Raw genomic sequence first — 118041 nt, 5'->3', positions numbered from 1 at the left:
CCAGGCGGGGCAAAACGTTTGCCAGCAGAGAACACACACACGCACACTCAAGCAAACACACACTCGCACACACACACACTCTCAAGTATGCAACGCAAAAAACAGAAATTGTGCGCGCTAAATTCAAAATCAAACACACAACCCGGAAAAAAAATGCAAGTAAATAAAGCGAAAATGTAAAGCGAAATGTGTGCGACTGCGTGGAGCCAAAGGCAAACAGGGGATAACCAAATGTTGGCTCAAAGAAACCAAAACACACACACGAAGGGAAGGGGCTGCGGTGCTTGGCTAAACATTTGTCCAGTGCCACGATTCCTGCTCCAATATCCTGGCCATCCCATGCCGTTATCTCCCGGCACGTACAAATACGATTTTTGCACAATTCAAATACGAAGCACCAAGAATGTTGGGTGCGGAAATGCAGCACATATTTGCTGATAGCTGTACACGCCCCACAGTCGTTCGCATCATTCGAAAGTGTTGCTCATGTTTCTTGCTGCCTTATGTATTGCCTCAGCCATGTCCTGCAGCTGTGCTGTCTCTCTGTCCCTCCGTCCCTCTGTGGGAAATTGCTTAAATAATTTTAATTAATTTTCTGCGGTCAGCAGCTTAAATCTTTATTACGTCTCGCGTGCCCGCGTCTCTGCTAGCCGTAAAGGAAACCAAGAACCGCAGACAGCAGATATGGCAGCCTGTCTCTCTGGCACCCTTTTGCATTTCCCTAAAGCCCTCAACATTGCTTTCATTTTAATTAAAAATGCGCTTTTAATGCGCTTCTCCTTGACCTCCGCGCACGTCGTTTCCCCTTCAACGGACAAGTTCAAGGCAGAGTGCACTTAAATTACAAGAATTTCCATACACAAAAGCCGCAACTGTTGCATGTAGCAAACCCCCAAAAAGAGGCCAAAGATTACGCTGTCCAGAGCGAGCGAATGCTGCATACGAAATGCAATAAATGGAGAGCAACAACAGAGCTTGAAATATGCCACAAATGCCATTAAATGTCAAATAAAAATTCAAAACAAAGCTGAACACATAACACAGTTCTGCGGGGGCCACACAATGCACAATGCACAATCAACAATGAAAATGAAAGACAAATGTAGGGCACACATTGCACAGATTTTCCACTACGACAAATTGGGATTGGTGGAGGAGTCTGCGGGATATTTCAATACCAAATACCAGCAAAAGGAAAACCCAACTACCAGACGAAGATTGAATGCACTTTTGGGATTGCGGCAAAGCCAATTTTATTGAGAAAAGACAGTCTCTGACTGATGTCTGTTGTCACAGACACTGCAGCATAGTTAATGCACCCTCAACCACTCCCCCACAGAGCACCCACACATGCACACAATGTTGACAAGTCGGCTCTGAGGGTCATATAAAAGAAGTGCCCCCCGGTCCCCTGGGTGGCAAATTTAAGGACTGGCCTCGCACAACATACACACTTCAGTGCCTTATGCATTGAGCAATTTTTAGCCACTGCAGTTTGCAGAGTCCACGAGTAACTCTTGGCAGAAATTAAGTTGCATGCAGAAAGCTCATGCCGCACACAGCTTATGCAGCAGGTCCAGTTTATGTGGCAAGCATAAGGCTGCAAAACTGTTGGGGGGGGGAAAAGTGTTTTGAGTGCCGGCATTAGCTCTCTCGTTATTATCACACAACTTTTATGCACACTCCCCCGCTCCAGCTCCCCCTCTGCCCAATAAACACATAGTTCTGTGGCGGTCTCGGGCACTACTCGTAAATTTGCGCATACGCCATGTGGCATGCTTCAGCAGACAACGCAGATAACTTAACCCTGAAGAATTTTTTGTGCTCATATTTTCTGTTGCTGCTGCTGCTGCTGCTGCTGCTGGGGTTGCCTGCTAAAAAGAACACTAAAGAATGCAGCCAAAAGAGAGCAGCAAACAGGGGAAAAAGAGTGCAGAAAAATAGAAGAGCTTAAGAGCAATAAAATGTAATGTAAGTGCGTCACTCGCGGCGTATACGTAATAAGCTTCGCCTCGGGTTTGGGTCTGTGTCTGTGGCTGTGGCTGTGTCTGAGTCTGGCGTAAGCAGCCATTGATTTATGTTCATTTTGTCACACAGTTGATAAGCTTATCAGGGATAATGGTGAAAGGATTCTACTAAATGCTACTCCTACTCGCACTTTGTGTGGTAAAATGTCACAGATTTGGGAATGGGAATTTAAATGGAAGTGGAGATAGAAATGAAGAGGGTACTTGGGCGGAAGGAGCACTACTTTTAAGCCTTATTGTTACTATAATAACTTGCTACTCCCTTGGTCTCTCTAGCATGCATTTTAGTCGCTTTAATTACCCTAATCTGTGACTAATTTCTGGGTAATTATTTCTGTAAATTAAAAAGATTTTCCCCACTTCAATTCGTCGCATAGCCTCAAACGCTTCACTTTAAAATGTTTTCTTTGCGCAAATTAATTTCAAATATATTTGTATCAATTTCTCTGTCAATTTTCGTTTTATTTGTGCAAAAATGGATACTGCCGCGACCTGCAAAGAGTAACAATTAAAATAGAATTCAAATAATGAAACAATAACGAAAGCCAACAGCTCAGAGTTAGTCCCTCTGTAACTTTGTATGGCAAAAGCTATAAACAGTTCGAAAATTGTACAAATCCCCAAAGCGAGTTTCAACTTTAGACACCAAAGTTTGGAATGCAACTAAAACCCAATTAGTTGCCCCGCCACAGAGCCCCCTGCCTCACCTTACATGGCATGTAATTCCATGAGCATGTCCCAAAAACTAAGCAAAAACAAAGCCAAAGCTCAAGTCAAGGCTGTTCTGCTGCCGCTTCTCATTTCGAGTCAATAAATATTGAACCCCAAGCGGGGAAACAAGTTGCTCTGCGAAGTGAGTTTTATTTGGCGTATAATTAGAGTAGGTTCGGCCCCAGAGATTAGACCCAATGCCACGCAGCAGCGGAAGGATGGGAATCCATTCAAGTTAATTTGCTCACCAATGCTGGCCTGCTCTTTATTAGTGTGTGTGTGTGTATGGGCAGGGCGTGGCTGCCGCAGAAGGTCGAAGTAATTGAGATTGTAATCGTTACTTATTGTGGTGTGAGGCAGGGATATCCATAGCCGCCCCGCCCTTATGGCTATCTCTTGTACTTTTGCTCACTGCGGGGTGTGAAACTTTTTCTGGGCATTAAGTTATTAAGCTGTTTGGCTGTTGGTCAAGGGGCAGGGCCCGGGCGCACGGCTTATGGCATCACATATTGAAATATGCTGTTAGCAATTAATAGCACAAGAATGGCCTGGCAGCCACACACATTCTGTGGCAGGCAGCAGTGTGCGGGAGCACACATTCTGTGGCAGGAACGGGCGGGGTGTAGCATCGATGTAGAATCAATGTGTGGCAGTAAGCATTTTCAATGCCATGGCACGTAATAATCACAATGAATTGCACTTGAAGAGTCGCTTCCCATATCCGACCCTGACTGGGCTTAGATGCCTCTGCGAGTGTTTGCCGCATTCCGTGGCATGGGTTGGCAGCCATGCGCTGCGTGCTGGAATGATTGGAGGGGGGCGTGGCTTAACCCTCCTTACGTTTACGTGTGGCAACGGGGGAACGTTTTTCAATATCAGACAAATAGACAACGAATTACATTGTAAGTAGCTCACGTGCTTTGGATTATGCGTGATATGCCTGGAAATTACTTCATTAGCAGCCGCAAATGGCGCTCTGCATTCTAAACAAGTGCCGCAAACAGAGAGAAAAAGGGAGAGGGATAGAAAGAGCGAGATGGTAGATGGAGCGAGAGACTTGTCGGATGCCATGGAATTGTCACTTTTGTTATGCAAAGCAGCAGAGCAAAAAATTTACTAAACACGAATGGAATCCGCCACAGACGGAGCCAGAAGCCAACAAAAACTACAGCATGGCAGCTATCTCCCACTCTCCCTTCCCCTCTCTCTCTTTGCAGCTGTGTCCCATAAGTGGGGCGTGGCTGGCTGGTGGTGGGCGTCGCTTAAACGGCATTTGAATTGCGCTTAATAATCAATAATTTGAGGTGATAATTGTGCGCGTGTTCTGGGTTTTATTTTTCCATTCGAACAATCGCAGAATTTATAATGCTGCCAAATGGCAGTAGTCGTCGGCGGTTAAAGGTGAAGGTCGCAGCGATTGTGTATCTCGTGTTTGGGTGCGGGGTTTAAGCGTTTTTTAAGCCGTCATCGGATGCCATTTCGCTTATTAACGCGCAACTGTATGTAACATTATGCTCGGTGCCTCATGCCCCCAATGCCTCCCCTATTAACTTCTGGTCGCAAAAATTGCAATCATTAATTGGAAATTAAATGGGGGTAGATTTGTGTGAGGGTAGTGTGAATATTGGGAGAGGTTTGCCAAGTACTTTGGTTGCCAAAGAGCAGGATTCCATGCTGTGTGTCTCCATGAGATTAGCCCCTAAGGCCCTGAGGTGCTTCTTTTTGTCTGTAGGCAGAATACACATCCAAGATTGTATAAATCTCTCACATTATATTCCTCTTTCTTTTATTTCTACTGCTAAGCCAATCCTCAAACCTTTTTAAACTAATTTTACAACAATTTTCTTCCCATTTCAGACACTCTGCCCATTCCTGGCCACAGCAATGAACCCATTGAAAGGGTATGTACACCTCTACTTATAGCCACTAAAACACTTTTTATCTGCTTTATTTTTTCGCCCCTGATGGGACTGCATTTCGTTTTGGCATATCGTTTGTCATGGTCGCTGCCGTGAAGCATTAAATCAAAAGCCAAACAGATTTTCACTGTTTTTTGGCCCCAACACTTTTGCCGACTCAATTTCGTGGCATTACATGCCACACACAGGCAAATGCAACAAAAAAACGCATAAAAGAATGCTGCACGGTTGGAAATATTGAAGATAATTTGCGGTATTTGATGCCGCATTGGATTTTGTGTGCAAATTAACTCAATTTACGATTGCACACATCCCGAGCAATTTAATTAACAGGCGAAAAGGGGCAAAAGGCTTTAATAGAATCACAGACAGAATTGGCAAAGGCAGCGGCAGCGGCGGGCTCTGGCTTGGGCTTTAATTAATCCAGCTTTGAGGCACAAGTTCAGGAAAAAGTTTCAAGAAGAACTTTAGCAACAAGCTGGAAAGAGGGAGAGAGGAAGGTAAGGGGTGCGTGGCAGCAGGGTCGCAGCAAGTCACGTGGTGGAATTAATAAGCTTGCCACAATTTTGTATGCCACGAACATTGCAAATCTATGTAAATGTGTGTCGCATGTGGCGTCTACTTAATGTGCCTGACATGCACCAACAAAATGGGGAGACGGAGCGACAAAAGGGGTTGTGGCAGAGACACAGGCAAGGGAAGCAGCTGCAGGAACATTTATAACATTGTGTTAATGCGACTCGTGTGACAGATCAGTTAATTACAGAGCATTTGGCACACAGTGGGAGACGGAACGAAGAAATTACACCCTGAACACACTCTACACGCCACACTCCACACCCGACACCCTCTACCCTGCAGCCCCCTGCTGTGTGCTCGACTTGGAAATGCTTTTTAATGATTTTCCTTTTGATGTTTACTCTGCCAAATGTTTGCCACTAAGCAGCGTATAGTGGGGTTGTGTTTGCCTAGAACTAACTGCCAGCTCTGCTCTGCTCTCTAAGCACTTTGCCGCACACACACCCCCCGCACAGCACACCCGCACACCCTTGAAGCTGGGCGTGTATGTATATGTATAATTAAATCCCGCACTTGAAGTGTTTTCGACAGCTAAAAATATTTATGAAAGTGCTTGAGAACCAATGAACGAAGTCTCTCTCCCTCTCGGCATTCAAGTGGGCAAAACATCGCATGAGACGCTGCCGAAGCCTTTCTGCCAGCCCCAAGACCTAATGAGTAGCTGCCCCCGCACTACCCACAGTCCTGCCCGCGGGTTGCGAGAGATGAAATGAGATGAAATGAGAATGTTCTGGGAAAGTCCATCCAATTATGGGCAGCTCGAACCTGATATCTGCCTCAATGAACTTTAGCATTAGGATTAACAAGACAGCAGGCGGCAGGCGGCAGGCAGTCCGCCCACTTATAACTCATCCCGGCTGCAGTTGAGTTACATGCAGGGGCGGGGCGGGAAGAACTGCTTTAAAAAAAAAGAGGAGAGATGACAGGACCGGCAGCCAAACACTTGTAACAAAGTAATTTGAAACGGCAACATCCAGTGGCCCACGCAGCTTTGCCGCACAGTCAGCGACAGGCACACAGCCCCTGCCAGTTGGGATGACAAAGCTTTAAAGAACGTAGCGAGGAGACAGAGAGAAAGAGAGAAAGAGAGAGAAAGAGCCGGAAAATCCCCGGGAAAAAACAACAAACAAACAAATTCAGGCAAAAGGCCAAATCCAGCTCCAGTCCAAGCCGCCGCCTCCGCCGGTCAAACAGTCACAAGCGACGGCGGAGCAGCAGCATTCAGACCGGGCAAATGGTTGTAGGAAAATGTGGAAATGGCAGGAATTGCTGGGCTAGAATCAGAGTCAGAGTGCGCTACGGGCGCTAAACTCGAGCATAATCACATAATAAACATTTTCCACTCCCAAAAAAAACGCCAAAAAAGGGACACTCGGCGGAGAGGATTTCATTGGAGCAGGAAAGCGACAGCGGAAACGGAAACGAGAACCGAAACCGACATGATAATAAATATGGTGAGGGGTGGCGGCTGGAGTTGGGGTGGGGGGTGGAGCAAAAGAGTGTAAAAAATAAAATGGCGACAGACAAATTCAAGATAAACAAAAGAGGGATTCACGCAGAGAGAGAGAGAGAGGAGTGGGTGTAGCGGCTGGAAGGACACACAAATTATGCATATGTATTACACACACACACACACACAGGAACACACACACAATCGCATGTGGATAGGCGGACACGGAGATACCCTTAATGGCCGAATTAAAACCTCCGCCTGACATCAGCGATGGCAATGGAAATGGAAAATCCTCTGTCCAGGATGCGTGGGTAGGGACGCGGGAAATCCGGTCTGCACAGCCAAGGCCAGACAGCGGCTGTCAGCCAGTACCAGTCCCAGTCCCAGTCCGTCAGTCCCACAGTCCCTTCAGACCTTCAGCCGTCACGTCAGCCGCCGAGGATATGTTTCGCTCTATTTTCCAGGCATTTTCACTGATTTTTTTCACGCTTAATTTCCCACTACCCCCGCCACTGCTTCCCTACCCCAACCGCCTGTGTGCTGTGCGGTTTTATGTGCCATATTACTTTTAATTTCTTTCATATTTTTTTCCACTGGATTTATAGACGCGCGCCCCTGCGGCTTAAGGACATTTTGAGCATTTTTATGAGCAAAGTTTTTTGTTTTTGTGTGTCACACGGATTGGCAACGGCACCAGGGCCAGCATGGGCTAAAGGGAAATTGTTTTGGGAAATAAACTTGGGAGCATTTAATTTGATTTAAAGAGCTCCTTCGGCGCACTAGGCGTATGATGAATGTGGGCCGCATCGCATGAAATAAGGCCAAGCCAAGTCAAGCCACGCCAGCGGCCCACGCGATATTCCGGGGCGAGTCAATAAATATATCTCTGTTTTTTTTTGGCAAAGTTTCTGCTGCCGCCGTCTCCCACGTATTATCGTATATAAATTTGTTCATGTCAGAAGTTGTGTGTGTGTGTGTGTGTGTGACTTATCCCCCTGTGAAATATGGTTCATCCGCTGCTCATTTGACTAATTGCAGCTCCACTGCTGGCAGATCTTATCCAGCTCCAGCTCCAGCTCCAGCTCTCTGTCGCGCTCTCTGCTCAACTCGTTTAGGGGATTCCGTTGCTGGAGCGAAGCTTTTGAAATGTTCCGTAAATGCTGTCGAGCGGCTGGGTGGTAGAAATGCAATCTAAACTCGTGTCAGAGGCACTCGGCTACCCATTCCGTTCCCCGTCTTGGCTACAACTCCGCTTTAGGCCATGCCACGCCACGCCACGCCACAGCCATGCCACAGCCAGTGCCGAGTCTGGGTCTGGCTGTGGGACAGCCTCTCTGCTGTTTGCCTGCAAATCTGGAGAATGTAGCCATGTTATCCTTGACTTGCCTTCTTGCTGCCAAAAAATCCATTCCACTAAGCTGCTGCTGCAGTTTTCAGGGAGCAAACGGGTCTTGGGGGTCGAGGGGCAAAAACAAAAGTCTGGAAATTCGTTTATCGCGCCGCAAAATTGTTTTCGTTTTTTGTCTACAAGGCACATAATATATATTTTAGTAGCTAGTTGCTCTTGTTTGCTCTTTTCTCACTTTCTTTCTCGCCACTCACTCTCTTTAATCCTCTCTCTGTCTTTCTCTCTCCCTCTTTCTGTATCTTTTTGCAAACTTTAACAACAAACATGAGGGAGAGCGAGCGAATGGTCGAAGCTTTCCATGCCCTATCGCCCATAGACAAAAGCAAACTTCATTAGCAACTATTTGAGATAAATATTTTGTAGATGTTGCTGAAATTTTTAAGCCGAGTAGCCTGCTTCATGAGTGTGTTTATGGAATGGATTATGATCTAATGACGTGTGTGCGGAGGCACTTTGATAGACTCTGAGTAAAGGGAACTCAAACTATAAAGGAAAAGCCCCTAGAAAGGGTTTTCCATTCACAAATCTACAGTCTACAAATCTACAAATATTCTGCTTAATAAACCTCTAAATAACAGCTGCAATAAACCCTTTAAAGCCTACGAAAAGTTGTACTTTCCTGCATGTGCATCGCTCCTCTTGCTCAGTGTATAGCAAATTGAGTTTGGCTCGAATTATCCCTGCTCTTTGGCGCCTCAGACCTGTATCTAAGGCCACGCCCAAACGCCCCTAAAGTGACTGCAGCAAACAGTTTCACTCTAGACGGAGGCAGCCACCAGAAAGCAGCAAAAGTGCTACATGCGAGGCAGCCAAAAGTCATTTTTGAACTCTTTTTCGACTCGGTTTTTGTCTCTCTTCTTTCTTTTTGGGGTCTCTGTCGTGTAATTTATGAGTTTGTGCCTCAAGTTGCGGCTGCACTGGGCCGTGCCACACGGTAAGCGAAACTGAAACAACATTCTTGTACTACCAGCAGTCCAGGGCCGCCGCATTCGTGTTCACACCAGAGGGAGGTTGCTGGAGACTGGAGGGCAGGAGACGACAGGAGGCTGCACTGCAGCAGCGGCTTATCGTCATTGTCTCGACTGCCCTGACCTGTCCCTGCCCTTCCCCTGACTGGCCTTGCCCGCCGTTGTCTGGCAGTTTATGAAAACTGCAGCGGAAAATGTTTTTCGGGGCTTTTCCACTCGGTTTTTGTGAGAAGCTGCTGCAGGCACTGGCACCCAGGAGTGCAATGTCCTTGTTTATGCGCTGACACTCTACGTCTCCGGCTGTGGCGCTTGATTGAATTGTGTCCTTGTCGGTGCATGTCCTGCAGCCTCCGAGGCAAAGGCAAAGTCACAGCCCCGAGGCCAGGCGGCCACAAAGTTTAATTAACTTTTTCAGCTCAATTTCTAAACATGTTTACGGCTTAGCCCGCCCCTCTCCTTGTGTTTTGTTTGCTTGTTTGTTTACTTTTCGCAGTAATTTAATTTAATTGTTTAGGCCCAAGAGGCCGCGGCAGCAGCAGCGGCAGCGAGGGCAGCCGCCAAAGTTTAGGCGCAGCGATTTCTAGTACCCCTTTCTGGCGAACCCTTCAAGTGCGCTGCCAAAACCTAAGCCTCTGGCTGTGCTTTTTTCTGGTTTTTTGTGTGTCTTTTTTTGTGTGTTTCGAGTGACTTTAAATGGCAGCCAGGGAGGGCTTTTGACAGCTGGAGGCTCCAACGGTATTACAGCTGACAGCTGGCGTCTGATGCGGTTTACGTTAAAAGCCACAGCCCCAAAACCCATTCACACACACACACATGACGGAGAGGGGAGCACAAGTACTCCGCACTCGTTCGAGTATTCCGCGGCTGAGCACACACATACGCAGAAATTTATGTTTATGTTAACAAAGTCGAGCCATTCAAGTGGCAAGCCAAAACAAGACAACCTGTCCCCATACAACAGACTCTCAATCCCATGCCCAGCCCACAGAAATGGGATGCAGTCATGTGCACAAAGCCGAAAACATTGTAACCGAGAGAGAGCGAGTGAGTTAGCACGCGACTCCCAGAGATAACAACGACAACTGCCGCTCCACACCGATGCCTGCTGATGGCTGATGCCTGCCTGCTGGGCTGATGTGCTGATGGCTGGGCTACACTTGGGGAAAAGTCTGTGTTAGAGGATCAGGAAAAAGTAGGGAAGGTGTGCAGATCCTACTCTAGTCTCCTCCAGGAAAATGAAGATCTTTTGTTAAAGTTCAGAAGTCAAGTAAATATCAGAATTAAATTGTATTCGAGTAGTTAGGAAAGAACTCATGGAATCAGCTGAGTAAGGGGACTAGAAAAAGGGACACTTATGCTCTCGAGATCCGTCCCTAAAGTTTAGAAATGTTGCCCGGAGAAGATAAACAGGAAACCTGCTGGTTTATCTTTTGATCTTTCCTTGAAGTCAACAAGTAAAATGAATATCAGAATTTATTTTTATACAACAGAAAAACGTGGAAAACTCTTAGAAATATAATTTTTAAAATAATTTAAAGCTATAGAGAGAGATTAAGAGAGGGAGCAATACAGATAGAGATAATTTTGAATAGAGAGAGTGAAATCTCTTCTCTCATTCATCAGCTGCTGGCTGACTCTCCTCCTCATTCTCCACGGATTGCCTCTTAGATTCGGCTTCTTCCTCATGGTCCCCTAGATCTCCGCGTGATGCTCTATTGTCTGTGTCAGTCTTCATCTTGGCCGCCACATAGTCGGCAAAGGTCAAGTTAATGTCGAAAGGTGTGCGACGGAATATGTTGGGCGGTGTGTAATTGTTTTGGATGGGCCAGAAGAGCCCGTCCTCGTCGGGTGTCTGCGGTGCACCGCCGTAGAGATCGGAGAACTCAGCCAAGGTGAAGTAGAAGCGTGTGGAGGCCAGCACCAGTTCGATGCGCTGAATCTCGGGCAAATGCTTGCGGTAGACATCCACCGGCAGGAACTCGATGAGCTGCGAGGACTTGGACTTCAAGGAACCTAACAAACTGGTGGATTGCACCACTTCCTCCTTCTCCAGCTCCAGCTCCTCTTCTCCGTCATCCTCGTCGTCATCATGCAGGCGAAGGGCGGAGGGGCGATTGCTGGTGGCATTACTCTGGCTCGGCTCATGGTCGGCAGCGTGGCTGGGCTCGGGCTCTGTTGGCGCCAAGCTCTCCGCTATGAGGCGGCAAATGATGAAGAGCTTCTCCTTGATGATCATGTGCTGCTTGCCCATCAAGTACTCATCCGTGGGCGTGGAGGTGGGAAACTTCTCGTTGAGAAAAACCGCCGGAATGCGGCGAAAGGTCAGCTCCTTGGTGTACAGCTGCGAGATGTGATCCTCGATCTGAAAGACGCGATTGCTCAGCCAGAACTCGTCGCAGCAGGCCAGCAGTTGGCGGCAGAAGCAGCCCATCATGTCCTCGCTGGTCTCCAGCATCAGCAGCGTGTAGTCGCCCATGTAGATGAACAGCCCGCACACCGGGTCCGGCGTGAAGGCCTCCAGCTGGCAGTTGTTGTGCAGCTCCTGCAACTTTTCGCAGAACATATCAAAGTAGTCCCGCTCCTTGACAGGCTCTGGCTCTGTCTCGGGCTCTAGCTCCTCCTCCGCTTGCTCCTCAACGGGTTCCGTGGGCTGCAGGGCAAAGTCGTCGGTGAAGCGAAAAGTGTGCGTCACCGTCTCCGTTTCGAAGTCTGGCTTCACTGGTGCAGCCTCTGGGATGGGCAAAGTAACGGCCGGAGGAGCGTCTATGGCTGCCTCGGAGGTGACCTCCGTGGCTGTCTGCGATCCCGCCGTGGTGGATGCCTGCGTGATCTCATCTGGCGGCACTGACGCTGCCTCCACCTCGACAGTTATCACCTCGGGCTCCCTTTTATCTACCTCCGAGACAGCTCCGGTGGGCGGCGGTTCCTGGCCAGCTGTTGGCTCCTTCTCTATCTCTGCCTCCAGGCAGCCATTTTTTGGCTAGGATAAAAATACGCTGATAGAACACGGACGTCTGCATTTCGGTCAGCTCTGCGTCCACGTACTCCACCAGCGATTTGCGCACCTGAAAGGTGCCCGTCCGCTTCAGGGTGAAGCATGTGTGCCGCGTCAGTCGCTGCGTGCGGCTCTGACGCTGCCGCGCGGCCGTCGAGGCATGCCGCTGGGTGGTGCGCTTCGAACTGGACATTTCCGCAAAGACTAAATCAAACCAAAAGGAGTGGAAATCGATGCGGCGGCAGTTTGTTGTTTGTTTTCTCCGTTAAATATGAAGTTGTTATGAGCAACAACAAAAGCGGTTGTCAGGGGCAGAAAGGGAAATTCAATGCCCGCTTGGGTATAACAAAATTGGAGAGGGAATTACACAAAGTCTATTGAAGTCTAAGCACAGATATCAGCGAGGGTTTCATCTTTTTTATTGTGACAAAACATTTGAACTAAAAAACTTATCCGCAAGGACATCTCGGGGCATAACAGAACAATCAAAGGCGCACCGGGGGAGGGACACAGAGCTAGGCAGTCCTAAGAGATGGACAGTTATGATTGACAAGTGCAGTAGATTTTCTCTCAGTGCAAACACACACGCAGACACTGTAACACTGTTATTATTTAGGCAATGTACTTTGGGGCTTGTACAGCAGCGCCTCAATTATTATTATCATTCGCTTGAAATCTAAGGCCTTATCTTGCGCCACACACACACACACACATCTCTATCTCCCTCGCTCCCCTCTCTAACTCGCCCTCTCTCTAAGTTCCAAACATCTCTTTGTCTCACTCTGTGGCTGCGTGGCTTGGGCTTTGTTTCTGGTTTGAAGCTGCTCCGTTCTGGCTCCTGCCGCTTTTCAGCGAGTTAATTTATTCATGGCACATTTATGAGCATAGTGATTTCAGGCAGCACCTACAGCAACCTTCCGTTTTCCGTTTGCCAGCCCCACAGACAGAGAGACAGAGAGGCAGCAATGTAAAGGGAAAACTTCTTCATCAGAATGCGACCTCGTCCTCGTCCTCGTACTTTGGTTCTCCTTCGCTCTCCTGCTCTGCTCTGCTGAGCTCGTCTCTTGGAACAATTTGAAACACTTGGGCATACAATATGTTGAAATGATAATGAGCGAAAATTGTTTTCTGACTCTGCCACGTTCCCCAGGTGTCCGTGTTTGGCTTCAAAGGATGTGTCTAAGCAGCAGCATCCTTAGAGTACTCCTCTTGTGTCTGTCTTGTCTTATCTCTCCCCCACCATGCCCAGCTAAGTGCCTTGGACCGTTTTGCAGTTTAGTTTATTGAGCTTAAAGTTGCGTAGCAATTTGTGGGCCAATGTTTTAATAACTAAGTGCCCCAGCCACTGCCCTCTCCTTCCCACAGATAAGATTCAACTTTGAGTCTCGTTTTTCAGCTTAAATGCGGCTGCCTTTCACTTTCAACCGAAACGCAGACTTTTCTTTTGATTCCTGGAACTGGAACTTCTCTCCTTTCCATCTCTCGACTGCGTTTCACTTTCATTGCCATGCAAATATCTGAATGAATGACTGACTGACTGACTGATGGTCGGCGCTGGCTTTCATCTTCTACTTTCTAGTCGGCTGCCCGCCCATTCATCCGTCAGATATGTCGAGCAGCCACGCCCATTTGTCGTAGTTGTCGCTGGCAGCAGCAGAACCAGCAGCAGCAGCAGCAGCAGCGTTGATTGCATCGAAGTTCTTAGTCAATATTTGCCGATTTCAATGAAATGAGAATTTGACATGCAAGCAAACACGGCTGACGGCAGTCGGGAGACGGCAGTCGGCAGACGTCAGACAACTTGCCAATGGGAGTGAAAGTCATGCCATGGATACACAGGGAGTGTGGCAAGAGCCACTGCCACAGTGACAGCGGCTGCAACAGGAGAAAGACAAACACGGCAGTCGGTTCTGATGGTGCACCAGCCATCGGTGTGGGCTCCAAATTAATTGCGATTTGTATGCAATGACATTTTTCTGTGTGTCTGTGTGGCAAAAGTGATTGATGCCTCGTACATCGGACATGTTGCAGTTGACATTCGTTAACTTTGTTTGTTACCTGCAAAAAATGTTCACTCTAATGAGGCTGCACTTTGTCCATTGATTGGGGGCATTTGTTGAACTTCAACTTTGAACTCTTTGAAGGCGATTTGGGAGATTAAAGTCTTAAAGGAAGTGCCAGCTGCTCGTACAGCTTCCTTCTATATGCCCACAGTCCAGCCACCAGTTTGTTGCTGTAATCCAATTATTTTGTTAGACATATCCAAACGGGCGCAGCTTATCCTGTGGCATTTTCCATGCACTTTCGTTATGCCCAAAAAATAACCACTCACATGACAGTGCACTAATTACAGAATCAAAAACTACAAAACAGAAGAGTTTGCTGCAATAAATTCAATTAAAATTTTAAATGGCCCAGCGAGCGCAAAATGGAAGTTTCTATAAAATAAAATTAATGCCAACTCAGCAGGGACTCTGGCTGGTAGCTGTGTGGCGGGGGGGTTGGTGTTTCCAGGCAATTTTAATTTAATTCAATTATCCGAGGCATCAACGGCAGCAGTTGGGCCAACAACAACAACAATAAGTTCAGCATTCAATTGCCTCGATGGAATAAAAGTTTTATCCGTGGCAAGGTGGCAAGGAGTAGTCTTCTCCACCTTTTTAATAGTTTGCCGCTGCTCCGTGAAAGTGGCAATGGGAACTCTTTTGCCAATGCAATTAAATGCAATGACAACTAAGGATGGGGGCAGCAGCAGCGGCAGCAGCAAGAAGGCCGAGGCCAATCAATTAAGCCTTGGCAACGAATCTTCTTGGCCGCCCAATTGCTGCACCGCGCTTGAGTGGGTCGTCGTCTCCTCCGCTGCCCGCATTTCCAATTAATGGCAGCTAATTTATTTGAACTGGACCAAAAATCAATATCAAATATTGGTGTAAGGGAATGGGGTTTTGTCGGGGAGGGGGGAGGATTGTACATTCCTCATCATCAGCAGAAGCAGCGGCATGCCTCAGGCCATGTGGCCAGGAATCTGATCTCTGGCGAGGGTCCACAACTGCTGGAATGCTGCAGGGGGAGGGCTGTAGGAATGCTGGGGTTGGGGGGTTTGGTGTGTTCTCGGCTCAATTATATTTTTATTTATGCGCCAACATTCGCGCACTTAACAAAATAGCATCCGGCCAGCGCCGGGGGCATCCTTTTTCGGCGGCTCCTCTCGACTCCTAGACAATGGAATTTTATTGTTTCGCCAATGTAAGCAAATTTGGTGGAAACTTTTTGTTGCCCTAACCAGGGGCAGCGGCAGGGGTTTGGGGCACTAGAGCATAAATAAAGTTATGTATTTGATTATGAAACTGGCGGACAGAGCAGGAATGGGTGGGACACAGCACAGGCTCGTGGCCAATGGATTCAATTGCTTGGCAGCAATCTTTATGGTAGGGACAGACAGAAACATAAAAAAAAGATGGGAACAATGCTGCGAGAGGGGGGTGCGTAGGAGTGTGGGTAGGAGGAGTGTGCCGAAATCTTTTTATGACCCCAAAATGTTGGCTTTAAATGAAAAGTGTCCAGTCAAGTGTCCTGCCCCAAGCCGAACCGCAAAGAACGAATCGACAAGAGAGATATTTTCGTATTTGTTCTGGCCATCGATTTCGTTCGCTGTGGATAAATATTTTCACAGCCGGCCACCGGATGTTTGGGGGCACTTGAAACCCTTTTTTTGAGAAACTAATCCACTATTTGTGGAGCCCTTCGCACCTGGGCGAAAGTGATTTTGGGAACAAACACTGTGCTGACCCTTTTCTGTATATCTCAACCTTCCTTCTCTCTCGCTTTCTGCACCTTTCTTGTGGGGCACATTCCAAAATGGCACTTCCGTGTGGGTGCTTAAGTGTAGTTCTTTGTGTTGGTTCTTCAGATGAAAGAGGAGCAGGAGAAGGACCAACAGCCGGAGCAGACAAACATTCCGTACATTTCTTTTTACGCCTCTCCTCCTTTTTATGAGATCATCTAAAGGCAAGGCCGGACCTTCTCCAGAGATTGCCCCACAGCAAAGTGAAATGTTGCACATATTTGTTGTGTGTCGCTCAGCAACATTTTGTTGCATTTTTGTGTGCTTAATTTAGATGCTGCTGCCTGCCTGACTGCCTGCCTGCCACTCATGGTTTCCCTTCTGTCTAATTGCAGTGCCAACAAGAATTGGCATTTGAAGTGCAAACAATATGCGATATGTGCATATTGTTCGAGTATGCATACATTTATTATATGGAAAAACTTACAATTCTGCAAAAAAAAAAAAGGAAAAAGTGCAGATGCAAAGCATGAAATTGCATTTTCCTTTTGGTTTCACATGCACTGAGAACAAATAGACAAACAGCAGGCCCAAAGCCTGATTGAAATGAAACGATACAGGCGGGAGGACAGGCAGACAGACGGATGGACATTCGGTTAGTGCATGTCATGCAATTTGTGTGTGCCTGTGTGTGTGTGTGTGTGTGCGTGTGTTGGCAAATATCAAACAATTAAATTACACGCAGAGGCAGAGGCAAGGGCAAAGGCAAAGGCAAAGGGGCACAAGCAGAGTACAACGCACACAAAACTATATCCAAAGTGAACTCAATTTGCTGGCATCTAAATCATTTTTAATTTGAACAAAAACAACAAGCAGCAACAGCAGCGAGCCCAACGAATGAATCCCTGGCAACAAAATACAAAACGTTTTGTTTGCACCACGAATGTTGCAACACTCGCAAAAAAAATAAAACCTAAAAAGTAACCGAAACCCAAGAAGTCGCTGCAGTTGATGCCCTTTCGGGTAGTTGAAGGATTTTGAGGTTGTAAATGGAGCAGAACACCCATAATCCGTGGATTGTTTAGCTATTGGAGGGATTGCCCTACGAATAATCCTACAGAAGTGCCCATTCGTAGATCTATTAATCATATTCCACTTCTGGAATGGCATCTAATAAGTACTTTTATGAGTTACAAACCTCTGCTAATAATAACCCTACCACACTCTGCCAAAGGGTAGCCCAACAAAACATATTTAACAAAAACAAAATAAGGCATACATCGGAGCAAAGCAAAATAGATGGAGAGACAGAGAGAGAGAGAGCGAAATAAAGGGTGCATGTAGCGGGAGTGTAGCGACAGTGGGGACAGGGGAGGCAGCCTGAATGGAAAGTGAGAAAAGAATGTTTATGCAGCGGGAAGAGAGTGAAGCGCGCGGAGAGGAGTCACCAGCAACTACAACAACGAGAGCAAAAACACACGCTCTTCCACTCTCTATATCCCATTCCATGTACCGTTACACGCTGCTGCACAATTATTCAAATCCACGAGCCATGACTGCAGTCGAGAGCGACAACACCGGAGCGAGCAGAGGAGCAGCAGGTAGCGAGGAATAAAGCAAGAGTCGCCGGGAGAGCGTCAGGGCGAACTGACACCCGCTACGTGCTAGCTAGGGAAGTAAACATAAACGCACAAGTACAGGGTACATCTCTGGCGACTCTTTAGCTGCCCAACCACTTGAGTTCGCAACGAGATAGAGTTGGAATAGAGCATAAAACGGTGCAGAGAACAGGAGAAGCTGTCAGGCCAGGGGATATCCATGTGCTCGTTAAAGTCCGGGCTGTATATAGATTACAGGCAGGTGTCAGCTTAAAGCTGACTACAGGATATCCTCCAGTCGATTCATGGCATGCCGTTGCCACTCCAGCTTCTAACTCGTTTTAATTTCTTGCTTTGTTTGCCGCCTCAATTTGTCACAATACTCGTCGTAACAATGGAATCTAAATGTTTTCCGCAGCAACAAAAATAGTACAAATAATAATAATCGTTAAGGGTTTTTTCCCTTTTCACATACAAATTTGATTTAGAAAAGCTTTTTCGTACAATTTATGCACGCGTGCTAGGGCCCCGAAAAGTAAATCAACGTTTGTGAAAAGGATTAGAGAAATAATTTATCTGCTGCAGCAGAACCCCCGCTGAGAGCTGAGAGAGATCTCGGGACAAGGCAACTATCAATTACCATCATCTCATCCGGGGCTAAACAAGAAGAGCTCTCCAAAAGACCCTCCCCTAATAAATGTGCCTAAGCACTCGTACTCACCTCTGTCCCGTTTCTCTCTCTCTCTCTCTCTTTTCAGACGCTCAGCCTCGGAATGACAAAGCCCAAGCAAATGACGTGAAATATACATAAAGAGGAGGAAGAGCAGGTCATAAAATGGCGTCTCCATCTTGGCTGTTGGCTGTTGGCTGGCTGCTTGCTGCAAGTGTGGCATCGTTCCATTCGCCCACTTACAAGTAATAACACTGGCCCCAGAGAGGGGCATAAAAATCGTTGCCTCCATCCACTACCGCCCTACACATGGACATATGGGCCATAAAAAGTATATGGTAAGCCAAAATCCAAATAAACCCCCAAACCCCATCTAAGACATCTCCCATCTCCCTTACGCTCTCGTTCTGTGGTGGGCTCCTGCTGGAATATATTTCACACAAAAGCAAAGCCATCGCATAATGCGTGTGATTGATTTACCTGTTTCCACCTCTCTCGCGGCACGAGCCCAGCTGCGGCTGCTGCTCCAGTTGTAAAATTGATGGGCCCCATTTGGGCAGCGCGAAACGAGATTGGAGACCATTGCTTTTGCGATGATTAGCGGGAGGGGCCACACAATTTGCCACTGCCTCGTCTCCGTGTGTTGCTCTTGCTGCTTATCCTTGCCGGGCATCTTTCACAGTACATTTTTGGGGCAAGTTTGGGGCCTTCCCTTGTCAAATGTCCCCGCAGAAGTTCTTTGTTTGCATGGGGTTAAACTGTCGTCTGGTATCGGGGCAACACAATCAGCAAACCCAGCAGTAAGTCAGCCATCTCCTGGACTAAGACCGTGCCGTCGTGCCCGTGCCCGTACCAGCAAAAGTTGGTTAGTTAAAAGTGTTTGTCATTGCTGACACCTTTCGTCTTTGCCGCAGTGGAAAGTCTCGCGATGGCAACGACACAACAACGACAACGACTTGAGCAACTCGAGACAATGAGCACCGGCGAGTTGTCGTGAAAAGGGCCAAGTTTTTGCCGTTTTTTTCTTGACTTTTGTTTTGCCTGCCTCTTTGGACTTCTTTTGCCAGTAGCCAGTTTTGGCCGCTTGTTGCCCGTGCGGCCAGAAAACTTTGTTGCGCGCTCTCATGTTGATTGGTGTTAAATATTTGGCGGCATTTCTCGCATCAAGTTGTGTAAATCTAATTTATTACATTGTGTGGTCCAGTTTTGAAGCCAACAAAAGAGTCAACATGCCTCCCGCTACTGCCACATCCACAATCTCTTTCTCTCCCTCTCTGTGTCGTTTTGTGTGAGTTTGGTTTTGGTGTTAAGCCCCACCACAGAATACCACAGATTGTGTCGCAGCAGATCTCTCATGTGACTGTTTTTCCCAGTAACCATATACGACTATCTCTGTGTCCCTCCCCCTTTGTGTGTGCTTTCCGGGTTTTCTGTTTCGGTTCCCAATTTGCTGCTGCTTTTACGATATGTCTTCATATCATTTACGCTTATTTTGTGGTCTGTACCCTGGCTTTGAGGCTGCTCCAGGACACACAACTTGTATTCGTATTCGTATTCGTTTTTGTATCCCTGGCTCAGATGTGCACCAGCTAGCCATTTATCAATGTTGGCAATTCGTTGTTGCCACTTCAAGTGGGGAGCGAACGGGTTGAGGGGGTGAGCCTGTTGTGTTGTCATTGAAAGTGCACTTAAACTGCAATCGCGTTCGCGTTTTCATTATGCGACCCCATAAAAACGATGAAACGAACGATCCATTGCCAACAACAACCAAGTGAAAGAAGGGAAGCGCCTCTGCCTGTGGCTCTGCCTGGGCCTGATGCCACGGGCAAACTTTTGTTTTTGTCTTGCTGATGTTACAAATTAACCACGACTATGGGTGTACCCTATAAGCAACTTTTCATCCAATTAATCATATCCAAGCCTAGTCCTAGATTTAGCTGAATTTCGCTACCTTTTCCACCCATTTTCTCTCTGATCGATTATATTGAACCTCCATCAAAGTCACACTCTCTGCACAGACAAACCTTTCCCCTTTCTGCATAGGGTATGTTCAATAAAAAAAAAGGAAAAGTTATCAACGTAAACAATTCAAGCACTTCAACTAGTTTCGGGCGCCTCGATAGTGCTCCAGATAATGGCCCGAGACTGAGTAGGGGTTAGGGGTAGGGGGATGCATAATGAAAAGTTACCAAGAGGGCGAGCAGCAGTTAGGAGGGGGAGACAGACAGAGACAGAGAGAGAGAGAGACACAGAGTCACCCCCGCCTGCTCATTCGCAGAGCGACAAATTTTTATGGGCAAACTTTCAATTACCCAACTTTTTTCTTGCTTGAATTACTTTTGAAATGCTTCGCACACACACAGACACACACAGATACTTGTGTGCAGTCAGGACATATGCATATGTGTGTGTCTTGTTTCGTTTGCTTCACTGGCTCTGCCACTTGCCCCTCCGTCTCTCTCCCTGTGTCTTTGATGTGCTGGTGCGGTGGCCACGGCCATTGACTCTTCCCTTGCCGCCGTTTACCCACCTGACTGTCCACCCGTACAACCGCCAAAAGCACCCACAGAAGTATAACAGCCACTACCCGAGTGCTTCAAGGACGCACAGCCATTTATAATGCCTGTATATATTATTACTTTTCACTTTTGCCGAGTAAATTTACGAGCGTGCTTTGCAATTTTTCAACTTGTTACTTAGCGCCAGCGCCACTTAAACACTTTTAAACGTAATTTCTGGCACTTCCACTCTGCCCCAACCCAAGGTAAGCAATGGCTGGAAAAGGAATTGAAGCTCAGCCATGAAATATGAATCTCTTAACGGGTGGGGGGACGACGCAAGACAATGGGAATCCTACACTTACCGTAGGAGCACGAGGCCATTTCAGCGCCTTGGTCATAAATCATAATCTGTTGGCATAATACATAAAATATTGATGCTAAAGAGTTCAAAATATACCCAGCACACACACACACACACACACACACACACGTGCACACGGCAGATGATAATAGCCACTAAACACCTACTTACCCACGGGCCAGAGTTATTAAGAGCAAAAGGAGTGGGCCGAAAGGGAAGAGCGAGGCAGAGCCACTTTCAATGGAGTCGCCAGAAGAGGCAACACAAAAGCCGCATGGCATTTTAGTTATTTATGTGGCATACGGAGGAATATCTTTGGCAGCAGCGGAGAATGTACGGGCTAAGCCGTAAGTCTTTTGGCTCTTAATAGTAGAAATGACAAATGTTCAATGGATAAACTCAAAATGAAGTGCGGAGTAAAAAGCCACACAGAAAATATTATTGAATACAAAATAACTTATTTTATCAATTAAGTTCTAATCTGTTTTTAAGCGCAGCTCAAGCCAAAACTATAAATCTGTTCAAATTCGAATTTAAATTTGCTGAAACTAAGCCAACATAATTCAATTCAATTCCCATTCCTCGGTCGCCGCTGCGATTAGTCTTCTCCTCCGCTCTGCCCTGTATGCCACTGTATTTTATTCTGTTTCTGCATTGATTCCACATGCCACAGGGCTCCCAATGGATTCGACACAAATACCCACTGCACAATCCCCAAAAGACCACAAACAACCAACGACAAGCGGGCAGCAAAAAAAAAACGTACACACTGGCAACAAATTCAGCGCTGGCATTTGAACATTTAAATTTCTATCGCCGCTTCCAGGGCGTTGCTTGTTTTTTTTTTTGCTGCCCAAATAAATTGACATTGCGAGGAGGCAAACAAAAATCGACGGCGAGCACGAAAATGCAACATGCAAAGGCAAATGTCAATGTTTGTAGGGGGGAAGCCCTACCTTCCGCTCCCCTCCTGTATTTCCTGTCAGGCGGAAGTGTCTGAATGATGAATGCTCGCCATTCTATGGCCAGCGAAATGCACAAAGCTTAAAAATGTTGAGCTTAAGCCATTGCAATGTGCAATGTGCGAGGTATTTAAAGTGCGCTCCACACTTTGTGGGCTGCTCGCCACTTGAGCTGTTTTTAATGAAGTCTTTTTCCGGGCTGTCCCTGGAGCGACCCTTGCAAGATGAATCGTTGGGTCAGGCTGGGTGCTGGCTGGCCTCGAATGAATCAAGTGAGGATCACTTTGCCAGCCAGCCCCCTTTCGATTGTGCCGCAGCAATTAAAAACGCATAATTCATGCCCCAATGAATTTTTCGGTAAAGCCCCCAAAAAAAAAAGAGAGCAAGGTGTGCCCTGCATATAATTAAATTTTGCTAACCCAAAAGTAATTGCTGCTGGATGTGGATGATCATCCTGATGTATGTATGCCGGGAAGGCCACAGCTGACATCTCCCTTTAATTATCCCCCAAACACACACACACACACACACACACACATACACATGCATGTGGGGTATGTGGGGGCAACACGATATGGTTGTTAGTCGTGGGTGGTGGTGGGGCAGTGTGGGGTTTGGGTTAAATTGAATGTAAGCAGAGCGAGAGATGCTACAAAAAACGAACCAAGGTGAGCCAGCAGCAGCAGCAGCAGCAGCAGGACAGGCGACAATGACACATGATTATATTTTAGCTAGCCACGGGGGGTGGGGAGGGGATGGGGTTTGCTAGCTTTGACCTGACCGAAACCCACTAGTTGGGGCAGTGGGTGGGAGTCCCTAACCAACCAACCCACCTGCAACATATTGCCGCACATTACATTAGTCTTGGCCCCGGCCCGTGTTCGCCTTTCGCCAATGGCCATGTGGCATGACCCGGGAACACCATTCCATCTACGTACATCTCCTGCTGCTGCTGCTGCTGGTGGGGATGCTGCCTTGTCCCTTGTACGACAAGAGCCATTATGCATACGTATGATTAATGAGATTCGTGTTATTGTGGGGATCCAGACAACCACTTTTTGTGTCTGCCGCTACGGCTCCCGACCACTAACTGCCTGCCTGCTGGCTTTATCAATCAGATGTCGTAGCGCACAAAGGGGGAAAGGCGTTGTAATCATGCTCAAAAGCCCCTAATAGAATATCTCAAATCTCGAACAACATCATCCATGTCTTGCCGCTGCCTCCTTTTCCGGGAAACCGCAACTGCATTGTGCCCCGTGCCTGTCGTTTTTTGTATCCTCTGTGCGCCACTCACAATGCCATCATTGAGCACACATTGTGCCAAAGCCACTTCAATTTGTTGCCCCGGCGACCACATCACGAATTCATGACCCTTTGGCCAAATAACCAGCAAAACCAAACGAATGAACAACACACACAAAAAAAGAGACAATATGCAGCACCCGCTGGGACATGGCTTTGGGATACACACATTGGGAGAGTGGTGGGGGGGAGTCTGATGGAACAAACCGACATAACCAACCATCAATCAAAACGGAGGGAGTCGTCCTGGTCGTCGTCGACTGACAATGGGCGTAACCGAAAATTGTCCACGGACGGGGGCAGCCTCCGCCAACGCCTGCGAACCGAAATTGTTTTGTCCAGGCGTGGCCGTGCGGCGTATGCGTGATGCCAGTTTGGGATGTTCTCCGCTCTGCCATCAGTGTAATTATCACCTGGCAGAACACAACGTGCTGTTCATTTTCATAAACACAATTATTTATTAATTAACTAAAGCCCTGACAATTTTAGGCCCCGCGTCCGTCAAAGTCAATTGGTATTTAATTGAAGCGCGGACATCCCTTTTGACCGACAGCGGAGGATCACAGGGAGCGACACAGGGCAGGGGGACGTGGAGTGCTTTCAACCAGCAAAATGCACAAAATAGTCGGACATCTAATTTATGGCGGGCCGCTGACAAGCGATTTAGATTGATTGCTCTATCCACTGGGGTTGGGCACTAGGGGGAGTTGGGATTTTGCTGCTAGTTCCGAGATTAATTAATAAACAACACGCAGGCTACAGGGACAGGCAGCGTGCTCTGAAATGAGTGCCTGCAAATTGGCTTTGCCTGTAAACGTATTTTCCACCATTCATTTGACTGCCTTGGCGACAAGGTGTTTTTTGTCAGCGCTCCGCCAAATAAATGTCAAAGGACCGACACGAACAGGGCAGACGTTGAGATGAGACAAACAGATCTAGAAATTAATTTCATTTCATTGGCGCAAAACTTTAGCTTCGTTGACATTCAAATTAAATGTCAAATATTGCAAAACTGCCGGCAATAGGTTGGAAAATTAATTAACATTTTCGTGGAGTACAGGCACAGTACAGTCGCAGCAGTGTTTGTTGGCCAGCGGTGCGTATGATTAATATGTCTAAGGATTTCATTTGGTGACTAGCCAAAGGCGGGTCCAGTGGCAGCGGCAGGTCGCGGCACGTGTTTGGCATTTTTCTGCTGGCACTTTTTAAATTCAACAATGGGCCACGCCCCCAGTAGAAAAACGCAAAAGTCAGAGAGTCCGCCGCCTACAGTTCGACGGCAGCAGCAGCGAACATAAATCTCTCAAGTGTCACATAAAATTTCTGCACATGTACAGAATCAAAATGAAAAGAAATCGGCTGGCAGTGGCAGCGCAGAACGAGCGGGAAGGAGGGGTGGGAGAGGCAGTGCGGGGCTCGTAGTGCAATAACTTATCAAAGTTAATAATTCTTAATGTTAGTGCATAAATAAGACTGAAGCAGGAGAGGCTGGGAGGAGGAGGAGGGAGCGACAGACATATCAGAAGTTGTCACAGCCAGCGCCCATAAAAGTATGTTTCGGAATAAATACGGCTGCTGCTGGTGCAAGAAAGCAAAAAAAACACACACACACACAAGAAGAAAGCTGGCATAAAGGAAGAAATTTAAAATTTATGCAAAAAGCAACAGAAGTAGGCGGCGGGCAGGCAGCGGCGGGCAGGCAGCGGGAGGCAGGCAGCGGCGGCAGTCAGACGGCAAGGGAGAGCAGTGGGGGGGGGAGAAAAAGTCAACTGACTGAAGGCTAATTTGCATAAGGAAAACGACAAACGAAAACTCGAATGTAACGCTCTATCTCGCTCTCTTTTGGGTGTGTCTCTGTGTGGGAGGGGGGAGTTTGTTCAGTGGCCTGGCAAATATGAAACGTAAAGTGTTCATGCTGACATCGCGACATAAAGTATATATGAATATATATCTGTATATGTACATGCATGCATGTAATGTGTGTTTGTGTTTGTGTGCTCGTACAACTGTTTCCCTTTTATTTGGCAGGCCTTTTGGCTAATAGCCACACCCGCTCTCGCCTGCTCACGCTCGCTGTTTGTCCGAAGCAGCAGCACAGAAATGGCAGCCAGGCAGGAGGCAGTCAGGCAGTCCGACAATAAAGCGCACAAACGCCATTCATGCATGTGACTGTGTGTGCGGGAGTACCCACTATGAGTGTGTGTGTGTTTTTGTGTGTTTTGGGCAAGACTCCTCTTCCTGCCCGCTGGAAGGCTACGCTTTGCAGTGACAATCCAAAACAGGAGAGAAAGGATTGCCATGAAAGGGCCGAGGGCTTACATACCCTTTGCAGAACCTTGATCTGTGCTTTAGGATTTGTTGTCACGATTTTGATTCACTGTAGATTGAAGCTTTCCCAACATATTCACAGTGGAAAGTGTCAGAATTTTCTCATGAAATGTCCAATAAATGAAGGCTATAAGTACTTGTCTCCCAATGCTGCTCAAAGCTACAGCAAATATTTTTTATTGCCAACTACAAACTTCAACCTGTAGCCAAAATACCCTCGTAGAGCGCATAAAAAGGTTCTCCAATTGTGTCCAGACATTGGCTTTGGGGTTTAGTTATTCTTTTACGAGTATGCGCGATATGTTTTGGTTTATTTTGATGGTGCTCCTGCCCCGCCATCGTTCATTTCCGGGCAGGCCACAATGTGGTTATGAATAAGTTATGGCCACGATCAGATGAACTGCAAACGGCCACTGGGATAAACATTTTGGGCGGCGCTTTTAATTACATCTTTAATTGGCAGAACAGCAGTAAGGGGAGCAGCCCCCAAAGCATTTGTTAATCACGTAATTGAGCAAAGTTTTGGCATGGGCTTAAACTTTGCCCAGGGAAAATGTCCGTGAAAATGTTGCAGCCCATCCAGGAGAGATAAGGCAAAACAAACGCTTGGCCCTCTATCGCGCAGCCAACCATCTATCTTCCGTTGTTGCAAAATTATGACTTGAGCCTGGAGCCAAAAGGGGCCAAAGGACGTGGCCAGAAAAGTTCATTGTGCCACATTTCATTTGGCTAAAAGTGGCAGTTGTGCCTGTGGCTGTGGCATGGTCTGCTCTGGCTCCGGCTCTGACTTCTGCAAATGATGCCCGTGAGCCATCAAAGCGATTGCTTCATTTTTTCGATTGAATAGATGCGTTTTGGGGATAGAGCGGCAGGTTTATATCCATCATACCCCAACAACCGACTGGCCATGGGTGCAGTTTTAATGCTTTTAAACTGCTAAGCCAAAGGGGAATTGCAGGAGCTGGCTGGCTGGTTGCACTCGGTCGGCTTCTGCTATTGCTCATCCCACTCCCAATGCTCCTCCTGCCGCTGCTGCTGCTACTGCTGCTCCAAACTTGAAGGCAGTAAAGCGGAACTAGGCAAACTAGTCCATCTCTCTGGCACACACAATTCTCCAGCTCTCCAAGGTGATTATTTTGCAATTGTTGTGCCAATTTTTAACGCAAATTGTTGCCAGCCAGACAGACGGACACACACACAAAAACTTGAACGTGGAACGTGAATGGGAATGGGAATACGGACATAAACGTGGGAGAGTTGTCGTTGGGGATGGCGCAGGCATTCTCGTATTTTGATTTCATTATGCCAGCAGGCGGAATATTTCCAGTTCATGATTCCGTTGCTATCCCCAATCCCACACCCATCCTAATGGGCAGATGTAGACATTTATGTACATTATTATTCCGCTTTTACTTTCCATATTTTTTTCCTATTTTCACTTTATGCTTGCTTACACAGAGGAAGGAGCTGGCCTCCTGCCCGCTTTCCTTTAGGTTTTTGTGGGGCTTGTTAAATGATTGACCACCCTGGTTCCCCCTGTCGCTGGGAATTATTGTTATGGAAATCGCTTTGATTGCACGTTAGCAGCATTTAATTATATGCTCACAATGGGGGGAGTGCTCTGTGCCCTATAAGTAATTTCGAGCAGCTTAAATGCCATAGAGTTCAAATACGAGTAAATTCACATTCAGATCCGATCAGATTACATTGAATATCTGTGAGGGAGTATTATTTGCTTTGGTGTATCTCCGAATGGCATTTGAATTTTCGTTCTTTCATCTTGTTTTCAGTCAAATCAGCCTGCGGCGGGCATGGCTTGGCTTGGATTGGCTTGGCTTTCTTTTATGCGCTTGACAAACTGCGTTAAAATCTCCACTGACCGGAAACTAATTTGAAAATGTTATTCATTATGCATAGCACTCGTACACACGTTCTCCCCGCGTACTGGTATGTCCCTCTGCTACTCTCTTATGCCCCTCCACGGACGGACTCTCGCGCCACTCGACTGGCGGCTGCTGCTGTTATTTTTTCGCGCACTTTCCCTGTTCGCTGTTCTCTTCGCTTCGGTTCAGTTCGCGAGAGTTTGTTGCAGTTTCTACGCACGGTCTGGGGCATCCCCAGAGTGACTCTATGACTGTATGAGTGGGTGGAACGAGAATGTGTGTGTGACCCAAAGTTAAAGGAAAAAGTTTTGGTTTTTCGCCATGCGATGGCATGGCATGGCAGGAAAGTGCGCCAAGGACTAATGCCACGATTTGAGTTGCGGCTATGAGAGAGTTTTAACCAGATTGCTGCCTTAAAGCCGAATTAGCTCGCCAACAGCTCCTGCGGTCTGGCCAAAAGTTGGCTTAAATAGTTTCAACAGCGATGGAGAGCGATAGAGAGAAAACAGCGACAGGCGAAAAGCGTTTCCCTCTAAGCCTGCCACCTGATAAACGCTCTAATTGAGAGCCTCATCTTGAGAGGCAGCTGCTCGAGCCATAAATTAGAAGTCGACAAATTAAGCTGGCCAAAAGCAGGACGCAGCATCAAACGGAAGACGCGGAAGTGGCGAAAAATGCAGCGCCAGCGGCAGCGGCAGCCAAACAGCAGAGAAGCGACAAAGGCAATGGCAAAGGCAAACGCCGCTGGCCACCGCCGCCACACGATCCGCCAACTCAAAGGAAGGAAAAAGCGTGGAAACAATGACAGACCAGACCAGAAAGCAGGGGGGGAGTGCGGGAGGATGGACACTGGCAGAGGAAACCTTAAGGGGCGACAGCAGCAGCCAAGTTTTAGAGACAAAAGTCTGGCAATGGTTTAAGGCAAAAAGGAAAAGAGATAAAAAAAAGTGGCATGCGTCGCAGGGAACATGAACCAAAATGGCACCCACAAGAGCTTCCGGCAGACGTCCGCTTTAACAACTCTTTTACCCACACACACACAGGCAGTTGGGCAGGAGGAGGAGGAGGACACTCACATAGAAACAGATGAGAACGCCCTGCACATTAGCCATGTTATATGGGGGGGCGGGGGCTGGGGATGGTACTGCCTTTGGCTTGGGTAACGCTTTTGTCATAAACCCATTAAAAGTCAAGGACAAAATTCATGTTGCATGTTTACTCATGCACACTCCTCACACACACACACGCACACACACGAACTCTCACATACATCAGAGTAGCGGAAAGAACAAGCAGAGCCAACAAAGTAGCTTTAATTAATGAAACTCATTAAAGGGGGATGCCAACACAAAGAGCAGCCAGCAGCACCCAGGAGCAACTGGAACCAAGCCCGAGCCCAAGCCCCGAATGAACGGCAACGGGTACCCAAAACACAGACAGAAGCGCTTGCTGCGACCTGCCACAATTCGTTGGCATACATTAGCCAGGCTGGCGCTTGCTTGGATTGGCTTTGGCTTTGGCTTGGCTTTGGCCTCTGCTCCTGGCCCCAGAGTGCAGAGACTATGCCACAGAATAAAATAATCAGGCAACAGAAACTCCAGCGACGGCGGCGGCATTATCCTGCCTCTGACTTTGGACAAGGCAAACGATGTTGCCCCACGACGACAGCAGCAGGCGATGAAGCGACGAGCCGCGAATTTTACGAACTGCCGAATGGACTCACACGAGAGAGTTTCTACTGAGAGAAAGCGTGGGAGAGCACGAGAGTATTTGAAAGAGAGCAACGCCATGAGCTTTGCTGAGAGGAAAAGCTGGGGAAAGTGTGTGGTGAAGTTTCAGGGGCAGAACTCCGAAAAGTGCCAGCTGGAGAATGTAAGCAGTCGAAAGCAGTGCAGGTGGTGGAAAGCAGTAAAAGGAATAGACAGCCGGCAGTGTGAAGAGTAGAAAGCAGTACAGGCTGTGTGCACAAAAGAAAGCAGTAATTATGGTGGAAAGCAGTGAAAGCAGTAGCATCTACTATGAGCAGTATACGCCTTGCATCCCTAGCGTCATTGGGAATAAGCAGTGCAAAAATAGCATGGTGCCGTCTGGTGCAGTGCTGAAACAGGCTTAACGGAATTGCTCATATTCAATTGTTGCTAAATTTTCCTCCATTTATCTCCTTTCCCTCTTCTTTATTATTCTCTCTTCATTATTGTTATACAGTTTCTCTACCTTTTCATCAATACAAACATTTTCCCCCTGCTATAACATAACTTTCACCCTCGAAGTTGCTCTATAAAAGTGTCATACCAGTGGTATAAGGGTAGGTGGCGTTATTCCAGTTCTTATAAGGGTTGCTACTGTTATATTTATCAATATCAACAGTTATATTCTACTCGGCAACAACCCCTATAAAAATAACAAAATCTGTCGCTAGAGGGTGTTGCCTGTTTATACCAATTTCCATCCCACTCTTTTAATATCTACAAATTTTATACCATTTGCAGGCTCACTCCACACACCAAGGTCACGCGCTCTCTCTTGCTGGTTCAGTTTCCAGCACACCTGTATGAATTTGGCTCTCTCTGTGGCTGCTCTCCCTGTGCGTGGAACCTGCGCAGATTTCGGTGGAGAGTAGCTGGCTCTGCTGCCAGGACTAGGACAACGCAAGCAGCAGCAGCAGCGAATGTCTGCAGAGGCAGCAACAGCTTTGTCCGTTTTCCTCGTCATCATCGTGTTCGCAAAAGAGAAACAGCAGGAGGCGCAGAAACAAAGAGACAACCTCCCCACAGCCCCCGACCCATTCGTTGGCGCCTGTCGTGTGGCAGCGTAGTACGTACATCCTGTCCTGTGGCAGGCCCGGCACCTGCTGCATACCAGAACAAAGGCCATTTATTTAGAATGTTGAGCGCAAAACGGAAGCGCCAAGAAAATAGACTACAACGTCCGCCCACGAGAGGGTGGCTTGGTTGCTGGGTTCCTGGTTGCCACAACAACTGACGTGAGTCACAACAAGAGGAAAACATTTGCTGGAAAATTTAGAATATTTTCCAAGAACCCAACCAATTCGCTGAGCAAATAATTTAAACTCCAAGCTAAGAAATGCAATTGAAATATTTGCGAACGCTGCTGGAGGGTCAGGTGAGACTCAATTATGGAAAATATATTCTGAATTTATTATTTAACATTTCCTTTTCTTTTAGGAGCAAATCCAACGCATTGCTGGCCTGGCCTGGTCGCCCAATCAGCAGAAGTTGGCCATTGCCACCGCCGATCGACACATTTTGCTCTATGACGATGCCGGGGAGCGACGCGACAAGTTCAGCACGAAGCCCGCGAATGCGGCAAATGGCAAGAATTCGTATGTGATTCGCGGACTGGCATTCAGTCCTGACTCGACACGTCTGGCAGTGGGACAGAGTGACTGCATTGTTTATGTGTACAAGCTGGGAGAGTCCTGGAACGACAAGAAGGTCATCTGCAACAAGTTCCCGCAGGCCAGCGCTGTGACGGCACTGATTTGGCTCTCCTCTGGCGCCATTATAGCAGGTAACCGGTAAACCCATTTAAACTGTATCCAACACATGCCTAATCTAGTTTCAATATCCTTCGTTTAGGCCTCGAAGATGGCAAAATTCGTGCGCTGCACAGCAAGAGCAACAAATCGCAGAGTCTGTACGGTGGCGACAGCATTTGCATCTCGTTGGCGGCCAACACCAAGGGCAGTGGCTTCCTCAGTGGCCACAACGATGGCACCATCATACGCTACTTTCTGACGGACGAGGCCAATGAGCCGCTGGGCAGAGTGGTGCAACATCCCGTGCCGCCATTCGCTCTAGCCTGGCCCCAAGGCGGCTTCTGTGTCGGTGGCTGTGATCAGCGAATTGTCTTTTACGACACCATGGCAAGAGATTGAGGAATGCCGCTGTTGAACACATTTAAATGATAATTTTCCATATTTTAACAGGGTCGCCAGCTGCGCACCTTTGACTACTCCCGAACCGAAGGAGAACGCGAGTTCACGGTGGCCGCCTGCAGTCCCAATGGTCAGGCTGTGGCCTTTGGCAGCTACGATCGCATACGCATCTATGCCTGGAGTCCACGCCAGGGTGCCTGGAGCGAGAGTGCCAGCAAGGAGGTGGCCTGCCTGTACACACTGAGCGCACTGCTCTGGCGTCGTGATGGGGCACGTCTCGCTCTTGGTTCGGTCAGCGGCGCTGTCCTGCTGTTTGAGTCCGTGTTGAAGCGCACCATTTGGCAGGACAAGTTCGAGCTGATCTTTGTGGCGCCCAGCCAGCTGCTGGTGCGTTCGCTGGCCGAGCCCACGCAGCAGCTAACGATCGAGTCGCAGCTGGGACTGGAGATTGACGATGTGCGGATCATGGGCAAGGACAACTATCTGGTGGCACGCACCGAAGAGTCGCTGATCCTCTGCGATCTGACGCGCAATCTGGCCAGCGAAGTGCCCTGGACAGCATCCGGCCACCACGAACGCTTCTACTTCGAGAATCCCAATGTCTGTCTGGTGTTCAATGTGGGGGAACTGAGTCTCGTGGAGTACGGCGAGAACTGCATCCTTGGCTCCGTGCGCACAGAGTTCGTCAATCCGCATGTCATCTCCGTGAGGCTGAATGAGCGCGGGAATGCGCGGGAGAACAAGAAGTTGGCCTTCCTTCTGGATGCCAAGACCATTTGCGTGGTGGACCTGGTGAGTCGCCAGACCAGCGGCCAGATCAATCACGAGACAAAAATCGATTGGCTGGAGCTCAGCGAGACGGCCCACAAGCTGCTCTTTCGCGACAAGAAGCTGCGACTCGTCCTCGTGGACAACTACACGGGCAAGAAGCAGACGCTGCTCAGCAACATCTCCTTTGTCCAGTGGGTGCCACAGAGCGATGTGGTGGTGGCCCAGAGCCACACCAATCTGGCCATTTGGTACAACATCGATCTGCCGGAGCATGTCACCATGCAGACCATTCGTGGCGAGGCCATCGAAGTGCTGCGAGAGAATGTAAGTGTGCAGATCCTCACAGTCCTGTCTGCACTTTCTTATTCCCATTTTGAATTATCCACAGGGTCGCACTGTGGTCCGCTCTCAGGATGGACCCAGCGAGCACAGCTACCAGCTGGACGAGGGACTCGTGGAGTTCGGCACCGCCGTCAATGACAGCGACTTTGGGCGTGCCGTTCACTTTCTGGAGTCGCTGGGGGACAAGCCGGCGGCCAAGGCCATGTGGCACAATCTGGCAATAATCTCGCTGCAAGATGGCAATCTGCGCGTGGCCCAACGCTGCTATGCGGCGCTCGGCAACGTCTCCAAGGCATTTTACCTGGCCGAGATGATAGAGCAAGCGGACGCGTTCGAGGCGGCCACCGATTCGCCGGGCATCCATTGTCCCGAGGTGCGTGCCAAGTTGGCGCTGTTGGGCTCTGATCTGCGCACCGCGGAGCGCATTTATCTGGAGCAGGGCGACATCGAGGCGGCGCTTCGGATGTACCAACAGCTGCGCATGTGGGATGAGGCGGTGGCCCTGGCCGAGAGGCGAGGATATGCGCATTTGGCGGAGTTGAAGCAGCAGCACATGGACTTCCTGCTCACCAGCGAACAGCCGGAGAAGGCGGGCCAAGTGCTCGAGGATCAGGGTGAGCTGCAGCAGGCCATGGGGCTGTTCCTGAAGGCCAACAAACCCGCCAGAGCGGCTCGACTGGCGCTCAAGACACCGCAGCTGCTGCAGGACGAGCAGCTGATGCTGCAGGTCACCGAGGGTCTGGTGCATTGTGAGCTCTACGAGCTGGCTGGCGACATTGCCCATCGGCTGTCCCGGCCAGAGGCTGCGCTGGCGCTCTACCGAAAGGGCGGGGCATATGCCAGAGCCCTGGAACTTGCCCGCGTCGTGGAGCCACAGGAGGTGACTGCGCTGGAGGAGGAGTGGGGCGACTGGCTGGTGGGTCGCAAGCAGCTGGATGCCTCCATAAATCACTACATCGAGGCGGGTGCCACACAAAAGGCACTGGAAGCGGCAGTGGGCGCCAAGCAGTGGCGCAAGGCCGTGCAGATAGCCAAAGTCCTCGACGAGCCGGAGCTGATCCAGCGCTATGCCCTGGATCTATCGAAGCATTTGGCCTTTGCCGGGGATCTGGATGGTGCGGAAGATATGCTGGTTAGAGCCAATCTCCACAAGGATGCCATCGAGCTGCTCAACCGCCACGGCAAGTGGGAGCGTGCTTATGTGATTGGGGAGAAGTACCTGAAGCCGGAGCATCTGCGCGAACTGTTTGTCCAGATGGCAGGCACCCTGGAGGAGCAGGGCAAGTACAGGGATGCCGAGAAGGTGCTTATAGCCGTCAATGAGCCGGATTTGGCCATTGCCATGTACAAGCGGCGCGAGTTGTACGACTCGATGATCCGACTGGTCGAACGCTACCACAAGGATCTGCTGGACAGCACCCATCTGCATCTGGCGCGGCAGCTGGAGTCGCGCGGCAAGCTGAAGAACGCCGAGGTGCACTTTATCGCTTCGGGGGACTGGAAGTCGGCTGTGCACATGTACTGCTCCTCGGGCAGGTGGGAGGATGGGTATCGCGTGGCCAAGCAGAAGGGCACGGATGGTGCCAGCCAGCAGGTGGCCTACATGTGGGCCAAGTCCATGCCGCTGGAGAGCGCCGTGCGGCTGCTGAGCAAGCTCGGGCTGCTGGACACTGCCGTGGGATTCGCCTGCGATTCGGGACAGTTTGAGTTCGCCATGGAGCTGTGCCGCTTTGCGGGCAAGCCCACGGACGAGGTGCACCTGAAGATAGCCATGTCCCTCGAGGACGAGGGCAAGTTCGAGGAGGCCGAGGTGGAGTTCCTCAAGGCCCACAAGCCCAAGGAGGCGATTCTCATGTATCAACACGCAGGCGACTGGCGTGCGGCTCTCAATGTGGCCGAACAGCATCTGCCGGATGTCGTGGGCGAGGTGCTCATCGGGCAGGCGGCGGCCGCACTGGAAACGCGCAACTACAAGGAGTACGAGGCGCTGCTGCTGCGTGCCCAGCGGCCGGATCTCATTGTGGAGCACTACAAGCAGGAGTCGCTGTACGAGGATGCCCTGCGCATAGCCGAGGAGCACTATCCCTCGGCGTTGAATGATCTGCGACGTCTGCAGGCGCAGCTGCAGCGGGGACTGGCGCAGACGGGAGAGGAATCCGTCACCGATTCCCGTGCCTATCTGCAGCGAGCGGCGGAGTTCGCCAAGCGTGAGCAGTTCCGCAAGGCCGCCGAGTGCCTCATGCAGATAGATGCCAGCAATGCGGAGGATGGAGCCACGCTGGAGCGTGCCCTGCTGCGAGCCGCCGAGATTTGCAATCAGTTTCTGGAAGGTCAGGATGCGCAGGAACTGGCCACGGCCTTGGGGCCACGCCTGCTGGCCATCAAGCAGATTGGTCCAGCGGCACAGCTGTACCTTGCGGCTGATATGCCCAAGCAGGCGGTGGATGTCTTCATCAAGACGGAGCAGTGGAGCAAAGCCAGGCGACTGGCCAAGGAAATCGATGCGGATCTGCAGCTGCTGGCCTATGTGGAGCAGCAGCAAAAGTCGTCGCTCAAGCACGAGGGGAATGTCGAGCAGCTGGCGGACATTGACATCATCTCGGCGTTGGATCTGTTGGCGGAGCAGGGCCAGTGGCAGCGTTGCCTGGAGAAGGCCAAGCAGGTTAATCGCTCGGTGCTGCAGAAGTACGTGGCCGTCTATGCCGCCCAGCTCATCCGCGAGGGCAACTGCACCAATGCACTGGGCCTGTACCTGAGCTATGGGGCGCCGCCCATCGAGGCGCACTTCAACATTTACACGCGCATCGCTCTGGATTGTCTCGCACTGAGGGAGGAGCAGTCCGAGGGTGGTTCGCTGTGGCGCCAGTTGCGAGACTTTCTCCAGCGGCTGCTGCAGTCGCTGCGTGCCACGCCGGAGCAGGCGCAGACGCAGTTTACGGCCAGCATGGAGCAGTTCCTGCTGATTGCTCACTACTATGCCACCAGAGCTGCCTGCAAGGAGGTGCAGGCGCTGCAGCCAGTGGCCCTGCGTCTCTCGTTGGCACTGCTGCGGCACACGGACATCCTGCCGGTGGACAAGGGCTTCTACGAGGCTGGCATGGATCTGCGGCAGGCTGGACGCGAGGCGGAGGCCTTCGTCATGCTCAACCACTATCTGGATGTGTGCGAGGCCATTGAGGAGGGCTCTGGTAACTTGGTGGACCACTCCGACTTGGCCAGCACCGATTTCCCCAGCTCTGTGCCGCTGCCCGAGGACATTCACCTGAAGAACGAGCCCAGCCTGCACGAGGAGGTGCGCGAATGGGTGCTGGCCGTGAGCATGGATCAGCAGGTGGACCAGCAGCTGCCCACCGACGATCGTGGCCTGTACGAGTCCAGCTTGGGGCCCAACGATTTGCCCTGCCTGCTGAGTGGCTTTCCGGTGCGTGGCCGTCAGCCTGTGACCTTTCAGGCGTCGAGTAATCAGGTGAATCGCGATGTCTGGAGCAAGTTCTCGGTGGCCGTCAAGATGTCCCCAGGCAGTGGCATAGCCGATATAATAGGATTCACCGAGAAGTGGCAGGGAGTCGCCAATTACGTGATGCACTAGAGCACTGGACTGGAAAGACGCGAGGTAAGTTTTGCTCGTAATTAAATTCTGTATTCAACCGTCAATATAATGTTGTGGACTATAATAATCTGGGCAATAATCTTCGCGGGGGTGTGGTGTGCAGGAGTGGGGTGACAACTACGACGTCTATGATGTGTGGGGAGTCTTCTGTGGCGTTGTGTTTCTTGGTGTGGTTTAAGTAGTTGCTGGTTTATGTGACTCCTCGCTTCAGTGCAGGGCATTGAAGAGATCGCCGGCGGAGGGCAGGGGTGCCAGTCCGCCCGTTACATCTGGCAGCTGCGTCAAGTCCGGCAAATTGGAGAGATGATCGTGTATCTCCTTCTGCAGGCCCAGCATCTTGTTCAGCTTCTTCTTGTGTTCCTGCAAAGACACCGAAAGCATTAGGCAACGGATACAAAAATCTGAGGGGATTCGGTGAATTAATTGGAATTTTGTTTAATGCAAAGCAAAAAGGAACAATAAGTGTACAACATGGGATAGCCCAAGGAAGAGGAACGACCCATTGACTAGACAATTATCTATAAGTAGCATATGGGGCAGGATAAACAGCAGGGAGTGCTGGCAATACGAGTGGCTGTTCCTTTTCGATTAATCAGTTAAATGTCATACGAAAAAGGTTTCCCCTTTTTAATCGTTTCTTTTTAGCTGGAAGTCGCCCACTCATATTGCCACTCTCTTATTTAACGTGAGTAAACGTACATCGAGTCGTGTCTCCGCCTGAGCCAACAGCTCCTTTTGTTCCGCCTGAAAGTCACGCAGCATTGCTGCCAATTTGGTGCGCTCCTCCATCTCGGCCGCCAGCCGTGAGTTGTAATCGTTGAGCAAATCCACAGCCTCATTGACCTACAAATAATGAAAAAGACACGTTTAGGTTTGCCTGCCACAACTTTGTATATTGTAATGCCATAAGACGCACTTGATTGGCCAATGCCTTCGCCTTATCCTTGTCCTCCAGCTTGGTGATGCAACTGATCTCGGATATCTCCTGCGGAAGCTTTGCAATGCGTTCACGCACTTCGGCATCGCTGGAGGCCGAGTTTTCGATGCTTGTGAGTGCCTTGATCAGCTCCTCCGGCTCGGGTGGCTCACCCAGCGGCACGTAGGGAGGAGTGTGCCCGTTTTCTGGCTCTGCAGCCACTTCCTCTGCTGGGGCTGGAGCACTGGAGCTGCTGCTGCTGCTCTGATGATGATGATGGTGTCGCTGTTTTTTTGACTTTGCGTGTCGCTCCTCATGCTTGCGCTTTTCCCGCCGCTCTGACTTTTCCGATCTGCTGCCGCTGCCTCCACCTGCTCCGCTGCTGCTGCTGTGCTCCTTCTCCCGCTCTTTGTCCCCTGCTTCGGCGTCGTTCGATTTGCTGCCATTTTTGCTGCCACCCGACTCTCGGTGCAGGCGTGCCCGGTAATCGTTTATGGCCTTTGCATCGTAGACGCCACGCTCCAGCCAAATGTTGAGGATGCGCCCAAGGCTACCCAGCAGCTTGTCCGAGCTGCACTTTTCCCCAATGTGGGCAAACACCTTGGCCAGGACATTGCTGTACTCCCTGCCGTACTCGGGGCCTTTTTTCTTGCTGTTTTGAATGACATCGTTGGCCAGGTACATAAAAGTCAGCTTCTTCGGTTCCGGCACTGCAATCCAAGGGCAGAATGATATAAGAAGGGTTGGGGGTGGGGAAGCGCGATTCGGGACTCTACTCACCATTCTCCAGCTCCCGCTGCCAGGTCTTCACGATGGCTGCACTATGCTTCCGATGGTGAATCAGCCACAGGGACAATGTCTGGATGCTGCAAACAGAAAGACGGTATCAGTATTTTGCTATACACATTTATTGCGCTGCGATGATTATATTTTTTTTAATGGTGCACCCACCTCTGCTGGCTGCTGTTCAGCTCCGCCAATTTCTTGATGAGCGCCGTCTCCGTAAACGCCGACATTGCAGCTTCTAATTCGTTGCAATTTGCAATCTGCTAGCTCTCAAATGTCTCTCTAAACGAGCCGGAACTCTACGATATGTCAATGGAAAAACACGCACAAAAAAAAAAAAATAGTTCTCAAAAAATTGACATTCTAGTGTGACCGCAGAATTATCGATCAAATATACCGACATGTCGTCGGAAATATACCGAAATATACCTTTTCATTTTCTAAATATACTGTAAATATACCTAAACTCTTTAATCATTTTCCTCAACTTTGATGTTCTGTTTAATATTACTAGCTAGTTAGGACTCTCAGCCTAAAAACTATAAATTTAATCGAATCATCAAATTCTCCACAAGATCGGCTGATTTTCATGACTTCCAAATAAGGCTAACACTAAAAAGGTCAACCAAAAAAAAAAGCGTATTTAAAATGCTTCTGACTTGACGCCTATCGATATGCGTGCGATGCTGCCAACTTGGTGTGCTGACCAGGGCTACATATAGCTTTAACTTATAACTAACGCCGGCAGATGGTGGTAGTAGAACACAGCCATGTGTTCATTCTTTCGCGCGCAAATTACATTTTTATTTAAATAGTATTAATTTGCATAAACTTGGCTATTTTGGCACCGCAGCTCAAGTGCTGCTATTCACATGCACTAAAAACTTATTTATCTGACGTACAAGCAATTGGTTATCTGCATAATTCAATAAGTGAAATGCATCATCCATCACAAGCCATCAATCAACACAAACAAACCAAAAACCTTTTCACACTGATAAGCCAGCGGCTCTCTCTCTCCACTCTTCACTCGGCACTCAGCCATCGACAGGTGTCGATTGGCGGTGTTGGCCTTAGTTGGTCGCAGCAGTTCAGGCGTATTTGTCGTGCGAGAAAACACGGCAACGGGCACGGGTAACATATCATCGTAGAGTGGAGCCAGCCAGTGGCGTAAGCCACAAACGAGCAGCAATCGACCGCTTATCAGGCAGCCAGCACCCCTTGCCAAAGAGTAATTTGTGATACCTGTCCGTCCGCCTTGTATTATTGGCATTGTTCGGAGCGCAACGCGCTTAAGTGGTGTTAATTTTTCAGTAATTATTATCGTATTTATTGCCCGAACGAAAGTGAAGTGCCCTGCCCTCCAGCCCTCCAGCTCTGTCTCGCTCTCAAGTGTGTTCCCCGTGCAAAAGTGTCGTCCATAAATGAATTACACAGCCATAAAGTTGTGATCAGCGTGGGTCCAACTGCAGCTGATAGTGGGGGACATGGGGACAAGCTGTGTGCATGTGCATGTGTCTCTGTGTCTGTGAGTTTGATTTACAAATCATTAGCAGCACAATCAACAACACATTAGACAAATTGCTAAATTAGCTGCTGTTTTTGCAGCAGAAAAAACGGAGAGCGGGAGAGCGGAAGAGACACACGGATATGGAGTAAAGAGAGCGTGAGTGGGGAGAGTCTAGCTCTCTCCACCTCTCGGTACACCCCCATCGATAAGCTCACAGCCAGCAGCCCATTGAGTGATTCAATTGGATTTTTCGTTGCCATTTACCTGTGGCTGCTAATGTTTAATTGTTTGATCTGATAATACCCACAGATAGATCCAGCCAAAAACTGATTGTGTGGACTGCGGATAGCTGCCCGGAAAATGCTCAAAGCCAGCCAGACGTCTGCGAATGCTGCAACATGAATTCCTACTTTGATTCGGCCATCGAGTACAATCGAACAAACACAATTAGTCTGGCGCACTCGAACGAGCAGTCGCAAAGTTTCTCCAACGAAAAGAACTGGGAATGGTCATATCTGGTGGTAAGTTCGATGATTAATCACAACAACTAAACCCTGGTTAGCACTCTAATCAATTTGTATTCCCATTTCGCAGCGCAAATGCCGCAACTTGGAGCTGGAGGAGTCATACGATTTGTATATGCGTCGCCTGCGTGTGGGCTACCTCTCGCTCTTCATCTTCATCCAGCTGCAGGTGACCATCACGCACACGCTGCTGCTGCTGACAACGCCGGACATTAGCTTCGTGTACGTGGACATGGCCGCCTACATGGCCTCGGGTGTGGTCATCTGGTTGATTCTCTCTGTGAACTTTCGCAACGAGCTGGTCAGCAAGCACGGCTGGATCGTGTACGTCTCCTCGTGGCTGGCCGTGTGTGTGATGGTGCTGATGGACATTGGGCTGAATGTGTACCATGCCACCAGCCACAACTACATCCTGAATCCCATCTACGATGCGTACACGCTGTATGCCATTTACATGTTCATGCCGGTGCCGTATCTGCTGCAGCCATTTGTGCTCGGCTCTGCCGTCACTCTCTGCTACATCTTCAACTACATATTTGTGATCACCTCCAAGGAGGACAACCAAATGCACAGCATCCTCAATGAGGCCATCTACCTGAGCTGCGTCAATCTGCTGGGCATCTTCTTCCGGCTCATGCGGGACATAGCGCTGCGCACCACCTTCCTCGATCGGCGGCAGTACGTGGAGGAGAACCTACTCCTACGCTACGCTCGCGATCAAGAGCGGAGTCTGTTGCTCAGCATTTTGCCCAATCAAATAGCCGATCGCCTGCAGGAGGATGTCAAGAATCGCATCGAACGCTCCAAGCAGCAGCACCAGCAGCGATCACACGTGGACACGCAGCGCACAACTGACAGTCAGAACTTGAAGCGTTGGCGACAGCCAGATCATGGGTAAATATAGAAACATTTCCCACTTCAAACACTCCCATTTATGTTTAATTCTCTATGCAGCACGCTCTTCATTGAGCCCCACGATGATGTGACTGTTCTGTATGCCGATGTCGTCAACTATACGCACCTGACCACCACGCTGGATGTGAAGAAGCTGGTGGAGGCGCTGCATGATCTCTTTGTGCGCTTCGACATTGCCAGCGAGGAGTACAATGTGCTGCGGATCAAGTTCCTGGGCGACTGCTACTACTGCGTGGCAGGGCTGGCTAGTCCCAATGTGGATCATGCCAAGTGCTGTGTAGATCTAGGACTGCGCATGATCAAGGATATTCGTGATGTTAGGTGTGTACTGTACCCTCTATTATGTGCTCCCAATTATTTACTACTCTTCCCTCTGTTTCCAGAGAGAAACGCCACCTCAACATTGACATGCGCATCGGCGTACACTCTGGCGATGTGCTGTCCGGCGTGATTGGCGCCGCCAAGTGGCAGTTTGACATTTGGTCCAAGGACGTGGACATTGCCAACAGACTGGAGGCTACGGGTGCCACGGGTCGCGTGCATGTCAGCCAGCAGACGCTGGCCCTGCTGGATGGCGAGTATTTCTTCGAGGATGGCACAGAGAAGGCGCGCGAGGATCCCGTGCTGCAGAAGCATGGCATACGCACCTTTCTGATCAAGTCACTGCGCGTGAGTACGATGGAAATCTATCCCCCAACCAAGGGAGAGGCATTCCACACACGTGCACTTACATTGAATCGAAAGTTGTAGGCCCCCATGCACGATCCGAGACGTGTGCAGCGCGAGCGGCAGGCCAAGAAGCTGAGCGAGGCGAACAAGTCAAACTTCATGCACAACTCGACGCTGCATCAGTACAATCAGGTGCGCAACCAGGCCAAGCTGGAGATGTGTCGCGAGCTGGACAAGATGCCCATCGGTCGGATACAGTAAGGAGTCCGGAGTAATCCTCGCCAGTCTAGCACCTAATGTCTCTCCTATTGCAGGCTCACGAAGGTGTTTCGGCGCAGCACTCGCCTCACGCAGGACGAGATCGAGGAGGAGACCTTTCGGCGCAACATCAGCTCGTTCTGTTTGTTCTTTCGCATCCGCAACTGGGAGATGCTGTACATGCGGGAGCCGGACGTGATGCTCAAGTACAGCATTGCCCTCTCGTGGGTCATCTACATGGGATTGCTGACCATTCAACTATTGAGCAAAGAGTGAGCTATATTTACCCACTCTCACCTGCATTTCAGTCTCTAATTTATGCTCTTGTTGCAGTGCGCGATTCCATTATTGGTACATTGATGGCACCACCATTATTCTGCTCACCATGCTGCTGATTGTTTCGTGGTACAAGAAGCTGTGGATTATGTACATGTCCGATGCGGAGGTGTCTGTGCCCACGAGTCGCCTCAGTGGCTTCCTCTTCAACATGTCGGATCGGATGCAGCGCAACGTGGTGCTGCGCATTGTCATTTACTTCCTCATCATTTTCTCCTACTGCGCTGTGGCCGCCATGCAAGTGGTGGGCTGCAGCAATGACGACGATTACGAGGACAATGATCCCACGATAGAGGAAAAGCTGATGTGCTTTCATCCCTGGGTGAGCGAAGAGCCAGAGGTTCCTTTTCATTTTGTGATACTTTTATCCCCTTTCAGATCCTCACCAACTGCATGACTCTGGTCATTGGCATATCCTTTCTGTTCACACGGATTCCGTTCATCATCAAGGCCTGCTTCTCCACCATCATCACGATAGCGTACTCAGCTCTGGTGATATTCGAATTCAATCACATCTACGCCAACAGCCCCTCCACCAATGTCAACTTCAATGCCAAGTACTCGCACATTCTGCTGATGATCATCACGCTGGGCATCTTCCACGTGATGGAGCGACAAACAGAGTTCATAGCCAAGGTGGACTACAAGTGAGTTTGTGGATGGGTTAAGTCTCGATGTCTCTTACCCACTTCTTCCTGTGCCCCTCAGCTGGAAGCGACAACTGATGAAGAAGCAGGAGGATGCCCTAATTACCAACGACACCATCAAAGTGCTGCTCACCAATATATTGCCCTCACACGTGGGTGAGTGCTGCACGGGGGATTGAGCCGTTGAAACTTGCACTAATCTTTGGTGCCACTTCCAGCTGACTTCTATCTGTCGACGCAGCTGCAGAACGAGCTCTACTACGAGGAGTACGACAATGTGGCTGTGATGTTTGCCTCCATCAAGAACTTTGACACGGACAAAATCGGACTGCGTGTGCTCAACGAGATTATCTGCGACTTTGATGATGTGGTAGGTGCCACCCAGCTCTGTAACCCTTCGATTCATTCCACTAACTCCATTCCATCTTCCCTTTAGCTGAACAAATATGCGAGTTGTTTGCGCGTGGAGAAGATCAAGGTGGCCAACTGGACGTACATGGCAGCCTGCGGTCTGGACGTGTCCCGTTCCGAGCAAGTCAACGCGCCGCAGATGAAGTTCCGCAACGTCTCGCTGATGCCCAACGGTCGTCGCAGTCGCTACGACGGAGCGCGCAACTCCGACTCCGATGGCATCCAGCGCGTACCCTACGGCAATGGCAGTAATATTGCCCTGGACCTGGACCTGGAGCGGGGTCAGTACGAGGGTAATGTGATAACTAGTGCCCCGCGCACCAGCAACGGCGGACAGCAGGCTGGCAACAGTAGCAACGAGGTGGTGCTGGTTATGGCACGGTTCGCCCTGGATCTGATGCGAGCCATGCGCCGCTTCAATGCCGAGAACATGCAGACGGAGTACGAGGGCAGCACGGACTACGGCATGCTGAGAATCGGCATCTCGCACGGCCGGGCCATGGCCGGGGTGGTGGGCATATCGAAGCCACACTACGACATCTGGGGCAACCCGGTGAACATGGCCTCGCGCATGGACTCCACGGGTGTGCCGGGCCAAATCCAGGTCACCGAGAACACTGCCATCAAGCTGCGGGAGTTCAATATACAGTGCAACTATCGGGGCATGACATTCGTCAAGGGGCGTGGCAACATACCCACCTACATCATTGGCACCGACAGCGAATACGAGTTCCTGCCACATCGCCCCGAGCCCCACCAACACAAAGAAGACTAGCTGAATTTAATAGATATTCGATTTTAAGCTTCCACGTAAATATGTAAATACTTATAATAATAAGCAAACTAAATCATAATAAATGTACTTAATAAACGAATTACACAGTAAAGGGAAAATAGTATGTAGCTAATAAATGCGAGAGCAATCATTTAATTTAAAACCATGTTTTATTACTTAGTTATGCAGGTTTTCTGGGGTTGATTCAGTTTTTTTTGCAGTCGCAAAGTAACTAAAAGTATGCTACGAAATTTATTTGAAATTCACTAAAAAGAAAAAAAATCGCAAAGTAACTAAAAGTATGCTACGAATTTTGAATGAAATTCACTAAAATTATTGCAAACAAAATGTGGTGCATACTTTTAGTTACTTTGCGATTGCCGAAGAATTAATTCAGTTTCATAGCAGCCAGCTTCTGACATGCTCAAAAAACTTACAACCAGCTACTTGCTGCTGATTTATGTTCGCCTAGTACTCCGTCAGAATTTGGCCATTTGAGCGATGCAATTTTCGAAAATTGGTTGTTGTACAACAATTAATGTTTGTTGTACAACAATAACAAAAACCACCTTTGTTGTACAACAATTTTTTTTGTTGTTGTACAACAACAAATATTGACAACAACAACAAGGCAATTTTCTTTTGTTGTTTTCTCCGTTATTTGTGGGCGGATCAGGACGTGCCATGCCTCTTTGAGATCGGGAGGATGTCCCCGTTCGTTTGGCATCAAGGACTTTAAGGATCAATTATCCTTTGCGCCATATCTTGGCTATTCGTCAACCGATTTGGGCGTGCCACACCTTTTCGTAATCAGGACAACTTTTCTGATCCTTTTCAGTCATGTCCTTTTTCAGGACATCAAGGATTAAGGATATAATTTCTATAACTCGGCCATTTCTCATCCGAACCGAACGTGATACGTGTCCTCGTGAGCGGAAGAGTCTCAATAATCCTTTGAATCCATCAAGGACCTTAGAAACTGCAAGGATGTACCGTTTTAAGCTATTTTTCAATATAATTATTGTCCCAGCCTGAAAGTATGCCACGTTTTTTGAAAAGTAGAGAATACAAAGCCAGCCCCAAAAGTATGCCATGACTTTTTAATATGTTTTTAATATGCTTTATTTGCCGGCCGATCTGGTCTGCCATGTCCGTTGTGTTATCGGAAATACATATCCTAGACAAACTATTTGTAGCTTATATTTTAATCAGAGCTATAACTAAATATATTGTATCTATTATCACATCCGGAATGAATTCTCCATGGCCGAGTTTTAATGAGGATGTGGGAGACAGCCGCTCGCTGGGCAACGTTCGGGCCCTTGAATGGAAGCACTTGAAGGTAAATCCAATTCGCTGCGACTGAAGTAATTTGAAGCCATCTAAACTGCAGGAATGGTGTCGGACGCTGCAAATGGAAAGCTGCGTGTGGCATTACATGAGGCGTTGGGCCACCACCACGCTGGCTCACTTCATCATGGTCATTGAATTTCTGATGTTCGCTCACATTACTCTGCTACTGAGCCTGGTCAAGGTAAGGCGACTCTCTGGGCGATCTGCACTGGATCTGAAAGGACAAGATAATATTATTACAGAATGTATACTTTTATGAACTGGTTCCGTACCTGCTGGTTATGATTCTGATGCCACTGGTAATGATGGTTTGCCTGAAGGATAGCCAGAGACATTACTTCGCCTGCAACATGATAGCCAGCTGGGTGATGGCTTTTCTGCTAACGATTATGGGTAGGAAATTGATTCAGTTCTTCGCTGGGTTCACAATATTTACCCCTCTCAGACAGCTTTGTATCAATTTCTCATGGCGGCAACGTTGCGCTGATGCCCAGCTACGATCACATTGTCCTGGCTGCTGTTTACTTGTATCTGCCAGTTGCATTCATGGATCGAGGCAGACCGTATATCCTGGGCCTGGCCGTTTCCCTCGTGTACTTTTGTTGCGCGTGCTGGCGGCTGACGGCCAACAAAGCTCAGTTCTACCCTCCACTCGTGTGCTATGCGTTGTATCTCTTCTACCAGAATCTCGTCATGGCCTTCTTTTTCACGCTGCGAGTGTTCGGTGTGCGACGCTTAATTCTCAATCGCCATCAGTTGGTCTACGAAAACATTGTGCTTAAGGTGTTGATAAAGAACGAGAAGGCCCTGCTGGAGTCGATTATGCCAGCCAAGGTGGACCAAACGCTGCAGGAGGACATTCGCACGCGCATTGAGGATGAGCAACAGGGTAAAAAGATACCCAAATTGCGGTACGTTAAGCACTGCACGACCCTGTCGTTCCCTGATGATTCTTCTCTGCAGCAAACTCTTCGTGGAACCCCATCCGGCTGTGTCCATACTGGTCGCCGACATGGTAAACTACACAAACCTGACCAACACCTTGGGTGCGCGGAGTCTGGTCGAGATTCTGCACGAGTTGTTCGTCAACTATGATCGGGCAACCAAGCGGAATGACGCGCAGCGCATCAAGCTCCTCGGGAATGCCTACATTTGTGTCTCCGGCATTCCCATGTACAATCCCGACCACGCCTGCTGCTGCGTGGACCTGGCGCTCGACATGATCAGCATAACCCAACAGGTACGCGAGCAATGGATGCTGAACATCGACCTGCGCGTCGGTGTGCACTCGGGGGAGGTGTTCGCTGGCGTTATTGGCCACATGAAGTGGCAGTACGACATCTGGTCAAAGGACGTGGATATCACCAACCGTCTGGAAATGTGGGGGGAGCCGGGCATGGTGCACATCTCCAATCACACTCTCAGCCTGCTGAACGACGAATATCTCTACGAGGAAGGCACCGACAGTGCCAGGAACGACCCCGTGCTGCAGAAGGCAGAGATCTCCACGTACTTGGTCAGTGGTCGTCATCCCGATTTTATGGAGCCCTGCTTCGGTCTGGACTCGAATATTCGTGGTGTCTCCCTAGCCTCGTACCGCACGAGCTTCAGCAATATCTACGAGGAGGTGGCGAAGAAGACAAAGAAGAATATGGAGAACGAAGTGAAGCACATGCCAGTCGGACAGTGAGCAAACTCTAAAGAGTTTCTTTACATCCCTTCGTTCCGTATTAAAGCTGCCTTCCGTAGACGCATCAACTTCTGTCGAGCCCCGAAAAGGGACGGAGAGGAACCCAACGAGGCTCAACTGTTCAATACGCACATCTCCTATGCCTTGATGAACTTTCACAGCGCGAGCATGGAGTGCGCTTACATGAAAATGCCAGATCTGCTGATGAAGTACAGTCTGGTCATTGCACTGTTCGCCGCAGTGGTGGTCTTCGCGATGAATATTACAGTGTCTGTGTATGCCGAATTAGCTGCAAAGTTCTCATTTGTTGCCATCTAATCCACTCACATCCACATTTACAGCTCCTCGATGTTCAAGGAACTATTCGCGATGCTGCTGGTGCTTGTGCTCATCTGCGTAGTTGGCGGCTATAAGAAGTTGTGGATGCAATTCCATGTTCTGCAGCCGTCCTTCTGCCTGAACCGTTGGCTCATACGGATGTCGGAGCTAATCGAGCAGCAGTCGTTATATGTGGGCATGCCCCTCTCCATATTTGTCATAATTCTTGTCTTCGTAATCGCCACGATCGGAGTGGTGGGCATTTTAAGGAATACTTCTCAATTGTGACCAAAGCTAATCTCTCTCACTTTCACAGCTTGTGTGCAATAGAGCCGAGTTTGAGTTCGAATTAATCGAATCAGATGTGGCCGATGAGGAGCCTCAGATGACGTGCTTCCTGCCCTGGGTACTGACTCACTCGGTGATCATTGTGCTCAGCCTGCTGTTCGTCTTTGATGCCTTGTCGCTTTCCTTCAAGACGGGCATTGGGCTGTTTATACTCAGCTGCCACCTGTTTATCATCCACGCACACTACGGATTCGCGTTCGAGCGATCGGAGACAATCAATATGAACCTGAAGGCGGAATATGCACACACCTGGTACCTGCTTGCCTACTTTACAGTACTCTCTGTCAAGCAGCGTCACTCCACGTACATCAACAAGGCGATCTTTTTGTGAGAGAACACATCCAAGCCACTGCAAGTCCGCTTAATGGCAGCATCCTTCATTGCAGCACTCGAGACCGCTACGAGAAGACGCGCAAGCAGACAGAGGACTCAACAAAGTCCATCAAGATCATTATGCTGAACATGTTGCCCTCGCATGTGGCCGATAACTTCCTGGAGCGACGGCGCAACGATCAGCTCTTCTATGAGAACTTCAAGAATGTGGCCGTGATGTTCGCAAGCATCGAGAACTACCAGGCTGATCGGGCTGGCATCCGAGTGCTGCACGAGTTCATCTGCTACTTTGACGAGCTGCTGATGAACTTTGCTCGCAAGTACAAGATCGAAAAGATCAAGGTGATGCACTGGACATACATGGCTGCCTGTGGCCTTGAGGCGGCAAATTACATTCCTGTCAGAAAAGAGGAATCGGAACTTAGCACGAGATCAAGTAAGGATATTCAATTCTTACCACAGCAGGCTTTCAAACTGTTCTTCACAGATAGCGTAAGCGTCGGGTCCAACGAATCTTCAGAACCTGTCTCTTTGGTGGATGACGACGAGGTCGTTTTGGTCATGACCGATTTTGCTGTCCATCTGTTGCGCATCATGAACAATATCCAAGTGGAGGACATCTTCTACGAGCTCGATCTGCCGAAAAGCTCGCGGGGGTGCCTGAAAATTGGTAAGATTTGCCCTTCCCTCTTACCCCTTTCTTACCACTGTCTCACATTGTCGCAGGCATCGCTCATGGCCCTGTGAAGGCTGGCGTTGTGGGCCACTCGAAGCCGCACTATGACATCTGGGGCAGCACCGTGAACATGGCCTACCGCTTGACAAGCACAGGACAGCAGGGCGCTATCCAGGTGGGCAAGTCCACTGCCCACGTGCTGCGTCGCAACAACATCCGGTGCAGCTATCGGGGGCAGAGTTGGCTGAAGGGCATGGGCAACTATCCCACATATCTCGTGGATCTGGATGAGACTCTCGAGTTTCAGTACAACGATGAGACGTCCTCAGAACAGGACAGCGAGGAGGAAGAGCGCACTCTTGGCGGTAGCACGGGCAGCGACTGTTAGTCTTAGGATATTTTTACTTAGTATTAATATAGATTTATTAAGAATATATAACACACATAGAGATATTCATATAAGCAAATGTTCTATATGAGGTTAAATACGTTAGATTTGAGCACTCGCAGACGCAGACTCGTACGTCCGTCTCTTCACAACTGGTAATCAGTGTACATATAAATATGTATGTGGATAGCTTTCCAGTACACATAGTCACATTAAATATACATATACATAATATATACTGTAGATGCTATGGGGTAAGGTAAGACATGCATCTCAACGAAAATAAACAGCATGAATAGTCAACAGAGCACCACATGGTATCAGGTTTCCGTTTCGTTTTGGGTTTTGTGCACAGTTTTGAGCATAATTATAAGCAATTCTCTGCTGGTTTGGGGCATGTTTTCTGTCGGTCGAGTAGCGCCTTACTCATTGCCCGAGTTGGAGCTCAGCAGTGCCGTGTCCTCGGGTATGGGTTTGCGCCTGTACGATGGCTCCGTGGCGAGGTAAACCACAAGAGCACCAAATACCACATACAAGACTCCAATTACATTGGCCAGGACACCAGCAGGTGGCAATGTGGAGTACGGTGGAGAAGTGCTGCAGAAAATACAGAAAATATCCATTAGATGTTGTCAGACAAACCAATATGAATGGATCCACTTACATGGCAAAGATTGCCTTCTCGGTGATGCCCATGACGGCGCTCGCAATGGCCAGAACGAAGCCAAACAGACCAAAGTAGATGTGCAGCGGCATCATGGCAATCTTGTAGTTTTCCCTTAGGCCTGGGGCGAGGAATGCCACGAACCCGGCCACATACTGCAGCCCAAAAATGATCACCGAGGAGAGGCCCAGCCAAGAGTGCAGCGAGTACATGTTGGGTATGGGCGGGCTGTTCAGGTTGTGCGAATCGAAGACCGTCTTCAGGGCAATGACTGTCAGAACGAAGGCGGCCATATGGATGCCGGCGTGGGTGAGCTTCAGGGTCTTCTTGCGTGTGGTGCGGAAGCCGCGGTACACCAGAATGGCTGCAATGGGAGTGTCGTTTAGTTTAGTCTGCACCTCTTCCGCTTGCAGCTTTACTCACAGTTGCCATACAGATAGATGAAGCCAATGGTCATGAACAGCGGATGCCAGTTGAACTCCAGCTTGGGATTCGAGCTGCCACCCAGTCCGCCAAAGTGCTGGCCTATCCAGGTGCCCACCAGCACGATCATCGTCAGGCCGCACAGCTGCGTGAGTACGTACAGCACCTTAAAGTTGATCAGCGCCGGATCCATGTTGGATTTGGTGCCGCCTAGACGGGGGAGAAAGAAAAAGAATTGCTTAAAAATAGAATTCAAGAACCCTATGAAACATATGCCCACGCATTCCGGGCATTCCTTAGCCACGCGATCTCATCTTTTGCGATCTAATCATTGAACACACAAACACACGCACACAGTCCATCCACTCTACATATGCTTCATGCAGCCGTCCCATATACTCGTACTTGCACAACATCTTTTTTTAGTGGCCATAAATATTGCCCTTCCCTTGCGCCTTTTCACCTGCCTGCTGGCGTGCGTCTGGAAGTGATTAAAATAACCCTAAAAACTAGTGCTGATAACCACATTAGTTGATTACAAGTCTGCTGCTTTGACTACATAATCCGTAAACAATAATTAAAGCCCACAGGTTGTTTGGAATTGGCGGAATACCCCGCACGGGACATGCCACTTTCCCCGACTGCCAGACAGATATTCGATCCATCATCGGCAAGCAGCCGCATTTCTGCCACACAAACAAAGCTCCTCCTCTGTCGCCAGCAATCTGAGATTATAATAAACAAAATGAGATCTAGACATTAGAAACGCAAAGATTTACTGGAGCCACTCGATTCCATTCCCACAATAATCTCCACTTACAGTTCGCTCCCTATCTGGTTGAATTCTTCTAAACTATTCTCGTAAACATTTCTGATTGTTTATTTAACAATTATTAATGCAATCGAAGGCAAAATTTGTGTCGCTGTCAAATAGCCGGTAAAGTTTCTGTTATCTACAAATATTCGCATGTTCTTGAGAGATAGCCTCCAACCAGCCAGCCAGCCAGCCACCACCTTCCTTTCCTCTAGTTAAATGATATCAAATCGCTTTAAATAGCATCGTGCGGCGCGAGTTTCTTGTATCTTCATAAAACTTGCAAATAAATTAAAAAATCTTTTGGGTATTTTGGCAACTCGAAGTGTGCTTGGGGGAAAATCGATGACATTTGGGAATATTCCCCACGGACTGTACTGTATCCTCCAACTCCAAATTAACCTTGAAGTACCAACTCCCAATCTTGGGTACAGTCAACCTTGATAATGGCTCTTTATCAGCTGCTTGAACCCTGTCGTATGCAAATGACAACTCAATCAAAAGTCGGGGAAAATTGTTAGTTGTAAGCTGCCGTAAATTGTAGCCATTGAGTTGTTTCCATATGCCACGCTTGTGCCCGTCCCCCAGTTATTCAATAAATTTGAATACGATGCTCCAGATTTTGGTTTGTTTTTCTTTTCTTTTTGGGTTTTGGGCTATCGGACAAAAGTGAAATTAAATGGCATATTAATTAATGATTATGATTGTTAATTATGACGGCTAAGTGGGCGTGCCAGGGCGTCTGTCTGGGCTGTGCAGCAAAGCGTTGCAACAGATCGTGCGCAAAATTTGAGAGAAACAATCTACATACTCGCAAAAGATGAAAAGTAAAACCTCCGCCGATGACGACTTTGGAAAAGCGTACAAAAAATGTTGAAGCCAGCAAAAGTAAAATAAATAAAGCGAGTTAAAGAAAAGCAAAGAGATTTGTATGTACATACATATGTATGTATGTATGTACATAAGTATGTATATGTATATGTATGTTGAAAAACTAAAGTGAAATTCAACTTGAAGTCGAGTCGTGCTCATCGTCATGATGATGATGATCGCAGCGGGGCCGGGCCGGGCGCATGTTGGGAGGTGTGGCAATGGCAATGCAGTTTTTAACGTTCCCTCTCTCTCTCTGTCACTCTCTTTATGTGTTGGTTTGTCTGTGCGTTTTGTTATAACTTTTACTAAACTAAACTCTTGTGGTTGTTGCTGTTGCCACTGAGACTGCCACTGTCAGGTTGTTGATTTTACTTTGCACTAATCAAACTTGCAGCCGAAACTTGCAAAGCCATTCACTGTCTGCACCTGTCTGCCCCTGACTCTGGTCTGGCCTGCTGCTGGCCTGCTGTGTGTAGTTGTTGTACCTTTGCTGGCTGCCAATTCAATGCCTCCAACGGTTGTCGCTGGCTGCACTTGTTCTGCTGCTGCCACGGCAGACACTTCCACGGCAGTCATCTGCAGGGCAGGCACGGCAGCCGCCTTCTCTCCTCCTCCATTCGTCACGGAGTTCACTGTAGTGACTGCCGTTCCAGTGGTCGTCCCTGAGGATGTTAGCTGCTCCTCTGGCGTGGTGGCCACTGACTCCACTTTGATTTCGTTTGCGGGCACCGCCGCCTGCTCTATGTCCGAATCCTTTGACATGGCTGATGGTCTCTGTTGTGGGTGGGTCTGGGAGTTTTGCGGTTCGGGGGGCACTGATTAATCAATAGTTCACCAAATGGCATGCAAGGCCAGCGGTTAATTGCCACAAGACACAACACTACAGCAACACCACAACGATGCAACTACGGAACTACGGCACTACGCTACTACTGGGATCAGCGACACGACCTACGATACGATACGAGACGAGTGTACAACCGAACGCTTCAACGTGCAATGCGCAAGTGAATTTAAAGTTTTCCAGCCGCCACCCGCCGGAGCTTAAAAATGGCAAAGAAAATCACTTTGGCGCGCCGAAGTTTGTATACCCTTTACTCTACAGATTGATACATTTCGAGGAGAAAGTCTTCAGACGAGGCGGACGGACATCGACACATCGAATCATACTCATGTCAGATTGTGGCCTTCCTCCAACATTATTATTTTTATACTTTACACCTTAATGTCTTGGAGATGCTTGCTCCCTTCTGTGCTTTATAGTGTATGTACCAACACAGCTACAGCGTCCACAAGAGTACACATCAAAAAGAGCTTTTAATGCCTGTCAAATTGTGTTGGGTTGCTGCTATTAAAGCGTAGTTAATTGTTTAGTTTGTACTACTGCGGATTTCAATGGCTATGAAAGGGTGGGAAGGTAAATGATTGTGCGGGTGCTGGGAAAAACTGTGGTTAGTATGCCACACCAGACCAGATACGGCTGCACGAAAGGGGGTGAAGGTGGGTGGTGAGCGGGCACCTTTTGCATTCCTTACTCTATTGATGCCCCGTCCGGCACTGAGCTGCATTTCAATTGCGACTTTGACTAGATTGTTAATGTTCTATGCATAATAATGTGATATACATCTCAAGTTCCTTCTTTAACACAAGTGCACACCCACACATACTCACGGGGCACTGACTGATGATGTCTGATGATGGGGCACTTACCCAGAGAGAACAACATTGCGTATGCTTATTACTTTCTTCTCTTTTTCAGATAATACTTTTGGTGTGTGAATGTATAAACTCAGCTTATCTTTAGCACTCTATAAAGATTTTCAACTGTCGGAGAACAATGGAATGAAATATATGCAATTTTTCCCGCTGCGACACTTTTTACTTGTTGAACGAATTGCGTTCTAATGACTGTTCGCTGCCATATGGGAGGAAAAACAGTGAAAATGTCTGCAAAGGCTGCTGCGTGGGCGGTGGCACCCTACACCCTCCCTTCCACGTAGGGTGTCTGTGCCTCTGCCCTGGCTGCAAGCCGCAACAATAAGCTTTTGTTCAAAAGCTCAAACATTCAACACTCATACAAAGGCATACGCAAACGCTTTCTAACAGTAATACCACACACACAGCTACAGCTACAGCTGGGAACCACTTGTTGGATATGAAAGATACCGCAAGAAGACAACGTTCTACTTTCGTACATTTAGTAATTAAACGTGGCTAACAAATATATGTATATGAAGAGTGGTAGTACTTACAGTTCAAACTTAGTCAGCGTCAAATATGTACTACACTTCGGCTAGTTTTGCAAACGTTTTGCTGGACACACACACACGCGACAAACAATCAAAACAACACGAGATGCTGCCAAAAAAGCAAACAAGAACAAGATTTCGCGACGTCAGCAGCGACAGCGAGAGAACGTCATGAATTCATTGACCGACTATTTCCTTTATCATTTCAAGTGCAAGGTCAGGTGGCTTTCACTCTCTAAGGGTTTCGAATTACTAATCGATCCACTCATGGTCTAAATGCTCGCACAAGTGCCGTCTTTTGTTTCTGCTGCTCACTCATTTGGAAAAAAGCGGGACAGACTCACTAGGGCTGGAGCGCACACAAAAAGCGGGGGCAGACAAAAAATTAACATGTCACCGAAAAATTGTTAAATGCTCACTTTCGAGTTTTCATTTAACTACCATTACATATTTTCACAAGATTAAATTAGAGTTTTCCAAACGGTTTTGAAAGAACATTTACTTTTCAGCCCTGACATCACAATACCAGGGTTTCTGGTATTTCGTGCAGCATGTGATGATTAAATACCGCAGCGAACAAAAACACCCTAACGCCTCTTGGTTGCTAACGTCTTCAACAACAACAACAAAGCAAAGCAAAGCAGAGTGTACAAATTTCGTACGATTTCTCATTTCTCACATAAATAGTTATAAATAAATGCACATAGAATGCTCTCCAACCTGCTGGTGACCAAACAGAAGGTGGTCCTCATAATAGGTGAGTCCCAGCCAACATATGAAGTGTGCCAAGTGCATAAGTGCAGTGTTTCCGTTTCCCTCGTTGCGTTGTAGATGAACTAAATCGGGAGCGCATTGCCCTTAGGTTCATTGACAGCCTGCTGCACGAGCAGGGGCAGGAGGCGGGTACAATCAAGACGCTGCCAATTGGCAATCTGAGGCACGTGTCCAGCTACGAGGCGTTGCTGAATGAGTGCGGCAACAACAACAACAACAATCAGTCTGGAGATGCCGCGGATTTTAAATCCGTTCCAGTCACGGTGGCGGGCGTCACCACAAAGGCCGAATACAATGTCATACTGCCCACATTGGCCGATCTGCTGTGCTATCAGACACCCGCGTACATCTTTAGCTTCATCAACCGGCTGCGTCGGTCGGAGCACGTGAGGCGAGTGTTCATCTGGGCCTCGCCCCAGCACTTGCAGCATCACCATGCGCAGTACATTCTCGCCGGCTGCGAGTATCTGGCCGAGTTGATTCTCCGCCTGGAGACGGAGACCCTGCTGTCGCTGATTTCACGCAAGCCTGGCGGCGGGGTGTCCAACAAACGCTACTCGTGCCAGGTGACCAAAACGGAGTTTCAAGTGACGCCTCTGGACGGTCCAGCAACAACTGGTTCGCCCAAGCAGCCATCGCCGGAGTCTGAGCAGACAGCAGAGCCGGCCAGCAGCACCTTCAAAATAGAACTGGACGAGGATGAAGTAGTGGCGCGTAACGCTCTCACATTGCCATACGAACGGTGAGGAGTTAGCCAACTCTTAGCTGTCTCTCAACTAAACATCTTTGATATTTCAGCACCAGCGAGCCGGCCGAGGGCAACATCATTTACACACCCGATGCCGACGATGACTTCGATGACGAGGATCCCGATGAGGATCTGTGCATCTAAGGTGGGCTCCAGCAGCAAACGGCAGTACAAATAGCCTTGGCTTTAAGTCTATTTAAGTCTAAACCTACTTAACACATAGAATACCTGCAAGGAGTAAGGTCCGGTCCAGAAACAACAGATGAATATTGAAGATTTTGCTAAGCTGAACTGAACCACAGTGCTGGAGGTTTTGGTTACACGAAATTGTTAAAGAAATACCGATTGATCGACGAGCGCGTGATCACTTTAGTACATGTAGAATTGCTCATTTATTTTGGATAACTTGTTGGCGTTGCATATTGATATGTGAATCAAAAATTGAATGAAACTTTATATGAATTACACACACAGAGCTTACAGAGTTTAGTAGAGCGAAAAAGAGTTAATAGTTGGCGTCCCTATCTTATGACTTAGTTGCGGAATTTGATCTAGCTAAATCTTATTTATAATGCGAATTTTTGGTTGCAAGCTCCCTACGCTACGTGTGGTTGGGGGTGCGCTGTGGCATATTCACAAAGCGGGGCGACCTTTGTTTCGTTCTTAACTTAATCTAATTGCTATTTAATATTGCAAAATGCTCTAAAAAGCGACAAAAAACAAACAAACTATAAGGATCTGCACTTGGAATAGCAGCATCCCGAGTCAAGTTGGCGATTAGTATCAAGTTTACACATTTATCACAAAGGAAAAAAACAACTACGACAAAAAACCCTACTGGCTGGTGCTTGTTGAGCATAAAAATTGAGTAAATTGAGTTTGAATCTGGTGCCTGAATAGATTCCTTGCACTTTGAGAGACACTTAAAAAAGGTATTTACACTAGAAAATTAATAACAAAATGAATCAATGGCAAATGGCAATACAATGGACCTAATAATAATCGAGTGGTTCTCTCATTTGAGCAGAGCATCCACATCGCTTTTGGGATCGGCTGCCAGCGAACTCCACGCGGAGTCACTGCACAGTGGCAGCGACAGTTCTGTGCCCGCATCCACCACACAGCTCTCCCTGAGCTGAAAGAATTTACCCACCAGCACGTCAATCCAATTGTGCAGCGGCTGTCCGGTGAGTTTTCCATTGGCCACGGCCTCCTCTCGCAGCAAGAACTGCTCATCGTCGGTGTGGAGATGCTGCTGCCACTCCACTGGCAGCTCAAAGTCATCCGGCAGGGCTATGCCTAGACCACCGTTGCGCTTCTCCGCCTCTGCGCTGCTCTCCAGGGGCTCACCATTCCCATAGGCCATGGGGGCAACGAGAAATCTGAGCTGTGCGTAGATGGAGTTGCGTCCAATCAGCTTCGCTGTCCATACACCAGGTGTGATTGGATGGCTGAAGAGGGTCCTCGAGTGATTGATTACATCGGTGGACGAGTCCTCCACATGCAGTTCATTGAAGTCCTGCAGCCGACCCAGGGGATCGATCCACAGCAGTGTGAGGTTGTAAGAGTGCGAGGCAGCACCCGAGTCTGTCGATCCCTGATACGTGTAGCTGATTACCAGGTCACTCTGTGGCCCCAGGATCTTTGCAAAGTTGCGGGCCACCTGCTCCTTCTGGTCAAAGTCCGTGGAGACCTCAAAGTTCCGCAATCTCTTGCTGAAACGAGCATTCCGCGCCAGCTTGCCGTGCTGGACGGGTCGTACACGCGTTTCCAGTTGCACATCCTGGCCGGTGGCCCTCCGGGCACTGTAGCGCACCAGGAATCCCTTGTACTGATCCCGATGGAGGTAGTGTGTCAGCTCCAGCAACTCCAGCGGATCGACTCTGGCCTGATGGCCAGCCAGCCGCATAAGGCTGTCGCCCACCGATCTGGTGAGGTCATCTGCTGCTCCGTGCATATCCTCGTGATGGTAGAGCGACTGCCAGTAGCCATGCAGGTTCAGATATTCGCTGGTATACGGCCCATACAGCCACTCCTCCAGTTGCAGGAGCACCGCCTGGTTGATGATCGGCTCGAATTTGCGGGCAAAGAAGAGAGACTTCTGTTCCGTAGCCAGCAGCCGGGGCCAGTCGTCGGGCACAAAGTCGTTGGGGCTGCAGCCGCACCAATCCACCACGTGCTTGTACTGGCACTTGCATCCCTGCTTGCGCTTCCAGTTGGTCACATGGAGATTGTTGTCCACATACGTGTGACAGTGGTGGGTGTTCCGCAGGACCGTGTGGAAGAACGACTCAGCTGGGAGCAGAGTGTGTCGGAATAGCTTCAGCAGCGCTTGCAGCAACTCATCCTCCTGCTTGGGATGCGTCACGTAGGCCACAAAGGGCCGCGAGAGGGCCACCCAATCACTGCCGCCATCCACCTGAATGCCGGCGGGCAGCCTGCGATCTCCGATCCTCCACATGTGCGTGTCACACTCCACAAACGTTCTGTCCAGTCCCTGCTTCTGGATGAATTTTTGCGTCTCTCGGCCATGGCCCTTCACAAAGTTCCTGCCACGATTGGCACTCAGGAAATCCACCAGTTTGTCCAGCGTCTTTACGGGGAAATCGCTCTCGCTGAGGTTAATCACGAAATCCCATTGCCACTTGGACTTGAGCAGATCCTGCATGCACTGGATCAGCATGGTCAGCAGCGAGGCGCCGCCCCAGATGGTGGAGAAGCGTTTGCGGGCCAAACGGATGTTGGGGAACTTCTGCTCCAGCTCTAGCAGTTTGCGGTACAGATAATCTTGTCGCTAAAAAGAAAATCCCCAACCCACCAGCTATTAATTTCATAACTATTAAGGCCAGCCTTCAGCTGTGGCAGCAACAACAACGAATTTCCAGCGTTAAATTGTGCAAATTGGCAGAATTAATTGCTGGGATCCGGTCATTGACTTTCGAGTTCGCACTCACCGCGTCCACATGTATGTAGTAGACATGCTCGGGCGCATACAGAGCTTTCAGCAGTCGATGCACCTGACGCAGCGCCCTACCATTGATCGTCAGCAGAAATGCAATCCGCACACGCTTGGCCCCCGTCGGTGGGGTACTCGCCGCCAGCTGGGCAGTGAATTCTGCAAGAGATTGCGCCGCTTAGTGCCGCATACCGCATCAATCAATTGTTTACTCACTGGAAATGCCCGTTTCGTAGATGTTCATCGCATAGAAGCCGCCGCAAATCTCCTTGGCATTGCCCAGACACTTGATGTTGCAACTGGAGTCGGGCAGCTTGGCCGCCTTGGGCGGCGGATCGAAGCCGCAGAAGCATTCGCGACCATACTGCACACCGGCGTACGGATAGCCGCTCTGCAGACATAGCTCCACGCAGACATTGGGGGAATTGGAGCTCTTGAAGCTGGTGTAGTAGCCGCCGAGCAGGCGGCGATCCTTCTCGTCGCGATAGCAGCCGAGGGAAACGTTGGCCGTATGGTTGCCCGATGGGCAGCTGCTCTTTAGCTGGATGGCATAGAAGCGACCCGCCTGTATGGAGCAGGCGATGTGTGCGATATGTTGGCGACAGTCTTTCGTTTTGGCGCGCTGCAGCGCCGATATTGCTTCCTTGGCTTGGATATCACATTCAGGCTGGAAGCCCAATTGATTGGCGGTCAGCCTGGCAGGACGGGGCAGGCTCTCTGGCAGCTCTGCTCTCACGGGATCTGAGGCCACATCACGCTGGTTGCGCTGCGCGAGATCCACATCCAGGCCGGAGCCGCTGCCACCGACAATGTCCACGGACTTGTAGGCCAGGAATAGTTGGATGCCAATGATCAGGAGTAGGATGAAGAAAAAGGCGCGATAGCGTCGCAGCCAGCGTGCGGACACCGATTGCTCCATGACTACTGAAGTCGTCTCCTGCTGTCCCTTCGCGTGGTGTCGTGCAGGTTGTGTGCGTTGCTATTTCTTTGCGCTTGACTGTGGCCACGATGCGGCGGCATGATACACTGCTTATTGCTGGACGTTGGTGCATTTGGATATGTACATTTGACTAATTAATTGCATTTTTTGTCCTTAATTTATAAAAAAAACACGCCCCCGCAGCCCGCTAACCAACCTGTAATCCAGTGTGACCGTTGATTGATATAAAATACCTACTGATCCAAGGTGAAGTTAATTATAAGGTGACGTCTGAACGTCTTTCGAGTACCATCCGTTTTTCATGCAATAAGCAATATTTAAATAGTGTTATCTCTGCCTGGCGTTTGTCTGTCTGAGAGTTGGAAAGGTGGATCCTACGTGATGCTCCTATACAAAATGATGTTTCTGAGCAACGTGTTCTCTTGCCGGCACTTATGTTTTCGTCACCTTGTTACTAAACATCTTGGACATCAGAAATATACCATAAAATACTAGTATGTATGTACCAAAACCCGCAGCAAAATCAAGAAACACTTAAATTTGCTTAAATTGAATGCACACAAACTATAATTAGAAGGAATATTAAATAGAATATGGTCGATCCGAATCGCAAAATCAATCGTCTGCCCGAAAAGGATCACTTCCTGGAGGAATGCGAGGCGGAGTTCAGCTCGCGCTACACAGAAGACGATGACGAGTTTATGGCACATTGCAGCAAGCCAGTGCCCGGGCCGCCAATTGTTGAGAACTGGATGAGCGGAGGAGGCGGTGGTGGAGGAGGGGGCGGCGGCGGAGGATACAACAATCGATACAATGGCAATCGCAGAGGTAGCGGAGATCGTGGCTGGCAGCGGCGTGAAGGCGGATATCAACACAATAACCATGACAGGGGAGGAGGATACAGAGGTTCGTGTTCAGTGCAAAAGCTCTTGCTCGTGTTTATATTGTATATTTGCCTTTCCAGACAATCACAATCGCAATCGGAACAGATACGATCCATATCAGCGCAAAGATCGTGGAGGACATCATCATGGTGGAGGCGGTAGCAGAGATGGCGGCGGCGGCGGGGGATATGAGCGCAGAGATGGTGGCGGCGGCGGATATGAGCGCAGGGATGGTGCCGGCGGCGGATATGAGCGCAGGGATGGTGCCGGAGGGGATGACCATCAAGGTGGTGGTGGCCACAAGCGATCCTTCGATCAACGACCATCGCGCAATGACCGTGATCAGCCACCGATCAAGGTGAGACGCGACTATGGAAACTTTGTGCCTGCATCCAAGGATTAGCAATCGACTAAACTAGACTAAGTGTTCGCCTCCATGTTTGATGTTTGATCAATTATACACACATTTAATATACATATATATTTAACTCATTTTGCTTAACGACATAATGATAAAAGATACCTGTATCCTGTATGCTTCCCTCCCACCCTTTACACCGCCGACTCTGATAGATCATTGGCCTCGTCTCCGGATGCTGCTGGTGCTGCCGACATGCCCACACCCATTGCACTGAGCAGATTGGAGACCGGGCCTGCGCCACCCGCCTGCGATTTGTAGCTGTCCATCATGTTCTTCAGTGTATTAACATTTATATTGATGGGCTCAAAGTCCTCAATGTCATCGAAATCATCCTCATCTGCCTTGCTGGCGGCTCCTTTCTGTCCCTGGAACGACTTGCCAATGGTGGTCTGCGACAATTCGCGATCCATTTTCTTCATGTACGCCTGGATGCTGCGATCCAGCGGGAAGCCGGTGCTTGAGCTGGACAATGCATCGAAATTGCGCTCGATATCGTCGTCATCCGCATAGTCACTCATCTCGGAATTGGAATCCCAGTTGTCCTCTGGGATGACAAAGTCCAAGAAGTTCCTCACGTGCGTGCTGTCCGCCTCCTCCGATTGGATCAGAGAGTTGCGGTTACAGGCCTTGCGCATCGATTGGTTCTTTCTGAGCTGCGAGCCATGCGACGTGGATGCTCTTGGGTGCCGCAGCGCCGGTTCATCATCATCAGAGTCCAGGTCGAGGCCTCCATAGCCACCGTGTTCAATGCCCTCAAAATTGGACTGCTGATCCAGGAAATCGCTTAGCTGCTTGGTGAATTCCTCGGCGTCCATGTCGCCGTTTGGCTTGTAGAGTTTATTCGGTCCGTAGCGATCCTGGAGCAGGGCATCCAGATCGTCGGCGGTAATACTGAGCCAATCATCCTTGTCGCTTGGCAGCAGATTGTTCTGCTCGTCGCGCAGCGCTACCGATGCCGTATCAGACGGGTGCAGCATCAGTGCCAGAACCTCGGCTCCCACGCGCTTGGCGGTGCGGAAACGATCCTGATTCCCCTTAAAGTACTCCTTGGCCTTGCAGAGCAGCCGAATGTACTCGGCACTGCCCTCGATGTTGTCCCGAAAGTAGCCCTTGCCCTCGAGACTCCGCAGATACGCTCTCCATGCAGGCAGCTCCTCCAGCTTTTGTTCTCCTGCTCGCTGTGCCTGCGTGGCGAGTATCTCCAGGCCACACGCCAACTTGACGCCCAGAATCTGTTCCTTGTACAGCTCTGGCTGGCTCACTTCGTCGGTGATCTTCCAGCCCAGTCGCCGGTCCGGCGTGTACTGGTTGTGCATAACCATGGCGTAGAGACAGCGAGTGAATCTGACATTTGTGCGGACACGCGCTGCCTCCGGTGGGAAAAACTTCATGGTTCTCAATGCCTTGATGTCCTCGTTGTCACGATCGCAGAAAGCTCTCACCGCTGACGCAACAAGCTGGGGGCGTGTCTTCAGCAGCTGTGCTGCACTGTGTGGCACCTCCACGATCTGGCGATGGATGGAGTAGTGGGGCATGGCAATCAGGAACTCCTTGAGCCGCGTCTTAAGTACGTTCTGCACCTCTGTGGAGCAACGATAAAGGGTGGGATTGAGACGAATGCGCTGCAAGGCGATGGGCACGGGCATCGGCTTGTCGGGATTGGTGGATGCCGAGTTCTGCAGCAGCTGGAGCGCACCGTTGACTATGTAGGCACGCTGTTCGCAGGTGTCCGGGGATGCCCAGTCGGGCAGCACATCGGCCGCCTCGATGAGCACGAATTCGCCATCGGAATCGGAGACCCGGGCAATGTATTCCCCGCGTGCCTGTGATATTTCCAACAGAAGGTACACAATGAACCACTCGTCCCCAATGTTGTCGCCGTAGTGGGTCACACCGTGCAAATGTGGCGGCAGATCCCCTGAAGAGAAAGAACATTCTGATTGATATTTGTTGCTATTTATAGAACTCAATGGGTATCGTGCCCGTCCCCTGCATACCATCTTCGTCGTCATCCGCCACATTGGTCTCATCGTTCAGCATGCGCTCCATGGGACTGCCGGTTCGCACTTGCAGCTGAAACTCATCCTTGTGCCAGATGTACGACCGCTGGATGACCAGCTCTCTGACAATCTCCATTATCTCCGTTTTGATGCGCAACAGTTTCTCCTTCACCTGAAACTCATCCTTGAGATTCTCGGGCATCTTCGGGAATATATAATACTCCACGTAGTCATCTTCGCGCACAAATTCCAAATTGCCCGGCTTCCTGTACTTGGGCGCTGGCTTTGTCTTCTTTGAAGTCATTTTTGTATCTGTTGTTGTTGTTGCTGTTGCTGCTGCACCTAATGCGCCTGCTGCTGCTCCTTTGTGTTGTTGTTGTGACTCAGATCGTGGGCGACGCGTGGGCCGATGGATGTGTGTATCCTTAGCGACTGCTGAGGGTGGCGCTGTCCGCTGTACCCAAAGCAAATGCTGGCACGACGATTACCGTCTAAATAATTGATTAATTGCTGCCAATTATTTTCGGGATGCCCTTGTTTTTGAGCCAATTTATTTTTATTTTTTGTTATTCGAAAAACAGGAAAGTTGGTGGAACGCAGTGCCATGCAGAGTTATCGATAAAATATACCGACAGACTCTCGGAAATATACCGAAATATACGCTTTAATTTTCAAGATATACTGGAAACATACCGTAACTCTAAAATCACTTTCCTCAACTTTGATCTTCTGTTTAATATTACTAGCTAGTTAGGACTCTCAGCTTAAAAACTATAATTTTACTCGAATCATCATTCAATTATCCACAGGATTGGCTAGTTTACAGCACCTCCGTTTGTTTTATTGTTTATAAAATGAGGTTCAAACTAAGAAGGTCAACAAACTATTTTACTTGCACGCGATCGAAACTTCTCCACCTCCAGCAGCCACTCACAGGCTGCGTACACACGATGGCTGTCTATCGTTTGTGCTGTTCTATCGAGCTTTTGGCGGTAACATTCGAATTCCAAATTGCTTTGTTTTTGGCCAGAGTAAGAGTTTCCATAGAAATGGAAAGCAAATATTTGCAAGCAAACATATTCCAAGTGCCCTATATTCGGTTTCACTTTGCCCTTCTCTGTTTCTCAAGCAATTATAGTATTATTTACCCTTTCAACACACACAGAATGGGATTCACTTTTGTTGTTGTGGTAAATATGGATCATTTACTCATCGGTGCGGCATGCCAGTACCAGTTGTCGTTGTTGTTGCCGTGATTGGTACTTTGCCCAACTTCTATTAACTTTCGAAAGTTGATAGGCAAACAAAAGACACAAAACAACACATCGAATCGCAGTAGATATAAAGAAGTCACCTCTCCTCTGCTGTGTGCTATCTGAAGACCAGATATTTCAGTGTTCCTCTTTTATTGCTGCCACTTTGTGCGCTATCTGCACAGACAACCCGAGAGACTCTTAGGAGCTAGACCATTGAAGCACAAGTGAAAAAACAAAGCCAGAACAAAAACGTCATCATGTTCCACAGAAAATTCCTTTTGGGATTGGTAAGAATAATCTATAACATTAATTCAAAGGTTTGCTAATTGGGTTTCCCTTTTCTTCCTGCAGCTGCTGCTAAATCTTACAGCTCTGCTGATGGCTGCCACCGTGGTAACCACGCGACGTATTCAGCCACGCGAGGCCAACTCCTGCGAGGGCCGTCAGTCGGCTGGACCCATCTGTGAGTCGTGCGAGCTGCTGGCCACCTGCGTTCGCCATTCGAATGGCTGGGTAAACATTCCCGTGGAGTCGTGTGATGTGGCCAATGGCTACTACTGCAATGCCCGGCAGGGCAGCTGCACCAACGACACGGGTCCCTGCCATCCGTTTGGCATCGAGGGCAACTTTCAATGCACCTCGCAGGGCATCTTTCCCGATCCCTACGACTGCCAGAAGTATCACATGTGCTACTTTGTGGGCGCCACTCTGGTGGCCGCTGCCGTCGACTGTGGCAACGAGAAAGCCTTCGATGCCAGCACAGGGCAGTGCACGCTCACGCTCCAGGATCCCGTGTGCCTGCAGAGCCAGTACCATTGTCCCCATGCTGGATACGTGGCTCCATGGCCCACCAACTCGAACATCTTTTACGTTTGCAAGTCGACGGTGAATCAGAATCTGAACGATACGACCGTCATCTATCCCTCGCTACATCGCTGCAACGATGGCGAAATATTTGTGGATTTTGTTTGCCGCGCGAGCAGCAATGTTTTGCCGCAGTTTCCCTCGCAGCCAGAGACGCCCGTGGATCCCAATGACAACGAGTTCTCGGTGATGCCCAGCACCTGTCAGCATGTGGGTCTCATTGCGGACATGGATGACTGCCACAAGTATTACTATTGCTCGGCCTTGAATGGCAGCCTGCGGCATATGCAGTGTCCCGATGGCACCTACTACCGCCCGGAGCAATCCTCCTGCATTTTGGGCACATGTTGAGGTTCCTTTTATTATATTTTGTATTTGCCCGAAGAGATAAATAAATTATCTAAGTGTAAACTCAAATCACATGCTGAATGTCGCTGAAGCCAAGGTCGTGTTGGGGTCTCTCTTGAACTGAAGAAAATTAGAATGTTCCTCGAGGTTTATCTTTTTTCAATTAAGTGTAAAACATTCTCCCAGCTGCTGCTTTAATCAGGCGCTATATAAGACCTTGCGAAATGAATCCCCCACCACAGTCTTCAAGATGGCGCCAACTTTTCAATTGCTTTTGCTGCTTGTGGTGCAGTGCCTGGTGGGCGCTTTGGCAGTGAATCCTTTCGATGTGGGTGCTCGAGCAGCGTCCAATCCCTGCCAGGATGTGCGTGTGGCTGGCTTCATTTGTGTGGATTGCGCCACATTGGGCTACTGCCTGCACGATGGCAACGGCCAGTGGGAGACACAAACGATGATGACGTGCCAGTCGGATCACAGTTTCTACTGCACGGACGAGGGCACCTTTGGCTGCACCTGGCAGTCCAAGTGCCGTGTCCCGGTGCGTGGCAAGTTCTACTGCCAGCAGCCGGGCATGTTCCCAGATCCCTACGACTGCCGCAACTACCACGAGTGCAGCACCCAGAACGTGGACACCCCGCGGCAGTGCGGGAACGGAGCGGCCTACTCCACCCTCACCGACAGTTGCACCCTGCCCAAGGACAGTGACCAGTGCTCGGCTGCCCAGTATACCTGCAGTCGTGCTGGGCAGACGGGCGCCTGGCCGGCGGACAGTCGCTTCTATTACATTTGCCAAAAGGATACGGCTGCCGCCGCCTTCTTCCCCCTGCTGATGCGTTGCTCCGAGGGATATGTCTTCAACGGTTACAGCTGTGTGACGCCAACCAAGAAGTTGGCATCCTCGCGAATGCTGGGTTCCAGATCCTGCACTAATTATGCCATCTCCACGTGCCCTGGCGCCACGGCCAGCGATGAGTACTGCCTGTGCATCGATGGCGCACTTCAGACACAACATTGTCCCGACGGCTCGTACTTTGATGCCCAGCGATTGGTTTGCCATCAGGGCACCTTAGTAGATCCATCTGAAACTCCCTCCAACTCGGGCTCCACCCCAGGCGGCAGCTGTCAGCGCGTGGGAATGGTTGGCGATTTGGCCAACTGCTCGACATTCTATCACTGCGATGCCGTGGGCGCAACAATGAAGCAATCCCAGTGCCCCGCTGGCACGATTTTCAGTCTCACGAAGTTTGTCTGCGAGGCAGGAAGTTGTTGAACAAACAAACAGATTTACTCTCCCAAAATAACATTCTTAAGCATAAATAAATTGCAGCAGCAACAGCAATCGATTAGTCATGAAATTTCGATGATTAATCATCGCATTCCTTTACCACTGGATGCAGTACAATGGAGGCGCCATTGCAGCCAGTCCGATCCGATATAAAGTCATGGAAATTACTCTCCAGCGCCCACATGAAGCGCTTGTGTCCGGGCAGCACTTGGGTGGACAGACGGCAATCGCCGCCGCGTTGCACCTCCTGCAGATTGGAGGCCTTGAAGCACGTCTCCGAGTCCCACAGATAAATGTCATTCTCCCCCTTGTAGCGGAAGAACAACGATGTGCCACCATCGGCGCCCAGAAGCACTGCCTGCTTGCCGTAGGGCTTGGGTCCCACATCAATGATGGAGCCCGCACCCTGGCCCACACGCAAGTACTCGCCCTTGATCGAGTAGAGGCGCGAGGAGCTCAGGTAGCTGAAGAACAGCGTGGAGGTGCCGTCCGCCTTGGAGGTCAGTGCCACATAGAGCACATCGCTGGTGGGTGCCGTTGCCTTTGGCAGCACAATGCGATACGATTTGTTGCCCGTGATGTCATACACGAGAATGCTGCGCGCACCAGCATCGGCCACATAGCTATACAATAATTTGGGTACAGGATAACAGGGCATGTCCATGATAAAGATAAAAGAAAGACTTACACAAATGGTTTGTTATCCTTTGAATAATCCACGACGATGAACTGCAAACGACTCTCGGCCGTCACCAGATCACTCAGATCGATGCTCTTCACCACCTTGTGGTTGGCTGTGTTGATGGCCACAATTTTGGGGCCACAGCGACGAATTGGTTGCTCCAGCGTATTGACAATGCCCACATCCAGTGCCCAGAGCAGACCCTGCAAAAAAAAGCCATCAAAATATTTCCTTAATTCATGTTTGCATGTTAATTGAAATGCCATCCGCCCAACGCCCAACGCCCAACGCCCAACGCTGAATGACAATCAAATTAATGTCTCTGTGGAAAACATTGAATTGCATTTGGGAAAATTGTGGCTATTGTCTGGCAGTTATTGCTAGTCTTATTGTTCATATTTACATCTCCGCTCCGATCCTCTCTGTTGTTATTTTTGTTCTTGTTTTGCTGCAGCGCACAACACAAATTTAAATTGTTGAGCTGCTGTTGTGACTTTTGTGTAAATAAAATATTGAAATATTTTGCATAAACTCATTGCAATTCTGTGGATGGCATTTAAATGAGGATAGGAATTTACATGGGAAATGGCAGACTAGCTCAGGGAACACCCTGTAAAAGGGGAACTAAGGGAAGTTTTAGAATACGAAATGGAGCGTTGGATATGCATTGTTCCTCTGGCAGCTATAAGATGCATAAATATGCCACAATAAACCACATAAAACTACAGAATAAAATCATGGAATAACCTATGCAAGTAGAACTACTAATACCATAATCCTAATTTTATTCAAAGCAGAATTTAAACCCCGAAATTTCAAGGGTATACCCCATTCAATACATCCTCTTCTGTTTTCTCTTCACGTCATAATTTAAACATTTAAAATGTCAAAAAAATACCACTAAAAATTTAAAGCCAGCAGCAGCAATAGCAATAGCAATCGCAGATTGTTGTTAATTGAAATCGCAACAAGAGCTTTGGCCAAATGGCTCATCAAAATGGCAGGCGCGCGGCATTGGCCCTGGCCCTGGACCTGACACTGGCATAACGCTAAAAAATTAATTCCCACAACTTTTCTTTGCAACGCATTTACATGGTGCTTCAGCTGCAGTTGCACTTTGCACTTCGCACTTCAAAGTTTTGTATGTCAGCGAGGACAGGGACAGGGACAGAACGGGTCTTTTGTCGCCTTTTATAATATTCCATTTACACTGCAGCTCAATTTTTTATCGCGCGGCTCTTGTCACTCGCTGTTCCGCTCTTGGTTTTTTTCTTTTGCGGGGGGAACTTTTTTCGGCACCGATTGCCAGACATGAATTTTATTTGAAGCTCTTCGTGTTGTCGACCCGTTTATTTGATTAAAAAAGCAATTTGCGTTGAAGAGAAGCGTTAAAAAAGAACTGATTTTAAGGCGGAGTATGGCACTGAAAGGGTACCCTGTAGACTCCCACTCAAAGCAGAAATATATGGAAAATTGTATGCCAAAGTTCTATCTTCTGCTGCTAACTGATGTACCCCTTACTATCCTTTCTTTTTACCAAAAAATGCATGAAATACGAATTTTTAAAGCCATCATCAGAGAGGCGCAGCAAAGTGTCAACGCGGCAATGCAGAATTAATGAAACAAATTGCAGTTTTGGCTGAGAGACCGAGTCCCGCTTTTCAGTGTCCCCTCAGTGACTCCCCCCACCCACACCTGCACGTACTTTCTGCCACTGGAAATGGAACAATGTCAAAGTTAATTGCACTCACATTCTGATCGACAGCCACATCCACAACGGACTGCAGCGCCTGGCAGTTGCCCTCCTCCTGTATGGCCCAGCATGGATAGGGTGCAATTTTGGTGAGGCATTCGCCCTTCTTCAGATTCACCTTGCCCAGCGTGAAGGGCACACCCTGCTTGTAGCGTGGCAGTGCCACAAATGCCGTATCCCTTTGCAGCTGGGCTCGCGTCACAATCACATTGCGGGGCACATAGCGACCGGATTGCACGTAGATGTTCTTGGTGGAGTCACAGGGCCAGTGCAGGTTGCTGCCACTCAGCTGAAAGGTGAGCTCCGCCAGCGGATTCTTGTCACATTTGCTGGTGCCAATCGAGTTGGAGGCACTGCCGCCGGAGGACTCATCACCGCCAGAGGAACTATAGCCGGCATGCACCAGCGAGCAGAGGAGCGTGGACACCACCAGCAGTAGGTGCGGCAGCTTGGAGGCCATTTCTATGATCGGTTAACACGTTTGGAGCCCCGCTTTTGGCCAAGCCACAATGAAGATGAAAAACTGTCTGTCTGAAGAGGGGCTGCTGCAGTCTGCTTTTAAATATAAATGCTGCACATTTGCGCATGCATTCGTTCAGGTGTGTGTGTGTGTGTGTGTGTGTGTGTGGTGCGTGTTCTGTGGCAAGGCCGTTTGGCTGCCGTTTGGTAAACATGAGGGGAAACATGTGTCTGCACGTCTGTCTCGGCATTATATGCCGGAAATTGAATAGATCACACATGCACATAGAACCCAGCAACACCCTCTGCCCCTCCCTTTGCACACTCTGTTTCTATGCAATGCGGAAATATTCGCTTTGGTTTCCCCACATTTAAAATTTGTTGAAAATTATGTCTGGCTTTGCGCTCTGCCCATCGATCATTTAGGCACTTCATGCAGCCTGTTCCCTGTCTCTCTCGCTCCCTTTGAAGTTCAAAGTTCATGTTGAAACTATTGCCAAAGTTTTGCCACCAAAATGCTGTGTCTGTGACCTGCATCTTTGCAGCGAGAAAGTTTCGATTTGTTCGAAGCTGACAAAAACATCTGCTTGGGTTTCTCTGTGCAGTTATCAGTTGAGCAAGAGATAGAGCACGACAGCGTCTTGTTTCTGTGATAAGATTTCCCAAGAATCGGAATCGGAATCGGAATCACAGAAGGCAAGAGAATCAATGAAGTGGCAGAAAGTGAATCAATGGAAATGTATGAATCCCACGCACACAGCAAATGTGAAGCTGCAAGTGATTGACATTGCACCATTGACGCACGTGGCACAGTTGCATGAGAGCATTAGCCCGGCCACCACCCACATATTCACAGATCCTTGGGCAGTCCTTTCGGTTGCATTCATCTGCACAATTCCACCTTGGCAAAGTTGATAAACAATCTGCCGGATATTGATTCCATTGCGCTGCTATTTTAAGATACATTTTATCTCGAATGGAGTATTGAGATTCGACTTTGAAATACACCTCAATGTCGCCTGTTTTCAAGTTGGGGGTATAGCTCAGGGGTAGAGCATTCGACTGCAGATCGAGAGGTCCCCGGTTCAAATCCGGTTGCCCCCTAAGAACATAACTTTTTTGTGCACACTTATTTTGTTTGCATGGCAGCCATTAAAGGTGTCCATTCCGCCTGGGACAATGACCTTATGCTGCTCGTAAAGCATATACGTGGAACTTTCATTCAGCGAACCATCCCCAACCTCCCTCCCACGCATCAAATAATAGCAAATAAAACGCGTTGACATATTCGGGGTAGGGGCGGGCTCCTTTCTCGCTGAAGGGCACCCATTGTTCATCCTACGCCTTTGTCTGTGCCTCGTGGAGTGGCACCAGCACGTGCATTGAATTATGGACCTGCCCCTCCATTAAATCCAGCACACAAAAATTTAATCTACGACAAAAAACCAGAGTGTCCAGTGTCCGTCCGTCGACTGGTCAATATTTTCATAAACCAAAGAAAAACAAAAATGTTGAACCCTTTTTCGGAGAGGTCAAAGTTGGGGCTTCCGCATCGATGGAACAGAGAGAGAGGGAGATATGCTGTCTCGGCTGCTGCCCATCATTCCAAATTACATGCAGATTGAATTCGTGTGAAATTCATTTTAACAAACTGCCATAAGTTGCCTCAGCCACAGCCACAGTCGCTGCCTCTGCCTCTGCTCTTCTGTTTCCTTAGATGGTCATTGCCAAATTTGTAGCAGACTCTTTCTGCAGCACATGTGTGGCTGGCTGGCTATGTGGGTGGATTGTCTGCCAATCTGTCGGACAGTCTCTGCCGACTCTTCTGTCCCTTGCCACTCTCTCACTCTTTCTCTCTGCCCAACGATGCCATCAGCCAAACGCTGAAGCTGTAGCCTGTGCTGTAGATAAATATTTATGCGTTTCAATATAAATAACATCAATAAGATAGAAAAACAATTTAAAATTAAATGAATTGAAAAAAGGCAAAGCGATAAATACACTATAGAGCACAGAATATATATTGAACTCCAACAAATTAATCAGAGAATTGCCATCCCATGATTTGAAGCTGAAGAAATTATTCGAATTTTTAGATCAAGAACATCAAATGTTTTCCATAACATTTTCAGCAAATAATGAAAAAGTCTTTGAAAAAATATTAGTCTAAAATCAAAGTTGTGAGTTACTAAAAAATCATTAGCCTTCGAGAGAAGTGTATTCCCGCATCCTAAATTCCCCAAACAGACAGCCAAAATGCAGTCCATACACTCGTAAAATCGTGTTATTCTACTTTTTGTATTTGACAGCTGCGTAAATATAAATAATACGAATTTTTAAAATTTTGCCTTTGTAGAGCAGAGCATTTGTTGAGCTCAAAAATACGAGGCACAACATTAATTAGTATTCAATATGGATGAATGATGGGCAGACGGTCGATATAAACAGCTCCCCTGCCCACAAATGCACTCCCGCCAAAACTTCAATACAAATAATTTCAATTAAGCACAGAACTGGATAAGAGCCTTAATAATGGCAATTTATGTAACAAATTGACTAGCGTAGAAAAGACACTTTAAGCTGAAGTCAGCCCAAAACCAAAGAGTATCAGAGAAAGCAGCAGAGTGGAAGAAATTGGATTGAATACCCCTCTACATTTTATGCCTATTTAATGCACTGTCAACTAAAGCTTTAAGTCGACTTCTTCATCTACATATTCTCTGATTAATGAGGGTCCATGTCTGGGAGATTTGCCCAGAACTTTGTCTTAAACTTCATGAAAGTTTTGCCAATTTCTTCTAATTCTGGTATACCCCCTCACAATATCTTATAAACTTTCGTGTGGTCGTAATTTATAAGATTTTTGTCGCTTAAATCGCTTGACTTTGCATAAATAATCGTAAAATTAAATAAAAGTCGCGGCCCATTTACCAAAGAAATTCAAACGTGACCACAGACAACATTTGTTGTTCTTTTTTAGCTGCGACTTCGTTCTCCGCCTGGTGACAGGTATGAAGGGGTATGTTGTTTCTAGGAATAGGTATGTGACAGTCAGGGGAATTGGTTAAGGAAACTCATGTTTATAACTGAAATTTATTTATCTACAATCTTGGTTTTCGGAGGTGTTTCTTAATGAAAGGAATATTATCCATACATATTGCAACTTGACTAAAGCAAATAAGTTCCCAGTAAAGTTAATATGTTTTCAGATATTTCTATTTACTTTTTTTCATTTCTAGTTTTTGAATTTTTACTCTAATTTTTCGAACTTTTTCTTATATTTTTTTTTAAGAGGACTTTATGCAACAATTTTATGCCAAAAGCTGAGGTATCACCATGTCTGCATATAATTATTCTTTGCTTTCTTTACATTTCTCTCTTATTTTTTTGCCACTGCCAGAGGCAAAGAAAACAACGGCCGGACAAATTATTGACTTATTTGCGTTTTCAATTGGAAATATACGAGCATTGGCATTTATAATAAGTTCATCCAGAGAGGAAAAGAGAGAAGCAAACGTCAACGTTTGCATAAATCCCGCTCTCACTCTCACTCCCACTCCCGCTCTTTGTCCACTCTCCCACTCTCGCATGACTCATACGCCTCGTTAAGCCGGCAATAAAAAGACCTGTCAATGGAAAATGTGGCCTAAAGGTGGGAAATGCTAGTGGACAGGGTGGTGTGTGGGTGGCTAATGGGGGTCAGTGGTAGAGGCTATCTCTTATCGCCTCAGAGCCCCCCCACTGTGTGGTTTACATAAATTATGTGTCAGATGAGCGGCCATCCCGGAAATGCTTGTCATCAATTCTTTTTTTTTTCTTCTTTTCTTGCGGGTAAATATATGGAGCCATGTGGGGGGGAGGGTGCTGACTGCTTGCTGCTGCTGCTGCTGCTGGCATATAAATCATTGAGCTATTGTGGTGGGAATGTGCGGGTCTTTGGCTGACAATTTGACATGCCAAACACGTTGGAGTCATGGGCATGTCTGTGTGGCATGGCATGATTCCGGGTTGAATGGTTCAATGGCTAAGAGAGAGAGAGAGCTTAAACCCTATTCAAGCGGTAATTACGTGTAAGGCAGGACAGTAAGGACCACACTCCACATCACTTCACAATCAAAGCCTGCAGCTTGGCAAATTACAGCTCGTTAAATCACAGCGTCTGAGGCCAAAGATTGCATGTGCACATAATCAATTAGCTAAAAATACCGCCAGCAATCAGCAGACAGCAGACGATGACACTTGTGGGGCTTTGCCCGGGGCCATCAAATAGTAATTGCAATCACTTCATTGGCTGCCCTCCCCCGGCGCACGGTAGTCGGACATTATCCCTCCTTGAAGGACGTGCTCTCGGGTGCGAATTTTCTGCGGTTTCCCCCGCGTCAACTATTTCAATTATTTCCATCAATATAAACAGAGAATCACTTTGCCACTTTGAGTTTTTTCCACTTTCGCATTGAGTAAACTCTTTGGCCAAGGTTCTTCAATGCTTTCTTTTACTTTTGAAACTGAGAATCGGTGGCCAAGCACGTTGCACATTGGCCTGCAACGCTTCTGGTTCGAACTCTATGGTTATAAAAGCACGCCACTTAATGGTCTGAGAGCATAGTCGCGCAAGCATTCTCTCTACCCATAGCCCCAGCATCACAAAATGCCATTCAAGATGAGGCTCCCCTTCGTGGCACTCCTCGTCCTTTTTGCCGCAGATCTGTGCCAGTCGCAGGGTACAAAGTACGGTCTGTGGACCCCAGATCGTGCCCATTCCGATGCCCAGCCTATACAGTGGACGGGCGGACAGTTTGAGTTCCCCTGCGCCAGCACCAAGTCGCTGTTCAAGAGCTCGGGCAAGTACATCTCCAAGAATGTGATTGCCACACGGGCACAGCTCATTGGGGACACCATCTATCTGGCGCTGCCACGCTACAGGAAGGGTGTGCCCGCCACTCTGGTGAAGACGAGCGTCAAGCCGGGCACCTGCTCGACAACATTTAAGCCCTATCCCTGCTGGGATCTCCAGGAGGAGGGCAACTGCAAGGCGCTCCAATCAGTGGTGGATCTGGTGGTGGATCAAAACGAGGTGCTCTGGGTCCTGGACACGGGCATTGTCAACACCCTGGAAACCCCAGTGAGGAAGTGCCCGCCCAAGGTGGTGGCCATGTCCGTGAAGACCGGAAAAGTGCTGAAAACCGTCTCCCTGGAGGGCCTCACATCGAGCAGCTCTCGTCTGCAGTATCTGGTGGTGGACTATGCCCCGGATGGTGGTTGCTTTGTGTATGTCAGCGATGCCGCCAATCGTGCCATTATCGTGTATAATCTGCAAGCGGATCGCGGCTTCCGTGTGGTGCTGCCCAAGGCAGTCTCTGCCGGCTGTCGCTCCAGGGATGTCCTGTACATTGCGCTCATTCGCCGGGATTGTGGCACCACCGAGCTGTACTTTACGTATTTGAGTACCAGCAAGTTGTTCTCTCTGAAATCGGAGTATCTACGCAGTGGCGTGGCTGATGGACGCATCTTGGGTGAGTCTTGGCTGCCTTTTATTCCTCTCTAACACTCCTCTAATAATCCCCTTTATCGTTTTGTTTAGATCTTGGCAAGAAACCCACCCGCATGGTCATTATTGGCACCGACAATGGCTCTGCCATATTCTTCCGCAATGAAGGCGATGCCGAGGTGTATCGCTGGGACACAAATTCCACCTTTGCGGAGGCCAATTTTAAGCCCGTTTACCGTAGTCAAACGTGTCAGCTGGTGACCCATGCGGTGCCCGATTACAAACGGAATACGATGCGTGTTTTGCAGAGCAATTTCCCCGATTATATGCAGAATCGTGTTGGTTGTGGTGCCATCCAGCAATTGGGTCTCATGCAGGGTTGTTGGTAGTCCAACTACAGACACCGATACCACAAACACACAGTTACACTCACACACACACACCAGTACACACACATAGAAAGCCACTCTGAATTTAGTTCCTTTTGGCTTTATAGAGTAAAGCCACCTGGAAATTGCAGTTTGGCGTCGAGAATCGCACGAGAAGGAGAAAGAGAGCTTTGAAGCGCTTTTTGTTTGGCCTCTTGAATGCAGTTCTTTATTTTTGTACATAAACTAAACGACTTTTGGTCGCTGTTGTTATCTATGTTAAGCAAATAAACATTTTATTGGTCTAAAAAAACACAGAGAGAGAGAGAGAGAAAGTAAATAAATATCCAAGCGATACTCGTATTTGTATTTATATTTGTTTTTGCCTTTCCAATTGCTGCTATTTCGGGTCTGCAGTTCATTCAACTTTTGTGTAGACATTAGCTACATTTTCAGTCTCAGTTACAGTTTGGCTTAAGCTTCAGCTTCGATTCGATTGACCATGGAATACGACACTCGTACGCTTGGAGGTCAATACTCGTGAAAATGTAATTAGCTTGAGGCAATATTTCGCTTAGGCAAAGACTTTTAAATGCTTAAAGTCTGAAGTCGAAATGAAACAGCATTTCGATGGTAAGAAGAAATTAAAAAAAAAGAGCAAGCTAATTAAGTTTTAGGAGTTTGAAGATGAAAGAGTCATTTTTAATGAGTTATTTTAATTAATTAAATAATTCCCAAACATCTATGTACCTTAATCATGGTCCAAAGCTTGATTCAAATGTTTCAAAATTCAGCAGTAAGCAAGAAGGTTCTTAGCCAACTGATCTTCATGGATAATTTCCTTTACAAAGAGTCTATAACGTGACCTATAACTTTTCTTTTACTGAAATTCCCTTGAAAAATCTCTGATATTTCCATAATTTCCTCCACTTCTATCACTTTCAGAAGTCGAAAATCACTGAAATGAATAATGCTAATTGGTTGCCCTATCATTGGCTGCCTGATCTGTCATCAGGTACAATGCCAAACAAATTGCCAATCTCCGAACACTCTGCACTCGCTGGCGGATTGTTTCACTGATTGCATTGCTCCATTTTCCATATCGGTTTGCCCGGTAGGGAAACTTACCTCCACTGCCGTTTACTTCCACCATTCATTCATTCCTTGGGAAGCTGTGCAATGAAGTTGCCAAAGTAATTGCCCCAGAGATGCGAGAGTCGTGCGACTCGACTTCTCCTCCTCTGTCTGACTCTGTGGAACTTTAACGCTTTTCACTAATTGGGAAGTTGGCTGATAAATCGCACGACACGGGCACGGACACGGCGGCTGTTTGTGGAGGAGGAGCTCCCACCATCCACCCACCGTACCGAGCGTTGCATTGGCTTCCGTTTCACTTTGGGGAAACAGCCGTAAGGCGTCGATGGAGTTGTTTCTCAATAAAAAATATCAATTAATCAGCAGCCCGTGTCTCCCTCTCGCGCTCTCCTTCGTCCGCTTTGTGCGACCTTTGCCCTTTGGATTTCGTTATGGCTTCGTGGCGTGTTAATTACGCCCACTAGCGCATCCGGGCCACAGTGTTGCAACGCATTTTTCGCACTCATCGAGAGAAGTGGTGTTGTGGGGGGTCCAAAGGTCTCACCCAAGTGGCCAGACAGGGCCAACAGGGCATGCTGGAAGTACTTCATTTGCTGCTCCAAAAATAGATATCACATACTAAAAGTAGATATTTTGTTGATAAGTGAGGCTGCTCGGACTATGGAATACACGCCATTGGCAAATGGGACTTAATTAAATCATAATTTCTGCAAAATATTATTATTATATATTATTATTATTATATTATATTATATTATATTATATTATATTATATTATATATATTATATTATTATATTATTATATTATTATTATTATATTATATTATATTATTATATTATTATTATATTATAATATTATTATTATTATATTATTATTATTATTATTATATTAATATTATGGCGCCTATACAGCTCCATTCATCCCAGAGTTTTAATATTACACTCATAAAAAAATCATTCTTATAACTGTTACATGCATTCCACGAACACAATACACCCTTCAAGCCCCCAAATACCAGTGGGATATACAGATAGAACCCCTGCCAATCCCACCCCCAAACTATGGACTGCCTCCCTCGCTGGGACTGAACCCAGCTGGCGTTGCCGCTGTCACACCAGCAACAAAATCGACGATAAACTTGTCTCTCGCTTGATTTACAAACACAAAACAGCGTGGGCGTGGCAGTCGAAAAAGAGCCCAAAAAAGTTTTCATCAAAAAAGTCGAAAAAAAAGCGACAACCGGTCAAAACAGCAGAAAAAGGGGAGAAAAAAATAATAAATATATTTCGATTACAGCTGCTAAAAAAAGAGCTGCAGAAAAAGAGAAAAATAAGTAAATAAAAAAACAAAAATTTATATTTTGCTTAATTAGGTCTCCAGTAAAAATAGCGCAGAAGGGGGAAAATATTATTTCGAGCTTCGAGAAAAACTTTACAACTTTCTGATTGAATTAAAATGCAAAATAATTGAAAAAACGACACGCGTTTTTTGTCTTCAGAGTTCAATAAACACGAAATGCGAGTAAATGAAATATTTGTAGTTCGTAAATAAACTTCTTATAAAGTTCAATAAACATAATGCACAGTAAATGAAAGGTACAAAAATACACACAATTGGAAAAGTCTTTTTCACATATAAATACTCATTTGTTCGCTAAGAGTTCAATGACAACAAATAATTGAAATGTTTATTTGTCAAATCAAGTCACCTTTAAATACCTTTTCACCAAAGTTCAACGATCACAATAAGCGCACAAAAATGCAAAGAGAAGAAAAACTTCTTAAAGGCAAATACTCGTAAAGGCAAGTGTTTTCCCCAAAGGCTTTGCGCCGCTGGCTGGCTGCCCTCTTTGATGCGACAAAAGCGGATGAATAAAATAAAATTACAAATAAATTTGTTAAAAAGAAAAGCGTGTGCAAAAGCCACAGACACGACAGTCTGTCTCTCTCTGTGTGTTTTTCTGCCAGAAACGGAGAAAACCAAAAGTTGCAGGACGTCAAGAACGTCAAAGAAGCAACTGGCAAAAGATGACAGCGAAAGCTGCAACCACACAGGACAACGACTGACAAATGATTTTCCGCTGCACCGGGTTTTCCAGCAGCAGCAACACCAAAAAGGGAAGACATAATTAAATTAATGCCAAAGGCCAAGGACATGACTTGGGCGAGAAAGAGAGAGATGGAGAAAGAGAGAGACATGTGAAATTTTAAGTTTTTCCTGCACTTTGAGGCGGAGCATAAAGCATTTTCCTGCACTTTGAGGCAGAGCTAAGATAAAAGGGAAGGAAATCCCTTTGGGTACTCTCCCCGAAGCTCTTTAAGCATCATTCCCATACACATCAGGACAAGTAACACAGCTTAAAAAGTGACAGAAAACTCAATTTAAGTGAAAATATTTGCCCCATCTTGTGCAACGTTTACCACCGACATTCGACATGATGTCCAAAAGCTACTCAATCTGACAGTTGGTACACTTTTGAGGCCTTATTCCCGTGGCTAAATCAACTTCAATCCACATGAGAGATTGACAGCAGCAGCAACATCGCGAAAGAGTACTTTCTTTTTGGCCACACACATTCCCTTTCAATCTTCTTACAGCGAAAAGTGACTGGTGGGACGACTTGTGGGACTGTCAAAAAACGTAGGCTGTCAGCCTCAGGTCGCCTGCCCCATCCCACAGGAGGGACTACTGTTTGCAGGTTTATCCGTGGGTTAGATGTTGGGGCTGTTTATCCAGCAGTTAGGTGGCAGTGGGGACGACACTACACTTTGGCGCCCACTTGAAATGGGTTTTGACAGCAGGGGAATGGCACCGGTACGAGAATGGCAACATTTCAGAAAATGCTTTTGCTTTGATTTCTATTGTGTTTGAAAGCAGAACCAAACATTCGAAGCACTTTTCTGGTTAATCGAAAGGAACAGTAGGAGAGAGCTGTGCCAAATGCCAAAATGTTGTGCAAATAAATTTGTGAACAAAACGGCTGAAAGTCTTTGCAACTGCAAATAGTTTTGTATTTCTCAGAAATTCAACTCTGATTTCACTTTGAGGCTCTTTAAAGTCTGGGAAGCTAATGGTTTTCCAAGTAAAATATACTCCAGGCTACTATCTGCCATCTAAGTGCAGAAACACCTCCTCATTCCAGCACATTTCGCTGCCATTTCCATGTGAATTGGTTAAAGATTATAGCGCTCCTGGGGCTTACGCTTCTCTTGCCTGTCTGTGCTACGCTTTTTGGGGCTGTGTCCGCTGTCAAGTCAGCATTTCCCACACACACACACATCCGTTTGGCCCATTCCCCCTGCCACCAGTGCCAACTCTTGGCCATTACCCGCGCTAACACGCATCTCCATTGAGAGAGACTCGGAGCCTCGAGGCTGGACAGCCAACGGTTAGGATATTGTAGTTCTCAATGCCGCCTCTCTCTCTCTGGGGCAGCTTTAATGCAAAGTATCTAACCAACTGACAGATAGATAGATACACAGTCACAGCCACACACAATATGTGGCATGGGGCATGTGGGTGTGGAAAATGTCTAAAACATTTGGTTAGCAAACAGACACAGAGACAGACAGCCACAAAAGTGACTGCCAAACGACTTCCGACTTCCGTCTTTGCGTCTTTCGGGCTTATTTTTCAATGGGTCACGTGCAAACAAAAGGCAAAATCTTCCAATCCCCAAGTTTTGCATTTGCCCTCGTCCCCGGGCATAATCAAATTTTCCTTTTGTTAGGCTGAAAAATACTACCAGCATTCGCCACGCAAATCGATGCAATTGAAAAATAATTGAACATCTCTCGGATGTACGAATGCTTATTGAATGTCATTTCCAAATTCATAGAGCTTCAAGGATATGAGTTTATGTGTGACAGCAGCAGTGGGAGGCGGGCTGGGAGGCGTTCACCAATGGGGGAAGGGATTTCCAGCTCCTTCCACAGGAATTTCCACATTGTCAACATTCTCCCATTCCTTTCATTCCACATTCTCTGCACGTTGCTGCCGCACCGCAGTTGGCTCTCGGGCAAGAGGCAAATATTATTGATTTGGTTTTAACGGCACTAAGAGGCACATAATTGAGGGCTGCCCTTTCTCTTTACCCCCCACTCGTGCCGCGGGGGGGCCTGGGCTGCAGAGGTGTGAGATTGAAATGTCAGATTCTTGTACGAAATGTGACATAAATTGAAGGATGATTTTGTTTGGGGTGTGGGTAGCAGAAATATTATATTATGTGTTTTCCTTTGCGGCTTTTGCAATTTTTTGGTAGTGCCTGCGGGCACGTCAATCAGGAATAAGTATGAAAACAGTGGCTTAAATGGGGATTCCATGAGCTTTTACTTTTGGATTTTAAATATGTATATTTTTGGGGACAAGTATAAAAAAAGAGTGCAAGAATTATTCAATATTTTCCAAATAAAATAAAAAAGGGAACTTAAAAAAAATTCCTAACTATCAAAAAGCTTTGAAAATGTTCTGCAAATCTAATTTACATACGATTTTTCTGCCTTTAATGTGCACCATTTAGTTTGCCTATAGATTTTCATGCATAAATTACCTTTTACTAGACCATTTTTCCTCTCAAATTTAATTTTATTGTCTAAACAGCCTTTGCCACGTTTTTCTGTGAAAATCTCTGAAAAAATTGGAGAAAATCCTGCCATAAATACCAGCTTAAGTTAATCAACATATGCACAAAAAAGATACAGCCATTGGGATAGCAGGAGAAAGTAAATTGAAATGCAAACATAAATTTGCACAAATAAATCCTCATTTGGTGTTGTCTCTATATCTCCCTCTCGCTCGCATACACACATAAATCTCCAAGCACTTGAAAAATGCATGAAAGTAAAGACAAAATAAATAAATTCAAATCCCTCAACAAAAGATACGAGTTTTACGACCACTCGAACGGGTACTTTTAGATACATTTACACCCCTCACTACCCAAACAAAAACACTGAAAGGGGAGGGTCTATTAAAATTCCGTTGTAGTTGGCTTAAATAAACAACAACACAAGCAAAAAAAAAAAAGGAGGGAAAGTGAGGAAAGTTGGTTTATCATTGGATGATTTATTGCCCATGTGTACGCCCTCCCAAAAAAAAAAAGGTTAAACTGCCATATGGTGGGGGTTCTATCATAAATTTGACCAGCAAAAAAAAGTTGCTGCGGCATTAATAGACTCCAAATATGAGGCAAGTGGCAGACAGACAACTTTTTGGCGCGCTTAGGCCAGTGGGGGCCTCAAACCAGAGGGATTTCCGCAAGGGTTTTTCATTCATAAGAATCCCGTTTCGAATGGCATCCACAGCATTTGGCTTTGCAAAGCCAAAAGACAATCCTGCACAAGGGACTCTCTCTCTCCCTCTGCTCTCTCTCTCAGATATCCCACTCTCTTCTTGATGCTCTCTCCTTTGCAGAATCTGCACCTTCAACAAGTCCAGCGACCAGCTGTTGCTGGCTGCCCCATATGCTCTGTGGATGCCATGCCTTGTGGATGCTGTTCTGCACCAGTTGCTTCATTTTGCTGTGGAATCCATTTGCCCGGCACGAAGCGAAACAGCTGATCGGCTCCGCCGCCGACGCCACAAAGCTGGCAACACTTTCGACAGGCGCGCAGGAAATTCCGGGCAACGAAATTGTCTCGCCTCCCATGCCCCATGCCACCTTCTCGTGGTAGCCGAAAGGCAACAGCGACAATCGTCTGCTGGTGCCGCGGCATACGTTTTTCGCAGTTTTTCAGTTGGTTTTCCATAGCTGCGCCGCACGCACGCTTTTCTCGGAATTTTCTCGGTATTTTTCGGTCACTTGGAAACTCATTTCGTGCGTTTTGTGTGTGTGAAAGCAAAGATGCGCCCGACTGACTGACTGCCACATGCCACAAATGGATGGCAAATGCAGTTCCAAAATGTTTTCAAAATATTTGAAATAATTCTTAGATTCGATTAAAAATCTCAAGCATTTCAATGCCTTAAAAGTGAATTTTGTTTTAGTCTAAACTTTGGACATCTTTGGACATCTTTTGGTGAGTGAAAATTAATTTTCTTTTGGTCAATGAACTTGGGGAATGGCCGGCAAAAGGCATTTTCTGCCCATTTTTCTTGCAATCTAACATCTGCTGCTGCTTTGGTTGCTGCTGCTGCCTGTGGGAACCCAAAGTTATATTTCATTTGCGTGCCAAAGAATCGGGCAGAAAAAGGTTTATCCGATTAGCATAATGTCCATAATGGTTCTGGTTCTGGTTCTCCACTGGGAGAACAACTGCTGCTGCCTAATGTTCTGCAAATTGTATCTGTGCGTAATCTTCAAGATTGATGTGGGTCCTACCTCTGCCAAGAAATAATTGTGGAACCGAAGGAACAAAGCAAAAAGTTAACAAAAGACTAAGGGTACGCTGGGCACGGCAAAACACGAATCTAATAAATTTCAAATGAGTTTAAGCACTGCTGGAGAAATGTGTAAATAACTTTGTTTGTTAATTTGCAACCCAAATATTTATGTGGGCAACAGCGGAGCGCATATTGGCTGGCCAAAAGTTAATGAATAATTGAAACTATTTTCCAAATTGATATTCACAAACAGCCACCCCGTCAGTCATTCTACCCTTTCTATCTGCTAAGCCCTCTCTCATTTTTTTGGATAAACTTTTGCAATTAATTCCAGCCAAAGAGCGTAAGCCACCCCCCGTTAAGTGTCTTTAACCAAAACTTTACAGATCTTTTGCCTTGTCATACTTTTGGGATAACTTTTGGATGCCATTTTCCTTGTCTTTCGCTTGGCCATAAATTTTGTTGTTGTAACAATTTTATGATCTATGTGGCCAAACACTGAAGTGCAATCCAAGGGCCGGCAACTAGCGACTGGGGAGCAACACACACAGAGCATAACCTGAGAGATACAGCCACAAAGAACACATCTTGTCTAAATCTATATGTTTCTGTCAATAAAAAGTGAATGGGAGTGTATGTAGATGGAAATAGAAATGGAAATGGAGAGCCACAAAAGCCAACAAGAATTATTTCATTCGAGTCGTAAAAAGAGTGTCAGACTGTGGGGACTGTCAATAAAATTTGAATTTTCAGTGAAATTGTGGGGAAAACATGGAAAAACAGCAACCATGAAGGGAAGGAAACAAGTAGTAAAGTAGATCCACAAGAAATGCTCAAACAAATGCGAAACAAACCAAAGAACTGGCGATATTTTTGCATTTTGTGCTCTAGATTCCCTTTTTGGGTTTCTGTCAAAGTTTTCTTGTTTATTGTTGGCTGCCACGCTTTTTATGGGGTTACAATAAATAAAAGGCCACTACTATAAGAAGTACATGCAAGAGAGCCCAGAAACTAAAGAGCTTTAATGGGAGAGGGCAAGTGCAAAGGGGAACGGGTGGGGGTTGGGGTTGAGGCTCTTGCCACAATGGACAAAAGCTTTAGGTTGCAGAAATATTTGCACAGGCCAAAAGGCAGCGTCACAATAGTCACCAGAATTGCGGTTTCGTCTAAAGAAAACTTTTCTAATTATACCCTGGGTACCCTGGACAATTCTAGAGTACATTGTAACCGTTTAAAAGTTCATGCATACATACATATGTACATCTGCATGTGTAAATATGTCTTTTGCAGCGGAATGTGCATATGTGCATAGAATTTGGGATTTACAACATTTCAACCAAAAGGAAGGAAACCAGACTTTTTCCCATTATATTTCATATTATTTTGTCAAGTATTTTCTTAAGTGTTTTTGTGTTCGCTGAGAGTATTTTTATAGAAATTTGTAGAATTTATTGAATTAATTTAATTCTGGTTCTTTTGAATTAAGTTTGTCTCGAATTTGTTGTAGCATGTTTTTTAATTCTTAATTAGTAATTAACCGGTAATATTCGGATATATTTTAAATTTTTCGGGTATTTTTTGTTTGTACTTTATCTAATATGTATGAACTTTTTTTAGTAGCTAATGCTTTTCTGTTCTGTCTTAAGTATTTTCTGTTATGAATTACAGTATTTTATAGTGTTTTGGTAGAACTTTTTCTAATATGCATTTCATGCATACGGAATGTTTAGATATTTCCCCAAATAATGGGCATCTATTCGTCGGAATGCCACTCTGCCATGGTACATATTTTCCTTTAAGGAAATTGCGCTCTCAAGCCTTTCAGCGACAAAGCACTAGAGGCAAACAAAAGTCGTCATGTCAATAAAAGAGGCAAGACAATGCATAAAGCTTGCAAATTATGAATGCCACTGCCACTGCCACTACAACGGGTAAGAGCTGCCAGCCAGGGGGCAGGGTTAACAGCTTGCAACAATTAGAAGCATGTGCCGGGAGAACTGCGCTGATGGCGCAGCGGCCATAATGTGAGTGAATTTATGTGCTTGGCCACTGGCTTTAATTGCCAGTCGAATTGTTGACACATTTACTCGCAGATTTTTGCCAGACCACACCATAAATTGTTGACGCCTAATGGCGAATGCCTAGTCGGCTGTATTTGCTGGTTATTTTCGGGGTGCTGGCAAGCCCATCACTGCATGTCAGTGTCAAAAGTCAATAGCCGTAGCGATCCGCAATCCGAAATCCACAATCCCTATGACCCACTCAATTCCACAATGAATCCTCCGCCTTGAGGCAGCGCGCGGCCTGCGTTGAACTTCTGGGTTCGCCAGAAGACCCCGAAATAAGTTGAGCAGCTAATTAATTTTTCGTGCTGCCAGAGCCAGGCATCCTCTCGCTTGGAGTCCCGCCGACAACTGCCAGTGCCACCAGATGAGACAGTAATTGTCCATTGTGGCTGCCACTGAATGGAAGAGTGGTTTTCCTTTCCACATGCCAACTGCCGACTGCCGCTGTGGCTTTTTGGCCAAGACAAACTTTCAGTTACATGTCTTTGGGTCTTGGTTTTGGGTTCATTTTCTTTTGGTTTCGGTTTTGAGTATCATTTAAATTAATTGCCAAAGGAGTTGGCAGCAAAAAAAAAAACACACAAAATACTTGGCAAACATTTAATTTGATGAGCCTTCATTTAATTGGCTGCAAGAAGGACTTCATAGCCTGATTTTTCCTCTTTTTCTGCAAGTTTTTAAGGCATTACGCATATGCCACATGTGGCAGCCCCGCGGCATACGAAACAGCATCATAATTCCCTATAATAATGTCACTTTTGTTTTACTTTAATTGTGGAACTGCTGCCTGCAAGGGGCAAAAGTTGAGCAGTTGAATGTCACACACATGTGCACCCAAAAAAAATGAAAACCAAGCCGAACAATTTGTTAAGGAAGTGAGGACATTTTACAGCCTGTTTGAAAAGTTTGTGCCTTGCAAAAAGTTTAGCATTTACCCCAGTAAATAATGAAAAGAGTTCACTCCCACATTAACTTTATATTCAAATGATTTTGGGTCCAAAGAGCAGGTCAAACATTTGGGGGTTCCCTGGATTCCATTTTGGGCCACGATTTATGCTCATTTCCATGGGACGCACCAGCAAAAGGGAAAAGTCTGCGTCTGCCCGAAGGCCTGATAAAAAGTGTAGGCTACCAAAAGACCTCCATTCATCAGGCATCCACCAGGCAGGCCCAAGGCAGCACGCGGTGCAGCAGTAGAAAGGGGAAGGTGTTGCCCCAAAACACATAACTTAAGTATGGGGAATGCCTGGCTCAAGCCCTAAGGACAGATGTGAAGAAGCCCACAAGAGCAAAGGGCGGAGGCTGGGGCAGGGGCTGGCACCCATAAACAGATCAATATTTCATGTGCGAGGCCAAGCGGGTGAGCAGTTGAAATAAATCAGTGGCATGAGAGGCGGCTGTGGCAGTGGCAAAAAGGGTTGCAGGTTGTGGCTTATGGCGTATATGCCTCTTCGAGTGCATCGACGAGTAGAGGATGCGCTGCGTAATATATGTTGCATGCCACGCATCTACAACAGAGATGTGCAAGGTCAGATGCAGAGCTGAGACCGAGAACCCGACAAGCCTCATCATAATCGCAAAAGTTTTCCACACACTCACAGACATCCGCTTACATAGTTTTCCACTGGTTTTCCGCATGCCTGCTGCTTGCATTTATATCACTTCCGCTCCGTTTTCATGCTGCTGCTCCTCTCTCTCTCTATGTGTGCCTCGCTATTACACTGTCGGAAAAGTAGCATTTTCATAAATCTAGTCGAATGTTACGCAGGAGAAGCAGAAGCTCTGGTTTCATGTTGCAATCTTTCAGCAGGAGGTGGCTCTTATGGGCAGGGGAAATCTCATCTCAGCCATAAATGATGATTGCATTTAAATATAATTTATGATGATGCATTCGTTCTGCCAAATAGTCGGCTGCCTTATGTCCTTGAGGCACATCGTTTTTAATGGAATTAAATGCTGCCTGCGTCACTGCAGCAGCCTGACAATCTTCCACATCAAGAGGGATTCAATCGGAGCAGCTCGGATGTGTTTTTGGCTAAAATTCGATTAGAAATACTCGAGTCATTCGATTCGGAGCAAGCAACGATAAATCGAATGCAATTACATTGATGAAGGATCGAGAACTATTGCCAGCCAGGACACTGAAAATCGAAACAGAAGCGAAGCCAAGACCAGAGGCAAAGGTTGGGGGAGGTCCTTAAGCTCAAGTGCTTTGTTTGGCCAGCAATCGACCAGCGAAAGATGAACAAACCAGAGACAGAACAGAGACAGGACCATGACCAGACCAGAACAGAACAGAGAACTACAAAACAGAACAAAAGCCAAGGGCAAGCAGCGGCAATGGACAAAAGACGCGACTGCACACAGAGACGGGCCCTTAAAAGATTATAAAGAAAGGAACAGAGGAGCGCGTGGGAGGAGCGCGTGTGGCAGTCACAGACCAGACACAAAACTGTTGCATGAAGCTCCTCCAATTTTGTGGATATATAGGTATAGATATAGACATCGCATAAGTGGAATGACATATCGGCGGGTAGATGGCCCTCATTACTCGGGAAGATTTCTGTCAATTCCATGTCTCAGTCGCGGTCGCTGTCGCTGCAATGAGAAAGTTACGATTCAACATTTAGCATTATATGCCTTAAGTTTATGTCCTGTCCAGACTTTAGGACATAGCCCTAAAGTGCGCGTCCCTCGTATTGACAGGACACTTGCCACTTGTTTGAGTTATGAGTTTTTTGCCCCAAGAAAAGTTTCATGCGATTTCCAGAACACGTTTTACTTGAAGGGAAAAGCTACTTCCATAATATTGGAAGTTTTTCTCTAATTTGCATACGTGGAAAGGCAGTCAGGCTGCTGCCACATATCTAAAATTTGTTCCCATATTCCCATTTTGCATGCAACAAAAGAAAAGAAATTGAAATGAAAATGGCAATTGCAACGTGAAGACAAAGAGACTTTGAAGCGGAGCGACAGATAGACAGATGGCAAGTCAACGGAATGAATAGAAAGATGTATGGCAAAAGGCTGCCAGACAGAAGGATGAAAGTTGCTGCTGCTGCTGCTGCTCCTCCTCGTTCTGGCTCCCCCTTCCAAACGACATAAACAGGAAACACTAAGGACACATTACCTGCTGTTGACATTTGCTTCGAGCAGACATCGAGAGACGTGAGGTCTTGGGTTTACAAAAGATCTAAGAGCAGCGCCCTCTGCTCCGCCATTCTCCTCCATGGAAAACACACACAGCTGGGAAACCGAAGAGCGTAGAGTACACCTGACATTTGTGGACTTGAAATGTTTAAAATTTAATTAGAAGTTTCCTGAATTGCAGATTGTATCTACTTAGAGTTGAATCCCACACACTCTGCTCCGCTGCTTCTTTGGTTTTTCTTCTAACGAGAGCCCTGACGAGCACTTTGTTTAGTCATCTTTTCCACCTCTTCCATTTGATGGCCCTAAAGAGCCCGCATGTCATGCCAGTCATCAGTGCTCTGGGCCCTGTTCCTCTTCTGACCAACCCGACACGCTTAATTCATTCATTTATTCATTCATTCATCGTGTGCCAGCACCCGCACCTTTGCCTTTGGCTTTCGCTTTGTAATCGATGGCCGTATCAGCTCTCTCAAACGTTTCAATTGCATTGGGTTAACAGCATTAGTGGCTCCTCATCCCTACGATCCAATCAGCAGTAGTTCGGCCACAGCTGCTGCTCCTATTTCTACAGCTTTTTCTTTTTTTATACCCACAAATCATTCTCTTTTTCTGTCAGTCATGACCCAAATGGACGACGACTCCTCGCACTGCCTTTTCCCTGTAAAATCCTCTTCAAACTTCCAGTCAGAGGCTGGCAATTTATTAAATCTCAATCCAGAATTCCCATTTCAGGCAGGTGAAAAACAAACACAAGTTCTGGACACCATTTCCCCGCTCTCAAAGCGCAGAACGGAGAGGCCAGAGGTCCCGTGCAGCCGCACGAAAATGCATGTCAATGGCCCTGTTTCTGTGGGCGTGGGCATTGGGAGGAGGCGTGGCAATTCTGACTGACAGTCACGGGGCACTTACTTGGTGCTCAAAACATTTGCTTTCGGCTTTCAGATGATGCTAAAAGTTTTCAAATACCCTGTAAGTGTGTGGAATTTAATATTCAGGGGTATATTATGCGAATACAAGGTGCGTTTTTTGGAGCTCAGAAAAATAAGAAACGAAAAAGCTTATCTGAGAGTATCTCAATGAAGGATACTGATGAATATTGATTGAATAATGAAAAACAATTAATATGGAAAAATTACCTGCATACAAAAATTAAAACAAATTTCTGTAAATTAAATTCTCCTTAAATCCATAAATCTCTTGCCAAGAACTCTGCTTAATGGGTATACCATAGTCGCAACACTGTCAAAAAAATGTATTTCGCTTGTATTTTTTTACGTTTCTTGTCCGAGAAAAGAAAACACTTTGCCTGGTCTGAAAATCGACTTCCACGAGCAGAGAAGCCACTCAGCCGCACACACTCTGTCTCTTATAATCTCAGAGTTCCTCTACTCAAGACCCTGCCAGTGGTACTGCCAGGCTCCTCCCAGTGTCTTGGTCGCTCTCCATGGTCCTGCCAGCGTCTTAGTCCTTTTCCATGGGTCTCCTTTGAACACCCAGTCTGTCAGTTAGACTGTGTGTGCTGTCTGCTCTGTGGGTTATTTGTCTCAAGCGTCCTAAAGTGCGTTACAGTTACAGGCCACTTGGCCTTGCCTTAGTGCCACCTACCCACCTACATATGCATGTATGCATGAACAGTACACTGCGGCACCTCTTAAACCTCTTGCAACACTCGTGTACAGTAGTGCCAGTGCCCCACAATGCAGCAAATGTTATTCCGTGCCACATTCTTCCTCATTCTGATTCACATTCACATTCTTATTCCGCTCATTCACATTCACATTCACAGAGAGAACTACTCTGAAGTTTTGTGTAATTTTCTCAAGTTGCTGCTTCCGTTGCCCAAATACTTGACCCAAATTGTGTTTATTTTTTTGTTTATATTTTCTTGAAGAGACACAGCGGAGAGATTTTGTGTCGGGTCTTTGAGTGTTGGGACCTTAATTTAATTAAAATATTTTACCTTTTGAAATGTAGCTTATCTGCTGGCTAGCAGGTGCGATGAAAGGAAGCAGCTTAAGAATTCAAGTGGCGCTGAAAGCCAAAGGAGCTCCACCTTAGGATGTGGAGCAGCAGCAAGCCCCGCAAATACTTTTAGAGAAAGCGGAAACCAGGATAAAGTACCAGTCCATTCGCTTAAGTTTCAGTTTTAGTCGAGTTCCCAGTTCCTTTTGATTGTCAGAGTGTCCCGAGGTAACCGAGCATTTTGTCGACTGCCTTTGTTCGCTTTCTGTCTGTCCATTTGTCCTTTGTCCACATTTTCTGCAGGGCCCTGGCCCTTTGGCCAAGAGTTGTGCAAATTTTGGCCGCTCTCTCTCCATTGTATTCCGCTTTGAATATGCATTTGCCAGCGAAAAAAGGGACGAGGAGGGAGGCGCCTCTCAATTGCTTTGTTTCATTTGCAGTTGAAGTGGAGAGGCGGTTGAACGTGGCTCACTCTTTAACCAAGCCAAAGACTGCAACTTCAATCGTTTGGAGGGAACAAATTTGAATGCCTTGTGAGCAAAACATTTAAATGCCGCACATAAAAGACAGCCATAGAAATGACTTCGTACGGCAGGAAGCCTGCGCCATAAAATACGGAAAACTCGTACGGGAAAAACCTCAAGAGCCGCACAAACACCTCAGGCAATGGCAGCAGCAGCAGGAGCAGCGACAGCAGAAGCATCCCCTTGGGAGAAAACTTAATTGCAGCATGTAGTGAGCTTTTCCATTCCATTGTATGGGTGTGTGTCTGTGTGCCTGGGTAACACTGCGTATGAGCAATACTCGTATAAAAAGTCAACAAGTTAAAGGCAAGAGAGAGCGGGAGAGGGAGAGCACCGTAGAGTGGCTTTTGCTGAGAGGGTTGGCGTTGGGGCTCTGGTCTGGGGCACTTATCTTTCAGCATTTCCCCATTTTGCTTCCCCGTTAATTCCAATAATGTTGTCACACGAAGCAGTAACCGGGGAACGCGACTGGCTGCCGCTGCCCCACGCACTTGTCTGCCACTGAAGACCATAAAAGATCTTTATTCTTTTCTGCACTGGGGAGAAACTAACAAAAAATGCAATTTATGTTGCGTCCCTCTGTTCGTGACACGACCACAAATAGCCCCCAACCCCTACACCCAGCCAAGAGTCCAGCCTCACTTTCTCACTGCCTCCCCCCTTGTTGCGACCCAAAAGAATGTATTAAAAAATGGCAACAACAAACGGTGTGGCCGCCCGCCTTGGCGCCTCAAAAGCAAATGCGATTTAAAACCCATTTCAAAATAGGCAAAAAGCAAAAGCAAAAGCTTGGGCAAGCCTCGGAAGTTTCCAGCCCAAAAATGGGACTGAGCGGAAAAATAGAAATAAACATAAATAAGGCTCAAGGTCGTGTGTGGGTGTGGGCGTTAAGGTGTGGGTGTGGGTGTGTGATTGTGCTGGTGTCGGGTGTGGCAGCCACAAATATAAATGGCGTTAACGTTAACAATTTTTAGTAATTTTCTAATGAATATTATTCGCACACACGCGGCACCGAAACGAAGGAAAAAGCAGCCTCCCAAGTGTTTGGGGGAGTCGCCTCAAAGTATTCAGCATCTAAAGAGGTGCGGATGGTATTACGACTCAAGGGATACCCTGTGGGAAGGATGTGGCGTGTGCGAAAGCGATGGAAGGCGCTGCAGCAAATAGATGTACCCCCCGCACCCTCGATCTCTATGGCTACTACAGGGTATAATTAACATTATAACACACCCACCCACCCACATACACACACATCTGATTAGTATTAGTACATATATTAGTATGGATGGCACGGCACTGGCTCTGGCGTTAAATGGAGCGTGGCATGAGTTTTAATGCCTCAATTGCTGGCATGCCATGAGGATGCGATTGAAGGGATGGGCGGGGGGGAAACTCCTGGGATCAACAGCCGCAGGTGAAGCACTGAAGCATTATGACTAAGCCCGAGGATGTTGATGCCAAATGAAAAGTTATCCACAAACACACACACATCCGTAGACCTCAGTGCAAAAATTCCGCTTTACTTTATTTTTATTTTTTTGTTTGTTGTAAAAGTATTGAAGAGCTGCAGGCATTTGGAATAATTTGCTGGTGTTTTTTTGTGCTGCCTACAAGGGGGGGAAAAGATTTCCCTACAGCTGAAAAGCTTCTTCCTTTTCCGCTTCTTCTGCAATGCAAAATCCCTTCTACTTCTTTGAAAATTCCTATTTCCACTGCTTAGAAAACTCCTCTGAAAAAATTCCCGATGAACCATTCTCGTGGAACATCGTTTCCCTAGAAATGATTTTTAATTACAAACTCGAAAATTTCATGATAATTTCTGCAGTACAACTTTTTTTGCACAACTTTTTGAATAATTTTCCAACAAACATTCTAAGGGGTTCCAATCGAAAGATAGAACAAAGCGAGAATTTTGTATTGCCAGACAGGGTAAAAAAGAGCAGAAAGACCAAAGAAAGTTTTCCTCTTCCGATCAATCATATTTGTAATTTTAAAGAAATTTCCATTTTTGTGAACATCCGAGCACAAGTATCTCAAACAGACTCTAAATTTATTCATTAGTTTCGTGTAACCCAGCTGGGAGCGTGGTTTTAACAGCATAAAGATAATTGAAACAGTTTTCCCTTACAGACAGCCTTTTGGTTGACAGCTTTTTAGCTGGAAAGTCTTTTAATTTTTTTTATGAAATTGCATTGAGAATGTTTGCTTGACTATGAAAAATGGATGGCATTTTACACTTCACTTTCCCCACTTTTAGTAGCAGCAAAATGTACCAGCAAAAGTGTCTCGTATCAATTTGTCATTCATTTTCAAGGTTATCCTCGTCTTAATACACTCGAGGAATAACTTGGATAACCATTTTTGCATGGCCCACGACATTCAATGAAAATTTCAACTGAAATGAAAATGAATATTATTTTAACATTACTCTGAATAAACAACTTGAAAACTCAATTCTTGAAGCTACTTTTCCTGCTGCTTTTCCTCAACCTGCTAAAATATGCCATAAATAAATCATGCAATAAGTATCCAATTTTTCTCGCTGTGATGCTGTCTGGAAAATTCACTTAAAGCCATTATATTTTTTTCTGTTGACTCAAACTAAATTTGTGTTGGTTTTTCTTTCCTTCTCGATGGTTGTCTGTCTGTCTGTCTGTGTGTCTGGCTGGCTTTCTGACGTCTTGTCCCCCCCATCAATTGATGGCGCTTTAATGGAAAGAAAATTCTGCGAGAAATAAAAACCAATGAACCGCGAACCGCGAAGACAGCCACCAGTAGCAGGTACTTGATAATAAATTGAAAAATAATATTGAGCAGACTTTGGCAAAAGTTTTTTCCTCACGATTCTCTTGTCGAGGAGGGAATTCCCGAGAATGTCGCTGCAATCGAAACGACGATGAGGATGAGGACGAGGACGTGCTTCCAACAAGTGCCAGGGATTTGTATTCACTGTAATATCATTGATTCAGGAAGAACAGAATAAACTCTTTCCCTCTCTCTTGCAAAAAAAAAAAGGAGGTTCCCTTTAAGCGTGCTTTTTTCGCGATTTTTCCTGCTCGAAAATTTGGAGCGCAGCAGCGGATATTATTTTCCTTTTGCTTGACAGCCACCACTGGGGAGGCTGCAGTGTTTCCGTTGTGGTTTCTCCCCATCGATGTTGAAGCTGCGATAAGCTTCTCAAATGTTTTTTTTGCAGCAAAGAAAATCAGTAAAAAAAACGAGTAAATGTACGAGTTGCTAACATGGTTTTGTCTTCCGCTGCCAAAGAGTTTTCCTTCCAGATTCAATTTGCGGAGCGGAAAAGCGGAAACTCATGGCATTGGAAAAATGAAATTATTATGGAGAATTTCTTGTGGCTTTTATGGGGTTCTGGATGCCATTTCACAGTGGATTATAGCCCCATCAAATGAACAACCAATTAGCAAAGTATTTTTAACTGCATCTAATAAAAGTTAAAGCCAATTAGGAAGTGATTTTAGCCAAATGAATCATTAAAGCCATCTATCATAAAAAAATGTGTTATATTTCAATTAAAATTTCAATAATCCACTTATGGGAAGATGAGTTTATTTTCGCTAGTGTTTTAATCAATAGAAATGCTTTGCAAAATAAATAAAATTTAATTTATTTTGTGCAAAGTTGAGGTGCGAAAAATTCAATTTATTTCCGCCGTCTGTCTGTGCGTTCGCCTCATATAAATGAATAATAATTTATTGATATTTTATGGACCTACAAACAAAATGAGTAAACAAAGGAAAAAAATCATGCCATGGCCAGTGTGTGGGATGGGAGCGGGGCTTATGCCGCTAATCAACTACCCAGCGGCGACTGCGTACACCCACGAATCCCATTCTGTAATAAACATGTCCATTGCCAATAAACCATCGATGGACGCTCCTCCCAGATACAATACAATAAACAATAAACACAATAAAGCAGCAATGATAAGCTCCACAGATTAATAATATCATGCCAGGCATCAGCGTGAGCCGTGCAAGCCTCATGGCTATATAGAATCCAAACAAATTAAAACCAGAAAAAGCAGAGCGACCATTTTCCGGTGACGAGACGTTGGATACCTCGTAGATGCATAGTTGATTTGGAAAGTATAATGAAAAGGAGGCTACAAGTATTACTCTCGATTACATTACAAACTTCCCGTCAAACCCAGCATACCCCTCATTCTTCTGTCCCGATTGTAATATGAAAAGCAAACAGGGAAAATTGCCGACTCACATGAGAGCTGCTAAATTGAAATGAATTGCTGAAGCAGCAGCAGCAGCAGCAGTCGCAGTGGCAGTGCCATTGCCAGCAGTAGGCGTTGGGCATATGCCTATGAGTGGCAGTGTAGGCGTTGGCCCGTGGGGCGGTAACAAGTATCGGCGCCAAATGATGATCTAATCGAAGCTAATGGCATGACATCCAGGGAATACATTTGTGTGTTTGTGTTTAATGAGGGAAATTTCATTCCAATCTTCAGGCTTTGAAGGATGCCATTCTCTAGGGTACTCCCATGGTCCATCAATCATAAGAGGCACTTACATTTGGTATGTTTTATTAGCCACTTTTCCAACGATAAGTGCAATTTATTGCAGGCAATAATCATTTAATGTGTAAATCCACTTTACATTAGAAAAGCCACAGGGAGGGACAACAGAGAGGGCAAAGCCCAGCCTTAAAATTACAAATAAATAATTGACATTCCAACCACAAGGGCCTCTATTTTTGTCAAGGCTTTTAATTAACCCAAAAAAATTCGTTCGAGAGGGAAAACTAATCAAAATGAAATAATCCACAAAACAATGGAAAAATCCAACTTTTGGTGGCCAAAATATGGCTAAAAATTCAGCTCTAGCTGCAGCAATTACTCTGAGAACCTTGACCCAAAAACTGGCATGAAGTGGGGATTTTCGTGCCACTTCCGCATGAAGCAGTAGGATATTCCGTCAACAAGGCGCTGGGGCTTGACGGCCTGCAGCTTATCGGGGGGCCGGGCCTTTTGTTTGCTCTTCTTTGTCCCTCCACCCACACTCATGCTATTGGGTATATTTGCATGGGCATCAGGAAAAAGCGTTTTGTGAATGCTTAATTACAAAATGGCTCTCATGTTTGGGTTTCAGACTTTCGCGCCGCTTTAACCGACAACAAATATTGGTAGAAAAGCGCTCGAGCAGCCACAGCCATTGACATTTCGCTCTGTGGTATGTTGACACACGCTTTTCCCCATTACATTATTCCCACCACACACGCACATGCCACATGCCGCATTCCACATGTCACAGATAAGGCAGCGAGCAGCAAGCAGCAAGCGACGAGTGACGTTAAATCAATGAGCCAATACTTAGCAGAAAGAGAGAACTAATAAGAGTTACAACAGAAATTAACTTTGCTTTGAATATGCGATTTGAAATGGGCGAATAAATAAGCAAATACCAAAGAAAAATCCAATGAACAGAAAAGGAAACACAAAGAAAAGAACAAAACCTAATTGGAATACCAGGAAAAAGAGCTAAATATATGTATGACAGATTCAATATACATTTTGGGTGATGCTTTGAAGAAAAAGCTCTTAGAAAGTAACTTAAGACAATAATGAGAACTTCTCCCACGAGAACTTCTCTGTGTCGAAATGGTAGCAAAATTATCTGTATATGAATGCATGAACACATGTCAAAAAGAAGAGCAGACATCCTCATTTGTATCGAGAGCAAACATCCTCATTTGTGCCAAAACAAGACACTTCCTGGAGGCTATTGTGTCAGAATACTTACTGTGTCTGGCCTCTTGTCTCATGAATAAAAACTGTCACTTCCATACGCCCTTCAATCATATCGACGTCTCTCGCTTCGACAGCTGTCCATCAAATACATTCAATGAACGAATGAATTACACATCTAATTAAATAAAGAAACTTCAGACTGGAGCCAGAAATTTCCACCAAATATACCTACAACTTTTGGCAAGCTGAAAAAATTAAACACACAAAACGTAAAACAAAGAAAAGCCGTCAGCAAAATGTGTAACCACAGAGCGAGAATTGTGGTTAAAACTTTAAGAAAACAGAAGAACAAAAAAAAGGAAAGAAAGTAAAAAAAAAGTGAGGAAAAGTGCCAAAAACAAGCATCAACATCAAATGCCAAAGAAGTTAACACAAAAATTGGGGGGCAAAAAATTGGCCGAAAATTTGTTACAAAAAGAAAACAAAAATTGTATCCCAAAGGGAGGGGGTGGAGGAAGCTGGGACCACAGCAATTACAGGCAGCAGCCACCGAAAAAAGGGAAGCCAAAACGTAGAGAGAAAAAGTCAAGAAATTTACACTTGCACACGAGGAGAAAATTGCTGGGGAAAAGTAGAAATGGGTAGGAATTAGTAAATCACCCTACGGGCATCGTAGGCCACATCCTAAACAAAGTCACTCCTGCCACGGGAGTGGGAGAGCTGGTAGAAAATATAGGATTAATTCCCTGTAACACAGCGGAAAAATTGTTCCTGTTTTTTTCTCTTTTCTTTTCACATGAACCGCAAGTCATAGTCGATGTTGCTTTTGATTGTATTTTGATTGTCGAACGGAAAGGCAAAAGGAAAGGATAAGGAAGGAAAATATGCCCTGTAGATCTGGCAATCAATGGAGATCTGTGGGTTACATCATAGAAAGCAACACATTCGGGGAAGAAGAATCATAAGGTACTCTGTACATGCATAGTTTCTGATTACCAAAATATATTCGCAAAAATTATCTAAAACTAAATTTTGTAGAGTTTTCTATAGAATATAGGGATCTGAAAACCCGATTTTCCACTTTTCCAAACAAATTTCAGCTAAAAATGGGTTCTGGGGAGATTATTCATTGACCAAGAGTGAGAAACTCTGCCTGTGCAGATAATATTTTTTCCAGGGTATGGTGGTACTTAATTTATGACTATGGATGCGATTCTGATTGCCAGTTTCCAAAGTAAGGCCAGCGCATGGCCATGAATCCTGCATGTCAAGAGTTCAATTATGTCGCTTGACTCTTTGCCCCAGAACCTCTCCTGATCCTTCGTCCTTCGTCTGGTCTCATCTGTTTCTCTGTTTCCTGTCTCTACTTTTACTTTTTGCTCTCTTTTTTTATGGACAGAGAGAAGCACACTTTTCGCTAAGTAGAACCACAAATATTACTATGTGTGCCACATGCCACTGCTGCTGCTGCTGGTGGCAGTGCCCGTGCTGAGCGGATTTCCGACCCCAAAAAACTCACACGAAAAACTGAAACTGAAACTGAAATGGAGACCCAACAGGCAGCAGCACCGACAGGCACCAGGCAGCACGTGGCACGTTTACCTTCTGGCATAATTTCCCCCTCGTTCCACTCTTACCGTATGATACTCGCCAATGATACTCGCTAGCCGGAAAATGCTGAAAATGTATGCCAAAGCTTTTCATTTTCGTACATTTTCCAGTGGCTCCTCTGGCTCTTGTGGCTCTAACTGCACATGAGAAGGGCTCTCACAATCTCATGGGCAGCGTAGGGCTGCGGCAAGCTGCTTACCCGAGGAAAGCGCACATGGAAAACTCAGCACTCACTCGTACATTTCCCTCAGATGTATGCTCATTAGACGAGCTCTCCCCAAACCCCCAAAAAAGTAGAAACGAAAACAGAAACAGAAAACACAGCCCTGCAGCATTTTTGCTGTGCTGCCTGGACACGCCACAGATATTTGGCCTGCACTTTGAGTGTCCAGGGAATGGGAAGGGAAAAGGCAATTCCATTGGCCAACCCATACAAATTGCCCTTTGGCCATATTGTGCCTGGAAATTAACCATTTTCAGTGTTAGTTTTGTGTTGCTTTGCACAAGTCTACCTCTTAATCCTGTTTATTTTTGAAAGAGTTTACCTTTTTGGCCAATGGATGATATTTTCAGTTGAAAACTTCCCTTAGATGATGCTCAACAAATCTTTCTCGCTGTACTTTTGCTCTATGATGATTATAATGAGCCGAGAGTATCAATTGATAACAGAAAACAGTCGGAAAATGCTGCTAAAATGAGGGAACTCAAATATCAATTGCAGAGCAATTACGAGTATTAATCCCCAATTGAGTGGACCATTCAAGCCATTCAAAACATGTGGCAAGTGTCAAATAGGGCGTGGCCACAAATTGTAATTAAATTGAGACAACAGATGCAGGGGAGGAGCGAGACAGGGTGTGTGGGGATAACCATTAGTCGAGGGGAGGCTCTATCCAAGGCATTAATAATCCACTGGAGGAGTAGAGCAACGACAAATGACAGCCTTCGCCAATGGCTTCATTACATCATTTAAATGCCTGTTGTGTTGTCTATTAAGCGGCCACGAGTGCCCTGTCCCCCCCTACTCTGCTGCAACCTCTTAAGTGCGTGGCAGTGGCAGCTGTCAGCTGGTGGGGGCAAGCCACACAGCAAGCAAGCGAGCGACTTGTGTAGCAAAAGATTCTGTTCTGTTCTGTTCGGTTCGGTTCTGCTGTTCCTGTCATCGTCAACAAGTCGTTTAGGGGGCCGGGGGAGAAGTCACGTTACGTGACTTGTGGCACAACTTTAAGGGACATTAATGCCACTAGTTCTGGCAGTCCGAAACTGCTGGTAATGTGCGGCATACGTTGCGTATTAGTTACATTAGTGGAAAAGCCATGGAAAAGCCACAGAACAAAAAGAACAGGAAACCCTCGACTATATTTGGTCTCTGTGTATTTTCCATGAAATGAAATCCAATTCAATTATGACATTTGTCCAAAAAAGTTTGCTGAGAAATTTGGCAAATATTTCCACATATTTAAAGCTTTTCTTCTCTTAAAGGGAAAGCCATTTCGGCCCACTTCGATGCTTACATTGAGTGGATTAATTATTTCCCTAAATAAAACTTATGTCCCATGTGGCATGGAGCTTAGTCCGCTTTTCCCCCTTGCCCAGACAGACTTCCCACAAGTCAGAGAGCTAAGCCTTACATTTTGGGGAAAATCTCTGAACCAAAATGATTTTTCTGTAACGATTTAATCACTGTAAAGGAACTTGGCTCTGAAGCCAACAGCATCTGGTGTCGGGTGTCTGACAACAAAAAACACAAGATTTTGCGCCTCACTAAATCGCCTAACAAGATGAAAATACATGGAAAATGCTGAAAATTGAATTTATTTCTTCGTATATTCTTGATAATCTCTCACTTTATGGCTGACAAAATATCTTCTTTGGTTTTGGTTTGTCGGTTTTTGTTCGGTTTCAAATGGAACACAATGGAATGCAATTCCTACAGGGGATTTATGGCTAAAACACCTAAGAAAAATATATGTAAGAATGATGGAAAATTGCTAGCAGGCAGAGAAATATCAGTGCTAAACAACAGAGAAAGGGAAACACCAGCAAAAATTAGAGAAAAACAGAAAAACAAGAGCATGGAAAAAGTGTCACGTGGTCATGAAAATGCTTCGAGTGTCGAGCTTGCCATAAAGCAAGTCTGAATGGCAACAACAATTTTTAATTAAATGTTAGACATATTTTTCCATGACTCAAAGTTTGGTTTCCGGTTCAGGGCAACAAGCTGCAAGCCCTGCCCCTTTGTCCTTCTTCGGTTTGGTTGCATTTTCTTTTGCATATTTTCTCATTTGTCTAATGGAATTACGGCGACTCAGGTCTAAAGGTCCTCTTACACTGAGAGTAAGGCAGAGTGGATAAATGTGGAGACTCACATTCAAGGAGAGCAGTGGATTGGGCTTCAACTGAAGCTGCACTGAAGGCTGGGGATTGTCCAAGGGGCTTTGATTGAAACGAAACGAAATGACTCCATAATTCCTTCTGCCTTGTGTCCTTCTGCTTTTATGCGTAATATTAAATGAAAATTTTGCATATTTATGTCGCGTGTGTTTAGATTTCTGTGTTAATTTCTCTGTTGAATAGTTTGAGCAAACGATTCTTATCAATCATGCTTGCTTTTGGAAGCTAAAGACAGAAAATTCCATTCCAAATTAAGTGAAAATTCACCTTCCTTTCTCTGCTTTAAGTTCTCCTTTCATTCCATTCAAATTTCAGAGTTCAAAGGTACATTAAATTCCAATTTGTTCATATTTTGTATGAACTTTCGTGCCCTGAACTTCAACCTCAACTTCAACTTGAATTTTGCATTTTGGTTTGCATGTGGCATGCAACATTTTTTGATCATCACGTAATAAAAGTACGTGTGTTCTGCCACCACCATTGCAATTTATGCTTTCTGTTTGTTTCATTACAGGATACAACCAATCCCCCCAATCGACACGCTGCTTGAATATTTAAACATCACAAATATTGGAATTTTCGAACGGAAAACAGGAAAAAAGTAATTTTAATGAGACGACAAAGCCGCTGGCTGCCGCCTGTCGCCTGCCACATAGACAACAGCTGAAAGGGGAGAGGGAGAGGAGAGGCAGAAGTCGCAGCAGCAGCAGCAGCAGGAGGAGGAGCAGGGAGCGTCTCTCTAGCCAAAAAAGAGCGACACTCAGCACTCGGTGCTCGGTCAGCGGTCGAGTCAATCAACGGAAGACCAGCAGCTCCTGCACTCAACATTCATTGGACAACAACATCATCATGGTCACGAACATGTCGCAGCCGCATTATTGCGGCACTGCCATCGATGATTTTCACACAAAGTAAGCGAGGAGTCACAGGGGGCTCTTGCTTTTACGAGCATGAGGAAAAGCACCATGCATAGGGCCAAGGACACACATGTGCTGCATGCTGCTGATGTCTGCCCCTGGGGATGTCTGCATATTAATTACTTTTCATACCCTGTATCCTAAACCAGAGCAGAAGAAAGCTAATCCGACCATAGAGAATCGATGGCCATCCACTCTATCGTGGCTGCTTGTTTCTCTTTGGGAATGTTTTATTTTAAGCAGTTGAAATTAGGATTTTGGCTCCAGAGTATATATAATTCGTATTATCCAACTATTAAATCAAATCAAAGAATACTTTCCTGTTGCTATGCTTGGGACTATTTGGGAAAATCAAATAGAATATTTTATGCAGAAAATTTAGAAGGAATCTTCTGTATATTAATATCCAAGAGAAATTCTAGAAGGAAACATTTTACGCTCCCATAAACTTTCTTCTCTTTATGATTATTTAAAAGAGTTTAGTTAGATTCAAAGAGGGCATTTTCTAGTCTATACCTAGGCTGCCTCTTTGCCCAAATTCAATTTGCATAATGATTTGACAGCAGGCATGGGCATGGGCATGGCGGCTGCGGCTCAGCCTGAACCTCATCTAATATAATCATGTGTGTAATGACCTCCCCTGGGGAAAAAGGTGTGCAAATCGCTTCCAAATCGATTCAACTCTAATCAGAATTTCCACCTTCGTTTTCCCTTTTTCTCTTTTTCAGCTACAAATATTTTCATGGCTACTTCTCGCTGATTGTCTGCCTGCTGGGAACGATAGCCAACACTTTGAACATCATTGTGCTGACACGCCGCGAGATGCGCTCCCCAACGAATGCGATACTCACGGGTCTGGCGGTGGCCGATCTCGCCGTGATGCTCGAGTACATACCCTACACGATCCATGACTACATACTGAGTGCCAGCTTGCCGCGGGAGAAGCAATTGAGCTACCAGTGGGCCTGTTTCATCAAGTTCCATTCGGTGTTCCCGCAAGTGTTGCACACAATCTCCATTTGGCTGACTGTCACGCTGGCCGTCTGGCGCTACATTGCCGTCAGTTATCCGCAAAGGAATCGCATTTGGTGCGGCATGCGTACGACTCTTATTACCATTGCCACGGCCTATGTGGTGTGTGTGTTGGTGGTGTCCCCGTGGCTGTATCTCGTCACAGCCATTGCCAAATTCCTAGAGACGCTCGATGCGAGCGGCAAGACGATCCATTCGGTGCCCTTGAGTCAATACATTTTGGACTACAATCGAGAGGAGGATACCATCACGATGCAGGTCATGTCCAGCACAACGCCAGAGATCTCGTGGATGCAGCACAGAGCCTACAGCAACGCATCGCTCACCACGGTGGTGCCTCTGACAACGACCACAATTATGGGGGAGGACCTGCCCGGTGCGCGAAATGTCACCGTGTTCAAGCTCTATCACAGCGCTCTCGCGTTACACGATCGCCAGCTGAGGAATGCCACATTTCTCATCTACAGTGTGCTCATTAAACTCATACCCTGCTTCGCCCTGACGGTGCTCTCTGTGCGGCTCATTGGCGCCCTGCTGGAGGCCAAGCGACGACGCAAGGTGCTGGCCTGCCATGCGGCCAGTGACATGCAACCGATTGTCAATGGCAAGGTTGTCACGCCCACACCCACGCCCAAGAGCTGTAAGCTGCTCGAGAAGGAGAAGCAAACGGATCGCACCACACGCATGCTGCTGGCGGTGCTGTTACTCTTTTTGATTACCGAATTTCCACAGGGTATTATGGGACTGCTGAATGCCCTCCTGGGTGATGCCTTCTTCCTGCAGTGCTACCTGAAATTGAGTGAGTGTTTCTCTTGCTCTGGAAGAGCCTTTGGTTCACCTTCTAATGATGTAATTTCCCTTTGGTTTTGCTTATCTCTTTTCCAGGTGATTTAATGGACATTTTGGCCTTGATCAACTCCAGCATCAACTTCATTCTCTACTGCTCGATGAGCCGACAGTTTCGCACAACCTTCAACCTGCTCTTTCGACCCCGTTGGCTGGACAAATGGCTGCCGCTCTCCCAGCACGACATCGATGGCCGCCACGGTGGACAGCGGGAGGGTGGCGGCAGGCAGCGACTGCTGCACACGGATGCTGTGAGCAAGAGCATGGCCATCGATCTGGTGGGTCTCACGACGCAGGTGACAAATGTGTAGCACGAGAGCAGTGGCCGTGCAAACACTGCATCGGCCATGGCTGCAGGAGGGGCAGCAGGTGGAGTGTCGTCATCGGTGGTTGATGGATGTGGTGTGGATACAACGAATGACATCAGCATGGTGGAAATGCTGCACAGGGAACCAGCCCCTCCTGCTGCTCCCCGTCCACCGACCAGGGGAACTACAAGCAACTCACGCCGCAGACAACGCCGTGGCAGTGGCAAGTGCATTTGGCCCACCACCGAGTGGCTGCGAAAACTGCGAGCCAACAGCAGAACGCTTAGTCCTGCGGGTGCCAGCGAGGAGCAGCTGCAGCAGCAGGATCATCAGCAGCAGCAGCAGCGACGCAGCAGTGTCCTGCTGATGGTCCTGCTGCACAGTTCATCCAACGATGAGATGAAGGCCAAGGCGGTGCTCGTCAGTGAGGAGCAGCAGCAGCGGGAACGACAGCGGCAGAACCTACCGCAGGACGAAGTGGAAGATGCCATCGATGCTCTGTGGCTGTAAAACAACCCCCTTAGATAAGCTAATAACTAATTAACGAATTAATTAACTAATAACTAACATTTAGATAAAGACCAAAGACAAAATTGTTTTCTATTGCTGCTTCCATGCCCAACCCCCCGCTCGGCCTATCAGTTGCGGATCGAGAGCCCCTTTCTGCAGCTGCTTTGCTTTTGTCGTGGGGGTGGGGCAGGCGAAAGCAGCATACAACACACATTTTGTGGCGCCACTTGACAAGGTGATAATTAACTTTAAGAGTGACCTTTAACCCCCCTCTAAATCTAGTTGTGTAAGTGCAAAGCGCAACCTTTAGTTATAGTTTAACTATTTAATGGAATGATTTCTAAGCATCTAAGCTGACAGGAAATATAAATCTATATCTTTTCTTATGGAAAATAAAAGAAAAAGCAAAGCAAAGCAACAACTCGCCGTAAGTTTTAATCTCTTAATTATTTTAGCATTAAATTCCAGCAATTAAATTCGACTCTCAATTAAATTTTATTGCCCCTTTAAGCTGCTGCTGCTCCTTTCCGGCGATTGACATTCAAACATCAGGCATACATTCGTTTTTCGCCGTTCGCCTTTCGCATTTCGCGTATCTTTTGTCCCGCATTCCGCTGTCATTCTGTTACCATTCTGCTGGCATTAAGGCCAACATGAAATAAACGACAAACAGCGACAAATGACAGTAAAAAGTGAGTGTAAAAACAAATGGCAAGCGTTGATTAATTGTAAGTTTAATCACAAGGTAGGGGGGGAGACAGGGCAAGGCAATGGCGTATTTGTCAAAGTAAAATGCCAACAAAAGATAGAACAAGTTAAAGAATGATTGAGACTCGTGTTAAAGATACCCAGCAGAAAGGGAGCCCGACCAAAACCAGACAAAATAAGTAAAATAGAAATAGAAATCGGTTGGCTCTTTTTACAAGGAAGCCAAATAGAATATCCAGAAAGTATCAGGGAATATTTATCATAAATAGGAGATAAAATAACCAGCATGGAGGAGCTATTGCTAGAATCCTCTAAGATTTATTGCTGGCCACTTTCGATTGAAATTCTACTACAATATCCCCAACAGACACTTACCAAGTGTGTACCTCGCGTCCCTATCTTCCAACTTTCCTTTTCCAACGAAAAATACTTTTATAGGGTATAACACAAAAAGCACAAACAGATGACCCAATTCGTAGCCTGCTAATGGCCAGCACTTCAGCATTCGTTCAAAGGGCGATTGGCACTTAAAATATGATGTATATTCATGGCTTTTAATGCAAAAACAAAAGATACTTACTCCAAAAAAAGATGCCTCAATCGATTAACAACAGCAGGAGCCTCCCTCCTGGAGGAGCCTTCTGCTCTTCGGAAATTAGAAAATTCAAAGTGTTTCATCACTCTCTGGGAAGGGAGTGTCATTGTGTATCCCCCGCAAAGGCGGAGACTGTCAAACATTTTTGATAAAGGACCTGCTAAGCAGACTATGGCGTGGGCGCAGATGAGCATTAAATTTCCCTTCCAAGACACAACTTTCACTTTTGATCAAGAGAATTATAATTTGAGACCCCCATTAATTTATAGATTTTCATAAATTCATATTTTCCGATTCATTTAATATGAAATTAATAGATTTTCACTTTTATTCGTTGTATAATTACCTCAAAAAAGAGAAAAAATAGACTCATCAATTATGCAAATGATGGTAAACCAGAAAAAGCCAAAGAAGAAAATGTGTTTAAAAAAACGTGGGTGTAAAATATGAAAATTAATAGAGTTTTAGTGTGTTTAAGGATGAAAATGATGAGTAAATCAGTGGAAATTATGGCATAATTGATAACAAACAATACAAATGAAAGTGGAAACATTTTCATAATTGGCAGGGGATTAATATGAGTATTTGCTGATTACGTATTCATATTGTAACGCCTAAAAGCCAGAGACAATTATTTTATACAAATGGATTTACAAGGCTTTAATGGAGCTAATATAAATATGTAAACTTAATGTACTTTTTTTTCAAGTTTAAAATTAATTTGAATGCCAGAGATGCTTGGGGAGTCGCTTAGAAAAAGACAAATGATTAAATGGAAACATCGCGAAAAGGGAGGGAATGAACTGATATGAGTAACGATATAAGCAAAAGCACACACATAAATGGGTTGGAAAAGCGAAAAGAGCAGTCGGTACATAGTGCACCCAAAGGAAAGTAAATACAAAGTCAGCTACCAATGGACACACACACATGCAAAATGGCACCACAGAACCCACAAGCCGCAACATACATCACTCTGTTCCATCAGCCAAACGACCGCCAACAGAGAACAGTTTATGGTTTTTGGTAACAAACTACATTTGGCTACCCTTTAAATGCTGTAAATAAAGCAAACTTTCCATTTAATTGCAGTGGTAATTGCATTTGCTGGAATAAACCAAATCAATTATGAATCAATTGAATTCATTTCCCCATTTTCCATTACATATTTTGCTATAAAACATTGCCCAACTAAAAACTCAAATAATTATTCAAATAGTGTGCACATCATTCACACGAAAAATCCCCTCACTCGCCTCTTACGTTTGTTCTTTTTGCAGTTAAAATATGGTAAATATTACCATCACTCCATGGCATATTTTCCACGCTTTTCTCTCTGCTCTTTTCCGCTTTCTTTTCTAAAATTTGAAAATATTCCCGCACTTGTTTCCGCTAAATCATCATCAGTAGCCTTGCGTTAATTATAAAACCCACTGGAGGGCAGAGAATTTTCCCAAATGCAATTGTTATAAATTTCATTGAATTAAGCGCCACATGAAGGCCGTGGCCGAGCAGGACCTAGAACTTGCTGAGCGAAAAGCCATGGAAAAGTAGCCTTGGCTGTGAAAATTTTCGACTGTTTAACGAGTGGCGCCACAGCTGGCGGAGCAAAGGCAGCAGAGGCCAAAAAGGAATTAGCATAATTGTTGGGTCCGAACGGATGGGAGAAAATTCAAATGAAGGGGAGGCAACGGCAACGGCAACAGCGCCAGCACCCCCCTCTCTAATTACACTGTAATTTATGCCTGCCCCTTCGCTCGATGTGTGAACATTTTTGCCAAGCAATTTCATGTCAAAACTTTTGATTGATTTACGTTACGCTCGGGCACTCTGCTCTCTATCTCTCTCTCTATATATAATCTCCCATCACGAGCAGAATAGGCTGTCAATCATTGCATTTTTCACTGCCCCTTGAATGGATTTTCGTGTTGTCTCATTGATGGTTTATTAATGGAAAAAGAAAAATTTGAAGTTTATAGCGAAAATTCATTCTACAGCACATTTTTTTCTCTTTAGCAACACTTTAAAAAGGAAATTTCATGACAGGTACTGCGTAGAACTTTTACATATTTTCCACACATTTCCACCATTTATTACTGCTGTCATGTAAGAATTTTCCATGGCGTTTGTCATCTAGAAAGTTTCCTTTCGTTTGCCGAGCCTTTTCCACAAGAATATTTATGCCATATCGTTAGGCAGTATCCATTGACAGCTGAGGCTTTAGACGCCCTCACACGCAACATGATCTCATTGTTTATTGGCCAATGTCCTTTCCCCTGAGGAAAACATTTATCAAGTGGAGTTTGGGTTGTTACTTGGGGGCATATATCAAAAGATATCAAATGGGGCATATATTCTGGCCCATAAATTGCAGAGCTTTAAATGAAAACTAACAGAAATTCAAGCCATTGATGAATGACTGATGAATGGATTTCCATTTGAATGAATTTTTAGTGCTGAAATTTCCTAGAATGTAAGTGCAAGCAAAGTTCTTGCTTTGAGAAAAATTTCACTAGAAAAGTGCCCTTCTATGGGAATGAAGTACATACCAGAGCAGGACGTAACTTTTCCATGAAAATTAGAGCCACAAAATGGATTAATTTCGTTGGAAAGTTGCATCTGAAAACTGACCTTCTCTATGTGAAAATTTGGTTCGGAAAACTAGCTTACATTAGGTGGAAATCCAAGGGAAAGTTTTGCCTGTGTAAAGGGCTCGACTCTAAAGCAATTTTTACCTGTGAAAAGTGACACAGCATTCCAGAGAGAAACCTGATCGTCTGGCAACTTTGCTTCATCTTTTATTCCTCCACAAAACGGCTTAAATTTGTGGCAATAAATACGAGTATTAGTTACTAAGAAACCTGAATCCTTACAATAGAAAATACTCCGCATTTTCAATGGGAAACCCTCCACCGAAAATACCCAAAATTTTCCCAATTTATCAAATGCGCCACCAAAAATACAAAAACCAAATCGCAATAGATTTTCGGCAGCCCCCCGTCCGTGTCACGCCACACAATGAAAAAGAAAAACAAAAACAATGTCAAGTCATTTGTCAACACAAAAAAAGTGATAAATGTTTTAATTATGGGACGCCCCCAGCCGCCAGACACCCAACGCCTTGCCCAATGGCAGCCCACGCCTTGCCCCATGCCAGCCAAAAATATTCAATTGCGCGACATTTCTCGTTTTCAAGGTGCTGGATGGAAATGGTTGGAAATGGGTATTTCCTCAATGCCAAAGGTTGCCCAAAGGTCCAATGGGCTCAAGTTTTTTACGTGGCCATGCAAATCGAAGGATAATTTGCACTTAAAATCCCTTTTGGAAGTGGTTTTTTAATTAGTGAAATTAGCAGAAAAAATATTGGGACGGGCAGAAGATCTGCAATTTTTCTTTGCCTTTAAGCAAGCCTTTTCCTTCTGCACCACGTGGCGTATGCGCAATGAAATATTCTTAAATTATTCAATCGTTTGGAAGCAGCATCCTAAAGTCAGACAGACACATCGAAGCCCATACTGATTTATGCTGTTGATTTTTACTTTTTTTTGTTGTATTTTTTGGTGGCCTATGGAAATTGTGAAATATTTATTTGTGCAAAAATTAGGGCCAAAAGGAAGATGCAAAAAAACAGAGCCAATATCAGGGTCAAAGGCAAAGCCCAAGATGCACGTGCCGTCAATCGTAATTGATTGACTGATTGATTGATTGGCAAGCAAACAGAAGGCAACAGCTGACATGAAAAGCAAACGGCAAACATTTCTTACAACATTTTCATTGGAGCGTGCGAGTACGAGAGATTTTTGTTTCGATTCTTTCCAGTTCATTGGCTTACATTTATTTAAGCCAAAAATCTAACTTTAAGCCCTGAAAGCCTCTGTGGCTTAAAGCCTGCTCTGTGTCCAGTGACCCCAAAATTAGTTGGCCAGAGAAAACTTTGGAGTTTTTCGAAAAGTTTCAGCCGCCGCTTAATTGCTTTTCAATAGCAAAAAAGAAAACTACTAGGAAAGAATGTGTTACTACGATGGATGGGGCATGGGATATATCCCTTGCAAGCACGCAATGTGCCACAAAAACCTCATTAAAGGTCTATGCTGCCGTGTTGCAACAACTCTTTTTCCCCTGCCATCTGTTGTTGCTGCTGTTGCTCCTGCTGCCGTTGCGTGTTGTGTTGTCATTTCGGATGTGGGGCGAGGCGTGACCACCAGCCGTCGTTCAACAATTGTGAAGGAGTAAGCGACCAAACTGAACGACTACAAGACTATTGCGAAAATGGTAACAACTTCCCATACTCCACTCCACTCCCACTTTTACTCACTTTATGGTTGAATACATTTTTGTGTGTGTTTTTGTTGGCACAGCAATTGGCTCTCAAAGGTGTCTACAGTTAAGAAAAGCAAAGGAAAAGTTGTAGGAAAAATATGTAGCTTTGGGGGAGTTTTAGCGAGGAAGACAGGGTGTGTGTGCCCTGTAAAGGAATAAGCGAAATTTTATTTGTAGTAAAAGAAAGGATGAGGGCTGGCAAAGGGTATTTTTGTGGTAAATTTATTCCTGGCGATTGGCGTAATAATTATTGAGATTTCATTTACCTTTTTCATATTTTTAAGATACATCTACAGGGTATCTTATACTTCGGTTTCCCTTACAGACATAAAACCCTTTCCTAACTTTTCTTTGTTCCATGTTTTGTTTAGCAATTTCCGAAACTCATTAAAAAATCGCTGCCACTGGAATTGTTGTCACTCATACGCCTTCCCCCATGCAACGTGCCTCTCAACATCAGAAAACTATGAGCTGTGCATGTACTTTTCCAAGTAGCTGTGTGTGTGTGTGAAGGTGTGTTGTTAACAGAGTTGTTGCTCCGTATTTTGTACGACATTTATGCGGTGGCGGTAGCGGTGCCGGTGCCGGTGCCGTTCGTTGCAATTGTTTGCCTCCTTGAACCAGTTTTTTTTTTGTTCCCAACAAACAACAGGCTTCAGGCAGCAGGCGGAAGGGCTGTAAACACCCACCAAAGCCACGACCTGCATTGAACCGCAGAACTGACGACCCACCGATCCACAGACCCAACAACCCAACGACCCAACAACCCATCGACCCCATTGTGTCAAATAGTTTCTGAGGTTCCTTCAATTCCTGATCCACTAACCCCACACACACACGTACACACGTACACACGTACACACATTCTCGCACTCCGAAAATTAAGTAACGCAGAAAATTCGCTTCCTCTTCTGCCTCTCTTTCCATTAGCTGAAATCCATGTCAACTCGATTGAGTAGCCTTCAATTTCGCTCCCCCCTCCAGCAGCTGTTAATGGCAGGAAAGGGTTCTCCATGCACGTGCTACCTCCCCCCCAGCCTTATCCCTCTGACAGCCCGAAATAAATTTACATGTTTTAACTACAATTTTGTGTATAATTTTCAAGTTGTTTCGAAACACACACACACAAAACTGTTGTAGAATTTCAAATAAACGAAACGAAACGGAACAGCAGGAACCTTAACAGAAATGGGGTACAGTCCTTCCCATATTACAGCGTTCCCATATTGACTTTCATTCCCCCAAAGTATTTTGCATGCAAATGAAGACAACAGCAGAACGACAGCGACAGTGAGAGGAGCATCTGTGGCAGGCAGGAGGCAGCATTCTGTTGTTGCTGTTCCTGTTGCCTGTCGTCGACTGACATTTTAATAGAATTAACTGTTCCACAAACGAAGAGACAGACAGAGAGAGAGAGAGAGTGCCCTGGCCTCGGGACAACAGCTTTCCTTATTGTTTCAGATGGCTATGTCATTAGATTTGATGGCTACAACTGCTGTGTAGCTTTTAAGTCTTAAAGGATTTTCAGGGACAGCCAGCAGCAGCACCTACAAAAAATATTGTGACATGCTCTGCCATATTTCATAACTAAAATTCACTCAACAGAGATTCCATTTATACGTTGAAAGATTTAATTTTATTTGTGTGAAACGTAGTGCGTGTCCATCCAGGTGTCATGACCTAAGTCCAACGCTTACCCCAGTGAATCCAGTGTGAGTCCCGTGAAGCCCTAACAATAGCCACATGCTGATAGGTGAAGGGAAAAAGGGATAGTTTTGTTTTGTCATGACAGCACAAAAACACATTAGAGCGCTGCAGGGACACACTTTTAGTGCCGACTGTGTGTAATGCAATGATGACAGGCGCACTGACTGGCAGACAGTGCGTTTCATAGCCACAGCGGGTGCCACTGCACTGGCTGTATATCATTTATCATTTATAACAAATAATTTATATTTCTTTTGGCAATTTTTCGCTTGAAAAATGTTCGTGTAATAAAATTCGTGCATGTTTTATGTAAATATTTTGCAACCGCAGTCCGTGGCTCGTAAATTTGTGCTACAGCTGCCGACAGAAGACATTCCAACATGTGGAATGATATTTATATATACAATAAATATTTGAATAACATGCATTGATTCTGATTGAAAATAAAAGAATTTTGTGGTTAAAGCCAACGACTAAAACACAACGAATAAATTATGCTCTTAGGGCAAAGGCAAAGGCTCGGAAATATTCTTAAATAAAAAGATACCGAATAAAAGCTGTTTAAGGGAAATAATATAAAAATATAAAAGAAAGCGAAAAAGATAATAAAAATAATTAGATGAATAGAAAATTACATTACATTCAATTCCTTTAAATATAAATTTTCCTTCGTGCTGCTTCAAGATTCATAAAATAATACCCAAATTTCACTTGGCTTTAATCAATAAATAAAGAATAAACCCAATAATCTTCAATTATGTTGCAGAGAACATATACACAGACACAAACACACACACGAGATTCCCTTGGCTGCCCTCCTAAATCCAATTCTCAGATTATCGCGTGGAAAATCGGCGCAATGTTGCATAAACAGCTTATAACCGCAGTGGCAGTGGCAACAGCAAAAAACACTTGGGAAATCTACACACACATATAGAATCCATGCAAAAGAAGGGGGGATAAGGAGCAGTAGGAGATTCTGTAACCACAAGATATTCCCCGCATTTGCCACCCCCCCCCCCAGCCCCCTTCGAAAGTACCATCCATTCCATTCAGTCGCGACATGTGAGGCACACAAAATGCGAATGTTTATATGCGGCGCGTGTTTTGGTTTCTCGCTCTCGTTTTTCCTGTGTGCTTTTGTATTTGCCGGGGAAAATCGCCTTAAAAACCCGCTGAAAATGTTGAGGTGGGGAAAAAGGGCAAATAGCAGTAGGTGGTCGGAGGAGAATGTGTGGGGAGTGTGTAAATATTATTTTAAATTGATAGCAATTGAATGAGCAATAACGTAATAGGGAGTAAATGTTGATAACAGAAGGAACAAGGGAACAGCGAGTGGGGGTTCAAGGATTTTGTGATCAAATGCTTTTGTTTTTTCTAGAGTGAGAGAAAGAGGAGGAGGAAGTCCTACAGGAAGAAAGGTTAAACTTACAGGAAGAAAGGTAAAATATAAAGGAATTAGGGAAACCCTTCAAGAGGACAGGAAACCCAACAAGAGACAGAGGAAATTGAATGATAAATTGGAGTAAATTGATTGAAAAGGGTTTAAATGGTATTAACAATGTTTAGTCGTGTTTAGTAAGTTTCCGTTGTGTTCCACAAAGATTCCTTCTACATCAATATCCTCTCCCCTGCATGATGAAATAATCTTCCCAAAATGTAAAGTTACTCTAACTCTCTGATTGTACATAGAATCTTAAAGATAACCCCTAGATGTATTTTTGTTTGTCGTAGATACTTCAGTCCCTCTTGAGTCAAGATCCCTAAGAGTTGCGGACATGCCATCCCTTTACTTAAACAAAGAGCTCTGCCCTCAAAAAAAGAAAAAGAGTTCAACCAATCGTACTTGTACCCGTAATTGCTGCCACCGGATATATGACCCGTACTTTTCATTAATTTTCTTTCTGTTGTGGCCAATCGCGCGCTTGATGGCCCTGAAATTGATGCGAATTAGTTTTTCTTCTCTATAGAGCATTTTTTTTATACATTTTTTGTCTGTTTTTCTGCACTTTTTCTTCTCAGTTTTCTGTATTTTTTCTGTGGATTTGCGTTGCCGTTTCAATGCTCCGTTGGCTTTGTGACAAATGACGCAAAAGGTTCACTCTGTTTTAAGGGTTTTTGGGTGGCAGTGTCAGTGGCAAAGAGCCAGAGCCCTACTCTCATTTGACTTTGGGATTTAATTAAATTATAAACTCAATCTGCCTGGTGTTTGTGATTCGTGGGGCAGTTGTCAGGTTATTAGTTGCTATGCCACACCATCGGGGATTGCTGATTGAGGATTAAGACCGATGGCTGCTTCTAATTATTCCCCAGTAATTAAAAATAATATAAAAACATTGAACTTTTAAAAGTGTTTTCCCGTGTTTTTCTCTGGGTGTTGATGAACTTTTTCGATTGGAGTACCAAAGTAAACGTATTCTCCAATTAGCTGCAAATAAAAGCGACTCCTTCGCTGGGCATAAATCAAGTGTTTGAATGTATTCACACTCATTTCGACTATTAATCACATGTGTTTGCATGCACATTCAAGGCATCTATAATAGGTATTCATGGGGAGTGCTTTGTGTGACAAATGTGAATGCTTTAAGCAGCTTAGCTGCTTTGGACTGGCCCTAGAACTGTTACTAAACTTAATATTGCTTATTTCCTTAGGTTGCTCCTGCACGATAAGCTTTTCACCGATGATGTTGGGGTGGAGAGAACAGAGAAGGAAGAAACAAAACCTCGAAAAATTTTAGAAAATTCAGAAAAATCGGTAGAAAAGAGTACGAGTAAATATTTTCAGCTAAGATATTTCAGCAGAAAAATTATCGTGTAATGCAATAGCCTACTCTTAGACATTAGCTAATATTGAGCCACTGAGCAGGAGCAGGACTGCAGCGGGAGAGAGATTTCGCTTAAGTGCAGATTAATCAGAGTTAATGGCGCCCTCTCTCACTCTCTCTTCGTCTCTCTTCCCCGTTGGCATATTAAATCCGAAGAACAAACAACAAAAGAACAACAATTAATGAAAACAATGCGAATGCGTAGAAGAAAAGCGAGAAAAACGAAGGAAAATTGCTTCAGAAAATATGTTCACAAAATGTGTGCGAAATGAATGCGAGAGAGCATCCGCACAAAAGGCAACTTTTATTCATAAGCAGGCATTAATATTCATACGCACACACACGCACACATGCTTAACGATTCACGAGTATGTACATGAATGTATATGACACAACACACTCATACATATGTACATACTTACTCGCACGCGTACGGAATGGCCGCATTGATGCGGAAAATTACAATTTTCATCTGCAGGCAAACGATTCATTCTTCATTGTTTTTCCATTTCCAAAAGTACTAAGAAAAAGAGCGTCAGAGCATGGTCGAGTTGCATTCCAAGAACCTTCCTGAAATGCCTTCACTTTTTTTGCAATCTCCACTCCAAGCCACCGCCCTGGTAATTTAATTCGAATTAATTACGGGCATCCTCGAAGGCAAACATATGAATTTATCCACCCACGCTATTCGCCACAGCAAACAGCTCATCATCGCTGCTGCAGCGTTGGTGGATCCAGCGGTCATATTCCGTGGAAACTGCATGGGTTATGCAAATGTTGCAACCACTGAACCATCGCTCTAGTGCGTGCCCCGTAATTAATGTTGCAAGCGCCGCAACAAATTGATTTACAAGTTGCTTGCACACACGAGCAAGCTTTATTCCAGAATGTTTTACCCACAAGAATAAACGATTTCCGACTAAAAGATTACCTCTAATGGGAAAATATCTATGGAGCAATAAGCTTAACCACAGTTCGAGCATAACCCATGGGTCTCTATTAGAACTGGGTATTCAGCTGCACATGTGGCACGGTCGCGGCATTCGATGAAAAAGAAATCTATGGTTGCGAAAAATTGTTGCACGCTTACCGCTTACGGCGCTTCCTGCGGCTACCCTTTCTAAAATAATGCCACAGCCAAACGCCGCCGCGCACACGCATTGTGGCACAGATTGCAACGGGAGCAGAGGTGAATATGGTTGCACCTGACACACGCTGGAGGTCTCTCCTCCCTCTGCATCTGCTAACGGAAATGAAAGTTTTGCGCTGCTGCGGTCAGGTGCTAGGACAAAGGTCGTTGAGAGAACCAACAACTTTTTTTTTAGAGTGCTCCGCCACAAATCGACAGCAATCGGAAACCCAGAACCGGAATCAAATATGAATACGAGCAGAGGTAGAGATGGAACAGATGTGTGATGTGTGTGTGGCCTTGCGGCATTGGGCAAAGATTCAAGTTAAAGCCTTTATCCTTGGTTTAGATTTGCAGCTTAACCAGAGATTATGGCCACACAGGAATGTTGTAGTTTATGAAATATGATGACAGCAGTGCCCCATGGACATAATGTTATAGCTTTTTCCGACAAGATTGCTTACCATTTACACTCTTCATGTTGTTTGGAGCAATCTTTTTTAATGGGTTTTTGTGCCGGAACAAGTACCGGGTACTTGTACTGCCACTACGCTGGGACGTTGGGAATACGTTAGCATCGCAAAATGTGGCCGTAAAAACTGCCAACTGCCACGCCTTCGTTTGCCATAAACTTGCGTGTAAACAAAACGATTATAAAAAGCAACGAGACTCCAGGCTTTAAGGAGGCGCAGCATACGCTTGAAAATATAAAATTCAATATCCATCTAGAGATCTCTTCTCATGGAACAAATGAAAATTTAATAAGGGAAAACCAGATGGAAACTCCAAGCAAATCAGCATCCAATCAACCATCAGGAAGGGCCATAAACAGCAACAGCGGGCAGGCAGGCTGGCAAAATATTTACACGAGCATCAACAACTTTTTTTCAATCAACAAAATAAAAGTCAGTGGAGCTCGAAAAAAGGATACAGTCCAGCAAAAACTTTTCTGTTGAGTGGCAAGTATTTAACCGAGCTTTTGGCTTAATGGATTTCCTGATTTTACCATAAAAACTATAACTATTTTGTTTGCACTCTCGTATGAGCAGCAGCCAAGGACAAAACAGTATACGCAGGAATATACATATGCAAAGAGCTTAGCTTTATGGTTTTTGTGGCAGTATTTGTGTGTGCCCTGTGCAGAGGGTATTACGGAAGGGTCTGCTATGCTTTAAAGTATGTATTTATTTCTGAAAAATATCGATGCCGGGTTAATATAAAGTCTCTTAGAGGAAAACTAGTATTATTGTTTTACTAAACAGTCGTTTTTAACTGGGATTATCTCTATCACCTAAAATTGTAGTAGAAGTTATAGGATATATTTCAATTATTTAAAATCCAAGGGCTCCACTTCTTTCTTAATCCACAAAGGAAATCGTAGGGCATCAAAAACTTCGACTGCCCTTCCATTCATTTCTCATGACAGCCTTCTGTTTGCCTTTCGGATTTTGATTCCAGTTCCACATGTGGCACTCACTTTATTATTAATCATAACTTCTACGAACATCTAAAACCTGAAAATTATGACCCAAAGAATTCTTGTAACTTCAGAAAACAATACAACTTTCCATCAGAAACAAAGTGGAGCAAGGGCGAGTTAATTAAAGTTTTTCCATCAATTTGGTTGCCTGTTTGGAACAGGTTTTCATACACTTTTCCAGACTTTCACCTCACAATTTGTGTATTTTGAAGTGATTTCTCAGTATTTTTAAATGTCAGACAACACCAGAATTTAGGTTCATTGTCTTGTGCTCTTTTGAAGCACGTTTAGAGGATTTTTCAAGCGAATAATGATGACCTTTCGACATGCTTCATTTTGATGATGCTTCATTTGATGCTCATTTTGTTTGGGGTTTCTCCTTTTTCGGGAATGTCTGTATCCTGGGGCGCCGCATTTTCATTTACTTTAATTGACGAGAGCTTCACCCACAATTAATACAGGATTTTCACTATCTTTTCACTCACTCCATGGTATTTAAAGGATCCCCTGCCGTTAAGCTATCATTTGCAGCGACCCCTTGCAGAGGTCAAATTATCTGCCATTTAAACGTAAATTATTCTGCATTACGACGTATACGTGATATGTGATGTGTGACAGAAGGCAACACAGCCAACAAATCCAGACACTAATTGGGCCAGAATAATGTCCACATTCGTTGGCCCGGAGCTCCGAGAAAATGTCAGAAAATTATGTCTGTGAAGGAGGTTGTCCCCTCATTATGCAAATTGCAGGCGAATGAATGCAACAAATGCGAGTACCCTCTGGCTGGCACTGGTTCCTACTCTGATTAGAGATATTACAATGTTATTTATAGCAAATTGCATGTGGGATGTTATTTCAGTCTCTCTAAAGTGATTCTCCAGAAATTACCATAATGAGCACAGCTGGTGGGTGGTTGGGCGCATTAGAGTAATCTTTCGGAGGACATTTTTTTGCAAGAAAACTATAATTAGTCATAATTCTCTGGTTCTACAATTTTTCATGATTTGAGTGAAAATATTTCATGCTTGTGATAGTGGAAAATATGAAAAATGATTTATGGTAAGGAAGCGCTCCCCCTGCTAAATGGAAGGTCAGTTTTCCTTTTTATTTGAAACGGAAACTACAACCCAAACATGCCCAAAAAAAACTATAGGAAAGTAAACCAAACCCTTCCGTTTAAATGAACCCCAAAATATACATTTATCTTAATTTAGAGACAAAAAAAAAAGGTTCTTTCGTTGAATACTTTGATGATTTTTGTTATTTTTGATGTCTGTTTTGCCAAAGATAAAAAATATAATACTCACAAAGGAATGTCCGAGCATACCCAGGCATAAGCCAGACAGACAGACAGACGGATGGCTGGATGGATGGACGTTCCATAAATTTGACAGTTGGCCATTAATTTTGTGTCATTTTTTTGTGGGGTCTTATACGACTGTGATTACCTTTTGGGTGGTTTTAATGAGGCTACACTCACAAAGCTGCCAGACTTTGTCAAAATCATTCATTGAAAAAATGACATTCTAATGCAAATATTTACTCAAAACATTGAAATGAAGAATTTTTCCTGGCTTTTCATGATTCTTTCCAGCTTTGTCATGCTTTTTCGGGCTTAATTTTGGGATTTGGGAAAGCGTAAA

General features: G+C 46.2%; 16 protein-coding genes and 1 non-coding gene across 24 annotated transcripts; 11 read left to right on the top strand and 6 right to left on the bottom strand.

Moving 5' to 3' along the window:
• Nucleotides 1-10677: 10677 nt before the first annotated feature.
• Nucleotides 10678-12307, bottom strand: LOC117893128. The gene is given in 2 exon segments (XM_034799576.1): nucleotides 10678-12026; nucleotides 12028-12307. Coding segments are annotated over 2 exon segments (1575 nt in total). The 5' UTR covers nucleotides 12254-12307.
• A 5901-nt stretch (nucleotides 12308-18208) lies between these two features.
• On the top strand, nucleotides 18209-36114 carry LOC117893119 (intraflagellar transport protein 172 homolog). The gene is made up of 6 exons (XM_034799564.1): nucleotides 18209-18450; nucleotides 29939-30572; nucleotides 30635-30980; nucleotides 31049-31335; nucleotides 31399-32442; nucleotides 32507-36114. The coding sequence occupies exons 2-6, from the start codon at nucleotides 30534-30536 to the stop codon at nucleotides 36047-36049; spliced, it is 5259 nt and encodes a 1752-aa protein (XP_034655455.1). The 5' UTR covers nucleotides 18209-18450; nucleotides 29939-30533; the 3' UTR covers nucleotides 36050-36114.
• LOC117893122 (regulation of nuclear pre-mRNA domain-containing protein 1A) lies at nucleotides 36075-38118 on the bottom strand. Its single transcript, XM_034799571.1, has 5 exons — nucleotides 37938-38118; nucleotides 37767-37852; nucleotides 36987-37696; nucleotides 36770-36913; nucleotides 36075-36430 (listed from the first exon to the last, which is right to left on the bottom strand). The coding sequence occupies exons 1-5, from the start codon at nucleotides 38000-38002 to the stop codon at nucleotides 36278-36280; spliced, it is 1158 nt and encodes a 385-aa protein (XP_034655462.1). The 5' UTR covers nucleotides 38003-38118; the 3' UTR covers nucleotides 36075-36277.
• Nucleotides 38119-38792: 674 nt separating this feature from the next.
• Nucleotides 38793-43929, top strand: LOC117893120 (adenylyl cyclase X E-like). Of its 4 annotated transcripts, none has more exons than XM_034799565.1 (12): nucleotides 38796-38906; nucleotides 39592-39803; nucleotides 39877-40700; nucleotides 40761-41042; nucleotides 41105-41390; nucleotides 41472-41647; nucleotides 41705-41920; nucleotides 41982-42306; nucleotides 42363-42631; nucleotides 42693-42787; nucleotides 42850-43001; nucleotides 43068-43929. In XM_034799565.1, the coding sequence occupies exons 2-12, from the start codon at nucleotides 39681-39683 to the stop codon at nucleotides 43815-43817; spliced, it is 3498 nt and encodes a 1165-aa protein (XP_034655456.1). In that variant the 5' UTR covers nucleotides 38796-38906; nucleotides 39592-39680; the 3' UTR covers nucleotides 43818-43929. The 4 variants fall into 4 exon arrangements, with proteins under 4 accessions (XP_034655460.1, XP_034655456.1, XP_034655458.1 ...); XM_034799567.1 differs by lacking the exon at nucleotides 38796-38906 and adding an exon at nucleotides 38983-39003; XM_034799568.1 differs by lacking the exons at nucleotides 38796-38906; nucleotides 39592-39803; nucleotides 39877-40700; nucleotides 40761-41042 and having other exon boundaries at nucleotides 41251-41390; nucleotides 41466-41647.
• Nucleotides 43930-45069: 1140 nt separating this feature from the next.
• On the top strand, nucleotides 45070-46863 carry LOC117893622 (adenylyl cyclase X E). Its single transcript, XM_034800299.1, has 5 exons — nucleotides 45070-45159; nucleotides 45211-45351; nucleotides 45413-45563; nucleotides 45616-46081; nucleotides 46134-46863. Exons 1-5 carry the CDS (start codon nucleotides 45070-45072, stop codon nucleotides 46858-46860), a joined length of 1575 nt encoding a protein of 524 aa, XP_034656190.1. The 3' UTR covers nucleotides 46861-46863.
• A 629-nt stretch (nucleotides 46864-47492) lies between these two features.
• On the top strand, nucleotides 47493-48988 carry LOC117895342 (adenylyl cyclase X E-like). The gene is made up of 4 exons (XM_034802919.1): nucleotides 47493-47853; nucleotides 47913-48295; nucleotides 48347-48529; nucleotides 48586-48988. The coding sequence occupies exons 1-4, from the start codon at nucleotides 47564-47566 to the stop codon at nucleotides 48921-48923; spliced, it is 1194 nt and encodes a 397-aa protein (XP_034658810.1). The 5' UTR covers nucleotides 47493-47563; the 3' UTR covers nucleotides 48924-48988.
• On the bottom strand, nucleotides 48934-54284 carry LOC117895344 (cytochrome b reductase 1). Of its 5 annotated transcripts, none has more exons than XM_034802920.1 (5): nucleotides 53950-54284; nucleotides 52183-52486; nucleotides 50011-50220; nucleotides 49588-49951; nucleotides 49346-49520 (listed from the first exon to the last, which is right to left on the bottom strand). In XM_034802920.1, the coding sequence occupies exons 2-5, from the start codon at nucleotides 52457-52459 to the stop codon at nucleotides 49346-49348; spliced, it is 1026 nt and encodes a 341-aa protein (XP_034658811.1). In that variant the 5' UTR covers nucleotides 52460-52486; nucleotides 53950-54284. The 5 variants fall into 5 exon arrangements, with proteins under 5 accessions (XP_034658813.1, XP_034658811.1, XP_034658812.1 ...); XM_034802921.1 differs by having other exon boundaries at nucleotides 52183-52483; XM_034802922.1 differs by lacking the exon at nucleotides 53950-54284 and having other exon boundaries at nucleotides 48934-49520; nucleotides 52183-52696.
• Nucleotides 54285-54497: 213 nt separating this feature from the next.
• Nucleotides 54498-55937, top strand: LOC117895347. Its single transcript, XM_034802928.1, has 3 exons — nucleotides 54498-54703; nucleotides 54778-55462; nucleotides 55519-55937. The coding sequence occupies exons 1-3, from the start codon at nucleotides 54655-54657 to the stop codon at nucleotides 55610-55612; spliced, it is 828 nt and encodes a 275-aa protein (XP_034658819.1). The 5' UTR covers nucleotides 54498-54654; the 3' UTR covers nucleotides 55613-55937.
• On the bottom strand, nucleotides 55835-59603 carry LOC117895339 (xylosyltransferase oxt). The gene is made up of 4 exons (XM_034802916.1): nucleotides 59561-59603; nucleotides 58641-59460; nucleotides 58423-58583; nucleotides 55835-58262 (listed from the first exon to the last, which is right to left on the bottom strand). The coding sequence occupies exons 2-4, from the start codon at nucleotides 59341-59343 to the stop codon at nucleotides 56484-56486; spliced, it is 2643 nt and encodes an 880-aa protein (XP_034658807.1). The 5' UTR covers nucleotides 59344-59460; nucleotides 59561-59603; the 3' UTR covers nucleotides 55835-56483.
• Nucleotides 59604-59872: 269 nt separating this feature from the next.
• Nucleotides 59873-60740, top strand: LOC117895348 (rRNA 2'-O-methyltransferase fibrillarin). The gene is made up of 2 exons (XM_034802929.1): nucleotides 59873-60270; nucleotides 60329-60740. The coding sequence occupies exons 1-2, from the start codon at nucleotides 59958-59960 to the stop codon at nucleotides 60649-60651; spliced, it is 636 nt and encodes a 211-aa protein (XP_034658820.1). The 5' UTR covers nucleotides 59873-59957; the 3' UTR covers nucleotides 60652-60740.
• LOC117895340 (protein ecdysoneless) lies at nucleotides 60700-63255 on the bottom strand. The gene is made up of 2 exons (XM_034802917.1): nucleotides 62667-63255; nucleotides 60700-62587 (listed from the first exon to the last, which is right to left on the bottom strand). The coding sequence occupies exons 1-2, from the start codon at nucleotides 62971-62973 to the stop codon at nucleotides 60801-60803; spliced, it is 2094 nt and encodes a 697-aa protein (XP_034658808.1). The 5' UTR covers nucleotides 62974-63255; the 3' UTR covers nucleotides 60700-60800.
• Nucleotides 63256-63982: 727 nt separating this feature from the next.
• Nucleotides 63983-65206, top strand: LOC117895346. Its single transcript, XM_034802927.1, has 2 exons — nucleotides 63983-64212; nucleotides 64277-65206. Exons 1-2 carry the CDS (start codon nucleotides 64183-64185, stop codon nucleotides 65138-65140), a joined length of 894 nt encoding a protein of 297 aa, XP_034658818.1. The 5' UTR covers nucleotides 63983-64182; the 3' UTR covers nucleotides 65141-65206.
• A 166-nt stretch (nucleotides 65207-65372) lies between these two features.
• On the top strand, nucleotides 65373-66440 carry LOC117895345 (peritrophin-48-like). The gene has a single exon (XM_034802926.1). The coding sequence runs from the start codon at nucleotides 65388-65390 to the stop codon at nucleotides 66405-66407; it is 1020 nt and encodes a 339-aa protein (XP_034658817.1). The 5' UTR covers nucleotides 65373-65387; the 3' UTR covers nucleotides 66408-66440.
• Nucleotides 66441-66478: 38 nt separating this feature from the next.
• On the bottom strand, nucleotides 66479-69395 carry LOC117895341 (major royal jelly protein 1). The gene is made up of 3 exons (XM_034802918.1): nucleotides 68856-69395; nucleotides 67111-67307; nucleotides 66479-67045 (listed from the first exon to the last, which is right to left on the bottom strand). The coding sequence occupies exons 1-3, from the start codon at nucleotides 69315-69317 to the stop codon at nucleotides 66502-66504; spliced, it is 1203 nt and encodes a 400-aa protein (XP_034658809.1). The 5' UTR covers nucleotides 69318-69395; the 3' UTR covers nucleotides 66479-66501.
• A 953-nt stretch (nucleotides 69396-70348) lies between these two features.
• Trnac-gca lies at nucleotides 70349-70420 on the top strand. Its single transcript has one exon. It is a non-coding gene; the product is annotated as a tRNA-Cys (tRNA).
• A 3520-nt stretch (nucleotides 70421-73940) lies between these two features.
• On the top strand, nucleotides 73941-75541 carry LOC117894956 (protein yellow). The gene is made up of 2 exons (XM_034802286.1): nucleotides 73941-74829; nucleotides 74898-75541. Exons 1-2 carry the CDS (start codon nucleotides 73965-73967, stop codon nucleotides 75191-75193), a joined length of 1161 nt encoding a protein of 386 aa, XP_034658177.1. The 5' UTR covers nucleotides 73941-73964; the 3' UTR covers nucleotides 75194-75541.
• A 6449-nt stretch (nucleotides 75542-81990) lies between these two features.
• On the top strand, nucleotides 81991-104029 carry LOC117894168. Its single transcript, XM_034801069.1, is given in 4 exon segments — nucleotides 81991-82285; nucleotides 100533-100929; nucleotides 101664-102766; nucleotides 102853-104029. Coding segments are annotated over 3 exon segments (1944 nt in total). The 5' UTR covers nucleotides 81991-82285; nucleotides 100533-100867; the 3' UTR covers nucleotides 103632-104029.
• Nucleotides 104030-118041: the final 14012 nt, after the last annotated feature.

This window comes from Drosophila subobscura, chromosome J, assembly GCF_008121235.1.
Source record: "Drosophila subobscura isolate 14011-0131.10 chromosome J, UCBerk_Dsub_1.0, whole genome shotgun sequence".
Classification (NCBI taxonomy): domain Eukaryota; kingdom Metazoa; phylum Arthropoda; class Insecta; order Diptera; family Drosophilidae; genus Drosophila; species Drosophila subobscura.
This window is presented reverse-complemented; position numbering and strand designations above follow the sequence as displayed.

Bases quoted from the DNA above. Each gene is read 5' to 3' on its own strand.
- LOC117895348 (XM_034802929.1), top strand. From the start codon at position 59,958: ATGGTCGATCCGAATCGCAAAATCAATCGTCTGCCCGAAAAGGATCAC. The intron at 60,271-60,328 runs GTTCGTGTTCAG...TTGCCTTTCCAG, and splicing joins CAGGGGAGGAGGATACAGAG to ACAATCACAATCGCAATCGG.
- LOC117895340 (XM_034802917.1), bottom strand. From the start codon at position 62,973: ATGACTTCAAAGAAGACAAAGCCAGCGCCCAAGTACAGGAAGCCGGGC. The intron at 62,588-62,666 runs GTATGCAGGGGA...CTTTCTCTTCAG, and splicing joins GGCGGATGACGACGAAGATG to GGGATCTGCCGCCACATTTG.
- LOC117894956 (XM_034802286.1), top strand. From the start codon at position 73,965: ATGCCATTCAAGATGAGGCTCCCCTTCGTGGCACTCCTCGTCCTTTTT. The intron at 74,830-74,897 runs GTGAGTCTTGGC...CGTTTTGTTTAG, and splicing joins GGCTGATGGACGCATCTTGG to ATCTTGGCAAGAAACCCACC.
- LOC117895347 (XM_034802928.1), top strand. From the start codon at position 54,655: ATGCTCTCCAACCTGCTGGTGACCAAACAGAAGGTGGTCCTCATAATA. The intron at 54,704-54,777 runs GTGAGTCCCAGC...GTTGCGTTGTAG, and splicing joins GAAGGTGGTCCTCATAATAG to ATGAACTAAATCGGGAGCGC. The intron at 55,463-55,518 runs GTGAGGAGTTAG...TTGATATTTCAG, and splicing joins CTCACATTGCCATACGAACG to CACCAGCGAGCCGGCCGAGG.
- LOC117895345 (XM_034802926.1), top strand. From the start codon at position 65,388: ATGGCGCCAACTTTTCAATTGCTTTTGCTGCTTGTGGTGCAGTGCCTG.
- LOC117893120 (XM_034799565.1), top strand. From the start codon at position 39,681: ATGAATTCCTACTTTGATTCGGCCATCGAGTACAATCGAACAAACACA. The intron at 41,648-41,704 runs GTAAGGAGTCCG...CTCCTATTGCAG, and splicing joins ATGCCCATCGGTCGGATACA to GCTCACGAAGGTGTTTCGGC. The intron at 42,788-42,849 runs GTGAGTGCTGCA...TGCCACTTCCAG, and splicing joins TATATTGCCCTCACACGTGG to CTGACTTCTATCTGTCGACG.
- LOC117893622 (XM_034800299.1), top strand. From the start codon at position 45,070: ATGAATTCTCCATGGCCGAGTTTTAATGAGGATGTGGGAGACAGCCGC. The intron at 45,352-45,412 runs GTAAGGCGACTC...ATATTATTACAG, and splicing joins TGCTACTGAGCCTGGTCAAG to AATGTATACTTTTATGAACT. The intron at 45,564-45,615 runs GTAGGAAATTGA...TACCCCTCTCAG, and splicing joins TTTTCTGCTAACGATTATGG to ACAGCTTTGTATCAATTTCT.
- LOC117893122 (XM_034799571.1), bottom strand. From the start codon at position 38,002: ATGTCGGCGTTTACGGAGACGGCGCTCATCAAGAAATTGGCGGAGCTG. The intron at 37,697-37,766 runs GTGAGTAGAGTC...CTTGGATTGCAG, and splicing joins GCAGCGGGAGCTGGAGAATG to TGCCGGAACCGAAGAAGCTG. The intron at 36,431-36,769 runs GTACGTTTACTC...GTGTCTTTGCAG, and splicing joins AGGCGGAGACACGACTCGAT to GAACACAAGAAGAAGCTGAA.
- LOC117893119 (XM_034799564.1), top strand. From the start codon at position 30,534: ATGCAATTGAAATATTTGCGAACGCTGCTGGAGGGTCAG. The intron at 31,336-31,398 runs GCAAGAGATTGA...ATATTTTAACAG, and splicing joins TTGTCTTTTACGACACCATG to GGTCGCCAGCTGCGCACCTT. The intron at 32,443-32,506 runs GTAAGTGTGCAG...AATTATCCACAG, and splicing joins TCGAAGTGCTGCGAGAGAAT to GGTCGCACTGTGGTCCGCTC.
- LOC117895341 (XM_034802918.1), bottom strand. From the start codon at position 69,317: ATGGCCTCCAAGCTGCCGCACCTACTGCTGGTGGTGTCCACGCTCCTC. The intron at 67,308-68,855 runs GTGAGTGCAATT...TTTTTTTTGCAG, and splicing joins ATGTGGCTGTCGATCAGAAT to GGTCTGCTCTGGGCACTGGA. The intron at 67,046-67,110 runs GTAAGTCTTTCT...ATTATTGTATAG, and splicing joins AAGGATAACAAACCATTTGT to CTATGTGGCCGATGCTGGTG.
- LOC117895344 (XM_034802920.1), bottom strand. From the start codon at position 52,459: ATGTCAAAGGATTCGGACATAGAGCAGGCGGCGGTGCCCGCAAACGAA. The intron at 49,952-50,010 runs GTGAGTAAAGCT...CTCCCATTGCAG, and splicing joins CATCTATCTGTATGGCAACT to CCATTCTGGTGTACCGCGGC. The intron at 49,521-49,587 runs GTAAGTGGATCC...TATTTTCTGCAG, and splicing joins GAGAAGGCAATCTTTGCCAT to CACTTCTCCACCGTACTCCA.
- LOC117895346 (XM_034802927.1), top strand. From the start codon at position 64,183: ATGTTCCACAGAAAATTCCTTTTGGGATTG. The intron at 64,213-64,276 runs GTAAGAATAATC...TTCTTCCTGCAG, and splicing joins GAAAATTCCTTTTGGGATTG to CTGCTGCTAAATCTTACAGC.
- LOC117895342 (XM_034802919.1), top strand. From the start codon at position 47,564: ATGACGTGCTTCCTGCCCTGGGTACTGACTCACTCGGTGATCATTGTG. The intron at 47,854-47,912 runs GTGAGAGAACAC...CCTTCATTGCAG, and splicing joins ATCAACAAGGCGATCTTTTT to CACTCGAGACCGCTACGAGA. The intron at 48,296-48,346 runs GTAAGGATATTC...TGTTCTTCACAG, and splicing joins GGAACTTAGCACGAGATCAA to ATAGCGTAAGCGTCGGGTCC.
- LOC117895339 (XM_034802916.1), bottom strand. From the start codon at position 59,343: ATGGAGCAATCGGTGTCCGCACGCTGGCTGCGACGCTATCGCGCCTTT. The intron at 58,584-58,640 runs GTGAGTAAACAA...AATCTCTTGCAG, and splicing joins CTACGAAACGGGCATTTCCA to AATTCACTGCCCAGCTGGCG. The intron at 58,263-58,422 runs GTGAGTGCGAAC...TTTTCTTTTTAG, and splicing joins ACTACATACATGTGGACGCG to CGACAAGATTATCTGTACCG.